The sequence below is a fragment of the Lipophrys pholis genome (assembly GCF_963383615.2).
Source record: "Lipophrys pholis genome assembly, chromosome: 1".
Taxonomy (NCBI): domain Eukaryota; kingdom Metazoa; phylum Chordata; class Actinopteri; order Blenniiformes; family Blenniidae; genus Lipophrys; species Lipophrys pholis.
The window spans coordinates 17,031,799-17,136,333 of NC_137635.1; the positions used below are offsets into that span (position 1 = coordinate 17,031,799).

Sequence of the window (104,535 nt, forward strand, 5' to 3'; positions counted from 1 at the left end):
GGAGGTACTGTACATATTTTGCATTCAATAGTTTACTAATACCATAACAAATATCATTAATACTGAGAGGATTTGGAGAGGAGTGCTCTATAAGCAGCAGTATGTTTGCCAGTAGTTGAATACAATGTGACAATAATTGATTGATTTCAATATGGGCTTTCAATGATGGGCTGATGGGATTTTAAACGGCCTGAAGGGGGTGTAGGAATGTGTTATTTAAAAGTAATAATTTAATAAAAACAAAAAAAAGAAATTTACATAAGCTATCGCCTTTAGATGAAAAGCCAGATCGTGTCATGACTCAAAATCAGCTAATTCTCTCTCTCTCTCTCTCTCTCTCTCTCTCTCTCTCTCTCTCTCTCTCTCTCTCTCTCTCTCTCTCTCTCTCTCTCTCTCTCTCTCTCTCTCTCTCTCTCTCTCTCTCTCTCTCTCAACCTTGTGCCAAGTCTTTCTCGTTTGGACGCGGCACACTCGGGCGCACTCTGGTGTTTTTTGTTTTTTTTTGCGGCTTCTTTTCCTCTTAATACCGTCTGCAGAAGTTTCCGCGTGCAGGAATAACATTTCCCTGGGAGAAATGACTTGAGGGATGTAGTGATCACCCGGAGCTGTGTGGTCGAGGCGGGGGGTTGGCGGTTGAACGCCGGAGCGGCCGTGCGTAACGCCGCGCGGAGCAGGTGGATGAAGAGGCTGGAGTGGAGGGATGCTGCTTTCCAGCGCTTCAGCGCCGCGTCGGAGCGGCCGGACACTTGATTCTCTCAACACGCCGCCACTATGGACGTGATATAAAGATGGAGTTTTCGGTGTGAGAGTAAGTGGGATAGTTTTCTAGCTGGATTTAATAACCGCTCTGATTTTTTTTATTTTTTTCTGTCTGTCGGCATTTCTCTGTGGACTTTGGCTTTGCTTGTGCGCACTGTACCCAAAATGCGCCTAAAGGTCAGGTCTAAAGTTAGATTTGTATTTAATCCGATTTGAATGAGCACCCAGGTGAGCTTGTGGCGTGGCGGTTATTTAGTTTTTGGTTCCAGAATTGGATCCAACATGCGCAAAATGCGCGGTCCTCGGTGGATTGAGTGCACTGCACTGGGTGCAGGTGCGCAGCGCAGACATAATAGGAACAGGTAGAAGAGAAGCAGGGGTGAATTGTCCGAGTTGAAGGTTGATTTTGGATTTTTCAAGAAGCCATAGCTTTGACGTACACAGTCACGTCAAAGTGTCCTTGAGAGAAAAGATCGGATCACTTCTGGAGGAGTGTGCGCGCGTGAGGCTGCCTCCAGTCATCTAAGTCAAGTGTCTGCTGCTGCTGCTTCTTCCCCGGTATCCCTGGGAATTTGGGGAATTGAAAGAGTTGTACTGCAACACTGCTTTGCACATTTAATGTAAGAAACTGCAACACACAGCCGTCACTCATCCACCGTGTTTCTAATGACACTGCTCATCCTTTGATTGGACTCACTCATCCATCACACATCTTTTAGTGCTTCTCTGATCTCTACAGCTCGTGCTCATATTTTTTTTCTTAATAAAATTTGCGTAATGTGCTCATTTCTGACAATATTTTTGCAATAGTGCATTTGGGGTCATTTATCCATACTTAAGCACAATTTACCAATTTTCAACTTTTAAAATCATAAATTGCACCTCATCCTCATCGTTAGCCAATAAAGATATTCTTTTGTTAACAAGTCCACATAAATTGAATGCGTACTGGTGACAAAGGAAGCCAATGTGGTAAGAAAGTAGTAGAATAGAGTATTTTGTGTTATTACGCTGACTTGCAACTTTATGCAATGTAGGTAATGTAAAATAAGTGGTCCTTGAGTACACGATTTGGTTCCCAGCCTGGACTTCCTTGGAGTGGCAGACACATTTTTTTGAATCTAGATCTGCTTGGAAAGTGCATCAATTGAATTGTACTTGTGAGCAGCTTTTAAAAGTGAAATTACAGATGTGTGGTGTTTGCTTCGGTCTGTCTGAGCTTCACACAACCCTGTTGGATGGATATAATGTGGAGCCACAGCGAATAGAACGGCACCGTCTTTCTTAGTAGTATACTGTTGGTTTCAGGAAAACAACGAAAACACCACAACTCCAAAGCTTGATCATAAAAAGCAGATCGCTGCAATCTGAAGGCATCTTGTCCCTTTCGAAATACTTTCACTTGATGATTTCTGACCATAACCTCTGACCAGCTTCAGTCCCTTCTCGTATAAATCAGATAAATGGAAAGCTGCGAGCTGTTGACTGTTGAAGCCAGAGCGCCGTTGTCCCTGCAGGGTGGAGGAGAAAAGTGAGTGGTCCTGCTACCATGTCAAAGCTGTTGTCACACGATCAATTGAATAAACATTTGGCTCCAGTAGCGCGTTGCCCTCGTCGTTCTCTGGCTCAGGCGTACCATGCTGAATGTATGTATAGGTGGGGGAGGAGTACGCGTGGACCTGGACTGCTGCTCTCGGAGGAGTTGTCTTCCAGTTGAGGAAGACAAATAGCATGCAGTGTAAACATGAACAAAATGGTGATCTTAACTGATCTGAAATATATTGCATGATGAATAAGTAATTGAAGTCAGTCTTTCTCAAATCTGGTCTTGAACCTCTCATCTGTGGATGCTTTAAATATCTCCCTCCTCCAATATTCAAGAGAATGGCTTATGGTTATCAGGCTCCTGCAGAGCCGCAAGGAAAAATATTTTTGAAGCAGAAAAACCTCTAAAGCTTCCAGGGAAGAGGGTCCTGCTAGACGGGGTTTGAGAAAGAGTCATTGAAGGTGTTCTGTTACTGTTGCTTCAGTAACAACAGCCTCGAAAAGAGACTGCAAGATGCATTTCTCGCTAATGTGTTGTTCTTAAATGAAGAAGAATATATTCAAAAGTTATTATAATACTGCCTGATATGTAAAATGCTGAGTTGATCATCTGCCAGTTGCTAAAGAAATTGCTAAGCAGATCATACGGAGGTACTACCTTCTCAAGGGAGAATATTTTCCATGAGACTCAGGTTAAAGATGTGAAAGCAGTTCTGTAAAGGATCTTAAAGGACTAATAACTCCTCTCACAAGGAGCAGTTTCTGGTTTCGTGGCCAAACGTGCCATGTTCTGACTCTCTTGTCTTTCTCTCTCTATAGAACTGCGACTTCATATTTCTGTTGCTGGGATGTGATAATTGGGAGATTCCTTGTATGTGGAAATCCTCAGACAGTCCAATCCCCTGAGACCCAAGATCTATAGACCTCAGGTTCCTCGTTTCCCTTGATCCCATGTTGCATCGTGAAGAAAAGACCCTGGAGTCCCTTCAACTTGACTTCTATAGATTTGTGTGTCAAGATCGATGTGTTAAATTACCTTCACTGGCCTACTGTTGGACCACTTAGCCCTTCACATCTTTAACTATTCAGTTCCCTCAACTGCCTGTGGTATACTCAGCAGTCATGGCCTTAGATCAGTGGCCCTACCTTCCAGCTTCCCCAAACATCTCCATCCCTGAGCCTCTCTTGTACGACAGCTACATCCAGGGCAATGAGTCCGACCTGGACTTCAACATCACCAAAACGACGGCGCCCCACCAGGACAAGACGAGCTCCGTGGTCATCACTTTCATCTACTTTGTGGTGTGCGCGGTGGGACTGTGCGGCAACACCCTGGTCATCTACGTCATCCTACGTTATGCCAAAATGAAGACGGTGACCAACATCTACATCCTGAACCTGGCAGTGGCGGACGTGCTGTGCATGATGAGCCTGCCTTTCATCGCCCTGCAGCTGGCGCTGGTGCACTGGCCCTTCGGAGAGGCTCTCTGCAGGGTCATTATGACCGTAGGTGAGTGAAGAGTAAACTGGTTTATTGCGGAAACCAAACGATTGTATTAGACGCTGAGGACCTCATTATCTTCTGTAATTATAAATGAAAAAAACAAACAAAAAAAACAACACAATTTGACTTTCTAATTTTTGCTTTCTCCACCACTTTCCTCCCCCTCCTGCCCCAGACTCTCTTAATCAGTTCACCAGTATCTTCTGTCTGATGGTGATGAGCATCGATCGATACCTGGCTGTGGTCCACCCCATTAAATCCACAAAATGGCGAAAGCCCCGCATAGCCAAACTCATTAACCTCACAGTGTGGGGCGTGTCGCTGTTAGTCATCCTGCCAACTCTGATCTTCAGCGGCTTGAACAAGGTGCCGGTTTGTGTGATCGTGTGGCCGGAGCCACAGGAAGTGTACTACACCGCCTTCATATTCTACACCTTCTTCATTGGATTCTTCCTGCCTCTGGCAGTCATCTGCATGTGCTACCTGCTCATTATCGTCAAGGTGAGAACTTTTAATGACACTTTAAAAAAAAAAATTTTACTTGTTTTTTGCACTTTGCTGCACAGGGACTAAGTGAACTTGTGAGGTGATTGCGCTAACCAAACAGCCGTCTTAGGGGAAGACACAGGTGATGCACATGAGGGTAATTAGGCACTCAGAGGAGGGATCATTGGAAAAACAAGGGGCGACACAGGAGCAGCAGGCACACAAACACACATCTCAAGTACGCGCGCGCACACACACACACATTTTTGTGTGGTTGAATGTCCAAAATGCTACAAAAGTTTTCTGTTTTCACTTGAGACATTGTCTAAGCGGGAGGAGTGTCATAACATCACCAGACAAATCAGTCTCGATATAAAGAAAATGAATGAGTTGAGTAATGAGAAACTTGTATTTTATCCGTTTATTCATGTAGTTAGATTGGTGTGCAGCTAATGTAAAGCTACACACCGCTCTGACAGTTTACATATCAATTTACAGTCACAGACTTTGCTTTTTTCACAGGTGAAGTCATCTGGGATGCGAGTGTGTTCAACCAAGCGGAAGCGTTCGGAGCGGAAGGTGACGCGGATGGTGTCCATCGTGGTGGTGGTGTTCGTCCTCTGTTGGCTGCCCTTCTACATCTTCAACATGACCTCGGTCACCAGCTCCATCAACCCCACCTCAGCCGTGAAGAGCACGTTTGACTTTGTTGTCGTGCTCGGCTACGCCAACAGCTGCGCCAACCCCATCCTGTACGCCTTCCTGTCGGACAACTTCAAGAAGAGCTTTCAGAACGTGCTGTGCCTGAAGAAGGTGGCGGGCCTGGACGAGATCGAGCGCAGCGACAGCAGGGCGGACAGGAGCAGGATGGTCAATGAGGCCATGATCATCTCCGCCAATCTGGAGGCGCACAATGCCGCCCTGCTCAACGGGGAGCTGCAGACCAGCATCTGAAGGGTAAAGAACCGGCAGTAACTCGCCCGGGACGGCAGGAGAGATTGAGCAACGGCGCTTGGAGCTTCCACGCCGGGAGGCTGCCAAGTGCCCTGCTGGTGACCCCATGCTCAAAAAGACAGAGGCAAAAGGATGATGTAATATCATACACGGACACATGAGCAAAGTCTAAGTGAAAAATAAACAATTTTGAAGGGTTTGCAAAGGTCAGGGAAAGTCCACTGATTCCGACTGAAAACTCTTGATAATTGGGTTAATGAGGCATCTTAAGCTCGTTAACCCTGAGGCCGAGCATATGAAACCTTTATTTTGACTGAATTTCAGCACCGCGGAGACTAGTGATGTCGAAACCAAACATTCATAATTGCTGTGTGTGCTTGCCAGCTTGAGGCTTATTATTGAGCGCTCCGAAGCCGTCCCGACAAAAGCAAAATCAAAACAAGACGACATCTAAGAACATACTGCTGTGAACGGAACAAAGAGATAATAGGGCTGGTCCACCTTTGGTAGCAAACGGTCTGAGTGACTGCGGACCTTCCCCACTACTCGACAAAGGTTCTTTGAGCTGAAAAAGATTTGCAATTGATTTCTCTCAATGTGGAAGTGCCGTGGAAGTACTCGGCCAAATTTGGCAGTGGTCAGCAGCCGGTGTCACACTGTCCTTGAGCCTCTCAAAGATGGCATTATCAACAACCAGAGATAAATAGCATCGGACTCATTAAATCAGCTGATTCGACGACAAAACAGCGAAGGTCTTGTTTTTACTGATAAGGACAGGATGTTTCTGTCCCTCTCCAGCCTGCATTGAGCCGTAAACTCTTGCATTTAACAACCTGGATTATTGATCGAGCGTGAGAACGGGAAATCAGATGTTCTAACCTTGCTCCTTCAACACAGCTCAACTTTGTATATAGGAAATGTTTTCCGTCAGCCTCTTGGGGAGAATACAGCACATGGATGGCATAAGTAAAAGCAAGTTTCTGAGGCGTACTCAGTCGCCTGGGTGATGCTGGGTTAGGACCTGGAGCCCACTGTATGTACTTTATAACGTGTTCTGATTTTATAATAGCTGCCCCCCCCCATCCACTCGTTGTGCTGGTGTAAAGATGCTTGTAAAGCTCTGCATTTTGTGTTTTCATCTTGAAGTGAGCGCCTGAGATTCGCATTCTGTTCAGCCGAAAAAAACGGAAATATCACAAAAGGCAGGAACATGTGTCATTTTTCAAACGGGGAGGAGGTGAGGAAGTAGGGCATAGAACTAAGGCTCCAACACACGAAAAACACAGCGTGAGTGTAGATATGGCTTTTAACACTGGGAGTGGGCCATAGAAATACAGGTGACATTAAGACGTCACAGTGTTTGTGCGAGTGGGTAAATGATAGAGAGGTAAAGGCACAGACTAATCCATCTGCATAGCCATTTGAAAGTCTCGGCGGTTTAGTTGAATAAATCAGGAATCTGCAAGCTCTGGTGTGGCATGCTTGCATTTCTAATGACCAAACTCCTGTAGTCAGCACCCCATTTACAGATCAAAGCCAAAAGGGGATCATTTATGTCTATCTGCGCTTTTCTTCATATTGTGGATCCTCGTCTGGGGGGGGGGGGGGGGGGGGGGGGGGGGGGGGCTGTTCATGGTTTAAAAAAAAACCCAACTAAAACATTCAAAAGGACTTTATGCAGCTCTTAGATCACCCACTCTCTGAAAGCAAGCCTTCCCAGCCACTATGTCATGATGTTCATTTTACTGCAGCTTCCTTGTGATTGGTTGGCTTCCAGAAAATGAGTGCTTGTAATTTGACTCCTGCTTCATGAAAATGCAGCGATAGTCTTTGTCCATGTTTAATATTGAAGGCCCCTACATTTGGTGATTTGGCCAATCCAAACAGTACAGTGTTTAACAAGAACAAATTTAAAATTCTTGTCAAAAAAGCAAGAACAGAGAACATTCCAACATGGGATACCTTTAAGAATACCATCCAACCATGAGAGAAATCATCCATAATCCTTAACACAAACTATACATTAAAAATGGGATGATTACAGATTCAACAGGGACAATATAGGTTTTCAGAAGGTTACACATCTAATCTGTGTTTTCATGCTTATGAAGGACTTTCCCACCAAGGTCACTTTTTGTCCAGATATAAACAGCTTCCACCCACATACAGAACCGCCATGCATAATAAAGTCATAAACAAAATGCACATGTTGCTATCGGCCACCACTGGCCCAGTGACGTTGGTGCCATGGATGATAAACCCATCTTTTAATAGATTGTAATTAATGCTACAGTTTTAAATAGAGGATTCTGTAAATGCGATTATGACTCAATGCTTCTGGACAGAATACAAAGACCTGGAGGATGAAAGCAATGACCAGGCAACCATAGTTCAATTTCAAGTCAACAGCATTACACTCGGATGCTTGTCAGAACAAATGCTAGTCGTGTTTCTGTTAAACTTGTTCGAGACTCATTTCAAACTTGTTTAAATTGTGTACTGTCATTTTAATTGTTTCTGGAAGCCTTTCATGAATTTCCCCTAAAATTGGTATGTTTAGCTTTATGTGCAATTAGCACCTACGTTTGATGTACATTACGTGTAAATATATAAAAGGACAGCCAATTTTGACTCACAGAACATTCTCTCAAAAATACAACCGCTCTGTCTTCATGCCAGCAGGCGAACATGCTAAACAATAATCGTAAACGTGAAACATAAATTCACAACATGTTAATCACATGCATTGCTCCCTTAATATGGCATAAAATACCTCACAAATTTAAACCAAAAAAAAAGGATACTTTATTTGTCGTTAGATTGTATTTACGTACGAACATGAAGATGGCAGCGTTTACAATCTGTGTGGCAAGAAGCCACCAGGGGGCAATCACTAGGTTTAGGCCCCAGTTACTTGACATTTTCAACTTAAAACCAAACTTTCATTGTGTTTTGGGTCTCCGTCTCTGTGTTAAGGGTCTGAAACGCTGCTATGGCACATGGTCATAGTTGTTCTTCTGCACATCAATGGGAGACTCCAGAGCAGCATGACTCCCAATCCATATTCTCCTAAGACTTGGTAGTATTATAGTTGAGAACCACCCGGAAAAGCAATCCAACTTGGTGGTTTGTCCATTCTGTCCGTGTGTGTGGTTTCATTAGAAAAACAAGCAACATTACCGACTAGTGGCCCGGCATGCTAACTACATAATTTCTGCCATTTCCATATGAACAGACATTGTTTTCAAAATGTTCCTGTGTAAACTTTTCTGAAATGAGAATACAAAAATGATGCATTTTCACTTGAAATGTCAAAGAAACAGAGCTTTAGTCGTCAGCTTTGGGATAATTTAGTCTGCATTTATTTACCCTCAATGTTAAGCTCTGGCTTTAAAAAAACAAACAAAAAAAAACCCCACCATGTCACCACTATAAATGTGCTAACAATTTAATATACATACGTACAAAGCTTGGTAGTCACACCTTGAATCAGCCCCTCCAGGAGCTCGCAGGAAGTTGCCACATTGTTTGATAACGTTTCCAGCACAAAGTAGCATATTAGCATGCTCATAATAGCACTACGGTCAAGTAGAGTCAAGAAGCATGAATGGTTGCTGTGACATGAAATTCAATTGTCAATTTTCCCAGGTCCCGTCCAAACTCAACTATCTGATGGTACCATTAGCTTTCTAGGTGAGTTTGTTAGCTATGCAAGACTTTTATGTTGGGTTAAAAGCTCCCACTCCGATAAGCCAACAGCCTTCTAGCAAAGAACAAGCCACAGAAGCTTCAATACACCACATCAATCAGAACTTCCAACCTTATCACTCCATTATCACAGAGCTGGATATCCAGTCCAGTTGTCCGCTTCCTCTCTGGCTATCAGTCTTTTTCTCCACAGCGACTTCTCTCCGACGCCTGGTTGCTGGGCGAGTCATCAAATGACCAGCAAGGCCTCTGCAATAAGACGGCCGACCACATCCTGAAGCATCACATTGATTCGGTCCCAGTGCGTCAGCCACGTCAGAAACCATCAATCTGTGCAATCAAAAGAAATGAGGAGGCATGACAGCGCGTGCCCTGGGAGGTTGCTGCTGACAACCGTTATGCCAGGCCACACACACACACACACACACACACACACACACACACACACACACACACACACACACACACACACACACACACACACACACACACACACACACACACACACACACACACACACACACACACACACAAATCAGCATGCCAGATTTGGCGGTGGGTCGAATCGGTCACGTCTTCAAGCAACGTAGAAAGACACGGTTACAAGGACTTCAGTTGATATTTATGGGTTCTGTGTAGGTGCAGGTCCATATGATCACCGCTCACAACGTGTCACGCAGGCGTCCGCTCTTTGTATTGTTGTTTTAGTCATGATTAAGATGATGAGGGCGATCAGCCTCGCATCAGAGGAGCCACTGTGACCCACATGGCTGATGCCCACGAGCAGATAGATCATTTCTCTCTGCACGCAGCACGGGCCCGAACAGAACGTGCCACACCTCTCCGTATGCTCTTGCGTTTGTGTGCGTCTGTGCCAAAGTGACAAACACATTGTCGCGTCACAGCGAAGGTATTTAGCGCCTTCGAGCCTGCAGTGTAGGAACGCTCCTCTCCTCATCCACAGTTAATTACTTTTGCTCTACGTCGTTCCATCTTCCCTCCCTCCACTGTTGTTGCGTGTACAGGCGACTGAGGACTAACGCGAGCTGATATGCGTTTCACACCCACCCAAACCAAGTCGAGTGGAGACACACTGAACCATGCATATTGTTGCAGCCGCCGCCGGCTATTTGGACGCGCATCGTGGACTTAATGTACTAAATGGGCCATTCTGATGTTTAATAGATGTCGATAAAAATACGGTTTGTGCCAAAGTCAGTTGAAATGTAGTGCTAAGAAGACAGCCCAAGAGATGGAAGCATCTGCTTTCTTTCATTTTGTGAAGTCTTTAAAATGAGCTTGTTATGTGAGGGGGAAAAAATGTAATAACCTGATTTGTGGCATTTATCTGGACTTCTGGCCAGATCCAACCACTGTATAGTGTACAAAAGAGAGGCGGAAGCATATGAGGGAATACCTCTCCCTTCTTGCACTCTTGATCTTCGAGATGTACGTTTTATTTGCGAAGGGCTATTACGTGCACTCCGTGAGGATGCACCATTTATTCTAAACTCCTATTTATGGTATCCTCTGCTTGTTCTTGCATGGGGGAAAGGATTCCCGCCATCTTTGTCTCCTCGCCAACCAAAAAAGAAGAAAAAAAACGAGAGTCAGACATGTTTTATTGGTTGGATACACTGGATACGCTTCTTGGAAAGTGAAGGTGCAGCTTGTACACTTCAGTGTGGCTTCAGACTCCTGAGTAAAGGGCACGACTTTGTAGCTATTTATATATATTTTTTTTTAAAGGTGAAATCTGTTTGAGTTTCAAGTGACAAATTTGACGAGCTGGTCACATCTTTGTTTCTGGCAGCGTACAGCCGAGGACATGTACTTTTCTGTGCTGTTCCTTTGATCTATGTGCCTTGAAAACTTAACTAGAGTCATGCGATGACGTCCACGCTCAGCAAACCAACAGTGTAATGTGGTTCCCCCAAACGCCAACCAACCAAAGGCCTTTGGTCACACATCAGCGACCAAATCATAACAGACGCCTGTTGTATATCACTTCTACTCTTTCCCCTGCTTACGTAGCTTTCGTTTGTGTAATCCGATGTTGGAAACAGATGTTTTATTTGTGACTCTTTAATGTTGCATACCGTAGATTATGATGTGATCAATGATTGTAATGGGCAGACCAATGCCCTTGTCTCTGCGATTAAAAGGCAGACCGTGGTCAAACCTGTGTGTGTCAGTGAGTGAGCCTTGTTGTGTTTGACTGATGACAGCTGCATCTCTTCGATGGGTTCTTGGAAATGCAACTAGAGGGGGCCCGTCCTCTCTGTATATCATTCAGGCAAACATCCTCTGGAGGAACTCCCAAGTTTTTTTTTTTTTTCCTCGATTCCCAAACACAGGATGCAGACGACCACATGCCGCAGATTGTACCCAGTAAAGGATCGGTGGAGTTCGGCATTCCTCAACACAGAAATACTTCAAACTCATCATTTAAGTTGTCACAACTGGCACGTGGAGACGAAGAGCAGACATGACACCGTACAAATTAAGCGAAAACATCCATATCTTTCATTCGCTTTTGACACGGTTTAACGTTATTGCTGACAGCAGTAACAGGCTAATGGTAATGGATGTTATGCATGGATGCTCAGAAAACTACGAAATACACAATAAGAACTTTATGCATCAATTCAAGTGTTTTGTATCTCGTCAATACTAAACCTGCAGCTGCGACCAAAGCTAATGATAAGGTTATTCTTAGTGAAATTAAAAAACACAATAAAAAAAACATGTGCGCCAACACAGACATTTATTTATAGATTCAATCATCTACCAAAGCCCCTTTAATTTGAAGAATAGTGCTTCTTGTATCAAATGCAGAGATGCGATAAATTTGTTTACAGAATGGCACTCATCAGGTCAAACGTTAGAGTGGAAAAACCACTTTGAATCAGTCCAGGTTAAGATTAGTTGTTCTTCTGTCGGCACAGTCCACCTGACTGATTGAGCCTTATTCAGACAGAATCATCCCTTTACACCAAAGTATGAATAAGACAGTGATTGTTATTCTGATGGTAGTTACGGGTTGTCTTCCATTGACAAATGCAGTTTCTGCAAATTTAGCACCTGAATGTAGAATCAGTACGACTTCTTTAAGATGGATGGCAAATTTTAAAGCGAGTAATCATATTATCGTATACTTTTCAGTATGTGTGTATTAAGGAACTTTCTATTTTTGCCCCTATTGGCCGTTTTCTGGGCTACATATAAAAAAAGAATTAGATTTTATACATTCTCTGACTGCAACATTTTTTTCTCGTTTAAGGTTATTAAAATTATTGTCATTACCATATCTTATGAGAATAGAGGGGTTGCAATAATGGGTGAATTGGCTGCTTTGTTTATTTTAACCATAACTTTCTCTCAAGCTGTAGTATAAGGCCTAACAATCGTTTCATTGTTTTGCTTCAACATAGATCTTTTTAACACATTTTTGGATCTTTGAATCAGCAAATCATCGCACGTGAGGCGTCTGCAGTCATGACAATTCTGTTTAGGTTTATAACCGACAATCTATCGTTCACTTATTTCAATCGTTCATTTTTATTCAATTACAGCACGTTACATAATAAGGTCAAGACCTTGCAATATGACACAGAGGTTTAACAATCCTCCCTTGAGCATTAGCTTCTATAAAACTCCTCGTATGTCTGTTCTCCACGCTTTATTGTGAATATATTTTAACATCCCCCGATCCACAGCGAGACTCAATCTGATGCCTCCTGGCAGCAGCATTCCCTCACATCACGTCTCGTTTCTCCTCCTGCTCGTGTCGCCACGGTGTGACTCACGACGCCGCAACCGGGTGCCAATTTGCACGGCTGAAGACCCGCTGCTGTGACGAGCGAATCGTGCACGGGGGCGTCTCATCGTGGCGGCGGCGGTGGCGGTGGCAGGTGAGACGAAATGGAGGGTTGAAAGCTGAAGGAAGAAAAGGGGGATTGTCGCATTGTCCTCTCAAGAGATAAAACAAAGTACGGGTCAGGTTTTAACTTCAGTGAACACATTGTACATCATTTTATTTATATAATGATCAGAACTTTAGATTTTGTTTCTGTTTTGTTTTTTTTCATTTAAAAAAAAAAAAAACCTCTGGATGTACTACACTAACCTATCAGTCCTCTCTATGGAAGAGATTTCTTACATTGTGAAGTGAAGCGTTTTTAGAGGAAAAACACCATCTTCTGGAATCACAGGTAATAAAAACACTATAAAAGAAATTACCAAAGGATGGAGAGTGGGAGTGACGCTCTCAACCTGAAGTTGCCAAAAACTTCATTAAAGTTTTCAGAGAAACCCATCCAAATGGAGAAGCGTGACTACCAAACTTTTTTCTTTTCAAAGGTCTTCATACACCAAATGAAATGTGGTCTCTCAGCCAAGTATAGCACCACGTTAATGAGAAAATGTGTTTGTTTCAACGGTCTCTTCTTGGAATAAACCCCAGCTATAATCCAGGTCGGTGTAAATTATTATTAATCTGCCAAGCAATCTTAAGGAAAAACACTTAAACTACCACAAAAAGTCACAAAACCGCACCCAAGAGGTGGAAAGTTACTAAAAGTAAAAAGAAATAGGCCAAAATGAGAGGAAAAGTAGAGCAATGACCTGAACGCAGGATGGAAAATGTGAAATTTGTACAGCTTGAACAAGTCCTTCCTGATTTAACCGTATCAAAATGTAACTATAATCTCTGATACCTTGAGTGTTTGCACCATGTACTGTACCTGTACTCCTGGAAACTGACTTTGCACCATGTATCTGAGTTTTGGATGGGGATGATTTGTGGTGTACTTTCTTTTGTTTCTACTATTTTTGTTGTTTGTCATTGGTAGTTAGGATTTTTGTTTACCCTTGTATCTTTCTACATGTCTCTATCCGGAATTTAGACATGTTATCAATATACAGTGGATATGTATACATGTAACTGGATGTGTCTTAAAGAGAAACTACAATATTGTCTATTGCTAACATTTGTTTTATTTTGGTATAATTTCTGGTTTAACCTCTTGGGTGCTTGCCGGGTTGTTGTTGTTTTATGTATTGCCTTACTATGTTGCTTCTTTGTTTTTGTCTGCTTTCATTTTTATTTTTATTTTACCTGAAGTTTACAGATTTAAAAATGGTTGTGTAGTAGAGAAACTCTAAATTTTTTTTACTGTACTGTGTTAGCTGAAATAAATAAAAACTAAGTAAAAAAAAAAAAAGTAACTTTAATCTCAATGGGTATGGCCATGGCGCTCCAATGAATATCTGATGGTTCGCCGTGAAACAGGAAGTGATGTGTAACAACCAACAGCAGAAAAAAGATAGTTTGAAAAATTCACATATTTCATTGGTTTCAGATATGGGTGGGGCAAAGAGGCAGCACAGCGCCACCTACAAACTTGAAAAAAATGAATGAAAACACTTTTGTTTCATGTAGGAGGAAGTTATTTGGCACAAAGACCAGGCCTCGTGAAAATGTATGTATTTCATTGGTTTCAGATATGGGAGGGGCAACAAGGCCCCACAGCGCCACCTGGAAATGTTGAAAAATTCATGAAAGATCAATGATGAGACCTGGGAGGATAAAATTTGGCGCAAAATTCCGGCTTTGCGAAAGTTTGTGTATTTTATTGGTTTCAGACATGGGCGGGGCAAGAATGGCTGCACAGCACCACCTACAAACTTGGAAACTTGAAAACTCATATGAAAGCAATGGTTTCACACTGACGTACAACAAACCTCGCCCATTCATCGCTGCTTGTCGCTTTAATTGGCTTTAGAATGCTATAGCTAATGCCCCATGCTAACAGGTTCACACGTCAGATACTGAAAAATGGTCTCATTGTCGCCGACAGAAGCTAACAGTAAGCTTTGTTATATTGTCAAAGATGTTTGTTTCCAGTCTCACTTTGAGGTTGAGAGCTCATGACTGAACCGAATCTTTAAAGTTGGAAGTACTTTAGTACTCTAGTGATAGACGTTCTCTATAATTTAGGAGAAACGCATGAAGAAGAACAAACAGCTCTGACAGGGGAAGCATGTTTGTTTTAGCGGAACTTCACAAGAGCGCTGAAAGCAAAACATCAGAGGTCCTTCCTTCCGTGCAGGTGAGAGCAGATTCTGCCGGCGGCGCTGTGCAAAAGGAAGAAAACATGGAAGCGCTTCCACGCCGGTTTGATCCGACAAAGACGGCCCTCGTGGCTGGAAACACTGTTCAGTCGTCTCGGCGGACGTTTCAGGGGAGCCCGGCACAGCGTGCAGACTTTTCTTCCTTTCATCATACCTCTTCATACATTTGTCAATAACTTCCTTCTCTACTACAAGGGCTTTTTTTCATCCCCCTCTACCTGAGCACAGCTCCCGGCAACGTTATCTCACTGCTATCTTGGCAACTACCGGCTCGCAGCTGATGAGGGTTTCTTTGAGATAATGGCGGTAATACCAAGAGGGGAAATGGTGCGTGAACCTCTGCAATGTGTCACAGTAGCACAAGCACTGAGGAGCACGTTAGTGGTAATTGTGCACTTTATTTTGTCTTTTTATATGCTGAAGGCTGTCTCCATCTGCTGGGTGTGGATGAAACATGCAGAACTTTGCAGTAAGGTCATGCTCATAAAAGCGTGAACTTAAATGATTATAAAAGGAGTGGAAATTCAGTCTATCCAGTTTTTTCTTTCAAGTATATATATATATATATATATATATATATATATATATATATATATATATATATATGTGTGTGTGTGTGTGTGTGTGTGAGTGTGTGTGTGTGTGTGTGTGTGTGTGTGTGTGTGTGTAAGGAATTACACATTCAATATTAACTCATTGCAACATCAGAAATTCCTTTTCTAAATTAAACTAAATCTGTGAGTGCAGGCCTCGCAGTCTAAACCTACAGCAGCTTCACTACAATATGGTCCAGGGTGGCCCAAACCAGCCCCAACTATAAGCTTTATTTAGTCTTGAGCCTAACCTTGATGACTGTCAGCCTCCCTAACTAAAACTGGAAGCTGGTGAGAGGAGCTTGATAGCTGAAGTAAAACGATCTGTTCCTGTAAAATACAAAAACATTCAAACACTAATTCTCAAGTATACATGATGTAGAAATATTAAAAGTTTGTTTTTTTCAACAATTTCAAAAGCAGGCCAGTCAAGGTCTTTAGGTAATTATGCGTTGAACATGAACAATGGCTTGGATTGTTTCACACAAAAAAGAAATTCTCTTTTTTACTCAGGGCTTCCTTTTCCTTTTTTCAGAATTTGACTACCCACCTGCAGCCAGTGTATTCCGGATGAGCTCAGGTTTCTGTTTGGTAAGACAATGCAAAAAGAGTACATTTCTCATTCCAAACATGCCGTAGTCTGACTTTTGGTGTTGTTTTCGATGCCTTCTTTCATTTGCACGTTGAAATAAAAAAAGCTGCTCGCAGACGCCCTTGCACACTCCTTCCTCATTATAATCAATGACTGACATGCAGCTCCTCTGGAGACTTTTGAGAAGCGCAGCAATGCGGAACAAACTGTACCTGCCTACCTGATGTTTTGAATGCAGTGTGTTTGATGCTGTGAGACTGATAACACAAAGCTAGGGGTCCCCCTGGGGGTTTGTGAGCGAGCTCTGGGAGGGGGGCAAAGCAGCGGGAAATCAATCTGGGTGTCATTGGAATGTCTTTTCTGAAGAAATCCTGGCGTGAAGAAAGAGTCCAATGGTAAACACCATTACCTATTCTTTTAAAACACACATTTTATTACCAAATTTGTTGGTGAGCCATTAAGAAGACGGGGAAAAACGTAAGTGCCAAACCATAAGTTCAACAACTGTTGCAGGTTAAGTTTTATTACCTTCAGATCTTAGCCAGAGTTCACCAGTAGATCTGCTAATTACATTTTCAGTCAACTTTAATGTCACCTTTCAAAAGCAACAACTTTCCGATATATTTTTCCCCACCGTATAAAACACTTCTCTAACGATCAAGGACCATCTGATGACAAATCTTTTGGTTTCACTGTGACTCATCGTGGAGCCGAGTCATCATTGTACCAGCTTCCTCAAATTCAACTTTTCAGAAATGTTCACTTTTGTTTTCAGTGGAATCAAGATGAGTTTGCATGGTTTTCATACAGATGAATGTACATGCTTCATATTGCTCAGGTTCTTTTTCTTTTTTTTTAAAGCAGTCCCACGACTGAAGAAGGCTTCTTCTATACATCACTATTGATCATGAACTACCTGTACATTGCCGGACTTCATGTTAGGCAAGTCCGTTCGAGATCAAGTCGGTCAGTTTTTCTTTCATTGGCCTGCAGGTTATTTTTTTTTTTTCATTTCATCATCCGCTAATCAACAGATGGATTTCACGGAATGATCACATGTCTTTTCTTAGTTTCCTCAAAGGAAAGGCAGACCTCACTTTTCTTAAGTGATTTCCTCCATGAGATATCTTCCTTGAAGAAATCTTTTCTCAATGGCCCTTTCAAATATCATTTCATGACTGGAAGTCCAGATGTGACCTGTGTGTCTTTAACTGTGCTCCTCAGTCGACAATCAGTCTTCTGATTGTCCGTGGAGGTTCGGTTCATAGTCTCATCCGGGATACTTTTTAAAATTTGAAATGTTTTCTTTAAGTCAACATTTTTTTGTCGAGGTTACAAGACAAGCGCTCCTTTTGATAAATAATAGGGAACAAAACTAGCAAAGGGATTTTAAAAACCCCAAGAAATTGGAACACAGGGAATAGAGCAACACGGAAAAACACAGATGAACTGGCAACGCGGCACAGAGCTCATGCCCAATATATAGCGCAGTCCCCAGGTGAGGACAATCACACACTCAGGCACAGGTGAGTCACATCAGAGCATCAATCAGACACGGGGCTTCAGGAGAACACAGGCAACAGACGACAGTAAATTTGCACATTGACATACAGTACAATATGTGGGCTCCTGGACGTCCACTTTAGCCTGCCCAAATGTCTGTCTCTCATTTATGACCTCATCAGGGGTTTGTTTAGCAACAGATTGTAGCCTGTTCCAACGACTTTGCTCACTTTAGGTATTAAACTGTTTTCACTTGACTAATTCATAAGATCATCATGGGAGTTTCAAAATAATAATACATTTGATCTATTAGCGCCTTTCATACACCCAAGGACACTTTACATTACATGTTAAAATTGCACTTAAAAACAAGTAAAAACATAGTAGTATCAATAAAACAAAACAAAAACATAGACTGAAATAGATTTAAGAAGAATAGGCTTGTCTAAAAAGATACGTTTTTAGGTGAGTTTTAAAAGAGTCCAGGGATTGAATGTCTCTGAGGTTTGGTGGGAGGGGGTTCCATAGGTGGGGGGGAAGAGCGGGTGAAGGCTCGGGACCCCATGGTGGCCAGTGGGACAGTGAGACAGAGAGGAGACAGAGAGAGGACAGAGAGGAGACAGGTCTGAGCGAGCGGCCGGGTGTGTGGATGTGGAGGAGGTCAGTGAGGAAAGGAGGAGAGAGGTTATGAAGAGCCTTGAATGTCAGGACTAACATTTGGAAATTGAAGGGCCGTTGGAAAGGAAGTCAGTGGAGTTGATGAAGAACTGGGGTTATGTGATGAATGAAAGGAGTTTGGGTGATGATTGGGGGGGCCGTGTTGGACCAGCTGGGGTTTATGAAGAGATTTGAGAGGGAGACCAGACAGAAGGGAGTTGCAGTAGTCCAGGCAGGAGGTGACCAGGGCGTGGAGTAGTGTGGCGGTGCTGCTGCATGAGAGGGGGGGGGGCGAAGACGGTGGAAGTAGGCTGACCGAGTGGTGTGATTGATGTGAGCTTGAAATGATAGCGAGCTGTCGAGGATGACCCACAGACTCTTAACCTGAGGTGAAGGAGAAACAGAGAAGTTGTCAATGGTGATGGAAAGACTGAGAACTTTAGTGAGGGTGGACTTGGACCCATAAGCAGAACCTCTGTTTTGTCACGGTTCAGTATGAGGAAGTTAAGGGAGAACCAGGATTTGATGTCCTGTAGACAGTTTCTGAAGGAAGGTTGGTGGAAAGGTAGAGCTGGGTGTCATCCGCACAACAGTGAAATTGAATATTATACCTCCAGAAAATATGGCCAAAGGGGATCAGGTAGATGATGAAGAGGATGAGGCCCAATACAGAGCCCTGGGGAACACCGGAGGAGAGGGGGGACAGCTGGGATTTATAAGATTTTAATTGAACAAACTGAGTGCAGCCAGAGAGGTATGCCGTGAACTAGTCAACATGTATGGATTCCAATCTGTGGAGGAGGATGGAGTGGGAGATGGTGTCAAACACCGCATTCAGATTGAGGTGGAAAAGGAGGGCGAAGAGAGATAATATACCAGAGTCAGCTGCTACCAGACGGTCGTTAATGAGTTTAATGAGAGCTGTTTCCGTGCAATGGTGGAAACCAAAGCCAGACTGAAGCTCTTCATAGAGGTTGTTGTCGGAGAGATTACAGTGGATTTGGGACGCAACATTTTTTTTCCAGAATCTTAGAAAGAAATGGTAATTGCGAGACGGACGTTATTGAAGTTGTTTGGGTCTGAGCCAGGGTTTGTTTTTTTTTCAAACTGGGGTAATGGCGGCAGATTTGAGAGCTGGAGGAACAGAACCAGAGGCGAGAGATGAGCAGATGACGGTGGTTATCAGAGGTGAGGTGGAGGAGACACATGATTTGACTAGAGTTGTTGGTATTGGGTCAAGCTGGCAGGTACAAAAGCTGTAGGAGCATTGTCAAAATGTTCCACGTTGGGAGCAGTTTTCAAAAAGTTGCATTTTCAGTGGTTCCGAGCACTGTGGTCACGTAAACTGACAATAAAAATGCAGCAAGTTTTCCATTTTTACACCTTATTATAGCTTTGCTGTGCATCCATTTGTATATAGTGGTCATCTCTCAATTGGAAGGTTGCAGGTTCGATTCCCCATCTCCCTGTGTCCACATGTTGAAGTGTCGTTGAGCAAGACACCAAACCCCAACTTTCTCCCAGTGGGTGTAGTGGGCACCTTGCAGGGTTTATTAAGAAAAAAAAACAAAAAAACAAGTTAAAGTTTAACAAAATTAAATCAAATAAAATAATCAAATATCATGACAGAGTTCATTTTCTTTGGATAAACTTAAGGATCAGGTCATATCTGGACAACCTTTCACGGCTTTCCAAATACCCGGAAGAAGACTCCACCTGTCGTTTTCAGGAGTTGCTCGACTTCTCCTGCTCGCTCTACTAAACGAGGGATTTGTAAAGCAAAACTAGCACCTTCTGATGACTTCTCGGCCCGCCGTTTCCGTCCTCTCTGACAGCTGCACAGAAATGCTACGCGGGACTAACGTCTCTGTTGGCGCTGGTTTCACATGTGGCTGCACATGTCCGGACGTACAGAGAAGTGAGGCCCAGGCAAAACGTCTCAGTCCTGTTCAGTGCTCAGCGGAGGTTGAAACACATGCAGGGGAAAAGCCCAACAGTTTCAAAGTGATGTAAAGAAAGTGGGTCCAGTCACAACTTTCCCTCCACTGCAGTCCCTCCTCAGACAACCAAAGTGTGGAAACTCTGTAGTCCGTTTTTGAATAGTTCATGGTATCGAGATGATCCACGTTTAAAAAAAAGCAATCGAGGACTCTGCCAGTTGTATACCAGAGCCTTAAACTGTTCCCTTGAAAAAGCCAGAACACTCTTGACGTTGGTTGGTATTGACAGTGATCGAATGTAGTAACAAGGTCGATCCTCAAAAACCAGAAAACCTGACAAAGTTACAGACAAAAGCCTTGTCGATTATCCTGTTACAGGAACAACAAATAGCTTCACTTGTGTTTGATTAATCAGAATTAGAAATAGCTCGAGAGAAAGTGATGGGTTTGTTTTTATACATGAATGTGTTAATTTAAGTATTTTTCCACAGGTGAAGTTTGAATCTGTGATGGGCTTTAGACCAACAAGACTTCAGATTGGGCTTAACTAATAAACTCTGACCATAAGGACACTTTGAATGTTTAATTTCCCTACCAAGTGAGAATTATAATAAACCATTCTTTGCAAAAGAAAAAATGAATAAATAAAAAAAAGATTAGAAATGAAGGTTTGTCCAAATTTAAGTTGCTATGACAGGAGTGTAATGGGGGGTGAGTACGGCAGCTTGCAGTGTGTCGCCAATCCAAACAGCAAGTTGGTTTCTTAAACAACACAAACTAAGAATTCTAGTTTTAAAGCAGGCTAAGAATATTTCTAAAAAGAAGTCAAAAAGGTTGAAAGAGTCAAAATATTCATAAATTGTTAAAAGGTTATGATGGTCAACAACGTCACAGAGGGAGTTACAGAGCGCAAGGACTCTCAAAGGCTGGAGGTCCGTTGGGATTATGGGTGAGCGGAGTAAAAAAAAAAAAAGAAAAGAAAAATATGTATATATATATATATATATATATATATATATATATATGTCCATCACTAGTCGGCAGTCCATCTGCTGGTGAAGTGAACCACTCACCTTGACACTACACGGCAAGAAACCTAATAAAACGCCCAGTGAAAAACAAAATTTGATTAAAACATGCAGCAAAAATTACGATTGTAAAAATAAAAAAAGGAGGGGGCGGCGGGATTCTTATGAGTGGACCAAATTAAGTACTTCCTTAGGTGCTAATATGGTCAATGGTTTGATTGAGAAAAGGTGGGTGTGTTCAGATGAGGGATCCTCCTCACAGACGAGTGGGGGAAGTCCCAGAACACACAGCGAGTTCGTGTCCAAGTCAGCCTCCAGGCTGAGACAGCATCTCGTCGCTCTCAAATGAAGAATCCTCACGACCTCCTTCTCCAGGTAAGCGAGCTCCCCATGCAACCCTTCTAGCCCACTGCAGCGTCTGTGGACAGGTGGGGATCGAAAGCTGAGGTCATGAATCTGCAGAAATCTCTCAAAGGTGAACTATGCTGCATATTGGTGACATTTATAAGTCAGCATATTTACGATAGACTGAATCCACTATGCAGTTTAATAGTGTGTATAATGAAGCTGCTGGGAGCTGCTTATTGAGTTGTGACAGATATATTCGAGAATAAGTCTTATAAGGCTTTTCAGCTCCATGTGTGACAGCAGTGGAGGGTGGAGGAGGTTCACACTCCGCTGACTCAGTGCTCGCTGGAGCGGAGCAAACTAGTCCAAAAGGCATGCCCTCTGTAAGGAAGGGTGCGTCTATATTATAATGTGCTAAGGTGGAGCAGACGGTTTGATTTCTGCGATTCTAAAGAGTTTGCACTGGTTTCGTACAAAGGAACTGGTTCTGAATGTCTCCGAACTTTCTTTTTCTCTGTAACCCCGTCTCCTTTACTTCTGGCACACTACAAATAAAAGCACAAATACCACTTCCACTGCCGCACACGCTGTTCAAGTTCACACGCCTCTCATTCCTTGAGCAGTTAAAACGCTTTTATGTCAAGAACCATTTCCCATTTACTGATAATAGATAATCAAATCCACTTTCTTTTTATTATTCCATGAAAATGTCCAGTCTTGCATAACGTAGCACAACAGTCTTTTTCTTTTTTTTGGGGGGTCATGTCATCCCGAACAGTATAGCATAGCATAGTATCACAGAGTGTGACATAATGTAGTGAAGGACAACATGGTATGGTATAGTATATCATGGCATATCATATAGTAGAGCATAGTATCTCATAATAGAGTATAGTATACTAGATTAGAGTATGATGCAATATAATATAGTACAGTATAATATAGTGCAGTATATTATACTGTACTATATTATATTGCATCATACTCTAATCTAGTATAGTACAGTATAATATAGTGCAGTATAACAAGAGTATGGCATAATATACCATAGTATTGTATGGTATAGCGTAGCATGGCACAACATTGTAGAGCATAGTATACCACAATATAGTATAGTATAGTATAGTATAGTATAGTATAGTATAGTAGGATAAAATAAAGAGTGGTATGGCATAGTATAATAAAGTTTAGTGCAGTATAATAGAGTATGGCATAATGTAGCATAGTGGAGCACTACAAATTACATTTTTATGGGTTGTAACATAATTTCCAGTCTTCCCCTATTTAGAAAGTGCTTTAAAACCAAAGTGCTTGACACTTGGTACAGAAAATACAAAAAGAGATTTATTCATTCATTCAGTTTTGTTCCTTTCATTAAAGCAAAAAAAAAAAAAAAAAAAAAAAAAAAATACACAACAGTAAACTCTAAATGATGAGATAAACACCTCCATGATTGGAAGGGAACAGCCAGAAGAGAACATTTCTTACCGTCTATTTAGCTGCAGTCGGTCTGTTATTCAGTTGGACATTGTTCCCTAGTCTAGGAAGCCTAAAGGCACAGTCCCATCTGAGCTCCAGCCTGGTTTTAAGAACAGGTAGACAGTTTAGAGTCCAGGGGTGTTCCCAGACCATGGATAGATTTAACGTCAATTAAAAGAATCTTACAATGAATCTATGCCTTTACCCTCACACAGACACCTTTCACATATCTATAGGTGCCGACATGAAGAAGACAGCTGCTTCCTTTATCGCATCTGTGTGTGTGTGTGTGTTTTGTCAGTGATGGCTGGCGACTGCCGCGACAGTCAGTTCTGGGATGCCTTGCTCAAAAACTGCATAGAATGTCACACAGTGTGTTGGCAGCAACACGTCATCGCCAGATGCTCCAGATACTGCGGTGAGTATAGAGATTCTCATCCTGGCACAATAAGTGGAACACAGAAACAAGCCACATCTCGACGTCAGTCTTGTACCAAAGACTACATCAAACAAAAAACAAAAACAAACTGCAAACAACATTGGTTTACCTGTTATGTGGAGAATTAGCATAATTAAAAACAGCGAATAGTTTAAAGCTCTCATTCAATTCACTTAATTTAACATTTATTTTAACAAGTTTGTTTGAGAACTGGTACTCATTTTCAATAAAGCAGCTGAAATTTAAATAAATAAATAAATAAATAAATAATCTGTGGGGGGGGGGGGGGGTCACAACGAGCTAAAACAGCCAACAATTAAAGCTGTTGAATGTTTTAGTAAAACAATAAAAAGGCGAGAAATGGTTCAAGCAACTAAAACGATCCTTATTAACATTCCAAAAATGCTTTTTAAAAAAAGGCTACAACAAGCTAAAACTAGTCAAAATGTCTAAAAATAGCTAAACCAGCTTGCAGCAAATGTCTAAAAGGATTTTTTTGAAGATAATATTGGATAAAACTGGTCAAAAATGTAAAAACACTTTTTTTTTTAAAGTGCAAAAAGAGTTAACACTGCGACATATGGCAAAAAAAATAATAATTCTTCAAAAAAAATGAAAGAACTTGATTAAGTAAGAAATTGCTTAAACTGCAAACAAAGAATAACACCGTGGTTTTAAATCACCTGCCAATAGGAGCATTTAAACGAGAGCTTTGTGTGCATTAGACCTTGTTTAGGTGAGAAAATTCACCTTGAGATGGTATCAGTTGAATGTTCACGTGCTGAACTTTGATTCCGTAGAGTTAGATATTAAACATGTCGGAATATCATTGCAAAATGATATGAATGTGGCAAAAAAAGAAAAAGAAAAGTGTAATAAGGGAGATGAACAGTCACTGAATGAAAAAGACCAACCAAAAAAATTGGAATGAAATATCTTATATCTTCAAATAAAAGTCAAACGCTGCCAGATGAGAAAATGCCTCTCGTCACAATAACCACCTTCTTTCCAAAACGCATTATAAGTCACACAATCATTAACAAAACAACCGTTTTGAGACCATGCCAACTATCATTATTATTATCAAAAGTGTATCCGTGTGTATAGTGTATACTTTTTGTAGAACAGGCCTGGTCCTGAGCTTGTGTTGGATCACAAACTTCAACATTGACACAGAGTCAGTATTTTATCTGAATTAGATGCAAGTCTGAGTTTGTTGCTAAAGAAAAAAAAAAAAACCAAAAAACATTTAAATGGCTGACATTTGTAGCTGAAAATGTAATGAACATTGTAATATTCAAACAGGACGATAGGTCTAAACCATAATAACATCATATTCTAACTGTACTTTTATAGAAAGTCTGAAGCCTGTTTAACCGATAGTTCATACTGCCCTCCACTCTGCCCTCCTGTGTCAGTGTCGGCACGCTGTAAGGCCCTGCATGGCCACTACTACGATCCCCTGGTGAAGAAATGCATGAACTGCACCAAGGTATGTGGCCGACATCCAGCAGCATGCTCCCAGCACTGCCGCGGTGAGTACTGACCCCTCCAGCCTCCACTCCACTCTGAATTATTTATTCTCCTGCTGCTGTTCAAGCTTTGTTTCTTTCTTCGTCACTCAACCACATGGAAAAGTTTTCTCTACGTTTGAGATCATATGGTTTCCCTCGCAGTCCTGCCGTCTCCCATGACCACCCAGACGTCCCTGCTGGACGTTACCCCTCACGTACCCAGCACCAGAGGCCCACCGGCGCTGGAAGACTCGGCCCTCCTGCTCTACTCGCTCCTGGCCGTGTGCATGCTGCTGCTGTTTTCCAGCCTCTCTCTGGCCTTGGCCGTGCTGCTGAGGGGGAAGAAGGCGAAGAGTGCCGACCCACCGCTGTCCGAGGGAAGAAACCGCGGGATGAAGTCTGCGCTCCAGCCGAGGCGGGAGGTCAGGCTCCCCGGGATCCAAGAGGGCAAGAACGGCAAAGGTCAGCGGGGAAATTGAGGAGCGGAGTGAGGGGAATCACAACCAAAGAGTAGAAGTATAGCACCTTTGCTGATATCCACAACACCATAAGTATGGTCACACCACAAGATGTGTCCTGATGTAATGTGATCAATAATGGCACATTAGTATACAAGGGTGGGCTGCAGAGTGGTGATCTGGTTGGTACATCAGTGAAAATGACCCATGGTTCGTCTTTGCTGGGGACATTTCTGTTTCAGATGTTCTCCATGGGTTTTCTGTCTACTTTAGTCCCCCCCCCCCCCAGTCCAAAAACACACATTTGAGGCAAATTTGTTGCATCACTAATGAACAGTCCTCCTTGGTGGAACATCAACTTCATTGAAACAGTACAGAATGCATGACAGAAAAGTAAAAACATAATGCAATATGGTAATGCATAGCAGAGTGTTGGGGATATTATAAAGTACAACATGATGCAGTTCTGTGTAATCTCGTACAACATTTAGTAGGAAAATATAAGCTATTGCATAGAGTAGTACGAATCTATATTACCGCAAGTTTTAATTGTGTAGTACAGTTGTGTATAGTAGGTGTCAGTTTAAATCGTTGACCAGATCGTAGTATTATATTTAGTTCTTCTTTTTTGACACTACCTTGAGCTTGCTTTCTTAGTAAGTAGTATCTGGGTTATGGCATGACCAAGTGCAAAAAACCCTCAAAAACTAGCATCAGCATTGACACTACCCAGAGCTCATAGAAATGGAGTTTGGGTCTATTGAAGTGAGCGGTGTCATATTCTGGCACATCGGTACTCTTACTCATGACTTACTGACCTTCCATGGAGTTTGCTGCGTCTTGCCCACTTTCCTTCCTTCCCCATTTGCAGCCGTTCCAAGCCCAGGCTATGAGGCCACAGACGACTCCATCCCAACGGAGACTTGCGTGTGCGTCCACTGCTTCCCTGACCTGAAATCCTTCAATCAGGCCAACGACAGACCGTCGACTGCCAAGATTTCCCTCCTTCAGCCTTCCAACCTGCAGAGAAACCAAAACAGTGGTCCCGTCTGGACAGAGGGGAGCCACCGCCACCACCACCAGACCCCCGGCCCAGAGGTCCAGGCGGATCCAGGAGTTGGTTGACGTTGTTGTACTGGACACATGTTGAAAATCTTGTCTGATTTGAGAGAGTGTAAGGAAATCAAAAACGTTAACTGGCTCGTTTGCATCTTATATGACCAGCCGGCCAAAACAGCAAAAATACATCAGTAAGAATGGACAATAAAGGGTCTTTCTTTCACAAAAGACTAAACAGAAACAAACAAGGACGATCTGCTGGGTGCTTGATTGGTAAACCAATCGGAATCCAATCACACTTTACTGAGGGCCTAAACTTCTCAAAGAACTGGAGAAGACTTACTGCTGCTTATTCTTATTTTTCTTCCTTTTCAAGTCATCTGGCTTTATTTGGTTTGTGGACATTTTGGACGTGATAAGAAAATCAACTGCAAACCGAGGACATTTGATAACATCAAGACTAGGATTAACTGGCAGGAGCTCTTAAAGCGGCTCCACTTTAAGATTTCGATCGTCTCGAGTTGAAGATTGGAAATGGGTCGTCAAGGTTCAAATCTGTAGTCGGATCTGAGACGGATTTGTGGCCGGCTTGCTGAATCTGTTCTCTGAAAAGTGTCAGGAACCCTTTAAGAATTCCCTGCAATGCACAGCTACAAACTAAACAATCCAAACGCCATGAAATTCAACACAACAATCGGCGTCCCATCAATGCCACGTCCAAACAAGCCGACAGATCACATCAATGTCCAAAGGCTCCGCCAAAGATACAGCTGGCATCATCATGCATCGTATCTACGTTTATGAAATCCATGTTGTACTGTGTCAACTAAATAACGCGTAGGATGTTCAATGATCCAAACGGATCCAAATTCACCAATATAGGACTGTTGTGCAATGCAGCGGGAAGACGTAAATCAACACCCAGCGCATGGACAAATTATAGCTTGTGATGAGAGTATATTTTAAACTGGCATTGGTAGAGCATTTTCCATCAGCCACCTGCTGTTCCGCTCATCATTTCTTCTGTAAATAATCAGCCAAGTGTCAAACCCCAGCTCCTCCCGGGCTGTAAATGTAATTAACTCCACCCACAATCTCTTTTTAACTTCACCTGAAGCTCTGTGCGGTGAAAGAAGAATGGCATGACATTATTACCCCCCTCCACCCCTTCCATAATAATGCATATATATTGCATATTAAAGCCCATCATAAAAATGTATCTATGCTTTATATTCAAGCTGGCCTTCATTAAAAAAAAATAAATAAAAAGTATATGATAGCCCCTCTGCATGTACGTATATATCTTGCAAATGAAAAAAAAAACAACATTAAAAACTTACGTATATCTGAATGTATATGTAAAGCCATATATTCACATTTGACACTTTTTCTTTGTTGTACAAGATGATTTATGTGGTTAAACCTATGTAAAAAAAGAAAAAAAAAAAAAAGAAAAGCTTCTCAAATAATATCTAATGGCTGTGGCCTGAGTAGTGCTGCATACTGAAGTGTTTAACGTGGTTTCATTTTCTGTTTTCAAAATTAAACTGTTGGTTCAGGGGCCACGTAAAGTACAGGTTTTAGCTGTATTGGGCCACATGATAGTGTAATATCCAACAAATACTGACAATTCAAGTTTCTTTTTTTTCCTTTCTTTCTTTCCCCCTTTAGTTTTAGTGCGAGAAAAATATGAGTACATTCTAAAATGTTCACAATTTGTGTTTTTGTTTTAAAATCCATTTTGAATAACCTTGAATTTCCGGGGACCAAAAGCTTTTCAAGGTCTAAACCAAAGCTACACAACAGAATTTGAACTAAAAACATTCAAATATGCGGCAGAAAGAAAAGGCAAAGCAGCAGAAAGAGACATGGAAGATTAAATGAAGTCCATTCACAGCATACACGTGTCTACAGATATAGAGTTTTCTTTATTTGATGTCTTTCCATCACTGTGTCCAGTTCTTGCAGCAGTGTACGAGGAATGACTGACCGGCTCAAGGGAAGAAAAAAACAAAACCAAAAAAACCCCAAAACGATTCTTCTGATTACAACCCCCACCCACCCTGTCCGGTGGCTGTATCCAGCAATATAGAAGAACAAAACTTTGAGGTTTCACCATTTGTCGTCTACATACAAACTGTACATATATACTTTTACATACGTAATCAACAAGTGGAAAAAAAACAAAAAAACAACAAACAAACCCAGAAACAATAAACATCCTATCAAACTGTGATACCCAGCTCAGACGGCATGCTGAATGCAAGTACTGATTCAGTACACGAACATACGGTAGGTTACATACGCACGCGCACGACACACGTGCATACAAACAGTAACACATACACACAATAATTCTTTTTTTTTTTTTTTTTTCCCCTCAGTTGCTTTTCGCACAACACATTTTATACAAACACACCTGGTTGGTTCAATTTTTTTTTGTTTGTTTTGTTTTGTTTTGTTTTCCTTTCGTGGGCGCATACACGGGCACACATTCACACACAGTTGAACACATCAAATTAGAGCAACATGCGACCGACAGTTAACACTGCAGAATTGAGCTTCTGACCCATTATACAAACTCTCAATTTATTTATTTTTTTTTTAAAATTTTTTTGTTGCTATTTACCTGAAAGAGCATCACAACAAGGTGTCAAGGAGAAAATGTCTCTGGAAAAAAAAAAAAAAAGGCCCAATTGAAAGAAGAACCCAGCTAATGCAGCAGTTGAATGAATATTGGGAGCAAATAGAGCAAACAAAGAGGACGTGGAGAAACCTTGCACTGTGTTCCTTATTGGGACGGGGGCGCCACCTAGTGAAGGACCGTGCACTAACAGCACAGCTGTTCCAGAATCACTTGGGACAAACGCTTCAATCTCTGAACTGACAGTGAAGTAGTGCGATACTGACGGAGACGAGTCTCTAAATGAACTTTGTCTGTCATGTACACCATTGAGGAGTACCTTTTAAAAAGGCGAAAAAAAAAATACTTGATTATGTTTTGAAATTGTCCCAACCTCAGTAATAAAGCCAAACACCAACTTCTGACATGCTCTTGTGTAATTTCACCTGGAGGTACTAAACATATTGAAGTAGGTTTTGGCATAATAATGCTTAAGCATATGGAGACACCATAATTAAGGGTTTAGGTCAGAAAACTACTTCAATAGCTTGAAGTACAACAGCTTAGGTGCAGAAACAACTTCAGTAATTTTAGGGAACCAAAACATCTCATGTAGGTTGAGGAACCAAAATTGCCTGAATAAATGTAGGTGCCAAAATGGCTTTAGGGCATTGAGACTACTTGGAACAGTACTACTTTAACTACTGGGCTGGGATTTAAAAGAGAGCATACTTCGACTTGAAATAAGTTCACATTTTCTTCCCACTAAGTTGAAAACAGCGCCTGCTAAATGAAAGTGTCTTCCTATTCAAACTCGGTGGATATTTTTTTATACTCTGGCAAAAACCTTTCTTATCTCCTTCCCATTTTGTAGCACATAATCACTTGGGGGCACAGTGGAATCTATGAAAACAAGCCACCCCTTCTTTCTCTTCTTTTGTTTATTTTGGGACCTTAATTTGAAAATAATTGCTAATATGCTGATAGATGAAGTGTGTCTGTTGGGTCTGTTGTCCTGCCAAGTGTGTCCCTCTCTAGATGGCGCCCCTTGTTGCAACAACTCGGTGTCGTTTGTCCGCTTTGCATCCCGTGTACAAACGACGAGAGCAAAGACACAATGTCACACAGGACCAAACAAAAGTTGAGAGTTTCGGGAGAATGCAAAACCGTAAACAAACTCTTTTTTTTTTTTTTTTCTCGCTGAACCGCAGTATGTATAAAAATATATTCTTCACTGTGTGTTCTAATTCCTCCCTGGTGAACAATTGGAAGCAGCAAGACAGGCAGAAAATAACAGACCCTTCACATCCTACAAACTCACGAGTAGTTAATGGAATAAGCTTCAGAATACTATTAGTAAGGTGATCCTTTTTTTTCTTTTCTTCCCTCATCACCATATCCACTCTGAACAAAAACAAAATGCATAATAAGACGTCTTCTGTCCGTGAAGTATTTGGTCTTCTGGAGGAGTGTGGCTCTGTCAGGACGAGTGTGCTTGTGCCCACAAAAAAAATTGCCGGTCGAGAAAAGAAAAAAAAAGAATGAAGGAAGAATTCCATCTCTTTTGCTAAAGCGGAGCCTCGCCGGCTCGGTGGGAAGGCCGCCGCTCGGCCTCCCGGCAGCCCCTGGGTGTTGGTGATTGCAGCTGTGCGAGTGTGTGGCAAAGACGTCGGTGAGCAACAGCATTCATGATCAAGTATAAACTTCACCGGGTTTGAAGAGGAAAAGAAACAACAACAACAACAAAAAAAAAACGCTCCTCTTGTCTGCAACTAAAAACGAGGCAATGTGAAACTCTTCATCTGTTACTGGAAGGATTCTCCAGTCGTGTTGCTCCTACAGTAAACTGTCACATTTGTTTTCTTCTTCACCCTCGGAATTCAAGTGGAACCTTTAGTTCTGTTCCTTTAGGGCTGCCGGCGAGTCTCCCTTTCAAATGTCTCCTGTTTTCCTTCGGCGGTTCCGTCTTGAATGTCGTACAAAGAACGTAGGCTAGCGTGTCGTCGGGGTGATTCGAGAGACCGTTGCGGCTTCGGGTGACGAGGACGGGCTCGCGTTTCAGTTTCTCCGCCGGTCTCGTTACTCTGTCGCCATGGCCTGTGTGAGCAAACCTTGCGGCGTCCCATGGCGTCTCCGTCAGGCTGACGGAGACAGCTATTCGTACTCCAGGAACTGTTTGTGGTAAAATAAGAGGTACCTGTGGGAGACGGAACCACTGTCACTCAAATGTATTTCTTTAACACAGAAATAAGGTACTATACATAAACATTACAAATAACACCTGTGTTCTCTGTTGCACCAAAAGAAAGAACACTTGTGTTCAGGTGTGAACATTCCTTTGCTGTTTAATGCTTTTTGGTAATAAATGTTGTATTGGGTTGACGTGCCAAACTTACATGTTGTCTTAAGAGTACCAAAACTACTTGCGGAGGTTCTATTACCAAAAGATTTATTTGCCAAAACGAGTTGAATAAAATGACATACTTTAAGTCGCAAAACTACTTGTTTGATTCCGTTATCTACAGCAGTTTAGTGGGGATTAGAGTATTAGTGTATTGGTAGGTTGAGGTACTAATACTACATGGATCGGATTCAATACTCGAACTCTTAGCTATCGTAAGGTTTCAAAACTACTTGTTTCAGTTGAGTTAGCTACTTAGGATTAGAGACACAAACTCCATAGTTATAGATACCAAAACTACTTGTTTGGGTTAAGGTATAAAAACCGCTTGATCGTGAAAATTACTTATGAAAATGATCCGATTAGGACAAGATACCAAATGTATTTTGGTATGATTAGACACCAAAAGGATGTATGAATGTAAAACGAGCTCACCCTTCACTGTCCAGCACGTCCTTGATGCTCGCCTTTGTGATGATGGCGTCGTCACACTTGAACCATTGGTCCTTGTGCTGCCGGATGAAGGTGGTGTAGTGGCCACTCTCTAGCGTCCCCTGGTGGTTCACCACCGCAAACAAACTATACCTGGAACAGAGAACTGTATCAGGCGGAGAATTCTCCTGGGTAAAATCTGTGGAGGATGGCAGTGCAATGAATGCGAAAGCAGAACTGGGGAGGAGAACCTGAAAGACTGATGAATCTGCTGCAGTACAAATAAAATATCATCTTCCTGATAAATTGACAAGAAATTTTTCAAAGTCATTCAGGTTCATAAGCCCATTTATTGCGGGCCTTACTTGTTGTCATTGTTGAAGGGGTCAACAGTCTGCTGGTACTGCCCATTCATCCGACTTTCTTTACTGAAACGCAACAGGACACAACAGACTCGGTCAAACACCTGGATTGTGACACTTTGTTTCATAGAATGTTGAACGCATCATCAATCATCACTGAACCGGAAAACAAATCGGCGGAAATTATCTGCTCAGTGTCGCCCACACGTGGCCACTGCCTTTTAAAGCGAGTCCAGAACACATGGAATATTTAGTTTTCCCCACTTTGCAGATTGTCCTCACCTTGAAGCCATGAAGGGAGTCATGTCCAGCTCCAGTGGAAAGGAGACGTAAGTAGTGATCTTCCTCCGTAGTTTGGCGGAATGCTCAAACCTCTGAGAATGCGCACGCGCACACACACACACGCACACGCACACGTTAGAATGGCATCTCTGTTATCTCCTCGGTTGGCAGTCAAACATGAACTCTCTTACTTTGAGGTGAAAGCAGGCCACGATCGGCAGCTTCTTCATGGTCAGTTGCTTGGTGGACTCCTGGTAACTATGGCAACCACTACACTTGATCTTCGCACTGCTGCCGAGGTGCTCCGGTCTGGTGAATCTAAAAAGGGACACGGGAGGAGATTGAGCCATTTCCTGTGCTCCAGTGAAGCTGAAATGAGCTGAAATGAGTTTGGTTTTGCCCTTTCTGGCCCTCAATGACTTGAGCTTGACGATTCTGGAAACTTGGTTTGAGAACAGCTGAAGATGTCGTTGATGTTGACGTTTCTGAACATGTGTGTTACCTGCGCAGGCAGTCTGTTAGCGTTGTGGCTCCAGTGGTGTGACTCTCTCCGTTGAGGGCTGATCCGTCGCCCCCGGGGCTGAGGGGCCAGAATGGTGTGGAGGACCCCGGCAGATCCAGGCTGATATCCCAGAACGGGTCGATGGTTGTTGAAACTCCCCTGAGAGGAAGAGACAGAGCGTGTGAGGAAGTGCCAATGTTTCACTGTCCATTTCCAATAAAGAATTATCGCTTGCTGCAACCATCGTTTAGGGCCCCTGTACATGATGCTCGAAGTGATTTAAAGCATTTGTGAATCAGAAAAACCGCGTTTAATTTCACTGAATAGAACCCGAACTAAGAATAATGAATTTCGGACAAAGAAACAAGACAGATGACCAAAACTAATAAAAGTTGATCAAATAAGTACGACTATTTAAGATGACACTACAAAATAGGAGAAATCTTTAATCCTGAACTAACTCAGAACTCTTCACAGCATCATAAACGTTGCACAGCTTTACTTTAGTATTCATCATTAGCTTCAATTTGTTTAACGGTGTGCCTGAACATGTGATAAGACTATTGCTAAATGTGCCAGATCTATTTCTTTAAAGAACCAATAATACCCAGATTATAGTGGATTTTTCTCATGTTTACTGATGTAATTTCGGCTCAACCCGATTAGGTTTAGACCTTCCCACGAACACCCGACATAACCTCAAAACAAATCATGTGGCAGGTGGGTTAATACCCAGAGGGCAGGTGCTGGAGAATGATCATTTCTGAACTGAGGAGTTTGTTTCGATCGAGATGCTCTGCAGAAACATATCCCGTCTTATGTTTCATCCCCAGCAAATTGTTCATCGTTGCCCCGGTATCCCAAGCAGCTGTGGCTCAGATAAAAGACTCGGCAGCATTCCTCTAGAACAGCATGGCTGGCTTTGTTACCCTGACCTTCTTTCCCATTGGGCCTCACGACTTTGCTAGAAACAACTTGGCTCAATTGTGTCAGTGAAGAGGAAAAGGCTCTTTAAAAGGATGCCACAGCTTCGTGACCTGGAGTGACGCAGAGATCAGTAACTACTTCTACGTTTTGCCACAAGTTACCTTCAGTAGGATTTATTTTCTCTTCAATTTGGCCTCAGGTTGCCTCGTTATGGGACTTAACCTTTGTGGCTCGGCTAAATGCCGCCAAACAGTGACTAATGTAGTTTCGGCTGCTCCGTGCTCCTCAGAAGATCCGCCATGGATTTTCTGGAGTTAAAAGAGGAGATTAAGCGGGATCCATGTCACGGGTGTTTGCTTCAATTACGTTCTAAATGGCAAAACGAATAAATGACAAACTAGCAGAAGCCCCATGGGAGCATGAGTTCCCTCACAGAGCGAGGACAGAAAGGGCTTCCCTCCGACAAGCATAGAGACAAAACATCCACATTTACAGATCTGTACGAAAAGTATTGTTTTGCTTTTGTTGTCTTTGTCAACCCCCTGTAAATTCTCGCAAGAAACGATCAAATAAAGAATAATATTAACACAGACATGTAATCCAACCAGAAGAATGAGGTTCGGGTTTTCCTTTTAAATTACCTGTTGTTACTCAATCAGGAAAAACAAAAAACTGTACCGCAGCTGTCAATTCTTAAAGAATCTGTACTTTTATGTGAAATACCTACCTGCCATCTTTTAGGATCGCAATTAAGAAAGTTTCAGTGGCCTCAAGCAACCACCAGGTGGAACTAGAGACCAACTTTACATCTTGTATATAAACCATGAAAGGCTTTTCCTGTTGCTGCAGTGTAGCATATCAGTGTGTGTGTGTGTGTGATTGATGGTGCAATATGCCAATGATAGAGGCGAGTGGAGGCATCGAGGAGGTGGAGTGTGTTCGCGTGTCGAGGAGTTGTCACCTCAGGGCAAGGAATCAGGGAGTTTTCAAGTGTGTCTGCAATTTTGCACCATGGTGTTGTACAAGGCCACGGCTTTGTTCTGTTGGACTTTAATCTATTCATACGGCCTCCACAGAGGCACAAATGGGTGTGTTCTGCTTTTCACACACACACATACAGAGTCACATCTTCTAGACTTTTTGGGACATTACATTAACTTGAATGCAATTCCTTAAGCCAACTCATCATGATCTCGCTGCTAAAATGATATGACTTGCATTATTTTTGCAGTTCGTCTCCATAATGCAGTTAGTCCCCGTACTGCGAAAGACGTCCCCGCAATGTAAGAAAAACCTGAAGGAACACACACACACACACTTACTGGCACACTTGACAGGTGACGTCAGACTGCAGGCCCCCTGTGAAGATTTGGTCGATGATGCAGTTACAGTGGTTCGGGTTGTTGGCTTTCTTCCCATTGTCATCTGTGTGAACACACACACACACACACACACACACACACACACACACACACACACACACACACACACACACACACACACACACACACACACACACACACACACACACACACACACACACACACACACACACACACACACACACACACACACACACACACACACACACACACACACACACACACACACACACACACACACACACACACACAGCGATGCTGCGTGACTTCACAGACACTCAGAGGGACTTGTGATCAGTGCCGAGTGTGTCAGGCTGTACACCGCTCTCATCTCATCTCTCCCACAAACCCTGCTAATCTTCCTTCCTGTCCGTGTTAAGTTTTCCTCTGACCTTTGCAGTGTCTGTGCAGGACGTCCAGTGCCGCGATGAGGAACTCGTGGGCGTCCTGCTGCTCGTAGCCGGCCAGGTGCCGGGCGTGAGTCCACACCAGGTGGAGGAGGCGGAACGGGATGTGAGGCGAGCGGTGGCCTGAGTAGAACTGACAAGAGGAGTGTGTGATAAAGAAAACATTCTTTTTCCACACTTCACACAATAGACATGCCATAATGTCACACCTCAGTTCTGCTCTGAGTCGAAGCAGTTTGCCGTCAGTAATGGGGCTGGATGTTGTCATGGGAGTCACAATACAATAATATATCGTATCGATGAACGTCCTTGATACAGTACAATACTGTTTGCTACAGCTCAAGAGATTTAAAGAATCTTGTAGAATTCAAGAATGGAAGCCTCTAAATTAATTATAATATCACAAAACAGTCTAACAATAGGAAAGTGTTATAACACATTCACTGGCATTAAATTCAACCAGCTTCCTGTTTGAAAAGAGTCAAATTAATATTGGGGGGTGGAATGCTGACAGCATAAATTTTTGTATAGCCCTAATTAGTGTTCATTTTCTATTTTGTCTGAACATTACCATGAATCAACAAAAGAATGGACACCAGTTTCCTCTATTTTAAAAAACGGAACTGTTCTAAATAAAGACTGACGTTTGAGTAACGGAGATTGTTGCATTATGCTTAGTTTATTTCCTTTGTGATATAACAGTGTGAACATTTTGATTAATTCTTCTTAATAAAAGAGTTCTGAAGGTATTTGTAAAAAATATTTGGTAGATCACTTAAGGCACGAAATACAACGGAAAAGATGACGAGCAAACTGAGCGAGTTTCTACTACTTCTACCAACAACAAAAACAGTGCTGACAAGGCACGATGGAGCATTAAGATCAGGAGCACGGCTGCTAAGTTATTGTTTTCACGTACAACAGCTGTTTATAGCAATGGAAAACAACATCACAGATATTTCCATGCAGTGTGCATTTACACCACGCATGTCAACATATTTGGCCAATCAGGTGGAGTCCTAGAGTTTCCTAGATTGCCCTAGTTTTTTTTGATAATAGATCCTCATTATCTCAATATTACAGCATATGTGGTGGCAACAGACCCCAAAAAATATATCTATAGAAATAAATGACTAACGAAGTCAACAAAATACGAACATCATATCTCGATCGCATTATCGTGCAGTCCTACTAACCATCATGGCGCCATCTTGTAGTAAAAACTTGTATTACAAGAAAGGCCATCATTAGGCTTGTTGGTCCTGCGGCGTCATGACAGTCATTTGTTGGTGGTGTGCATTTATATATAAAAAAAAAACTTTACCTCCTGGAATAACTGCGACATCTCGCACACTAAGCAGGAGTTGCTTTGCATCTCGCATTTGTGTCGGTCGGACAGGAAAAAGTCTCGCAGTAGCGGCGTGTGCGTCAAGGCCTGGACGATGCAGTTCATGAAACACGTGTTGCCCAGGTTTATCAAACCGCGGAGGCCTGAGGATTGACGATGGATGGAGAGCGGTCAAAACAGACATAGTTAAAACAAAACAAAAAACAGTCAACACAAAAGAATGAAGAAGAGAAAAACAAGAAAGATCATCTTTCTTGGCTGCTGCAGTTCCGATACTGCAATGCCGTTAACTGAGAAACACACACACACACACACGCACACACACACACACACACACTTTCCCAGAGGCAAAGCTGGACTGTAAGCTGGGAAACCCTCGTCAAATCACCCCACACAAGGAAGGGAGGGTGGAAGGGAAGGAGGAAAGTGGCGGCCTTCTCTCAGATGAGCAACCAGGCCTGTCATTTCCCTCATCGAAGACGGTGCCAGAGATTTTAATGGTGCTCGAGCGGATCCCTGCAGGCTGCTACAAGGTGTTAAACGTATGCCAGCACTCCTCGCTCCCACAGGCAGCCTCATCCCACCACCACAGTGTCCCTCCAATACCCGCAGTCAGTTCAGACCATGAGCATGTTTTATTGACACAAAAATAATGTGCTCGATGCAGTATTTACTGGCTGGCTCGGGCGACAATGAATAGTGTATTGTCGTTTACTGCTTCTGCAATATTCAAGTGACGCCTCTCTCCGTCTGGGTCTACAAAATGGTAGCTTGCAGCACTCACCAATAGTACAGTTGGAAGTGATTCTCCTTCGCTTAGGGTTGTGGCGGAGCAGCTCCAGCTCCCTCTTGGTGGGCTCCCATGTTGAGTACTTCTCTCCTATACCTGAAATACAACCCATAGTCAATATGCATGCATAACCGTTAGTGCCACAGAAAGGCATTGATAGGCAAATTTTATGAGTTGTCGGCTCAGTTTATTTGTATTACAAGAAGCCTGGAGGTTATAGGCTGTTTTTTTCTTGTGTGGAGTTTGCATGTAGTCCCTTTGCCTGTGAGGGAGTTTTCCTCCAAGTACTCATGGGAAATCAAAGCCAGGGTATATCTTCCAAATCTGCTATAAATCCATATTTTAGGTTTCATGTTTGGAAGTAGTTCAGTGAAGAAAACAAAAAACTGACAAATGTTTTGTGGCACATTTGGCTTGTCAGAATCCTCATTGGGATGGTTTGACAAAGTCAATATGTTGAGTTCCTCTGAAATGTTGAAGAAAAAACAGAAAAGGCTCCTGAAACTGCTCAATAATCTGAGACAAAAGGTCAGCAGCGGAGCAGCTATATGACAATAATCTGTCGCAAAACTACAAAGGGACTTGTGGCGTCCCGTGAGGATCGATCTCGGGGCCCGTCATTGTATATGTATATTTACCGCATTGTGTTTGTGTCGAGCTGTATAGTTTATTGTCGCCTACCTTGCATTTTCCATGCTTTCCTTTGTTCCTCTTTGGCAATCTGTTCCATCTCTTTGTCATAGATGTAGTCTTGGCACATGAAGCAGTAAATACCCCCGTAGAGCAGGTCGATAGCTGGAAACAAAGAAAAGACTCTACGTTTCATTCCGAATGCAGAGATGGCTCAGTTCATGCGACTGTGTGAAGGTAATCAAGGTCCGCCGCTTCGTTTCCTCGTTCATTTTCATACCATTCAGATTGCGTTGCCATTGTGCTGCATTGCTAGAAAGCCGGGCTTATCAGCCGACATACGCCCACCGGCCAGAAGATCATGAACTCGTGCCTAACATTGTGCGGGTCACAACATTCCTGAGCCAGAAGTTCTGAGATAAATTGGTCTTATTTTGCCAGCACAGCCCTCATATTCTGGTTGCTGTGTTCCCAAAACCATTCCTGAACCTCGACCATCGACCAATACTATACCCGTGAATGGGGGTACACCAGGGGCCATAAAGGTTTCCATTGGGGAAACCAATTTCTATCAGAATTAATCCCTGCCGCTGTCTGAGCTACAATAGTTCATCCACATGGGGGCAGCCTTTGGTCCACACAAGCATCATTAAGCGATCATGACCCTGCCAACACTAATTTTTTTCCCCATCTTTGGACCAATTTTGATAGGTACTGACCACTGTAAACCAGGATTACCTCATAAAAGCTGCAGTTTTTCCACTTCATGGTTTATTGCTGTATTTAAGTCCATAAATGACAGACAGTAGAAATAGAAGAAAAGTTTCACATCTCCCGGAAATCTCATGCTCACTTAAATGTTCATGTCCAAACAGGAACTGTTTTTCAACTCCTCTCCACACCTGCTCCATACCCTGCAGCTACCCGTTTGCTGCTGTTGCAATAAAAACCCGTTGGACGTTTAGCTTTCATCCCCTGCAGTCATGAAGGGGGGGGGGGGGGGGGGTGACGAGGTAAGGAGGTTGGAAAAGACAGACAATAGTGGACGAGGCTGATGGTACCATCGCGCAGAGACAAAGTCCTTCGACAGTTCTGGATAGCGAAAGGGTCATCGGGTAACCATGGGAACAAGGAGGTCTGAAGAGAGGAGGATGGAGACAGAGAGATTGGAAAACACCAAATGGCTGAGTGGATATGGATAAAACGGGCGGGTGAACGAGATGAAATGGCAAAAAACAAACAAATAAGGAGGAGAAACGGGGAGGAGGAGGGGGAAGGCGGGGCTGTGGTTTAATGAAGGCTAATTCCATGGGGCTTGTTAAAGACGACTTAATTACCTCCTCACTATTCTGCTGAGATCTGTTCCTCCTCTCGCCTTTCCCCTCCCCGTGTGTCAGACGGTTTCTCACGCTATTTTTGCACCAGCAATTCAGCTGCTAACCTAATTAATCTCACAATTACACGTCGTGGAACTCGAGCACACACCCGCTAAAGAGAGAGAGGGGGGGGGTTCCTGAGCTCATGCATAAGTAAAGGAGGCTTCATAAAAGCAAGATCCAGAAACAAAAAGAAACAAATGGCAAATTCTCAACATGTGCCGTCGTCCTGAAACGCTGCAGTGTAACATGCCTGAATCGCAGCCCAATTCTTTTATGTGGAGAAGAACAACAAAAAAAAAGAAAAAAGAAAAAAAGAGAGCGAGCTGCCGGCTGATTTCAGACTAAAAGGATGAAGATTGTGTCCTGTTTAAACCATGTTCTATCTTAAGTCTGTCCTTTATTTTGTCTTGTGACGACAAGGCTAACGTTCTTTGCAAATGCCGTTTCATCTCTCGCAATTTCAGCCTCAAACACGACGCCCTTATATTGTTATTCCTCTTAATGATTTCTATTTCTTATACTTTAATTGTGATTGGATGTATTTTGTATTTAATTAAGAGTTCTATTTGGTTAGTAACTTTCCCGTTTCTTTAAATTTCTTAGTGGCATCTACAAAAAAATATATTCTATTGAGAGAAGAGTAGTTCTTTCAGGGTTTTGACAATTTCTGATGATATGATGAAAATAACTTCTGCTTTAGGCCCCTTTTACAAAAGATTTTCAAGTCAAAATGGAAAAATTATCCGTTTACATGACAACAATGCTCGGAGCCAATGAAAATCATATCAGCAAACAGTTAGAGAATTTTTGATAAGAAGCATTGCAGCTGGATTTGTTGTTTAATTTCATTTGCAATGGTTTTTTTTCCCCACAATGTACAGTAGGTTGTTCAACAGCTGTGTTTCCTGCCCGAGTTCAAATACTATTCAGTCGTCTTTTCTGCAATAAATTCAGTCGTGTCTGAGCGGTATTTGGAGTATTACAGGCCATGTGTTCCTGTGGGAGTTGCAAAGACGGAAGGGGAAAACAGCCAACTGGTCCTAATGTTCAGCAAACACCCACGACTTCGCTCAAATCTGCAGCCTTCCAGATTGTGTCTGTTTGATGCAAATATTTAATTTGGCGCATCGGTAAAACACAACTTTCGCTGTTTCATCCTTGTGAATGCACGTCTGCAAAGCAGCTTCCGTATCGGTGGCTTTCGGCTCCTGGAAACAGAAGCCTTCAAGGGGGAATATTTGAACAAATGCAGTGTAAATCAGCAAAAGCGGTAGCGTGCGGTATTTTGGAGTTACCTCCGTGACCTGGAATATTAATCCTGTCAAAACAAGTCGGAGACAAATCCCATTGTTGTGCCTATAAATACACACGCTTGCGAATGCTTGGAGGGCTTCTGAAAGAAGGTGGGAAGGTGTACTCGATAAACGACTCGACGCTCTTTATTCTACTCAGTGATCAGGACAGACCTCTCCTTCTGCTCATTAGCACGGCCCCTAATGTGTGTGTTATATCTCACGAGTTCGATGAGACCACAACACACAGGTGGCATTCAAACCTCCCTCCGGGGGCCGGGAACCTTCCCGGACTGTGTTGCAGTTTTGTTGCGCAAGGTTGCGTAACAGCCCAAGGCTCTGCTGCTCTTGATTATTTGGCTTGATTAAATGCTTCTCAAACCACAAATGTATTGCAGTGGGCCTGTGAAAAACTACTTGATACAATTTTAAAGTGTAGTATGCCTGGTTAGATATAGAGCAGTATGCAGGACCTGCTGAGAGTCAAAGGCATGCCTGCATTCAGAAAGCATGAACTTATCGTTACTGGCTTTAGGGGTTGATCATCTATATCTGGAGAAATGTTTCGAGGAATGGTTTCCAGGTTCCAGTTGTACATTCCTTTGCAAGCATGCAGATTCGCCAAAAACGAGGGTGTACCAACGCCCATCTCTTCCAGGTGGTACACGCTTCATTTAACAAACAGAGGTATCAATGCATCATAGGAGGCAGACAGAATTGATGTGTTTTTTTATCCCAATGTTTGAGGTTCGATCATAAACTGTGTAGAAACATTAAACCCCAAGTTGTCACGAGTGTGAGTCAATATGTGGATGTGACAGATCAATTAATACAATTTGAAACTACTGAAGCAATAAAATGAGACGGTGCGAGGGTGACATACCTAGGTTATGCCTTTTACTCTTGGCGTGTTCGTGGATGTGTTTTTTGGCAAAGCAGGCGAAGAAGACGCAGTAGAGGCAGGAGTGGAGTCTGTTGAGGTGGGCGCCGCACATGTGGCAGATACATGACTTGGCCTGGAAGAGAAAAGGGAGAGGGGAGAAGGATGTGATCACGAAAAAAAAATCCTGCATCCCACACTGTGATTTGCACATGCCACTCTTACACGTTCACCTTTGAAAGATATGAAAACTAACAAATATGGCAACAGCACCGCCTGTTCGCTCCACACGGGGAGACCTGCATTGAAAACAGCAGCATTAGCAGCATTAATGTAGGCCCTTTTTATCCCAACGTATTTTTGAGGAACGATCCTCTTGATGTTTCCCGGGGCAAGAAATGTAATTGTTGCGCAGCAAATTCTAAACAAATCAACAGGCCAATAAAAGACAATAAAAAATATATGGGTTATCGAAAGAAGCTCCAAAAGGATAGAGAAATGGTATCTAGGTAGAATAAATCTGTGCAGTACAATATTGTGAGAGCACCGTGCTTGTATGACACAGAACGTTGCATTGTCAACATTTCAACCCGTTTTTTTCCCCAAATGCAGCTTCGCTATCCAACTAGAACAACGTTGTCAAGGCCGCCCATGAACTTTGTTCTGATGAGTTTCAGACAGAACATTCTATGTTAATAATTCAAAGGTAGTCAAGGTACAACGAAATTCTAAGTGCAGTCTCTAGTGCAAAAATATAATACATCTTAGTAAAAATATATCCACACACACACACATGGCGCAAACGACAGGTTCTCTTCCTCTACTCCACAATAATGTTCTTTGTGGCTTCACGTCCATCAATCACCTCTACCTGTACCTGCAGAGTTTGACAAGGTCATAGCTGTTTTTTAACCATCTTTTTTTTAATTGATCCTCACAAACAAGCTTCAAATGACAATTTGGAAGCAGATAAAGCCAATTCTTCCAGCTCTTCCCACAGGGTCCCAAGCTGTAGTGAGCCCAGCTGGGATGGGTATTCTCTGGGATACCCTCAGGCTCTTGTCCCAGTTGGTTGTGCCTGGCAGACCTCCAACAGACGTCTACCAGGGGAGATCTGACTGGTGCTTCTCTACAGTCTCAACTCGCGCCCCATCAAGGCGCATTGTTCCAGTACGACATTCATAAAGGGTTAGTACTATTCCCGAGAGGGGCCTACCGATCAAGAAACTAGAAGAACTGCGAGGTTTCCTAAATTGTTCCAATATATTTTGTGCTAAATTCCATTTGAAAGTCCTCAAATACTTTAAGGTGAACTTCTTGTAGCTTTAAGCGTCACCTTGCTATAATTATGGGTGAGGGTTTGAATTGAAACCGTCTCTCAACATGCAGAACAAGAAGAGTTTATCATTTTGTTACATCATCCATTGGCATTCATTCACTGCTGGAGCCAAAACTCAATCAGGAAGTGGTTGAAATATTCCGAGGAACCTCTGCAGTCCATTCAGCAAGCAGCAGATGTTACACCTCAGAGTATTGCAAGAAAAAAGCTTCTTCTTCTTTTTTTTTTTGACATTTCGAGATGTCATAAGCCATTTTCCTTGTTCTGTTCCTCTTCTCACCTTCATTCCTTCTCGGACACTAACTTTCTATGAAGTAGAAATGAGAAGCACAGGTGTAGGTTTGCTTTGATCGCTGGTGATGTGTTCAGAATAACAATCAGCATCGGGAAAGCAATCGAACATGGCTGTCGTGGAACCAAGTACACGAACATGGCTTCAAAAAGCTCTGAGCATCCAAATATAGTATAGATTAGGATTTATTGGCGTTATGCCGGCAAGTTTAAACATGTGATGATCCAGATAAAACTCTTGTAATCAATGTGCAGTCTTCAAAATACAGGATAGAATGATCAAATATTAACTGTGCTTCCTATATATTCTGTTTGAAAGTCTGGAAAGGCAAATAAAAGGCAAAAAAAAAAAAAAAAGGCGGTGTGACTGTGGATGGAGGGTAGATAGCGATAGTTCAAAAGCATGCAGATGACAAGCTGGCATGCCAATGAGCCAGCGTGAATATGAGGAGGTGAGAAGAAATTAGCAATGCCTTGAGGAGGAGAGTGAGGAAAATGAGAAACAAGCGGAGGAGAGTCAAAGAACCGAGAGGCGAAAAGAATAATGGCTGCTACTAAATGAACTGGTTGTTTTATGAAAATATCGAAAAGTTGCTGAACAGAATGCAGTTTTACAAAGTAGCACGATAATAGAAAAGAAAAGTGTAACTTTGACAGATTCTAAGCAAGTCTTGTATCCATCCAGAGTTTTTATTTTTTATTTTTATTTCATTCGTTCTGTGGCTATAAAAGCTTTTCAGTCTTCCCCAAATAATATGTGGCGAGTTTGTGTCTCAAGTCTCATTGTAGGCCATTTTCAGATGCTTCTTTTAACAGTTTCTTTTGTGTTTTTGTGATGTCACTGTCCTGCTTAAAGACTCAAGAGTTTCACCTCAAACCCACTTTTCTGGCACCGACCGACACTGTTCTCCATAAAGTGGATCGGTAGTCTCCAGATTTCATCATCCCTTTGACGGCATCTCAAGCACCGTAATGTCTCCATATTTTACATTTGTTGCGCTTCATTTGGAGGAGGTTCTAATTGTGCAATTGACGGAATATCGACGAAATACGTTGTTTGGTGTGCCGATTGAAAACGGTACTGCCCTTTGTTCCAGCTCAGCATGAGGCATCTTTTCACGTTTCCAGTAAAAACGCATCGTTTTTTGCTTTTTCGTTTCAGAAAAGTTTCGCGTTGCCACTGCATGCGTTTTGGAAACGATGTCCGTTTCCACGAAAAGGGCAGAAGTGGTGAAAACAATGTAGTTTCCATGTAGGGCCACTAGTGGGTGCTGTTGTATATGTAATGAAACTGCACACGTGCGCGCAGAGAACAATCTAAACATTAACAATGGCGAATACGCGCGTTTGTCCCAGGAGAATATCGACTCCGGAGGCCGCAATTGTTGTCGTCTATCTACGTGCGCATGTGCAGAAGAACCACATACTGTGGCCGTGGTGACCATGCACAGTAGCAGCATTTCAGAAAAGTTGCATTTTCCTTTATCTAAACAAAGACGGAAGTTAAAGGGCGACAAACTGAACATTTTGATAAAGCAGTTTGTAAATCCTTCTTTCTGAACTTCCATGTGGCTCTTTATCTGTACGTTGTGAAGAAAAAAACAGAAACAAGCAATTCTCACTGCAGCGAGATCATCAATTATTGATAAACTCAGGCCACACCAACACTGAAAATCAAGGACAGCATTACAATTCCGAATACCTCATTCAAATTTATTGAAAGGATGCTATTGTCTGCTTTTATCACTATGTGAATATGTTGTTAATAATTATTGAGATTTCATTTGGATGACCCATTTGAAATTACCAAACCAATCGCCTCCAGTTTTTCGTGGTACGTGCGTCATCAGAAGCAGCTGTGTAAACTAGAGGTGGGCACTATGGACAAAATGCACACGTATCACATACTGTTGGCTAAATGTGTGTTCACCGGAGTTAAATACAATTTAGTAAATCATTGAAAATCTAAATATGATCCGCAATTGTCTTAACTGGTACACTAAAGCACTGAAGCATGGAATACTAGAAAGATATGAGCAATAATGCTTGGAAAAGGCATCACACAGACCCTCAGAAGCTCTCTGGTGCCCCCCAGTGAAAGCCCGCCATCCACTTTAAAATCCACTAGATTATATGATAAGGCCTCAGCTAAACAATGTTCTCAATCCAGCATGAGCCCTGCCACAAACGCAAAACCGAGGCTCAAATAAAACTGATTCTCATTCTCCGCACGCAGACACGCCGCCCTATGTGTAAGTGCTTAGACAGCACATGAATTATGAAAATACGCATCAATATGCAACTATCTTTCCTCACTCATTCTCCTGGCTGTCAGGGTTATGGCGCGTGCCGCTGGATTTCTCCCTCCCCGTCCCCGAGGGCGCTGGATTGCTGTAGGAAATTGAGTCTGCCGCTCGTCTGCGGTGCCTGTTCCACGTCCTCGGCTGTCAGACCGACGGCACGCGTTGAGCAGTGACTGGCATGTCGTGGAAGTAGTGGAACGGCGGCTGTGAAACAAGAGCGGTTTCTCCAGGACTCTGCCAACAGCCTCCGACTCTTGTCACATTTACCGGAGAAGTGGCGGGCCGTCGGCGACGGGCCATCTGCAGGCGGGATGGCGTGTTAGTGGAGGTAATGGCTTGGAAGGATCCGGGTGTGAGAAGTGAAAGCAAGAAGATTATTTACACTGGGAGCCAAAGGCAGCAGCACCTGAAGGAGGAGGCTCGAATCCGGAGTAGGACAGCGTCCAGATAAGCAAGAATGACATCCTTCTGGGCAGAGGAACGACAAATACAGCATCTCGGGGGCTCTCCTCAATATGTGCTGCTTGTCTGACAACAGAAGGATGAATAACAAACTGCAACCTGCAGTCTTACCTGTTCGCTTGTGTGCAAACTGCACTGAACCAGCCCCCCAAAAAAGTATAGGAATGTGTTATTTCTTGGTTGTGACAATGTTTTCTAGTAATAAATCTGATAATATTGTCAAACTTGTTTATTTTCTTATTCAACTGCAGCACATTTTTACGAAACGCGCGTTTGTGAGAAGAGCAGGAACACAACTCGCTTGCCAAGCACCGTTACTGAAAAAAAAAAATCTAATCGAAAAAAAAAATTTAAATAAAAAAATCGAAAACACACCCAGGAAGAGTTGTGGAAGTACAAAACTTTGTCTTCTGATAAAGAAGTGCATAAAAAAAATCATAACAATGGAAAATAACACATTCATGGCCATTTTATGAGGTAAATTTGGGATTATAAAGATTCTAGAGAACAGTCGGAAAACAAGCTTATTCTAATGTTATATCATCTATTTCCTTAGTATGTATGTAAGATGTCGGGACATAGGTCACGTTTCCATGGGGCGGGTCAGAATTCTATAAATGAAAAGTGACCCGCAGTGACGTCAGTCGCTGCGGTTTCAGACAACAAAGGCTCCGCTTTTCAACATGCAAACCTGTCCTCCATGGAGCCTCGTCACACAATGTTTCCAGAGAGGAAAAGAGGAGGAGGAGGTGGAGCTGGGTTTTAATTTGTGCATTATTAAGAAAAGAAACGGCAGAAGTTAGTGAAACTACCGCGATGTTACAATACAAACCGTTGGATGTTGTTTTGATACATTTCTTAACGTTTATATATTGAGAAATATATCTTAAAAGATTTTATTATTTTACAAATGGACATTTATTATCACAGAAACGCAAACCGGGTACCGGTACCGTACCGGTTTAAATGTGAACGGTGACCATCCCTAGAGTTGGGACAATTTCAAAAAGTTGCATTTGCAGTGGCTCTGAGGACCGGCGTCATATAAATGGACACCCAAAACGCACCGAAAGTCTTGCGTTTTCACTTGAAAATGTATTTCGCGTGTATTTATTTATTCATGGCTTCATGAACGTATACTTCACGGGCGCGTGCGCAAAAACAAACACTCTGGTAATCTCCCTTCTTCTTTCTTTCCAAAAACAGAGAATGGTGCGCTTCGGAAACGTTGCATTCCCGGAACGCTGTGTATCCCAACACCGTTGTCGTGGAAACAAAACGTCTGAAATGCCAACAAAGTTGAGTCGTTTTCAACGAGAAAATGTTTTCCTGTAAACGGGGGCTGAGATAGAGCTGGAGCCACAGATCAATAGACATAGTGATCTGTGAAGAGAGATGAAGAGAAATAGAGATTACAAGACAGAACGGCAGGAAGCGAGAGGCGTATAAATAAACAAACGGAGAGCTGCAGACCGACAGAAAGAGACAGAAAGCTACCAATGGACGACGCGAATATAAGAGATAGAAACTGAGCTGAAAGAAAGACAGAAAGAGAGTGAAGTTAAGAGAACGAGAGGCAGAGATAAAGATAGACATGGTGAGAAGCACAGAGAGAGAGAGAGAGAGAGAGAGAGAGAGAGAGAGAGAGAGAGACACTGAAATGAAATGTGAAGCCAGAAGAAAGTATAGAAATAGAGAACTAGAGCGATAAGGACATGGACTTTATCGACGTCCAAAGACACTCAAGGAAAAATCTTTTCACTTTTATTACGGTCGCAGTCTTTCATGTTCAAAAATATTCTTCCAATCATGTGATACAACTCAAAGCCAAACAGATTTGTTCAAAAGTAAACCCCAACCCTTCAACTGTATCTACCACTGTCAAAACCAGTCGGTTTAACGCAACACAAGAGGGGAAGTGAGGATCGCAGGAGTTCGTGACCCACATTTCTAGACTTCTCTGATCGTTCAGATTTGGCTTCGCGGCTGTAACACCGTTTTGTCGCCTGTGGCAGAGAACATAGGTTTCTAATACTCCTTTTGACAGGCGTTAAGTGTAGGCTTTCAAAAGATATTTCAGGATACATTCAATGCCACTGAAATGGAAGCCGTTGTGTCAGATTTTAGGAATCAGAGATAATGTGAAGAAAGTAGAAATCTTAGAGATGTCCACTTATTGGGTTGACGTTTGTGCACACAGACAACCAAAAAACTTGAATGAAGGTGAAAGAAATGAAATCTAATAATCAAAACGAATCTGCAAATAGTAAACACACACTTAAAAATCCTCCAGGCTACTGGTGTTGCCCACCTGAAGGCCTGGAAACGGACGATGCATTAACTTTCAGTCGACGTTTTCCGGCGGAGGTGTCCGGGGAATCGGTTTGCTTCGCGTTCGGCAGATAAAATCCGACGCGCCTGTCATTCCGATGGCGATAAGGCCGGCCCGCGATTGGAGATAAAGCCAGAAGCTGAGAGCTTGTAATTCTCAAGGTGAACGAGTGCTTAAAATTCAACATGCAGCCCGGTGGTCAGCAGACGGATGCAGGCTGAGTGTGGATGGTGATGGAGAACAAATGAGACGACGGGCATGGATTTTTTTGGGTAACCATTATCACATTCAAGGCGCAATTCACAGCATTTTCTCGTCACCTCTGCGGCATCCTCAACATCCGACTAAAGTCGGTATCAAGTGGGTTCAGCCGAGCCAGAATATCCAGTAACATTAGTCAGTAATAATACATGAAAACATTAAACAGACGCATGTCGGACAGTTTGACCTTGTTGATCTCTGACTGCTTTACGGGTTCGGTCCCACTCATCCACACTTAAAGCTGTCAGTCAAGACGCTATCTTATGCCTTCATTTCTGTGTGTGTGTGTGTGTGTGTGTGTGTGTATTTACAATTATTATTGTGACTTACGCGTGCTTAATACAATTTGATCACTTTAATATGATTGCTCTATGCCTGCGAGGACCTATAAATGTCTCCGTCTTCACCTACACCTGAACGCAAAGCCTCTCATCCGTTGGGATTTTCCGGTCTGCCAAGTTTCCTTCGCCCTCTGTCTGGACTCACAAAGCCACTTTTGTCAGATGATCCATCTCCTATAATATTGTGTTTTAAATCACTAGGCTACAGTGTTACGAAGTGACACAAACGCTTTAAAGCGAAGGCGATCAAAAGGCGCAGAGTTTGGCAAGCGTGAGCCTGCCAGTAAAACCGCAAAACCAAAAAAGCTGTAATTATAGACAAATCCCCGTCACGGCCGGAGAGCAAAATTCACATTAAAAATAGAGACGTCAGCCAGAGGTGGAGGTGAAAATGGAGATAGTTACAGTTATTTGTAACCATATACACATAGAGTTATGAACTCTAACAGTGAGCCGATATGATACTTCAAGACCACCCGATATTGACTAAAAACACCTCAACTTCAGTTGAGAAGACTGAGGCGCCATTTACACGACATTTCAAGTCAAAACGCCTCATTTTTGCATTTTCGCTTCAGAAAAGCTTCACGTTTTGGAACCGATGTCCATTTCCACGGAAACGGCAGAAATGCTGAAGTTACCGTGCGAGGCCGCGAGTCGGCACTGTTGTTCGCTTTTGTAATGAAACTACACATACGCCCGGAGGGTTAACGTTAACAATTTCTACGTTACGCATGTGTTGTACCTCTGCTTTAGTTTCACCTGGATGACATCATCTCGGCGCACTCAGGTTTGGGTCAGCTAAAACCAGGTCGCTCCGAACCCTGCACACGAGTCGGTCTGCACCAGACATGGAAGTGCCTCTGAATGCACCAAACACACAATTTGACTGGTGTGAAAACTTCATCGTAGGACTTATTTTTTCTGGTCCATCCAATGGCGAAATAGCTACTTCTGTTCTCATCCTTTTATCCATGCTGGTAAAAATACCATCACAATTGTTGTCGCAAACTAACTGAGCCCCAGCACATAATATGGACGTGTTGCATAACAGGTCATAACAGCAGACAAAAGGTCATACATTTGCATCTTAGTTGTTTCTCGTCAGATAGGGAAATTAAATTAAAAGTCTTGAAGAAGACTGGCCTCGTGTAAAGCAGGTGGAAAGAGAAACGGGGTTGAGGGTACTTAAGGACAAGAGTAGAGACAAGAAAAAAAAAAAAAACACATAACAGCCACACAAACTGAAACTGCTCTGCAATTGCAATCGAACAGAGGATTTTTTTGTAGAAATGGGGATGACTAAACAAAAGGTGTGCACACGATACCACCCAGGCCGCTGTTTGTTGTAACCAGTGAAGGCACTGGTGGAAAACTGAGCTGCAATCGATAAAAATGGTGTGGCACACCAAGATAATGCTAATGTGGAGGATGTGCCAGGCTTGTGGAGGAGATTATTTTCACCCTGCTTGTTGGACATGGTGCAGGCTGCATATGCAAAAACACAACAGTGTAGTATTTGTGTGCACATTATGGAGGATTGCTCTACTTGCAGACACATGGGCAGACAATCTGTACTCATGCAGAGAGAGAGAGAGAGAGAGAGAGAGAGAGAGAGAGAGAGAGAGAGAGAGAGATTGTTGATTAGGAGATGCAGCCATGCATCTGCGGCTGTGATGTAAGAGGAAAATTTGGGGATGCCTAGAATTGGGATTACAATGGTATCAGAGGCAACAACCTGCAGGGCAGGAGGTAGTAGGAAGTCAAGCTCGGCTGCTGCAGCACCAACATCTCATCCAGCTCTGATGGAGGGGTGGCGGGTTGACTGTACTTTCTGACAATGAGTGTGTCGGATGCGTGTGTTGTTGTGGAAGGGCGGGGAAGTGTCCACGCCACACACACACACACACACACATACAAACACTCGGATACACCTTCCTCTGGGTTCCCCCCCCCATTCCATTCAACCCCAGCCTCGCCGTCAATACCCGTCACTTTACCTTGCGTTTTCTGGTCTCCGCAGAACCGCTCCACACGAAACACTGATAGATCACCCTCAGGTTCTGCTTCCAGTTGTCCACCTTGAAGCCGCTGACATGGGGGCAGCCTGCGGGACTCATGGCAGTCACAGCATCCGGCTCGTCGCGGTCCTCGCAGCGGCGGTAAAAGACCGGCACGGGTCCCCGCAAACACGGCACTCGGAGCCGGGGAGGGGGGCTGGTTAGCAGCGCCGCCGCCGCCAGGTTCGTCGTCCGCCGCTCAGGCTAACTGCACATGTCCCCAGTTGCAGTTGTCGAGACGCACATTAAGATTAAGGTCGCTTAAGGTTTCGACCGATGGGTGTTATTTGAATGTGCGCTTCGTTGTGTTACATGTTAGCACGCTGGCTAAAGTTGGTTAGCATTGGAATTTCAAGAGGAGCGTCGTGAAGTCCCGCCTCAAGCAGCGCGGCAAACCAATGAGAGGTGAGCATTCCCTATGATTGACGTGTCGCCCACAGCCTCAGATAGCTAAAAATCCCGCCTCGTTCGGAGTCACGGACCAATAAGAGGCGAACATTCAGTATGATTGACGTATCTGAACGGTCCTATATCGGTGAGCTCCCGCCTTCTTACAAACAGACGCCGCGACGTGATTGGTGGACATTTCCCACATCCGTTCGAGAGAAGGCGCTGATTACCTGAAGCGCTAACTGAACCTCAATCAAAGACAAGCGTGGAGGTTCAGGTAGAAGAAGAGTCCGTAAAATCTATATTCTTAAACAATTTATTATTAACAGATCCACAATCGCAAATCCCAAGCTCCCCAAATGACATGACAGTTTGGTTTCATCTGTTGACTTTAACCTCTTGCGAGAACAAGGCTTTTTCTGTACAGTGCTCTAGCGACCTCTAGTGGATCCCACCTAAAAAAGAAAAAACGAAAACAAAAACAAAAAGGAAACAAAAACAGTGCACCAGATTGTGAATGACTCCTCCATTGTGCCGGGTTTTGGTCAAGGGCATGTCCATGTGTACAGGTTTGCTATTGATGATATCTACATTCTAAACAAACAAACAAAAAAAAAAAGGATAACGATCATTCTAAGTCTTTACAAATGTAGAATATAATCCGATTTTATTCCTCGTTTTTACCTCACGTAATGCCCTCGAGATCACGGCCGTCATGCAGCAGAACCAAAAACAAACAGTGAGATTATTCACACATGTGTTTGGAACAAAGAAGTCCAGTTTTTATTATTGTGGATTCTGTTAAAGTAGCAGTGGCGCTCCAACCTGAACATTGATAAATAAAACACTGACAAAATCTTTTTTTTTTTTTTTTCTTTTTCCTTTTCTGTAAGGATTTCTTTGTTATCCTTAAGACACGGCGAAGTAAGAATAACCAAATTTTTATCATTCCACACAATTAGATTTTCCTTGACCAATGTCCTTTTTTATGCAATAGAATGTTTGTTTTCCTGTTTTTAAAAAAAAAATCCAACTCATCCTGGGAAGAATGTGTTGGGAGAGGGAGGGGGGAGGGGGGGGGTGGTGAGGGGGGATGTGGGGTGGCTGCAGCGTTCTCTCTATGTCCGAGGCCCCTCAGGAATAACTTGATGTTTTGCTACCAACATCATCCTCCTGCGATCCCATACTCTGGAAAGGGGAGAAGGCAAACACATGAGAAACAATTTGGAGATAAGATAGTTTCAGAGATAAAGTAAAACCGCTCACTCTAAACCAGAGTTACTCCTTTCTATATAAAAACAATGGCTATATAATTTCCTATATTCGAGCTCGATCCTTCTCTTTCGGAAGATGCCTGAACATTTGAACCAGTATTAAAATGACTGAGTCCAGTGAAAGATTCGTAAATAAAACAATCAATATATTAAGGATAGACTTCAATGCCGCCTCACCTTCTGCACAAATTGTGGGTTTACTGTAATTTCCTGATCCATAGACTTTAGCTTCTCATCCAGCTCTATACATTTCAACATCTGGAAATGAGAAAACACAAGTTAACAACAACAACAACAAAAAACACAAAACAACTCAGAACAATAAGAAAGACTGTGCAGAGAGGATGAGCGCTGCTCACCTCTTGGTCGATTTTGTGGAGCATTGCTGGGTTGTTGTATTTTTCGGGGTTATCATGGAAGCAGACCATACCATCCTTTTGGTTAATGCTAGCGTAGATCTCTCCGTCTTCGATCTATGAGGGAGGAAAGAAAAGAAATGATTTCTCAGGCCAACATTTGGGATCACGTGAACAGACACGAGCTCATGCCGTGTTTCGAGCAGCGCCTCACCATGTGTAAGACGTATTTTTCTGCTTCCTGGGGGCCTGAAAGCTGAACTCGACTCGCCATGTCTTGCAAAGACAGCGTCAGGAAGGTCTGCGGGAGAAACAAAACAGGTCGGATTTTCTGATTCTGCCACTTTCTTTTCTGAACATGTGTTTGAATACAGTCGGGGTAGCCTGTAAAGACGCAAGTTTGGCAACGTTATGCCACCAAGACGCTCTCAACACAGGCGTCCATGAAAACCTTTATTTTTTTAAATGAGGTCGAACAAAAAGCTAAATTCAGGCAATCCGAATCAAAGATTACTAGAAGGAGGCCTAACCTGTTAACATGAGGATAGTTTTAAAGTGAACTTAAAGATCTAAGAGTTTCTCTATGGATAGAAAAGGCCTATTTCTCCTAAATATGGTGTGTGTGTGTGTGTGTGTGTGTGTGTGTGTGTGTGTGTGTGTGTGTGTGTGTGTGTGTGTGTGTGTGTGTGTGTGTGTGTGTGTGTGTGTGTGTGTGTGTGTGTGTGTGTGTGTGTGTGTGTGTGTGTGTGTGTGTGTGTGTGTGTGTGTGTGTGTGTGTGTGTGTGTGTGTGTGTGTGTGTGTGTGTGTGTGTGTGTGTGTGTGTGTGTGTGTGTGTGTGTGTGTGTGTGTGTGTGTGTGTGTGTGTGTGTGTGTGTGTGTGTGTGTGTGTGTGTGTGTGTGTGTGTGTGTGTGTGTGTGTGTGTGTGTGTGTGTGTGTGTGTGTGTGTGTGTGTGTGTGTGTGTGTGTGTGTGTGTGTGTGTGTGTGTGTGTGTGTGTGTGTGTGTGTGTGTGTGTGTGTGTGTGTGTGTGTGTGTGTGTGTGTGTGTGTGTGTGTGTGTGTGTGTGTGTGTGTGTGTGTGTGTGTGTGTGTGTGTGTGTGTGTGTGTGTGTGTGTGTGTGTGTGTGTGTGTGTGTGTGTGTGTGTGTGTGTGTGTGTGTGTGTGTGTGTGTGTGTGTGTGTGTGTGTGTGTGTGTGTGTGTGTGTGTGTGTGTGTGTGTGTGTGTGTGTGTGTGTGTGTGTGTGTGTGTGTGTGTGTGTGTGTGTGTGTGTGTGTGTGTGTGTGTGTGTGTGTGTGTGTGTGTGTGTGTGTGTGTGTGTGTGTGTGTGTGTGGACCTTGGTTAGCCTCTGGATGTTCTTCTTGTACAGGGAGGAGAGGCACTGTTTGACCAGGCCCGTGTTGTTGTCTCTCGTGAACGTCTCGCTGTGTTTGTTGACGAGGCTGCGCAGCTCGGCCGGGTTGTTGGTGGTGTAAACCTGAGCCAGCTCGTGGTAGGCGTTGCTCAGGGGCTGAAAGGGAAAAGGGCAATCAGACCACGCAACGTTACAAATACACACCAGGACGACGGACATTGTGTAGCTTTGGTCTTAAAAATAAAAAATGAAAAGTGTGGACTTCAATCCCGATGAAACCAGGTGGTCAAACCTGACCCGTGCTCCCTGTGTGAGCTCGCTCACCTTGATGAACCTTCCTACTATCTGTGAGGTGTATTTAGGCAGCGGCTGCACTTTCCCGTGGAGAATGAGCGACACCAGGATGTATTTCTTATAGGCTTCCAACATGATGTGGCTCACTGCCATGGCTGGAGTGGTTATTGCCTGCGAGGGGAGGAAGGGGGAGGGGCAAGAGATCGAATGATTAGAACGTCGGGACGGAGGAGACGGATGTCTTACAGACGGGCACGCTCCGTACCTGTTCATAAAAATACAGTGCTCTTTCAAAGTTTTTCAGGCCCGTGTAGATCATGCCACCGTAGTAGTAGTAACATAAAAAGTGCTTTGCGTCGTAGGCGCCGTTCTCCTTACAGATGTCCATCATGTCCAGCTCCAAGAAGGGCAGGACGGGCTTGAAGCACTTCGCTAACAAGCACAGCTGAAAGGGCGAGACACAAGAGGGGGTCAGTGCCACGCATTAAAAGTGCATTTCACTCGTTCACGTGTGTGTCGGGCGCTGAGGGGTTAAAGTTCATCTCGTGTTCATTTGAAGATTCAGAAGAACGTTCAAAGTGACTTTGCGTCATTTTTGTGTCTCGTTTCAGAAAAGTTTCTCGATCTCACTGCAACGTTGTGAAAAACCATGTTTCCATTGAGACAAAGCGTTTTTTCCGTGTTTTCTACAAAGACGTAGCATTTCGAAAAAGTTTCACCATGGCAGCAGTTTAAAAAAAAAAAAAGTTCTGTTTTCATAGGTTCTGAGCACCGTTGTCGTAGAAACGGGCACAAAAAACGCAATGAAAGTTTTCCGTTTTCACTTGGAAAAACATAGTCATGTAAGCGGAGCCTAAGTGACATGATGCTGGAGTCAAACTACAAGCTGCTTGTTTGCAAGCAGAAGAGGTCGATGCAGGGTGTTGCGATAATTACGTTTGTGATGAATAGAAACAAATAAGTAGAAAACGGTGACGTATGTGTGCTTCCAGACAGCGGCGCTCATTTTCCTGTAAATGAGTCTGAATTGTTTTTCTTCCATCATGTGCATCTGCAGTTTCAACCACATGAGCAGCAATTGGTTGATTTTGCCATTTTTGAGCTTTTGGCTTCTTCCCTGTGACCCCCAGGCGTGAAACATTTCGGACTCTGTCGATTACGACTTTCAAATCAGTAATTTGCCCAATTTTCACGAGTCAATTATGATTAAATGCACTTTCCAGTCTTTTATTTTGAATGCACAGTGCAAACTTTTGTGATAAAGATAAGGTGCAATTTGTGATCAGTTGTACAGTTTTAGCTGAAACAGCGGCCGATAATTAGGACAAATAATTGCTGAATCGTGGAAAGCTTGCGCAGTTTCCGGATTTACAAGAAGTATTCAGCACAGTGTAAGACAGAAGTATGAGAATATGAAGCGAGCGCGACTCACCTGACACAGGTCTGCGTGAACTGAGGTAAGTTGGTTTGTGTTCATCTGCATTTTGTCTATTGCCTGTTTTAGGACGACGACGCCTCTCAAAGGCTGCGGGAGAAAACACAAGAGTTGTTCACGTTGATCACACCCAGAGACATCCAAAAACAAACTGCTCGGCGTTCAGGTGGCTCCGTGGCCATATTCAGACCATTACAGAACTTTAGTTTTAATATGAAGGGCTCGCTTGATGAGGAGCCACTCGTTGGAATTCTGATCGTGAAGGAGACACCAACCGGACACCTCAGGTAAAAGCTGATTGACATAAAGGAAGTTTCCTTTGAGCCAACTTGTATTCTCCTTTTAATGATCATTTCTACTGAACAGCCATTACCGACATATCAGAGTTTTAATCTGAACGAGCTCAGCGGAAGGTCAAGATGTCAACAAGCTGCAACTTCAGGCTCAAAATACAAAATACTGTAAATTCATTTTATCCTCTTGACCTTCAGGAAATCCTCACATTTTGTCGTTTTCTTTCCAGATGTATGAAGAAAAACATGTTCTCACACTGGTTATACTGCAGGCATCTTCACGATACCTTATTTTGGAATAGTATTGTCTTAAATAGGTTGGCAAATCACCAATGGCCTCATGATTTTCTTGTGAAAACAGTGGGGGGGGGGAGGGGGAATCCAGAAAGAGACCCCCTCACCCAGCATGGTTACTTTGGTTTTAACCTTTATTTTCAAACCCCAAGTCAAAAACCAAAGATGAACTGAACTGGGGTTGATCACTAAACCTCATATTTTAAGAGTGCTCAAGGCAGAAATCTGCCGGTCGTCAACAAACCAAATGATTGGTGTGACGGATTAGGGTTGGAGATTAGTGCTGCCTAATCTGCAGTCTGGAAGAGATGTTTGAGGGTCTTACCTGTTTCCGCTCTACGAGGGCGTTTGTCAACTGGTGGCAGAGACCAGCGACTGTGAGAGGAAACAGATGGATGAGAAAAGACGTTTTGGGTTTGCAGCATCGCGTCAAATACGCCCATATATACAGGAGAGAGAGAGAGTAAGTGCCTTGTCATAATTCTGAAGATTCGATCAAAACGGTACAATAAAACATCCGGGGAATTTAAACGTCGACCTGTACTCACAAGTGTCTGTTGCATATCTAATGTGCTCCCCGTTGCAGGTGCTGATGAAGAGCTGGACTTGGGAGAAGAGCGTCTCGAAGTCAGGGATGTTTGGCATGGAGAACTTCACAAATCTGCAGCGGGGGAGACAAACGTTAATGGACCCCCGATAGCTTAAACAGCTGACCAGACAAATAGACCCAAACAGCTTCTACACTAGGACAATAATCTGATTAAACAACTAATTAAAATGGAGATCAAAGTGCAACAACTGACTGTTACATGCTGCTATAGCAATTTATTATTCTCTTTTAAACTTTCTAACTCCCTTTATATAGTCAAACTGTGGCAAGTGACTTTTTTTCATGGATTGCTTTGCTCTCTTTTAAATATTCTACCGCTTCTATATTTATACTGCGGCACAGGAACAGACTGCATTTAAAAATGTTGTTGTTTTTTTCTCTCTCTCTCTTTTCAAAATCTTTTTATTAACAGTTTCCAACAATCATGCCCAAGTGGGGCAGATACAAGTCACATTCTTAGGTTTGACTGATTGATCCATCCACCCAACCCCACACCACCCACAGTCCCATCCGGACGCTGGCAAAACCTAACAAAATATAAAAAAAACTATGTTCACCATTAAGTATGACATGAATATGTAAACTGCAAAGGAAAGGTGATAGAATATGGAGCCAGGTACACCTAGGATTGAGAGCAAAAGTTGGGATTTATAATATATTATGTGACGTTGTTTGAGTGTTGTGAAAGTATGTCAGAAAGGGTTCCCAGGTCTTGTCGAATTTCTTCTCAGAGCCACTTATTTGGGATTTTTTTTTTTTTTAACAATGACAATAAAGACCATTCTGATAAAAGACACCAAAGGAAGTTGAGAAAGAAAACTATGAAGATGTAAAGTTCAGGAAGACGATGGATGCCTCCCAAGTAATTGTTTGATATGGCTTTAAACCACGAGTGTCCAACGCATTTCCGTCCGGGAGCCACATTTCAATTTGAGTGGGCGAGAGTGGTAAAATAGTGCCATACTAACCTTTAAACTTAAATTTTAAATGTTGTGGTGCAGAAAATACGTTACGAAAATATCTATTCCCACAGAAAAACAATAAATTACTACTGAAAATGACTACAATTGCAACATGAAGCCAATTTTAATGAAAACTTTTTGGTGCAAAATACAGTGAATTGTCAAAATTAACTTCTACAGCATTTGCATTATGGGTGTTTAGAAACTCACCCTGACAGCTTGACTTTGAGGCTAATGCTAGTTTCATGGCAAGCAGCTCGGTGTTTTGTCCTCTACTCTTAAGTAATTTGTTTAAAAAAACAACAACTATCTTTTATTAGATTTCTTTTTTTACCATTTGCTTGATGGTCAGATTGGAGCCTCTTGTCGGCCGGTTTTAGCCCACGGGCCTTATGTTTGACACCTCTGGCTTAAACTCACTCGTATAGCTGTTAAATATTCAACAGAATATTTGTTGACTTACTTATTAATAAGAGGAAACTGTGGCCTTCACTGCTGTAGAGCTACATTATTATTTCAGCATGCAACAGGTAGCGTTCCAGTTTTACAGTTCTCACACAAATTCACCTTGACGAAAACGTTTTCATATACAAAACACAGTTGCAAGCTTAATTATTATTAGAAGAAATAAGGTTTTGATGGTTTATTCTGCCTCATTGATTTAATCTATTACAGGAATTACATTCAAAAGGCACAGAAGCATACCTCGAAAGGCAATTAAGCCGATAACACAAGACAGACCAGGTTGGAACTTAAGGTGGGAACTTACAGCACAGCCAGCACGCCCAGGGAGTGCTCCTGGATGTCCAAGGCCCCCAGCACCGTGTCCAGGTGGGACAGATTTTTGGCCAGCAGCTCCCCACTCTTGTTGATCAACTCGCACAGCTGAGTCATCTGGCCTGGAGTTTGAGAAAGTAAAACATTTTATTAGATCAAACCATTGTGTGTGATTTTGATCTTTGACAGACTCAAACATTTGTCACAAATTTAAAAAAAAAACAACCTACAGCGACCCCAGACATTTTCATGATAATAAATCTGATGTTAAGGCTCAGATTTAGCATCACAGTGTAGAACCTCAATCAATTTATATTATTAATGCAAGCTCTTCCATAAAAGTGTAAACAATGATCAAAATGTAGCTTCAAATGTCATTATAACACTTTTAATTGGAGATTTTATGTCATGCAGAGGACATATTTAGTCAAACAATGTCCCACGTGTTTTTAATGCTAAAATCTAGATGTTCGGGTTTAAGATCCCCAAGAAGGTTTCCTAAACGTTTGTAGAAGAAAATTTTAGTCATGAAATAGCTTATAATAATGGATTTGTGGAGTATTTAAGCCAGAAATGGCCGGTCAAGTGTCCTGTCAAGGCCTTGCAACAGAGCGATGCCAGTGAGATGGACAGCCACCTTAGAGCCAATCAGAATTGCGAATTCGGTCCGCCAGCCAATTAAGAGTCGGTCGGGGCGGGACTACCGGTAGGCAGTACCCAGAAATTATTTTCTAGCTCAAAAACAAAAAGTATAATTTCCACGTTTAGTTTGATGACATGTCCGTTAAGAGGCGATTCTCGGTGTCCCCGCGCTCTAACGCACCTCCCGACGGTGGTTTACGAGTCTCTCCGGGCCGCGGAGATCCGTTTTTGGCGGTGTGTTTACATGATAAAGCAGAAAAAGAGGGCTCTGAGCACTGGGTAGCACATGCGAGCTAACAGGCTAACAGTTTCTCCACTCCCGGAGAGTTTCCGCCGCCGTACCTTGAGCGGAGAGCTGCCGCACGTTGTTCACGAACTGCTCCAAGGCTGAAGCCATTATTTTCCGGGTCCGAAGTGGAGGTAATGCGCACTGTTTTTCATTCAAACGTCAGAAACTACTCCGTCCGGACTGAGACAGGGGGCCACACAGCCGCCACTGGGGAGAAGATGTCGCGAGATCTCAGAGAGTGAAGACACTGCAACGAGATTTACCAAAACAACTCTCGACTCTTAAAGGGACACACACACAATTAACTCGACTCGTAATCGCTTTAAATTACAATGCTTGTATTTTAGGTGACAAACATCTAGTATTGCCACAATATGTCTTGTGTAAATAATAGCAATTTATGATGGTGACAGACTTTCATTATACTTCCTACTTTCAGAAGGAACCGACACAGGAAGTGACGACGGTTTGATTGTTTTTTCTTTTTTTTAAACGAAGATCATTTATAGTGAAAGAGCTCCTGTGTAAGCTAAAGCAGGGGTGTCAAACACATCTTAGCCGAGGGGCCACGTACAGCCCAATTTAATCTCATGTCACAAAAAAATTCTGTCCCTCTATGTGGGTAGTTTTGATTCATTCATCCATCCACCTTCGTATGGTCACAGTGGCAGTACAGAGAGTGATGAAGCCCAGACACCTTTGTCTCGTGAAACTTCCTCGAGCCAACCTCTTCTTGGGTTGACCCCAAATCGCTCCCAGACCAATAGACATAGTCTCTCCAGTGAGTCTTGGGACAATGTGTACAGCATGTAAATATCACCATGTATGTATTGTTGGGAAGAATTGCATAAATAAGAGATATGAATAATAATTAAAAACAAGATCATATCTGACCATTTGGTTGCTTATTTCTTGTGTATTTTTGAAAAGAAATGCTCAAGAATCAATTACAGTTGAACATTTTATATTTCAGAATAGAATAGCTTTTTATTCTCATTTTACAATGTATAATGTAATTCGAGAGCTGCTCTTCTCACAGTGCAAATGAACACAAATGTAACAGTAAAACATTTAACAATAAACGGAAGAATAGTGCCATATGTTTTACAGTTGTTTCACAGGATATGGTTGAGTTGTGATGTAGTGATGGTGTGAGGATCAGTGAATGTGTGAATTAGTCGTGGTTGCAAAATCTCAGGTGTCATTTGTTGCTTAATGCATGAAGGCGGCTGCATCGTAGGTTCTACGAGGTGCTAAACGTTTCAGGCATGATTGATTTTCAGCTGGAAAAAAAACATTTTGACCATCTGCAATTACGTGAAGCTACCTTCAGAGAAACTTGTTCATACATTTATTTTCAGTAGGCTGGATGATTGCAACAGTGTGTTTACAGGCTTCAGACAGCTGCAGCTCATCCAGAGTCCTCGCCACACCTGTATGCTGTGGGAATCAAACCTGCAAACTCCCTGTCTGTTTCTCTAGCCCCTAGGCAAATAAACAATAGATCCTACTTATTTGAATAACTTTATTTTAATAAAGTTTTTGCTTTAGTCACAATGCCTTCAGCATTCACACATTAGTGACCCCAAGCTCAATTATTATTCTGACTTCTTCTATACTGCGCTATTCCTCACACAGTGAATTGAATCATTTAAATATCAAAACGTGCAGCTTGTTCATGAGATGAGTCTGTGCTTTTTTATATATTTGACCGTTTCTAATAATTTAAAAAAACAACTGTGGCTCAAATAGATCAGTGTCTGTTGCCATGGAGATGCAGAGCCTTCAGCATTCACACGCATTTTCTTCTGGAAACGTAAACCTCTAGTGATTAATTCACATAGCCTTTATTTCCTTGCAACGCAATATAAATTGCCTTGTGTCTGAATGCTGCTGTAGAAATAACTTTTTTTCTTCTTTGCGAAGTGAGCCCTCCTCTTGATTTGCCCTATCTTTGCGCAGAGGGGATTTGTAGTACAGTGTGTCCTTACCGCCGCTGCACCAGTTGTTTACAACCTCCAAGCCACAAAACCTCCAACAAAAAACAAGTAACACAACAACACTGGAAGTGCAGAAAGCAGTTTAAAAGTCCAGACTCCCATGAGGACTTTATTTAATGTTTCTAGAGGCCGTTTTGTGACCGTTGTTAGCAGCTGGGGGGACGAAGGGGGGAGGTTCGAGGCGATGTCGCTGCTGAGCGTTACACGCCTCCTCGGAAGAGGACAAACTTTCATCCGTAATCCGGTTAAGATGACTTCCATGAGCATGTCGTCCTCCTCCGTTAGGAGACGACTGCGGGTCCTGGTGGACATGGACGGCGTCCTGGCGGACTTCGAGGGGGGCTTCCTGAAGAAGTACCGGGCCCGGTACCCGGAGGAGCCCTTCATCACGCTGGACGAGCGGAGGGGCTTCTGGGTGTCGACGCAGTACCAGCAGCTGAGGAGCGACCTGTGTGTAAGACGAGCCCGCTGTGTTTGAATGTTTACGGACAGACAGGGAGCAACCTGGGACATTTGAAAATTGCTATTTACACGCTCAGTTTAAAAAAGAAAAAATAAAGTTCCTCGGGAACTTAGTTTTTTCTCCTTCCTGTATAATTGTTTTTCCAACAGGTCACGCCTCCTTGAACACCTACTTTATGATGCGTTCAGGGGTAACTGGGAAAAAATTAGGTGATCCCAAGGGTCAGTCCTGGGTCCTCTTGCTTTTTAATTTATAAGATTAGATGCACCTTTATTAGTCCCACAAGTGAGAAATTGCAATGTCACAGCAGGCAGCATCGTGAAAGGTCACACGGAGATACTTTCAGTACAAGCAATATAGATAAAGAAGCGTTGGGGCAATGTACAACTGTGTATTGCCATGTTTCACAGTGACACGTCTCTTTTCAACTGTGTCTTATCAATTCCGGGACAGTTGAGATATTCCTACGCTTCAACCATGACAAGACTGCTTTAGTTTCAGGAATTCATCCTGAGGCCAATCTTAGTTGTCCGTTTACATGCCTACTGTGCTCGGAGCCAATGAAAATGCTGCTTTTTGAACACGCTTCAACTCTGTTTCGGTGGAAAAATGAAATTTTCGTTTGGTCGGAAATTTCCCAACTCACCAGTTAGTGATTAAAGTAGAAGTAAATGCAAGGCTGAGTAACTTTAAACTTGCGTCTCTGTTACTTTTGTATCGTTGAATTCCCATTTTATCGTCATTCAGATGGTTTTTTCCACACAAACTTTTTATGGTGTCATGAGGTCAAACTCTGAATTCTCAACTGGGGAATAATGAAATCTTCCTGAGTTTTGAGGGGAATTTTTTTTTTTAAATTAAAGTCACTTCTCATGGCAGCATCTAAATATTACATCGGATTACAACACAACTTATCACATTTAACATTAAAAATGCCTGACTTCCCAAGAAACCAGCCTGCCACCTACTTCCTGCTTAAACAGGTTTGATCAGGACTGTTGACATTTCTAACGGAGCGTATAGACAGATACAAAAAAGAGGACATAATAACCGTATCAATGCATTATTTGTCATCTGTGTTATTTACCTGAACTATGTCAAGAGATGTTGACATATCTCTCCTCTTTTAAATTATTCAAGGAGTTATTATTATCCTTTCCACCGTACAGACACATTAATATTTCAGCTATGCTTAAAGCTTCAAACATGTGCTTGTGCTCCTGCTGCAGGCGAAAGCCATGAGTATCTGGGAATCCAAAGACTTCTTCACGGACTTGGAGCCGCTGCCAGGAGGCGTGGAGGCGGTCCAAGAGATGGCCAGGATGGATAAGTGCGTCTCCGCTCGTCTGACGTAGAAGCCGCCTTTGGCTGAAGCTCACTCGGAAGAATGTCATGCAAGATGGGCTGTGGGTTTAGAGAACAAATCGGAATGACTTCCACAGCAGAAGGATTTACCATGAACCAACTGGCATGAAACACGTTCGGCGGTTGATTTATTAGCAACAGAACAAAAGTGCCTTTGGTCTGACACCGCAGCTTTTGTGCGGAGTTACCAGTCCGTAGTGGGCAGCTTCTATCCAAAGTGGTCTAATAAGGGAAGCGAAGGGGAAGTCTGGCTTAGTTGGTCCAATCCAACCTAAACTGCTTTTAATAGAAAAGTGTGAGTATACACAGAGCAATACACAGAAAGCAGTACGAGCAATTTCATCAATTCAGCCATCAATTTAATTGGAACGTTTTTCCATTTTTTTTTTTAATTTCTTTTAGCCATTTCATCTTTTTTTGTTGTTTTTACCAATTCCATCGATCCTGGCTATTTTTTATCGGTTTTACCTTATTAAGCTCTTTATTAGACTGGAGACTAGACCATTTCTTTGAAAATCAGTATGTAATGCAATTAAAATAAACACAACATCTCCTTTTCAATCGACACTTACCAAAAGCCGCAGTCAGAGACGTGACCACAAACCAGCCACGTGCTCCTGGTGCTCCTCGATGGAAGATCCTCATTGCAGATAACCCTCTCTTCGATGATATATATCAAATTATTCTTTTTTTTGGTTCCAGTGTAATCTGAATCAACACGAAGGAGGCAGCGAATGTAATTTCCGGCTGCTTTCTCCAAAGCCCCGTTATACAGCGCACCTAAAAATAGCTGGCACTGTTATGAACTGCGTTTTTACGCTCACGCTCCCACTGGAAACGAATGGATGGTTTTTAGGCGCCAGCACCTGACTGGACTTCTTCCATATCTCCAAACAGAAATGCTGTAAAACCCACAACATGCACGCCTCACAAAAACGTTTGGGATGTTTAGCTTTCAGGTGAAACTTCTGGAAAAACGTTAAAAGGTTCAAGCGACAATGATATTGAATAGTCTCAATCCACTCGATATAGTGAAACAAAAGCCAACAACAGAGAAGGGTATACCCCAACAAAACCCGTCAATGTCGATGTGCCCCTGAGCGTCAATAACAACTTTGTCTCCTCGCTGTCCACCAATGGACTCGTTGTCTGCTGAGGCATGGCGTCAAACTCTTCTCAAAGGGTGGCCCTCAAGGTCATTGAGCTTCTGGACTAGAGTTGCAGAGTTCCGCTCTCCAGCTGATCCTGGAGGTTTTCTATGGGATATCAGGTCTGGAGAAAGTGCAGGAGACTCCATTTGAGATTCCCCAGTCTCCAGCGGCCGTCCAGTAATGATGATATGTTACAGATTATGTTATACATGGTCACCTCGTCATCTAATAATGTCGCATTTTGTAATAATCTGCTGCGTTTTGGACTAAAATTCTTGGAACGCATTTTCAAAAATAAAGCATTGCCGCATTTTGTAATAACTCGTTACATTTTGCAACAGTTCTTACAAGATGCGGGTTAAATGATTAAATTCACTCGGTGGCACTTACAGTCTGCTTTCACTGGCAATCTGGTTTAATTTCTTTATAAAGGGCAACATTTATTACGTAATGCACCAAATGCTTACATTTCCTTTAAGAGAAGTGGAACACCCACATTTTGTAATAACTGCTGCAACCTGTACCAAGTTATTACAACATTTAGCAGCAAAGTTTATGACAAAATGCGGCGTCGTTACATAACGAGTTGAAAATGTATTACATTATTACATATTGCACCATAATGCGGCGCCAGAGGCAAGTATTGTCCACTCAGGAGCGGAATGACCGTGTTGATACTGTCCTCCAGGTAGATGCGACTGTGCCAATTCACAAAGTGTAGGACAGTTCTGTATTGACTAGACAGGCCTGTCCACACTGTAACACCACCGCCGCCATTAAAGGGTCGTCTGGGGACAACAGTTGGACACGTGCATTCCAAAGCTGAGAGAAGGTCACGTTACGTTCACCTGTAAAGGTGCATCTTGACGTTTCACCTGAAAACTGCGCCTTCCTTTTTTTTCTTTTTTTTTTAATGTAGCGTGATACAAAAAAATCCCGTTCGTGTTGTTGTCCCTTGGATTTCACTCCTGAACAGCAGACGTGTTTTGAGGCAGGAATGTGAACATGATTGGAATCTTTTCTTTTTTTTTTTTGAAAACCCTGCTTTGTTTTCTCTCTTGCAGCACGGACGTCTTTATCTGCACCAGCCCCATCAAACAATACAAGCACTGCCCCACTGAGAAGGTGACGCCCTCTAGAAATTAGCAACACGTGTAATTCACCCCCCCCCCCCCCCCCCCCCCCCCACCACCCACCCCGTGGGAATGATTAATGCGTTTCATTTATCTGACGGGCTGGCCTGCTGTGTGTCGGTCTGCGTTTAGTGCGCCTGGGTTGAGAAGCATCTCGGCCACGACTTCCTGGATCAGGTCATCCTGACCCGAGACAAGACGGTAGTCAGCGGCGACATCCTCATCGACGACAAGCCGGACATTTTTGGTGAGTGCACGCATGTTTGTTTGGGTGAGCTGCGGCGTCGGTGGGAGAGCTTTTGTCTTCCCACAGTGGAAACAGATACTTGATACTGTACTGCTAACTATATCTCTGTCACCACAATCCTGCATAATATTAGAATCTGGTAGCTTTTCTCAGGAGTACGCGCCCACACTCTAATCATACCCTTTGACTTCTGAAGGAAAAAAAAGACGTTTAGAAACGGACATCATTCATCACCTCCTCCTCCTCCTCCTCCTCCTCCTCCTCCTCCTCCTCCTCCTCCTCCTCGATCTCCAGCCTGTCCACACACTGCTGTGGGATGGATCCGATTCTTTCACCAGCATTTGTGACAAATCAGTGGCATCAACAGTGCGCCCAGGCCGAGCCCACGAAGTACAATCGCCACAATTTAGACGTTTTGGAAGCAGTTCTCAATTTAAATGTCCACCTAGCAAAATAATAGTTGAATTGTGAAATTGGTGCCAAGCGCGAGCTCCCTGACTTGAAGGTACAAGTAGAAGAAAATGTAAATGCAGGAGCTGAAAACTTCAAATGAAAAGCGTGCAGCATGAGGACGAAGTGAAGATAATGTTGAAGGATGAGGATTGCGTAGCCCTGTTTGTGTCATGTCAGGTGGGTGTTTTGATTACTTGGATTTGTCTTCGAAGGTTCGTTGGGGACGGACGGACGTGCGCTCAGATTCTTTGAAGAATCGGAGCCGTTGTCCCTGGTACATTTGTGTGGTCGGTGAGTGACGTAAGCGGTTTGTGTGTGTGTTTATCAATCAGGCGTGGAGTCCAAGCCCACGTGGGAGCACGTCCTTTTCACCGCCTGCCACAACAAGCACCTGGCGGTGGAGCCGCCGCAGCGGCGGCTCCTGTCCTGGGCGGACGACTGGAGGGCCGTCCTGGACAGCAAGAGGCAGTGAACCCCCAATCCCCCCCAACCCAACCAAAAAAAAAAAAGACACTTCCTGGTCATCTAGTGTGGGAAAACATCCCAACAAGCTCAGCGTTCAAACTTCTTCCACAAAGGAAGGGGCAGTTGGGAGACGACATTCACTGGTTTCACCACAAGGTGGCACCATGAGACTGAACGTGACAGCCTCTGTGATTTCACTGAATGAACTTGAGCATTGAAACGTGTCCAATGGCAGGTTGTCTTTATTTTCCTCTGGAGGTTTCGCTTGTCACTTTGTTTTTTCTGTCTTAAAATCTTAACAACAACGACAAAAAACCCAAAATGAAGGCGGTTCTTCTGCGGCCTTTATCACCCATCGGTCATTTTACAGTACCGCCTTCCGTCAGTAAGTCAGTGGTCCATGGTTCACTCACAACAGCAACAGACAACCTCCGAGTCGTATTCACCGGTGACCATGTGCAATACGTAAACATAACGGTGCCGCCCGGACTTACAGTCGCTGGATCAGTATTATACATGTACCACATGGGCAGATTTACAGGGTTGGAGGTTTTTCCAGCTGGAGCTGTATTGCGGCCGTTTCCTCCATATGTCGCTCGGATCGATGCGGTTTGGCAAAGAAAACACTCGCACACAAACACATGCACGTTGCCAAAAAACGATCGCTGAACACGTGGAACACACAAACAGCGTCCGACACTTGTTTTTCCACTTCATCAGTGCATTTAAAGAGGAAAAATGGATGTATGTTTGATATCGTCATTTCGCGGTTCGATCTACGTCACGTCAAGCGCACAACTTACTTGTCTCGTCATGTTGTTCACCATGTTTACAGTCGCACGTCACCTTCAGATAAAAGGTTAGAGGGGTTGACGGCAAACCCGGTGCTGCCAGAGTATCTAAATACAGTCTTTGTGTTGATTTTTAGCAAAAAAAATAAATGTATAATGTTCAGATATATTTTAGAAGGGAACTGTTGATTTTGAGCTTCAAAACAAATCTCGGTCGCAAAAGAGAAAGGCGTAATTGGAGGGCTCGCCATGATTTTTCAGGAATAAGTATAAGCTGAACTTGCATTAATGGTGCTTAGTGTTTTGTCGTCATGTCTAATACGATGTACACATTCTGTAAATGGGATGTTTTAAATGATGTGTTTTGCTCCAAGTTGAATAAAACAATTAAAATAAAAAACAAATACAGGCAATGTGACTGTTCATGATTTTTCTAGTTTTTCCAGACCCGGTTCATTCATGTAATACCTTTTGACAAAACATCCCCTTGAAGGGAAGCAATTTCAGTTGCATATTCTCTTTAGTTTGAATTATCACTGGTTTCAAATCATGGAGGGTGACATGCAGAAGAGAGGGCTTCAAACATCTGCCATCATCTAAAAGTTCATTTTTGCATTTAAAACATTTTTTACCAATACAGATAATATAAATTGAGATCAAGAGTGGCCCAAGGAGCGAACCCTGTGGAATACCCTTAGAGGCAATAAGTTGGAGGAAATGTCTTGAGATCACAGCTGCTTAAAATGTTATTTTTCTTATCTATTTTCCACTTTCCACGTGTTGGATTATTCTGTGGTCAACAGCTTCATACCAGTCACTGAAAACTGCTTTCCCGTCCCGTCTTTCGGGGACAGATAAACGTGACAGCCTGCTGTCATGTCCGCTGGTTTTATCAGTTAAGAAAACATGATACCACAGATTAATATGAGAATAATTCCAGGCTGGACTTTTCAGAATACGTCTTTAAAAATTGATAAAAAAATTTCCCTATCTGGTCACTTCTGGCTTTGACACTTTGACTGCATTTACACTGCAAGTCTTGTCGCCCAGATCAGATTGACTGCCCAAATGCAATTCTTTTTTTTTGACCATGCAGTTCACGCGTGTTTATGAAGTGACTCATATCCAATTCGCACAATATCACTTGACTACAACATCAGAAACGTGTACTTGTAGCGTTCACTAAACTTAAAATTACTTCTGAAGCAAGAGCGTACTGCGAAGCCACGTTTACACTGACAGTGTAAATGTGATCGTTGCTCTTGGATGTTAATACAGTGGCTTGTTTTAAATGTCTAGAAGATGAAACTTAATAGAGCTCGTCTGTATCTGTTGAGAATTCCCATAATGAAGCAATCGGGAACCAGCTCATGAACTCATGAAACAGTCGGCAGGTGACCTTCTTGTTCTTACAGTGCATTGTGGTGTAAGAGTAACCACCCTGAAGTTTATACATAATCAATTGTGCATATGCTCAAACATGAATTGAATCTACATCCGAGCATTTATTCTGTCAAACATTCTTCTTTTTTTTTTTTTTCTTTTTTTTTTGTGAACGGAATATCAGCGAGACAAGACTTGAAAATACAATTGAATCAAGATTGTCTAACTCAATTAATATAATGTAGTAGATATGCTTGTACCCATTTCACTTTTCTCAAAGGGCTTGTTATTTATATTGTCTTCTTTGTTTCTTTTGCGGGTCTCATGAGCGATATTGTTCAACACTGCTCCCACAGGTCATCAGTGGTATCACACTGTTTGCAATGTATCCGGAAGCTCCCTGGAAATGATGAAATGGTGCGTTAGTTCCTTGAGTTGCCTACAACCAGCGCAAAGTTTGGAATTTGTGACCAGCCAAACGGGTCATCCGTCGCCACCGGGTGCTGGAAGCGCCGCGGTCTCCTGAAGTGCTGTCCGTTCCGTGCGATTGACTTCCTGAGTTGTTGTTGTTGTTAAGACCAAGTTGCATGACGACAGGAAGCACATGAACCGTTGCACACTCGTGTGTGTCAGTCGCACGACACCGCCTTTTTTTTTTCTTTTTTTTTGCTCATGAATGTTAACCGTTTGTGGCCTAGTTAATAATTTAAATGCATTCGTTTGATGAAATTTGTCAACTGCTGCAGCCAACATGTGATAGTACCTGTTTTGTATTCTCTCCAGTGGGACTGTTCACAGTGGGGGCACTTGCATCATCCACAACACAACCTTACTTCTCTTTGTCTCGGTAGTGGTGCTTCACATTGTGGAAAGTCTTTTTTTGGTACGGCCATCTTCACGCCGGTGGGGAGGTTCAGAAAGAGAAGTCAGATACTGTTTCACCTTTCTCAAACAGTGTTTTGTCGAGGCAGATCTTTGATTCACTTGAAATCACAATGGGAGCTTTGAACCCCAGGTCCGTCTTCAGGGTGTAATTTTGAGCTTTTGAAAGAGAACAAAACTCTCCCCGTGATTCAGTCATTGCTTTTTTTTACTGAAGGCTTCAGAGTAGGATTTTCTTCAATATGTCTGAGATCCACTTTAAGACCAGAATGACAGAAGCATCGATCCAAAACTATAGTGAGCTTCTGTAGGGTATTCACGTCAGAATGAAGACAACATTTCTCCAGCTCCTTTCCAAACATAGCTGAGCTATTTTTGCTTTGGAGAACATTTTGCGCTTCGCAAAACCAAAGCTCATGAAACATAATGAGATGTCTATTATAAGTCTCATCTTGGACAATTTTTTCGTGGATCGTCTCACAGATGATGAGGTTAACGAAGTAGTCGCTCTGTAATGTGGCCGAGGTCAGAAAGACGTGTCCACCACCCGGTCAACGACTGCATGTGTTTGTCAATGGGAGGTTGCCAAGGAAATCGGGTTGAATATTATCATTAACTTCTACGTGATCTTGACTCCATTTCCACTACTTCGTTTCAAAGCCATTGTCGGTGGACACAGTTTGCCTCTGCCTCCACAGATAAAACACAAGAAGGAATCCTGCAGGAACAACATTCAGAGCAGCTCCACTGGTCACTGGGACGGGATTCTTTGAAGGTGCACCGAGAAAAGACAGAATAAAAACGTCCTGTGAATATAAACTAGAAATATCCATCGAAAGGTTTGAATGCTGAGATATAACATTACCTTTTTTTTTTTTTTGTTGGTGCACAGTTTAAAAAACCTGCATCAGTAATGGTATTAGTGCTTATAGCTTCTTGAGCTTGCACTTCTGTGAAATCACAGAAATCTGCAACCTTGTATAGAGGGGAACTCGGGGGACTCCAATTTAACAAAACAAGGAAAATTAAAAAAACTGCGAACCACTGTTCTAATTCAAGCAGCAGTTGGTTTCCAAAACAGTTCTTGTAAAAAAAAAAAAAAAAAACACTGTGTGAGACATGTTGCTGGTTATAATTTGCCACGTTTTTTTTTTTTGTTTTTTTTTTAATGCTGCAAAATGTTTTAGTTTAAATATTTAATGTGGGCTATTTTAGGAAAAGATTTGGACTCGATTGCATCCTTACAAAACGTTTCAGGAAATGCCTCTTGCTGAGACTGAGGGTGAGACTTGATGCAGACCATGTGGGCTGTCGGTGCAGGTATATGTTTGAAGTGTCTGCAGTAGGGAGGGGAGGGTAAACACCACTCAGGTCATGGTTGGCTTATTTCATTTCAACAAGGTGACATGTAACAAAGACTCAAATGGTCAACCCAGTTTGGATGTGGTCGGTGACCTAACACGGTGAAATCATTTGCAGTCCGAAATAGTAATAGATGACAAATCTGTCCTATTATGAAACGAGTGTGCTGCTCCTTCCGGCGTCATTGCACCAAAAATATAAGCATGCCTCACATGTCCAGTATAGCTTCTCAGTCACTACGAATGCATCGAGACGTCTCAGAAATAGAAATGCGGAGTGAGGGAATCTGCCTTAGGGGTAGTTGGAGTTCCACAGGGTAAAGGAGAATTAAGTGAAACTGAAATAACGTGTACTATGGTAAAGAAAAGTCAAAATGGTTTGGGGAAATTGTATGTAAATTCCTGCCCGATTCCACCGGTGTAGAATATACTCTGGTTTTTCCAGCAGGCACACTAAAAACAGCCATATTTCTTCTGTATGTGTCACTTATACATGATGGCAAAACAGCACCATGTAACAGGGCTTTAGATAAAGGGGGAAAAAAAAAAAAAACAGTGACTCTCCTTGACCCATGTTATATGTGATACAGTAACTATATGTGATAAGGCTTCATAGTTGATTTTAAGAATTCCTTTTAGGCTGTAGGTGATAGAATATTTTCAACCTTAACTCTCCAAAAAATGTAGAATCCTATTGATCGCAAAAAAATAAATAAAAAAATGTACCAGCACAAAAAACAAGGTTTTTATAACAAGTCACTCTAACAACTTCAACTCCTCTAAGGCTCCGTTTACACGAAAACTATTCAGAGCCACTGAAGACGCAAATTATTGGCAACGGGTCCCAAGCTTGCTCTCTTTGGGTTTGAATGACGAGAATATTTGAATGGCCTCCCACCAAAAACGGCTAATTATCCGACTCAGAGGCAACATATAGAGTTACAACAGTATTGGACCCAGGACGGAGCCCTGTGGGACGCCACGGAAACAGACACCCTCTTGTGAAAATACAGATGAAAATAAAAGTTTTTGCCGTTCAAAGAAAAAACAAATATGTGAAATAAACAGGAAGATGAGTCTTGGATATTTCAAACTAAAGTAATTTGATTGACATAATATTTCTTATTGCAAGATACTTTCTGTGGGAGGCGGGGCGATTGGAGCCACCGGTTTAGCTCCCCGGTTTACCATCTTTAGTGGAGTATCACGCACAACCAACACCCACACACCCCTGTTCAGGCAGAATCCAGCTCTCCCAGAGACCCACACTGTCCTGCTGCCTTCCAGACCATGCAGTCCTCTGCGGTGTGCTCTCCCTGTTTCCTGTGCGTCTCTGCTCGGCTCTACGCGACCTCCCCCCGTCGCTCTGCAGCTTCTCTTATGGAGAGGAGGTGGTTAGCCCTTGATGAGCTGCAGGTGGCTTCGGTCACCCTCCTCCCACACTCTCGTTCACCCTGCTCGTGGCCAAAAATGCACAATAAGTTGACATCAAATCATCATATATCAATTTTGTTTCAAGCTCTTCCAGTATCTTAAAAAAACACCCCCCCAAAAAACATGCTTCTTAATCCCTTTTGCGTCAGTCTTCAGAAAGTTGTCACTCATGTCCAGTGAGTCATAACTCGACCTTGAACACGAGGGTTTTTCTGTGTCTGTCTTACCCTTCTGTCTCTTTCTGATGTTTCCTTGACTTGTTTCTTGCTGCGATCGTGTTTCATTTCACCCATGCTTCCTCTTTTACATGTATTTAATCATGTTTATGTTCAATCTCTGTCTGTCCTCATGTGGCTGATTAGTGTTGAAGCACTCAAGACTCAGTCTTGGATAAGGTGGTCTTGGCAACAACACGCGGTCACCTCCTATACAGTTTCCTCAAAATTCCAACTTTACCTTTTCTGTCAGTGCCTCGTTCTCCTTTATCTCGCAGCTTTGCTGTTCCGTCTTTATCTGCCTGCTTTTGAACAAACGCCTTTAAGCGTCTTTCCGAAGTCCTCATCTTGACGTCGATCTAAATTTCTGTTGTACTTCTTCTTTTTTCCGTTTGTCTTCTATCCCAAATGTTCTCCTTCGCTTATTTTGGGTTTTGTATTTGAAGTAAGTCCTTTAGCCCTCTTATTGCGGTTTCGACTTTTGCCTCCAGCTTACATGTGCTCTTTGTTATTTTTGAGTCCTAACTCCATCCACTTTAACTATTAAAACATCTTTACTCATGTCCTGCTTTCAAGTTCATGTCCCAGGAGCCTGAGTGGCCGTAAACATTAACAATACTGCTGAAGCTGCTGAAGCATGTCACTTCAGGAGGATGCGGATGGTCGTCACTGGAGCCACTGCAGGGTTCATCCCCGCCATGTGCTGCATGCAAAAGTTTTATTAGGTTGGACACAAATAGGAAAAAAAACCTGGGTCGATGGGTGGGATTGACAATAATGGATAATAATGGAGTTTTGGTGTCAAAAATAAAAATAGAGTTGGTTCCATTTTTATTTAGCTTTTTTGGGACAATCAAAATTATTTCCCAGTACAAATAATGAAAATCAATTATCTATGAAAAACGGCTGAATTATCTACAAAAAACAAAATATTTTTCAAATCTGGTTTAATATGAATCAAATATTGTGTATTTATTAGTTGTTTTTTTTTGTTCCATTCAGGTACTTAAAAGTAAAGAAAGAGATCTCAGAGCCTTGTATTAATATGCATGTTTTGCACTAAAACATGACATTTTGAGAAATTCCCACAATGCTTGAGGGACTTGAACCCTGAGGTGACCTTCCAGTGAGACGACACTGCCAGAAGTGGCCCCCAGCTCATTAGAGAGCCCTGGTCTGCAGCGTGTAGAGGCCAGCCAATGCAGATTTTTATTTTTTTTTTTTAATCTATCAGTTATAAATCCAGATGTTGGCTGTATGCGTCATGTCAATTCCCAAAAACAGCACTCCTTCGGATGAGAACTGCCATTTTATGCAAGAAGCTACTCTATTTCACTTAAAGTCAGATGTCGAGGAAATTGTTGGATCAGAGTCATACACGTTCAAGAAAACTAAAGTGGAAATCTCAAATCTAGAACAAATCAGTTTGATTCGAGGTGATAAAATCCAAAACAAACCTTTCTTAACAGTCAACTTGGAAAGAAAGTTATTCACCAAAAAGGTTCATGGGGTCTCAGATGGTCTTTGCTCTCGCACTTGGGAATTGTTAATCTGGGCTCGGCTCTTGTCTTGTCCTGACACGAGAGTCGAGAGTTGCTGATTTAAAGGTCAGTGGTTAAAAACACTGCACTGTAAAATTACCCTTCCACAGCATCTGTACCACGACAGCAAGTGAAGAAGTCTTCACTTAACAGTTTTCATCCATTTTTAGATTGAGCAGCAATTATATTGACTTTCGATATAACTAAATGACTTATTTCTGACGTATCTACTTTGACTGATGCAGCTTTTTTAACATGCAGGAATTGACTTTTCATATGTCATCTAGCTTTGTTCTCACTACAGTGCTCCATGTCTCTCTGGAATGCAATAACAACAACGGAATTAACTGCTTATCGGGAAGAGCGGATATCAAAACTCTGCACGGCCCTGGGATAAAACGTATGACCGGGTCTGCACTGCCCCGCTTTGTGCAGAGAAAAAATCTCTCCATAAGGGCCAACTGCGTCAGAGCGCCGAGGAAATCCCCGAAGAGCAATAAAAACCTAGTCTGGGCAAGAATTTCTCCCGAAAATCAACTCAAATTCCTTATAGGAGTCAGCTCATGTTAGACACACGGAGGAAATGCCCCCGCCTTCGCTGTACAGTTTGTATTGTTTGCGCAGCGCAGATGTACAAGATGTCCTTTCTAGGACACTCCTGCAGTCAGCGCTTGTGGTTAGCGTAAGAATCAGCGCAAATGTTTAGTTTGGACTTAGGGGTTAACCGCGAGCTGCTGATGGCCAAGGTTAATCATTACGGAGTGGCATGTGTCACACCAGCGTCCAAGCCTGTCGAAGTCTTAACACATGCCAGCATGTTTGTTGATGCATGTGCAGGCGATTTTTTATTTTTTTATTTTTTTTAAAGTCCCTGAGAGAGGCGTGGTGCCAAACTGCATGAGCTGAAAATAAGTGGAAGTCCAGCAGGAGCAGGACGATTGCAATAAACAGCGGGGTCAGGTGGTCGCCTTTTCCTGTTTGCCGAGTTTGTTTTTGTCCCCTTTTTTATTGGCGGGGCCCCGACAACCCCCCCCCCCCCCCCCCCCCCCCGACTCCTTCACACTCTGTTACCCTTTCTGTTTGTATTGCCGTCCTTCCGTTTGTGTAATTGCTTTATGGCGCAGGAGGGAAAGGTGTCTGCGCTGCACAATATACAGCGTCTGTTTTGCTTCCGGAGTCCTGGTTTGGTAACAGTGACAAAGCCTTCTCTTTATTACCGTTCCCGGGCTATGGTCCAGACGCATTTTTGTCTGCATCAAAATTCGATCTGCAGATGTTAAAAAAAATAAAAATCATTGGCGTATGACACTATAGACTTATGTGCTTTTAAAAGATTTTAAAAGCATTGGGAAGACGTTCGTAAACTGTCGAATTACACTACTGTTCACTAAAGCAACCCAATAGGAGGTAGTGGTTATGCTTTAATAGCTTTATCATTGACGAACAAACCAAAAAATGTATCTCATTTGTTGTTAGTAATCAACAGACACAAAATCAGCAGTCAAGTATGAAGGTGGTGGCCCATGCTGTCGTCAGATGAGAGGCCCCAGGAAAGCTATGCCACATTACTTGATGATCACCGAACAGCAGATGGACACGGCGAGTGACTCACTATTGAACAAAGTGTTGCGTTAAGCGTCTCGTGAGAAAATCTGGGTTCATCCCAGATATTGATGAGTCGGTAGAGACTATGGTCGGTAGAGACTATGGCTTGCATATATCTATATCTATCTATCTATCTATCTATCTATCTATCTATCTATCTATCTATCTATCTATCTATCTATCTATCTATCTATCTATCTATCTATCTATCTATCTATCTATCTATCTATCTATCTATCTATCTATCTATCTATATATATCTCAAATTGAAACAATTGTTTCAATTTGCTATTCAGTGCAAAAAAAGAAAAAAGGAAAATGGTGGTGTGCAATCATGTCCAAACAATGTCAAATCAAATTAGGGTAAAGTAAAAAAAAAAGAAGAAGAAAATCAGTTTAAATTTTTTTTTCTTTCCCTTAATTTTGCTTGTCTTTAATCATGCTAATCATTGTTCAAGAATTTGACCCTTTGTTTGGGTTGCTTATTAGCGCTCATAAAAACAGGATGGCACTTCACGGCCGCACAGCTGCTCTAATTTTGGCAGTTGGGTCGGGCGAGTGAAAGTTTGCGGTACCTCTGTCACAAGTGGTCAGACTGATTTGAGAAGAAAAGGCAGGCTGTGTACAGTTGGGAGGATTTTGTTGTCCGTGCAGATCAAAAGAGGTTCAAGAGTGTCGCTCTTAGCCAGTCAACATGACCGGGCCTGCTGATTTTCACGTACACGACATTAATCGCCCATCGCTCATTGCCAGCAGCGTCGACATTGTTATTGCAACTCCCTTCTCTTTGATCTCCCCCATTAACTTATTACCAAGCTCCAACTGGTCCAGAACTCTGCTGCCTGTATCTTTATCAGGACACCATAACTCATGTCGCGCTTCTTATTTATTACTGCATGGAGTTTAAATCTCTGCCTTATATAGTCCAGACCATTCCGCCAACCATAGGGACGATCCCACCCTCTGGCCTTGGGACATCCTGACAGTCACTTAAGTAAAATACATGACTATTAATAACAATAATGACTCATTTTGGCTTCTTCTGTTAGTGTTGACGCTGACAAACTTCATACTTCATGCTGCTGTTGGAGAGGTCAAGAGATAATAACTATAAGTGGATTACTTTAACAACTCTGGATTTTGGGCATAAAAAGAAAGTAATACAGAAAAGTGTGATTGAAAGCGATACATTCACACAAATTATTGGCTAATTTTAAAAAATTGCAATGACCGAAAACCCATAATAATACTAAAAGCAGATCAAAAAGAGAGTGAAAATGGGACTTTTCCAGAAAAAGAACAGCATTTAACAGAAATCAGCTTCAAACGGGTTTGTCATTTTCATTCTCAAGCTATTGAGCTTGCCTTACCTTCCCTACTCTGTGTTTCACGTCTTTAAAATAAATGGTGCGTTCAAAAAGATCCTGATCATAACCTGAATCCTACGAAGTTTCAGCAACATGTTGCTTTAAATGCGAGTATCTCATCAACTGTAGGCACATCGACAAGAGTCATGAGGAACAATAACATACATGATACCGATGCCTTTATTACATTGGGTGGATGATATCATATACACCTGGTTTCCTCGGTTTAACCACTGAACCTAATATGCAAATAACTTTGAGGGAAATGTTATTTCTGATGTTATTCTCTGTCATTTTTTTTTTTTGTGTTTTGCGGGTCACATGGGGACAGCTTCATGAGCTTCTATGCATGCATTCCCCGTGCTTGTGAGGCTCTGGGTGCTGCCATGTGGAATCTGAGGCAGTGGATCACGATGTTTTGTATGGGACGGTCTGTTGTTCTGGCTTATTGTCAGCTGATGCTTGTGCCTGCCTCTCCGCTGCAGCACTCATTCTTTCCAAGCGCGTGTGTGTGTGCGTGTTGCTAAAAGGACAGAACTCTCTGTTTTGATGAGCTGGTGTTACGGGTGGAAGTCAAACATTGGAGGCAATAACGGAAAAAAACAGACTCCCGCAACCACTGAGATTGCGGTAACACTGATAAGAGTGTTTTATAGTTTTTGTGTTGTCGGACTTGATTCCCCCCCCCCCCCTTCCCCTCGATGTTTGCTACATGCGCCGTCTTGATTGACTTTGAATGAGTTTTCCTTTTCTTTGGAGGAACATTGCCCTGATTTCATCTCAGCTTGTGCACGGAGAGATGTTCCAAAAAATCTACAGGAGAAGCAATTTTCTGTCTTCTGTGTGACGGGGGTTAAGATCTGAGGGAGGAATGTTTTAAGTGTAATCAGAAAAGGCTGTCAAGGCACCAACTGCCTAATGTGGGTCACGGGCACACGGCTTTCATGCGGCCTACGGAAATACACACAGTGAGTCCGCCGTGAGGATTTATTACCCTTCCTGCATGAGAACTGGAGTCGGCAGAGCATTCCCATGTGTCCACAGGTTTGCGTTATACTAACACTGGTGCAGTCTGACCCACGCATGTATTTTACGAGCACATGGGGGGCAGTAGAGACAAGATAGGAATACGACTAAACTTGTCAGAAAAATTCTGGGAATTTCAGACAGGATCAGTTGGTAATCTATAGATTTCAAATACTGACTCCCGATTTTGCTGCCAAGCTATTTCCAGTCTTTCAAAACTCCAAGATGTGCAAGTCACAAGCGACCTCGTAATACAATACTATTAGAATGCTGATCAAGGAGTCGGACGAAGGCACCACTAGGGACAAAAACAGTCCGAATAGATCCGTTTGGCCCTTGCGAAAAGATGGAAGGAGAAACATAAGAGACCCCAACAAATAATGACCAAAACCAAAACAGATGAACTGACGACTCAAAGTCCGAAGAAGCCAAGGTTAGTGTTGGAATAATCTTACAAAAGTTATCACATTCATTGTATCAACATTCTTTCTCATCTGCTATGACTTGTATTCCTCTACTGTGGTCTATTATGGTAAGGAGGAATATGGCCAGCAGATGGTGAAGTGCCCTGTAATAAGATAAGAGGACCCCTGTGATCTATTGTGATAAGGAAAAGGTGGTCAGCAAATGGTGAAGTGTTGTGTTTTCAGATGGGAGGAACCCTAATAAATGGAGAGGAAACGGCAGAGGTTTTTCAGAGCGGGTTGGAGATTTGTACCTGAAACATCTCTCTGTCCGTTTCTCCTCATGAGTAAAACCAAATCTTAACTTGTGTGTGTTCTGTCTTGCAGATTTAATAAATGTTCAGAGGTTGGACCTGACATTTAGACTCTCAACCAGAAAACTATCAAGCCTCAGGAGGATATGGACTGGGAGTCATGCCTCCCTCAGTCATCATTGGTCAAAGTGCACAAAAGTTCGAAGAAACTTTTTACCTACCCGATGGAACATCAACGCTGACCGATCTTGCATTGACAGAAAATCGATGCCACCATGTACGGATTCGTTGATCTAAAAGACTCGATCAAACTTTTCATATTGTGTAATGTCGAATCTAAACAACAAGCACGGCAACGTTCAAATCTTATCAGTAACACCTTGTATTTCCACAGATCATTTTTTTTTTTTTTTTGTGCTGGTTGAGAACAGATTGAAACCGCTTACTGATCCAGATATAGATTAATGGGTCAGGCGATAAAGAGAACTATGCCTAATGAGGATGAATCCATCAACGTGGAGTAGCTGCGAGTGGAGCTTTTTATTGATTGGGCCTGTTAAATAACAGTGTGCTCCTCATCTTTTTCCCTCTGAGTCGGCAACGCTTTATAGCAGAGGCTTTTTTTTTTTTTTTTTTTTTCCGTGAACAAAAAAAGGTGCCGAGGAGAAAACCATTAGCATTCTGACTTCTTACAAAAGATGGGCCTTTGTCTAGTCAGAACCACACGGTGGAAAATTTATTCAAGTGGAAAGAAAGTACAGTTCTGCATGCAAAGTCTATCATTCCACCCCCCCCCTTTATTCTGTCGAGACGGGAAAAACAGTCTTGCTGTCACACACTTCTAATTGCCAGCCGGCTTTGCTCTGGGTTACATCCCTGGAACTGTAATTCACTTCCCAGTAAGGCTTGATTAGTTCTGTAGAAGGGAGAAAAAATAAGTGCAGTTTGCGTGCGAGACCTTGCAGAGAACATCTGTATGGAAGAGTTTTAGGGCCACTGAAGAAAAAAAATTAATTTGGAGGCTAAAAAAAAACCCCCAAAAACCTTTGTGGCCTCAGAAAAAGTCGAAAATCAAAGTCGAGATTTATTTTTTTTCACGGTGGAAAAAAAAAAGTCCGTCCATTTACATGCCAGCGCGTGTGACAAAATGCATATCAGGCGGTTTAATGAAGTGATGAAAAGAAGCTTCAGGACAGAATCTAGCTCATAAACACGGTGCAGTTATCATCAGTATCAGGACCATAAGAGACAGAGCAGCCTGTGGCAAAGGCACGGATCCCGGGCTGCTTATTTAAATGTGTTCTTATTAATCAAGGAAATCCTGTGTAAAATCACACGTCCATAAGCAGTAAGCAACCCGATATAGTCACAATTAAGTGATTTAATGTGAATTCACATCTACGGGCAAATGATGAGGGATGGATTGACGTCTGTCCGTGAAAAAAAAAAAAATCTGGACTTTGATTTTCGACTTTTTCTGAGGCCACGAAGGTTTTTTTTTTTTAGCCTCCGAATTTGTTTTTTTCTTCAGTGGCCCCTAAAACTCTTCCGTACATCTGAGTCCCGTGTTTAGTTTTAGTTTAGTTTTTTTTTGGGGGGGGGGGGGGGGATAGGATTAAAACAAGAACGAACTCCAGCTTGAGTTGATAAGTTGCACACCTGGGTGAGTGTTTGGTATCAAACCCCACGATGTGCTTCGTGTTTGTGGACCCTGCCTTTGCCGGCTTCAAAAATGAAAAAGAGAAGCGGGTGAATTTCCACGGCCGTGCTGCCGCATTACTGAGCCAGCCATCTTCATGCGGCACCGCGCATTCGCTGCCGATGACTTTACCGAGGCCCACGTCTCTTTGTGGAGCGGCTTCACTTTCAGTGGGGGTCTGATCCGGAACATTTTCACATCAGGCCTCTCACGTCACACACAGACCCACTCTTTAATTAGGTTTAAATATTATTATTATTATTATTCCTAGTGGGGCGATTACGTCATCTTTTCCCCCACAGATGATTGTCTTTGCCATGCCGGGGTTTGAATTTCCTCACTCGGGGACCCGTGTTAAAAAAAACCCCCCTGCTTTCGCTCTTTTAAAACGCCGCCTCGCATGGATGACCGGCCAAAAACAGCTCTTTTACGTAAACCGGCATTTGCGTGTGCACGGCCACTTAACAAGCATTGAAAAGGACATTCTGCCATTAAGAAGCTGATCTTCTTGGGCCAACTCTCTCCCGGTTTCCAATATGAAGCGTTTAGCAGCAGCGGGAAGCCTCTAGAGTCACAATATGATGGAGTTCAGTATCCGGCACTTTTAAAAGCCATCCATGTCAGTCCTATTTTTTAATATCGAAGCTGAGGTTACCGTACATTTACAGTGTGAAGCAGCGCGCTGTTGTAAATGTTTCCCAGCTTGGATTGAACAATAAATTGCATACTTCAGAAAGGGACCTGGGTAACAGGTTGTATGACTCAACAGGATGTGAAGGTTTCATTTGGTTTGAGTCAGGTATTGTTTTTTTCCCCAAGAGCGAGAGCACTCTAATTGCCTCGCTTCATCTTTCTTGATATTCATTTCCTCAACTTATTCGTTGGTTCAAACGTAAAGGTTTTTTTCCTCCAATGTAAGATATCCAATCAAAACATGAAAGATGTTAAAAAGAGTAAATATACATCTTCTCCATTGGTTTAACTGAAAGATTCAGGCTCTATGTGAACTCTTACGCCATAAAAAGGTTCCCAATCCATCATTTTGGGAACACAGTTAAACAATCACAACTTGGATGATTGGAGGAAATAAAGAGTCAGGAGTCAAACCTGTAATCGCAGGTTTCACAGTAATTTATATAAGCTTATGTTGGTTTATATGATTACATATTAGGTAGTAGTGAGGCTGTAGCTCTGCAACAGGTATCGTCTACATATTAGACTTTTACCATTGACTGTAGAAAGTGTTATCAATTGTGATAAATTGTCATTTCAGCTAAGTTTCAGGTTCTGATAACAATCGCAGTAATAAGAAACACCAGAAACGCTGTCGTTTGCATGTCAGGCCACGAGTTGATGATGTATTTCTTCATCCTTTTGGCTCAGTCCGTATCCGATGCCTGTAAGAAATTGCCGCCACATGCGATCCACATGATGGTGTGGTGAATGTTCACGTAATTTGAGAATATTGTTTTTGACCTATTTTAAGACATGCTGAAAAAAAGGATTGATGTGGATGTACAAAACTGCGAGTTTTGGGAGTATTTGCATTTTTGGAGGGAGCCGTTTTCACGTCATCGTCATGGGAATGGACAGCCGAACCTCACTTGGAAACTCTGTTTGTACTGAGCCTAAGTCTAACTGTGTTACCAACTTCATCATGGATTGGATACGGCGTTTCTGCTGCCAAAAGAAGCGGCGTTACGGTAGCTCATTAATTAACGCGTTATTCTGCGCGTCGCCCAGGTGATTCAGATACGATGACAAAGTCTGTTCAATTCAAACGTCTTCAAACTGGGGGGGGGGGGGCTCAAAGCAGTTCTACATTGAAGAGAAGAAATCATTCATGGAGCTGTGAACCAGAGACTCAGGAGCAGTGGAAATAGAAGATGACGCAAACAGCACACATTTGTGAGTGTGTGTGTGTGTGTGTGCTTGTGTGGTCCGCATAAGAATAAAGAAAGAACAATTTCTGCCTGCACGTCGCACACATTGACTCACGCAGTCTCTGGCTCGCTCTGTGTGTGTGTGATGTGTGTGTGATGTGTGTGTGTTCATGTGAGGATGAAAGCGAGTGAGCGAAGAAGAGGAGGAGGAGCTTCCACCAGTAATCCTGAATCACTGCCATCTGAAGTCAGGCAAAAGTGCCAAAACTCGCGGGTGAAAGCACCGGACAAGAATAAGTCACGGGAGCGGGGGAAAAAAAGATGATTAAAAATAGCTTTTGAGATCACGAATCGTGTTATTTGTGAACATTTTTTTATTTTTTTATTATTGGAGCTACTGCTGAGTGAGCGGAATTTCATAGGGATGTCCTGTGAATTTTCAATGTGGGGCGGCGGGGGTGTGCGGCGAGACAGGAATAGCAACTCACGCTAACTGCTTGTTCAGAGGATTTGAGTCGTCAGTTAATTGGGTCCCATTGTTTTCTGCTGCTAGATTGATCTGACGCGCTCCCTGTGGGCTCATTAAATTTAGTAAATTTGTCTCATGTACATGTGCAGATTCTCTTCAATTATTCCTCATGTGACAAAACAAACAGAATATGCGATCAAATCTCTCACGTAGTCTTTTAACGGCCTTTCGGGAAAGTTATTTGAAAAGTTACCATTAATTCCGATGAGAAGACGCGCTATTCTTCCATTCGCCTGTCATAATTAGTACAGCCACCGAAGGTTTTGACTTTATTCATAGCGCCATTTTGACACTAATTCCTACAATCTAGAAACTTGAAGAAGTAGACCTCATTCCCCAACCATTGTTTCATAGAAATGCCAACGGTCCATCCAACAAACAAACGGAACAAACCCTGGAAATTTTCTGCATAGTGGTGCTTTTTTGCTTTTAAACTTTGAAGACATTGAGCAAGGGAAGAAAATACAATGACAACTTCTGGCTTGAGACTTTGAAAAAGGCATCAGCTGTGACTTTGTGCCTTTAAATTCCAAGGTCGGCCGTGTGCCATCTTGTGTCCTTCAGAAGAATTAAACCAGAAGTTGTCTGCAATAGTACGCAAGCACCTTGAAAGGCAGCTATTGTCATTGTCGCATGACTGTGTAATAGAAAGGGCGGCTGTGACTGATAATATGAAGCACATTGAGACTGTTAGTGAGGTCAATTTATCATTTATCCAATTGAGTAAAGAAACCTGCTTTAACCATTATGAAAGGGGCCTGTTGACATGTTTATGTGTTTCAGGGGCTGTTCTGAGCCTATCAATCAATCCCTCTATTTTTCTAGGAATTGCTGTTTTATGCAATTCAAGGTTACGGGGTTGAGTCCATCCCAGCCGGTATTGGGTGTATCCTGGATAGGTCGCAAGTCCACCACATGAGCGAGCACAAAGTCAGACACAATCACACACAGACCCATGAGGAATTTGAAGTCTCCAAGAGAATCAAGAGCACAAACCACAACACCGCTGTGCCTTGACCCACTGGTGCAACCACCTCTATCAAAACAAAAGGCCCATTGTGCCATGTACGATCCACGTCAATGGTTGCTGGGTGCAGTTTGCATGAACCATCACTGAGGCAAGGATCTTGTCGCCGCATTTTGACCAACAACCAGGCAACAGGTAACACAATCTCACCCACTATTGTACTTAAGTATATAGATCTATGGCCACTGCCAAAACAAAGAGTAGATTTCATGTGAAAAGTGAGGCATGCAACTTGAACCCAACTGGTAGTTGGCTTCGCTAGAGGGGAACCTGATACCTGAAATCTCTGATTCCATTCTGCCATTTGAACGCTTCAAAACCTCAGCCGGTAAAGTTTTAATTTGTCCATTTTCTTCACTTCTTTCATCCACATTCGAGTCATGACAAGCTGGAGCCTTTTCAACCCTATTCAGGACAACATTTGGTGTGAGGCAGGGTAAACCCTGAAGAGTTCACAGGTCAAGCAGGGCCAAGTGTTCGAGAATAATAACAGCACACAATGAAGCCTCTGAGTGACGATGGCGCTTGATCATTAAAGTCATCGTAAAAAAAGATAAGTTGATTAAATTTTCCATACTTTTCATGGAACATTTTGTTGTAGAAAGAACATTAAGTAACCAATTCTATAGTCTTAAAAATGATTGATGATCAAACGGACTGTGTGGTTTCACCCAAAAACAAACTTTGGCGGAAAGTAACATCGACGTACTCATCAAAAGACGAAAATCTAAGACAGTTTCATTGATAGGAAGCTCTCAGGCAAAGACTTTGATGGCGCGAGGACCCAAAACCAGAAGTCTGCAACCTCAACGATGCATTAAGCTATTTTTGTCAACTTCCCACCAAATAACTACATGGATTTCTGTTTGAGTACTGTAAACCTAAGAACTACCAACTAAAATCCTCTCTTTGCTGAAATGCTCCAGGTGGCTGTTACTTCCCACACCCACACTTTCTCCTGGCAGAGCAGAATATGACAGCCATTTCAGCTATTTTAGTATCTTAACTTTTTTTAGTAATTTTAGATGTTTTAAGCTTTACCATTACCATTAGGCTTATCCATTAAAGCCACTTTGGATCTTTTAGCTGCTTAAGTACTTTTTGTGGTATATTAGTGGTTGTTGTCATTTTAGCTGTTGTAGCTGATTTAGTTGTGATAGCAATTTTAGTTGCTTTAATTATTTTTGTTCTCTTTGGAAATTTAACAATTTTACGCATGATAGCTGTTTTAGCTGTTTCAGCATCTTAGCTTTTAAAGCGGTGCCAGCCAATTTATCTCATTTAGCTGTTTCAGCTATTTTAGCCATTTCTGATGTGTTGTCTCCGGTTAATGCTTTAGGTTTGTTGATTTTTATACTTATCCAAGTGTGGTGGGCGGATAGGGTTGTCAACTCCCTGAAAAATAAATAAGGGACACCTCAGTGGCAGGGCCGGCCGACCTGATTGCCTTCACCGTTCTCGGTGTGGTGAATTTTATTAAAGCCATTTTTTTCTGTGTGTGAAACAATTTATTAACTATTTGAGTTGATTCAGACATTTTGCAGACATTGTTTGATTCTCACGGTAACACGGGACGTGTACTTTTTTTTGTAAATACGGGACAATTCCATTTTTCAAAGGACAGTCGACAACCCTATGGGCAGAACCCTGCACTCACACCAATAGCATCACCGTGGTCTGAGGGTTACAAGGAAAACATGACTTGGAGTTTGTTTATCCCCATTCATCTGACCTCCTCAGTCTAGTCAGTATGTCATGCACACGGTCTCTGTGGGTACACTGTGCGTGCCTGTGGGTGTGAACGAGGAGCATCTTCGACAGCGGCTGCCAGGAAACTTCACACATTGACGTCCACATTCGACAGATTGAGGCTGCTTGGCTGGAGAAGGCTCACAACATGATGTTGCCGAGCAATGCCAAGTTGTCAGTCACAAGGTGCGTGCTCGTGTGTGTGTGTGTGTGTGTGTGTTTGTGTGTATGTGTGTGTGTGTGTGTGTGTGTGTGAGCCTGCCATTGGTATGACAATCCCTCTGTTCCCCTGGTGTTTTGTTGTTTTTAGACTCAGATTGACGCTGAGTCTCGTCACGAGAAGATGGTAAACCTATTGCGTCATATAACCAGAACACACCCTGGTCGTGTGTGTACGTGGATTATATGCGAATTGAAGCAAGTCCAGCGTAAATGCATCTTAACAAAAATAGCTTCCTTCTAATGCAACATTTAATCTGCTTCAGACTCGTCTGTGGGGGAGCTTGTTTTGGATGTTTACTCAACTAATACTTTGGTTATGTTATTTACCAAAGGTGCACAAGAACCGACATAACACTCATGGTGTCTTATTTACCCATGACTAGAGATCAACGTGATAAAAAGGACTGAAACATTTTTTTAACTCTTTGCTGTCAGTGTATATTAAACTCTCCCATATATACCTATATTACCTGGAGAGGGCAGATGGTTGCAAAAACAGGAAACTGGTAACATAAACCAAACCATATTAATTAGAGTAAATAAACATTAGCTCGAGGCGAGCTGTTTTCTTTGTTGTCATAGGCTACACTGCGCTACTCTTCTGCATGCCGCCGAGAATCGAACCAGGCAACCGGCACTGGGTAAACACTACGAGGAGCAGACGACAACAAACCACCCGCTTCTTCTGAATCAAGCAGGGTGGGGGAGGCAGAGGCGAAACCAACAGCAGCGCAGCGCTACGTCAACAAAGTAGCACATGACAACAGATTCAACTATAAACACTTGAAACAAGGGCCCTGGATTGGCTATTTGAATAACCTCTTTTCGTCAGATACCTTTCAGAATGGCATTGTTGTGCCGCGGTAGCTCTCAAGTTATTGCGGGGCTTAGTCCTTTTTTTAAAACCAGAATCTCGGCCTTGCTTTCAGCAAGTAAATGTCACCTTCTACTCGACTAAAGGGATCTGAGGAATACATGAGTGCTGACTGCTTCCAATGTTGGCACTCAGCGTAACCTTTCCACTGCGTTTCGCTTCCGACTGGAAGTCATGTTGACTGTCACTCCTGATGCTGGTAGTAGCAATTAGCGAAAAGCCTTTGAGTTTATCTCAAATTATTGCTGATAAACTTTGTCTTTTCTTTCTATTGGTGTGATGGATCGAGTTACTGCCTCAAGTTTCATTGAATTTGACTAGAATTGCCTTTCAGATACCCGCTTATTGGAAACAAACTAATGGCGGAATAATTTACCTCACTTTCGTTGCCAGCCCTCCCACCAAACTGCTGTCTTTAGATGAGACAAGAGAGTCGGCAGGGAAGAGCGCATTAATTCCTGGTTTTAAACCGTCAATCATTATGTTCTTTTACGTGATCACATAACCGACAGTATACACACCACCTATATAGATACTGCAACTCCATTCGAAGTTAATTCCCCTGCCAGTTTCTCCCCACACCTCTTGATTTCTTGAAGCCACGGGTCCATCTGCAAAAACACAGAGTCCAATAAGTGATCAATTAGGATCACAGACACGCTCACGTGCGCCAATCTCTCAGATATCAAACCAGGATCACGTGCACAGATTGGATGCGCCCACTCTGTTTACTCCCACCTATTGACTATTGAAACATGTGCACACACACAGCTACCTGCTCAAAGAACAACATGGATTTATTATATTTTTATGCTATTTTGCAAGTGCTGCGTGTAATCTATACTATTTGCAAATTTAGGTCTTATCAATTAAAGATTTGTGCCTATAAGAAGAAGAACAGGCTTATCTACTGATGGGAAGCGCTGAGGATCAAGTCTCACATTATCGATTTAGCGTATTTGCCTGCATGAATTATGGAGTATTGGCCATATGTTCCAGATGGCACAAGTTTGTCGTAATAGAATGGTGTGTAATGTGTGGCGTGTTTTACAATGTCATAAAGCGTCATGTCGTGAGCCTGGCTCAATGTGGGAAAAGGAGGGGCAACATAAAAACCATTTAAAAATTCATCTTCTTAGCATTAAACACAAGGCTTTCCCTTTTGAGTGTGTGTGTGTGTGTGTGTGTGTGTGTGTGTGTGTGTGTGTGTGTGTGTGTGTGTGTGTGTAAACTGCCCCAAAAAAAAGGCCGTCAATCAGTCTGCTGCTGATCAAATATCCTTTCGCGGATGACAAGAGTTAAACATACCTTGATATCCCCAAAAAGCGATCGTTTCAGAACAATTCTTCGTCGGCAAGGTGTCAGTGCATTCATATGTGTTCGTGTTGTAGCTTTAATCTCTCTAAGTGCATTGCAAAATGGAAAATGAATGAAGTCTAATGCAAGACTGGGCTCTTATGAATTTGTTGTCGCAAGAAAATTAGTGAGGATTAAAGATAAGGGAAACGTCTCCCGAATGCTTTTTAAACTGGTTTAAAGTTAGATAAGTAAAGCATGAGTCACACTTTGAAACAAAAAAGGGGAAATTAAGGTCAGAGGTACTGAAACATGAAATCAAACATGATGTAAGATATTATTACTTAACTAAAGAGCTCTTTTTTTTCTCCTCCGTTAGGTTAAATAGAGGACAGCATAAAAATACTATTTTATCAGAGTAAACAAAAATCTATGATTCATGTAATGAAACTTTAATGATAGGATCGCCGTTCCTCTCGGTTAAACGAGGACTTCATATCTTACGGAAGATGACAATGGAGGCAGTAAAAGTGAGCACACTTAGTTTCAAACTGGGTAAAAAAATGGGACGCATGTGATTCCATTGCTTTATTGGATCAAGAGCTCACTGAAACTTTGTGGTCTTTTGGTGACGGCTCAGCGACCCCTCGAACAGGCCCTTCATTGTACTGAACCGACGTAACAAAGACAGTGTTTGCCCCACCAGCTCACGGGGGGGAGGTATGAAAGTTGCCGTGATGTCAGCGCGGTTGCGCGGCTGTGCGGCCTCGTGTCGCCGACTGACGTAAGCACCCGACTCCACAAAAAAAACAAACATGTCGACAGGACCTCCGGTCAAGTGGACGGGCTGAGTGGAGGAAACTCGAGTGTCGTCTAAGTCTGTCATCGCAATCACTTACCTCGCCGCTCCGCTAAACACGGGTGATTTCCTCTGTCGTCTTAATTGCATGTGATTTAGAAAGTGGTTGCTTCAGGTGTTTGGCTAGTGGTGAAATTCCTCTCTTTCCATCAGACTGTTCGACGGTATTGCTGTTTCCTTTGAAAATGCTAAGCGAGGTTAAATATTTGGTCATTCAACTGCTGTCTATTTTTTTTATTGTGCGTTTTTGTGTCTCGCTCTGTATGTAATGCTCAGAAAACTTCCCCCAAAGTATTCCTCCACCTCATCCGTCATTATATTGAGTTTGTTTTGAGAAAACGCTCTCTTACAAACACATTCCGCAATTAGCAGTCATGGCAAGCGGATCAAAATGCTTTGCTTCACAGAAACTAGCTTTTCCTGTAGCGAACATAATTGACTTTCATGCATGGACAAAAGTCTTCTGGTCAGTACTCTTCACGTGAAAAGAGATAATAAGTGTTCAGAGGACTTCCACTTAATTGACTTTATTCCATAAGCTCTTAGAAATCCCTGCGGGACTCTGCTTGTGCCGGAGCTGCTGGGAGCTGTCTTTAATCCGGATCCTTCATCATGTCCCCTGCCTGCGCTGCCTTGGATGAGTAATACAGCTCTGAGTTGCTAACTAAAAGACATAAAAGTAATAGACCTGTATGATTAAATAGACTGTCACAACGGGAAATATACAAAGGTCACTGATCTGTGGCTTAGGGCCGTAAAACATGCTGGAAGTCAGTGTGGCAGGCAAAATGAAAAACACTAAAAGAAATGAGGAAGAGTAGAAAAGGCCTAAATTTCACATTTGCAGAGCAGGGTCAATCATGGATTTATCACACTTCAGTGACAATCGTTGCCCTACAAACCTACAAATTACCGTCAGGATGACGGGGGAAGATGAAAGCGTTGAACCGAATATCAGCGAAAAAAACTGACGTCACACATGACGCGTGTGATAATTATGAGCATTGGTTCATTGTTCTTCCAGTCATGACAGCCGTGCACGTTCACCTGAAGGTTGGCTTGATTTCCAAAATTTCCAAATTTTTAAAATATGTGCTGATGTATCGAATTTTACATGTAAACAGTAAAACGTTGAACTTGAGAAACTCTGCGCACACGTTTGCGGAGGGCACAATTAAAGGAATATTAACTCTGAGATATTCTCAGCGGTCTACATGTGATCCAAGTGGCATTGTTATTTCAGCATCACCTTTACAGGATACGGGTGCAGGCGCCTGAGCACGTGTCAATCTAAACACGCTTGATACTGCAACTTGATACCACACAAAACTAGATTGATCTGGCTCTCAGGGCAAAACACAACGCAAACTAAATATTGCAGCACAAGCACAAGAAATAGTCCATCTACAGAGCCAAGAGGTACGTGCCATCAGTCCTCAATGTGCCCTTTACTGACAGATCATGAAGGTTCAGACATGGGGAAGGTGAACCCAAGTCAGTAAAATATTTGAAACGCAAAAAGCAGACCTGATAACAGAACTACCACGACCATTGAAGTTAAAGCCGAATCAAATAAAAGATAAAGATTTTTCATCAAGTGGGCATATTTTCAACCGTGTTGTCTTTCGAAACCTGATGACAGATAAGTTACACTTCACCTGGTCCCGATTGGTGACGTGTCCAGGTTGCATCCTGCCATTGCCCAATGTCAGCATAGAAGATGGACGTATGAATATTAAAACATTCAAACAACATAAGAGGGGTTAGTTTCACCTTCTCATTTAAGTATATCCATGCGGTCAATATCTTAACTGGTGCAACCTAATTTCTGGGTGTTACGGTGTCATTATGGTATAGATCATGGATGAGAAACTTTGATTATTGTAAGTGCTGGAAAAATTTTATTGTCATCATTTTATAAACATTTTTTTTGTCCATCAAAATCCCATAACTTGTGAAACCAGATATCATTTAAGTTTGGGAATTAGGCTCAAGGGTCACAAAGTGTGGGTACACAGTTGATGGAATGTCTTTTTTAATTTTGTTTCCCTTGTCCTGTTCGGCAGCTTGGGCCAACAATATGATGCGATTGAGAGCCGTCTGGAGTCAGAACAGTTTTTGCTCTTGCAACAGGAAGAGACCTGGAGTCTCCTGGGTCCACTGGGTGTGGCCGGAACTGTTGTGGGGGGACCCGTAGCGACACCCCGGGGCCCGAGACCATCGGGCTCGGACATCGCCACCCCGGCGGACGGCAGCCCCCCAGGCCCGGGGAGGCCCCAGCGAACCACCCCAGAGAGCCACGCCCCCGCCCAGGAAGCACCAGATAGAGAATGCAGAGAGGAATCCCCCCCAGGCAAGGGGAGCCCACAGGAGAAGAATAAAGGGCACAGGGCCCCGGGCCCCGACCCAAGCCGCCAAGCCGAGAAAGGCTGGAGCAGGCCCCCCGGGCCGAGAGCTCCCCCCCACCCCGGCGGTGAAGCCCGCCGCACCCCCTGGAGCTGGCCCACCCACCACCCCCCCACAACCCGGACCAGCCCTGCCCCCAGACCAGGAAAAGCGAAGGAGGACAGTCAACTCTCCACCCCCGGGAGCCTCATATTCCACCCCCCACTTTCCCACCCCATGATCCCCCCCCCCCCCCCCCCCCCCCCCCCCCCTGATCTTGATAGATCCACCCACCCCCCCATAGACCCCCACCCCGACACAAACACAAACACAAACACAAACACAAACACAAACACAAACACAAACACAAACCCTCATACGCTCACATGCTCACACGCTCACACGCTCACACGCTCACACACTTGGTGGGGGGGGGGGGGGGTGATGCCTCTCACCCCCCAGGCCGCCAGCCCGGCCCCCACCCGGCCACCGCGAGATCCCATCCTCCACTAATCCAACAGTGAATGGGGAAGGAGCACTGCACCTGCAGCCCCCCCGCAATCCAGCCACACTCATCCTGGGCCGGGGTGAGACCCCAGCGGAAGGTTCTGGGGGGGGCCACATCCCCCCCCCCCCCCCACCCTGTGGAGTGTTGGATGCATGTAGGGGTGTGTCTTTGTGTTTTGAAGAAGTGGGTGCAATGTGTGTGTCTATGGTGTGGTTTAAAATTGGGGGGTAGTCGATGGAATGTCTGGAAGAGATGGCGGAGGCGGTTGATTGAGCACCCTTGGGATGCTGCCGGTCCATCTAAAGGTACGATATATATTTTCATTCCACAAATGATTTATGCAGATACCCCAAAAGAAACTTGTGCCTTGCTGAAAAACCTGAAAGCTGTGCTAGTAAATTAGTGCTTAATGCTTGCGTGTGAGAGTGTGTGTGTGTGTGTGTGCGTGTGTGTCCGTGTGCGCCTGGATGGCTCCACGCACTTGGTTAAAGGTCGCAGTCTTTATCTGCGTAATCAGGCTCTTTGGGGCACAGACGATGTTGTATGCAAAGACACTCAGTGACATAATACTCTTAACCACTGCAAACTAAATGCCCCACCTCAATACCTCCGGTAGTTCTGGACGATATAAACCAAAACCATATGGCACCAATCAATTATACAGCCCCTCCTTTCACATTAAACACACAGTATTCACAGCCACTGTGTAAACTCATGACCAGGCATGAAAGGTAATGAGTGTACACCCAAGTCTGCCGGCTTATTATCCTGGACACATACGTAAATGACTGGCAATAATTCAGAGTTTAATTGAAATCTGGACGGTGCGAGCTGGAATTTTACCAGTTCGTTTGCGTTCCTCTTTCAACAGTCGGCACAGTCGGCACGGGCCTGGAGCATTTTCAGTGTGTAGTAGAACCTAAACCGATGGTGGATCCAAGGCTGACCTGGGACAAACTGACACCTGTTTAAAGGCAGCGTGGTGTGAACAGAAGAAAGAAGAACTTCTGAATCTGCAAAAAGCCACAGCTCTTGATCGAGGACTTGTGCCTTGATAAGGCGATGTCATGTGATAAAGTATTATCACACATACACACGCACCCGCACTGAGGTAAAACGGCTGGAAAAATACTGAACTTCTCACCCGGGAGCTCGTTTCACTTTTGTAATAAAGCCATTAAAATATCCATCAGAGACACGCCGAAACATTGTGTGACAATGTCATCCAACAAACATAACAATGCCAGGTATACAGCAGCAGTCATCAGAATGGGATGTAACGCACATCATATTTGTTCTTGACTCTGTAATTTAATGATTTATGACCAGGAAGGTTACATGTCGCTGTGAGCTATTCATTCATCTGCCTTGTCGATCGGTTTTAACTCGCCTTTCATTTACACCCACACTGCTTGTGAGCCACGCTGATCTTACACACATTTTGCAAGTGTTCCTGCAAGATAGAGAACAAACAAAAAAAAAGGCTTTGAGACGATCCAACGCTGCTGGACTGAGCCTCACTGTTGAGGATTTGCTACACTAAGCATAAACTTGTGCATTATGGAGAGATCTTTTGGTCGTTTTGTGAAACCATGGAGGAGTATTTAGCTTTTTCTTCTCAGGCAAGTATGTTTTTACAACATACAACTTAACATGCTTGAATAGGATGTAGGAAGAAGCATGACCTTATTAAATCCTACCCCCTCCATTGAGACATGTCAAAGGTATGTCGTAAAAACCTACTTGCCGGTAAAGAAGAAGGCAAAATACTTATGAACAACGTACAGGCATAATGAACTTAATTGAACTCTGCACTAGACAACGTGGTTATATCAGAGGTTTCCGTTTTTTTTGCCATCAAATGGAAAGACATCTCAGGAGACGTCGCAATCGAACACTAATATGTAATAAACACGGTATATTTTGCACATATAATGACCAAGAATACTTAATTTTTTTTAAGAAATATGTCAATAAGATACATGTTGTTTTGAGGAAAGGTCAACAAATGTAACATGAAGCAAAATGTTGACTTTTTCCAACATTATTGTAGTTGTTTGTTAATGTTATTTACATTTACATTTAATTTTATAACATGAAAAAAAAAAAGTCCATGTCAGCCGACAGGCTGAGACTAAAATACAGACTTAAATCCTTTATGTGTTTCTGTTGTGTTTTTAGTGGGGTACTTTGGTTGTTTGCATTGGGTTGACATTGGTGTACATTTTGTAATTTGTAATGAACTGCAATGTTGTTGTCCAAAGAACACCACGATAACCGACCTCAACGTCCCAGATCATAGAAGAGGTGTTGCAAATTTTCAAAAAAATAATAATAAGCTGTTGTACCACTGGTGGTACTCGTAGAACCAAGGTGTGTTGTTTCTCACCCCTCCTAACCTAAAGTTTAGAGTGTTTTTGCATTAACGACCACAAAAGTGTTGTCGGCATCTGCAAAATCAACTGTTCTCAATGATGACCTAATTAGTTGTCATCTCTGTTACAACTAACAGAGATGTATAATAATAGTGTAATTGTTAATAGTTATATAATACAATGGGGTTTTTTTTCCTGTTATCACAGCACACAAATGACTTCACTTTAGACTGTAATGCACACAAATGACAGTGCATGAATCATCAGTTTGCAACCTTTGTGACGTCCTCACGGTGGCAGAGTGAAGACATTTAAAGCAAACACCTCTGGAGCTGTAGAAGTTCAACACAGTCCAGAATATTGTACGGTCGTATCCCTCATGCAACTCATAGGACAATATTGTGTTTACGCTACACAAGTGTGTCATGTCAAGTATTTCCTGAATGAGCGTCTGCTGACCGTCTGTCTGTGTGGTGATACCGCTTTATTTTGACGATAACAAAGCACCAAGGCGGAAGCGGCGGCGTGCGGGTTTGGCCTGCTGATCAGTGAGTAAAGATTAATGACAACATGCACCTCGGTAACCTCATAGTAGTAGGCCATGACTAGTTTTTCTTACCTCTTAAATGTCATGCAAAAAAAAAAGAAAAGAACAACAGGCTTTTCCTTAACTGTGTCCAAAACAAATCGGAGTATCAGTGAAGTACGGTGGTTTCCACCGCTGGGAGTAATTAATCAAGTCCTGGGTAAAAAGGACCTTTTTAATTGGAAAAGTTCAAAATGTCACTTTGAATCATCTCTTAAGTGGAGATTTCATAATACTGTCCACATTTCCACTATTATCCATTATCCATTATTATCAATTGAAATGCTATTGTAGGATCTCTCATCAAGTTCAGCTGGTGGGAGGAAGATGCTCTAATCTGCTATATTCTGGATACTGGCATTTTCTGAAAGAAATGGACCCATGATGCAATCGCAACAAAAATTCCAACATCCAGACAGCTGCAATGCATCACAGTGAACGAGGATATAAGCTAAAGCTAATGCCACCTTAAAGGGTACGTGTGTCATGTTGCCAACAGGAGGAGTGAATTAGATGAATCCAGTAAAGGGGTATTTCATTTAATGCTGTTTAAAACTAATAGGTAACTCGTGGGCAGGATGTTTGTACAGTATATTGGGACAGAGCACCGTTGTCGTGTAAACAGGCACCCAGAACACAATGAAAGTTTTCGGTTTTCACCGGAAAACGTCATGTAAACGGGACCTGAGATCCAAATGATCTTGTAATTGTGAACGGTAATGGACTCTGATCTGTGTCATACCTTCGCTTCATTAAGTCAGTGTGTGGACCGGGAACCGACTCTTAAACTTGAGATAAGAGCAGATGCCAGTGTCACAGCCCGGAGGTGTGTCCGAGACAATCGCCCGCCACATGCTCATGTTTGCCTTCCAAAAGCAGAGCCAATAGGGGACGAGCCCGACTGAGAATCCAAGCAGCCGGAATCCGAACGTAAACACACTCGCATGCTCGAGCGGCCTCGTGCCTGCAGAACTCGCACTCTCGCACAGCTTGTTTGAAAACAGAAGGATAACGTGTATTTGATCATGGCAGGCCTTTGGTGACTGTGTTTTGTTAAGTTCCAGCTGTTTAATACCAAAGAAAAGAATGACTGAAAACAGACATGGGCCCAAGAGTCCAGGAATATTCAAGAAATTACAACAAATAGATGCAGAATGACTGAAAAACAACACAAGACAACTGCTAAAGGACGGAAAATAGACATCAAATATCTTATGAAAAATGACCTAAAACGTCAAAGATCAAAGATTCTGAAAGGAGAGCAAACATATGCAAACATGATGAGACATACAAGTCAAACATGGATGCGATGTGACAGAGAAACTGCTGGACCGGCTATAATCAAATACGTGCTGTCTTTGGTGGCCCACAAGAGCCGAAAGTTTGAAAGGAGGCAGAGGCGTCGGTACGGCCTGCAGTCAACAGCTTGCAAATATTTTCCTTTCACACGTTAAATAACTGAGTAACTTGACGGCGCTGCGGAAAAGGGAACGGCAGCATGTGTCTGGAGACGTAAACACTTGCACACGGTTTGGAGGATACCCTGGTCTCAGCCTGTGAAGCCAGCCGCCAGCAGGTATTTACCGAGGGAGGAAGAACAAGTCACTCATTAATCACGACCCATCGTTTGGCTATTGACTGTAGATAGAATAATGAAACATTACACGATGGAAGAAACACAGTTCAACACAGAGGCACTCGAAACAAGACAATACAGTTTTTGTTCCTGGGGCTTTAATAATGTGCTGTTATTTTAATTATGGTTTAGTGTTTTTTGGATATTTGGATCAATTGTCCAAACATAACAGGATTCATTTAAATGGTAACATATTAGTTTTAATTTTCATGTTAAGATATAATCTAAAGGGAGTACTATTCCACAACAGGTTGACAAGTAAAAGCGCCTTGTTGCATTTTTCCAGAAATAAAATCATACTTGGACAACATTAGCTTGAGCTAAATAGTCAAATTCAAGCTTCAGGATCATTTACAACACAACATTTCAGTTGAAAACGCTTAATTTTTTTTTTTTTTTTTTTCAGAAAAGTTTCGCGTTTACACACCAATGTTTTGAAAACGATGTCCCTTTAGACGGAAATTGCCGAAACACTGAACACGATATAGTATATATACCAGGCCACAAGTTGGTGCTGTTGAGTTTCATTTTGTGTTTTCCCCCCGTTTCCACCAATTTAGTTCATTTAGATCACGTTTATGCGACATTTTCAAGCAAAAAGGGGAAACTTTCATTGCGTTTTGGGCGTTTCTTGGTGCTTTGGATCCACTGAAAATGCTACTTTTTGAAAAACAGCTCCCAAGGTGGAACTTTTCGAAGATTTTCTGACTCTGTTTTCCTAGCAACACGGGGAAACACAGCTTTTCTGAAACGCTGCTACGACGCATGCCATGGCCCTAGTAAACTAGTAAACCCTCTGAACACATACTAGTGGATGGATAATAACAACAATGGCGGCCTCCTGGGTGCCATGACTCCCAGTCCAGATTCTCCTGGGAGCTTTATAGTTGAGAGTCATACGTAAAAACAATCCAATTTCATCGTCTGTCCATATGAATATCTGTATATTCCCCCATTTTAATGTTTAAAGCATCTTGTTCTCTGCACGCATGTGTGTGTATTACAAAAACAAGCGGCACCCACTAGTGGCCCGACATGAAAACTACATCATTTTCAAAACGTTGCCATGTAAACGGCAAAATTTTCTGAAACATAAATGCAATAACGATGCATTTTCACTTGATACGTTGCTGTGTAAACAGGACCTTAGTTAACAAACTATAAAACCATTAATTTGAGTCACCCTAAACTGCAAACTGAAAGTCCTTTTGAAAACTCTCTGCTGAGCAACAAAATTGAAAGATGAAAACGTCTATTCACATGGAATTTTATGAAACCTTCAGGAAGCCGCTACAGATGAGCCACATGTATTATTTCCACATCTGGGATTTCAATCACACACACACAAAAAAGAATAGCAGCGCTCCAGTGTGCTGTGTCCTCTTCCAAACTGCTTAAACCCTGTGAATTTGGAATGCTACTTTCTGCTGCATTACATAACACTTGTTAAAGTCAATTGGAATTCCAGCCGCCATGGTTTTTAACTCTGTGATCCTGCTTTGACCCTGATGAAAGTAATCTAAGTAAGGGTTGATGCAATTACAATCTCAGAGGTTTGAGGGTTAGGGTAAGGTAATAAATTATGAGCCAAGAAATGTTAACCATATATATATATTTTTTGATTGGTTCAATGAAAATAAAAACGTATTTGTCAAGGCTGTTGTTAAGTTTCTCATATTTAACAGGAGCTGCTCTGTGCTCCTCCACATTGGATAGATGAATGGATTTACTACAGAAATGCTGCATCAATGAGTCCTTGAAGTGAAAGTTAGCAACTCCTGGTTCAGGTTTCAGGTCACCCTCATTAAAAAATAAATAAAAAACTGGCTCACTATGACAAATGCTTTTAATCTTGCTGCTTTGGTTTATTGATCAGATGCAACATTTGATGCTTTCATGATTGTGTTTGAACTTTGTCATTATCATCCTGTTGGCCAAACTGTACACATCACGGAGTGGTGGAGGCTTTCATCCCTGCCACAGTTTGAAGTATCGCCTCTGACAGTCTTGGACCCCGTCGATTTGGACAGAGGTTTAGGTGTATGTGTATAGATTTTCTATTGATTGAGGCATCCGTGCAAATAAAGCCATCGTTTTCGATGAAATGGTTCACTCAGCGTCTTTACAGGGGAAAATGATAAAACACTGAGCGCCATCTCTTCCTCAACCTGCATGTTGTAACCATGCCAACAAAGAACACCACCATGGACAATTACAGAAGTTACAAAGCTTGTACAGCACAATCTTCTGCTGCTTCTGTATTGCCATGATCACCAAGAGGAAATAAAGAACAACACACATCACATGTTACTAGATCCTGTTTTGACTTTCATGTAGTATATGCGTCATGTCTTCTCTATTTTGGGTATATTTTTATATTTCTGTTCCTTATATAAATACTACTGCATTTTTGAGTATTTTCAATGGTTGATCATGGACAGGGTCTTGGATTAATCACAGTCACCCATTCACACACATTCACACACCAATGAAGGCGGCTGCCATGTGAGTCACTTAGTCCATCCATTAGGAACAGTTTTGGCCTCAGTGTCTTGCTCAAAGGCACTTAAACAAATAGACAGATGGTAGATTGAACCTGCAATTTTTTTCGATTGGGAGACCAACTAAGGCAACTAAGCCGTCGCCGTCCATATTGATAAATTCGATAAGATCATACCATCTGAAATGTCGATTATAAGCAAGATTCTGGCTTTATTTAAAATTCAAAGAAGATCTCGTTCTTCCAAATCAAAGACAGAAAAGGTTTGTTGCTTTTTTTTTTTTTTCCAGGTAAAACTGTGGATGCTTCCGGGTTAAAAGAAAAAAGTACTAAAATGAAAACTGGTAAGTTCAACAATGAACAACAGTGACAACTTAAGCCTATGAGATATGTCAACACATGTTTTCTTAAACCGGACATGTCAATCGAATTAGATTAGGGCTATAGATGTAACTCGTGTCCATCAAGATACTTGTTATGTAATCGTTTAAGTCAATGAAATACATAGAAATTGCATAAATCAACGCTGACTGTGACCTCACATTCGTCTCAGTTTTATTCTGGGAGGGCTATGTGTGTGTGTGTGTGTGTGTGTGTGTGTGTGTGTGTGTGTGTGTGTGTGTGTGTGTGTGTGTGTGTGTGTGTGTGTGTGTGTGTGTGTGTGTGTGCGTGTGCGTGTGTGAAAAAGCATGAATATCTCATCATACCGAAACCAAAGAAAAGGCTACAACATTCCCTGAAGTCTGAGCAGATTATCCATGCGCAAATAATCATCAGTAAAGTCATCAACACTTAAAGTGACCAGAAAAAAAGGCCTGTTTTCCGACGCACGTGAAGTAGTAACGCTGTTCTTTTATTAGAACGCTCACCTGATTTGGTTTGCAAGACCCGGAGCACTCAGCCCTGATTGAGTTTTTGTGGATGGAAAACAAGGAACAAGCACGAGTAGCCTGTGCATTGAAATTGCTCGCTAAAAGATCTCATTTCGAAATGATTTAAAAAATAAATAAAAAATGTTCATGCTGGACATATTTACCCAGAGACTCTTAATTCCAAACGTGCCACTCCATGGAAGGGTAATCACAAGAGAGAGCTCGGTCTAAACCACAACCACTCCCCCACACGTGCAGACCAATCATTCAGTAGCATATCGTATCGAAGCTCATGTAGTTGTGTAAACATTTCTTTTTTTTCTGGGAAGATTGGTTGCAGAATAACAGCTCGCTGACTGCAGTTTTCTAAACCAGAAAACGATCCTCGTCCAAGCTTTTTCTGTATTCTAATAAGCATTGGAAGACATCACCAAAACTAAGAAGAAGCCCTCTCTTCCTTCAAATCCGAATCAATGAACGCACCAACGGAGCAAAGCCTGTTGATTTACAATCCATTCATGGAGGCTGTTTGTGTTTAAAGTTGCACTCCGGACAGCGGAGGATGTCTGTTCCATTGTGGAGAATTGAGAATGAAGCTCCAATATAGACCCAACGATCTTGAATATCAGCGGCGTGCGTCGGTGTGTTTTTTCTCCGACCCTGCGAACACACACTCCCCAAACTCACATCAGAGGCCACTTTGATAAAAGCACCTTATGTCACTCTTAATTGAATTTTTCACTCCTGTGTCTTGTCCGCTCCGCTCCGAAGCCTTTGAAGGGGAAGACTATTTTCCACAAGGCATAAATGACCTGTTTCTAATAACGAGCCCTGTTGCTCTGCTGCTGTCGATGCGAGACGCGATAACGGCCTCGTACCGGGTCGTCATGAATCAGGTGTTATTTCTCTCAAGCAAAACAAGTTACTGATAGATTCCCACAATGTACACGAGTTGCATTTCCATAGAGTAGCATTAGTAGATGAAGCTTGAAAGCATCATACTCGATAACAGGGGGGGGGGGGGGGGGGGGGGGGGTTAGCGTGAGCAAGTTGCTAACAGTTTATGGAGGTACCAATGAATACTACCAGTCATCTGTATCAACATCAACAACATTAACATCTGTCTAGTTAAATCTGGCTAAATCAACTGTACTCGAATATAAAGTGCAATTATTTTCAACAAAATTACTCTTATTCTTATACTGCTAAAATGCTATAGAAGCTGCTGAGTCAGCAAACCTTGCTAACCTTCTGAGACAACTGTCAAAGCTGGTGTGCGCAAGCTAGCATTCCATAAGTGTCAAAAACAGTTCAATTCAGAAGTACAAGTAACTGTTTTCAACTCACATTTATCTCATTTATATTTTTCTGTCATGCTATTAGTGGTTGCCGAGTCAGCAATTTTAAGGCCGCTTATGTGAAAATGGACTTGAGAATGAGAATTAACTTTTTTAAAACGACTCTCAAGGTGGAACTTTTTGAAAACACCCTGACTCCGTGTCAGCGGGGGGAAAAAGCGACTTTTCAAAAACGCTGCTACTGCGCATGCGCACCACGGCCGGAGTAAATAGTCCATACGTGAGTAGATGGACAATAACAACAACGATTTCCTCCAGAGTGTCATGACTCCCGGTCCATATTCTCCTGGGACTCGTGACACGCATATGTGGTTTCATTACAAAAACAACATTCAGAACAAACTGGTGGCATGGCATGCTAACTACATTGTTTTCAGCCTTCATGTCATTTCCGAAACAAAAACTCAAAAATGATGCGTTTTTACATAAATGCAAACTTGTATCAGTAGCATGTAAAGCAACACGATAATGGCCCCGGCTTTTCACATTATTTGCCTCTTTTGAGAGTCTGATTGTGGCCATTTAGCAACATTTAATATACATATATATATATATATATATATATATATATATATATATATATATATATTTTTTTTTTTTTTAATCTCTCTCTGCTATTGATTTTCACCAATTTGTGTATTTTGTGAATCATTTTTGTAACTTTTTGTCTTTTCAGTCGGGCCCATGTTGTGATTAATTTCCTTATTTGTTTTAATTTAGTATCTTTTATCATCGTGTTCAATTTGAATGTTAAGCTTTGTCATGTCTTAGTTGTATTGCTGATTTGTTTATTATTTTGGTGCCAATCTGTCGTTTTGAGACAGAATATCTTCTGAAGTTGTTGAAGCATCTCTGTGGTTGTTTTGTGTCTCCTGTTCAATCTTTCAACATTCTAGGGATTTTTCAAGTTTTAAAATAAATGTATCCGGTGCGACTAAAGATTTTCAGTCACATATCAATTAAAATTGCTAATATTTTGTCCTCTTTTCATACATCAATCTCTAAATATCTAAAAAGGCATTTCAAATCATACAACGCACACCAGAGACATCTAAGGGTTTTGACTCCAGCTCGCAGAAAGTATGCACCATCGAGAATTCGAGAGCGCGCCACTCGTCGGTCTGTCCTCCACTAAGTGCAGCTGAGAGCACTATTTTAAAGCCCATGTGAGGTTAACGCGGTTAACTCGTGCCGATTGCCGGTCTGAATGGATTCTTTTGGCAGAACAATATTAAATTTAGACAGACAAACAAGCGGTTAGTACACACAGACACAGACGCACACACACACACGTCTGAAATTACATGCATGAGCAATTATCACATGTTCGAGCACACACGCGCACGCTTGAGTGTGTGTGTGTGTGTGTGTGTGTGTGTGTGTGTGTGTGTGTGTGTGTGTGTGTGTGTGTGTGTGTGTGGGTGTGAACATGTGATTCTGAGTATATATTTTTTTGTTTTTGTTTTCTGCATGAGAGAGAAAGAGGAAAATAGGATGAAGCACCTTCAGAGCTCAGGCTCAATGTGTTTGAACTGTTTCCTCAGAGTTTACCTCAAAAGCAGAAATAATTATTTTGTGACGTTTACATGTGTGATTCCAAAATATTCATCTAAAAATAAAAGCTGTATTTTTTTCGACTGTAAGTTGCGCTTTGCTTTTTTAAAATCTTTTGAAATGCATGGGAATCTAATATTTCCAAATGTTTGTGATAATAATGATTTCATTGAGAGATTTCTGGAAGCTTTGGAGTCGCTTCCAAGCGGATTGGGATCATCTTCAAAGTCGTGCTGAACAAATACAGTCAGCTGTAGTTTGGGGGGAATTTTCTTTTGTAGCCCCAAGAAACCCAGTAATGTACAGGTGAAGAATCAGGCCCCGTT

The 104,535-nt window shown here is 42.6% G+C and overlaps 5 protein-coding genes across 7 annotated transcripts; 3 read left to right on the forward strand and 2 right to left on the reverse strand.

Annotated features, from left to right (window-relative positions):
• Positions 1 to 448: 448 nt before the first annotated feature.
• Positions 449 to 6,426, forward strand: LOC308123501 (somatostatin receptor type 2-like). The gene is made up of 4 exons (XM_080486018.1): positions 449 to 808; positions 3,124 to 3,814; positions 3,984 to 4,309; positions 4,817 to 6,426. Exons 2-4 carry the CDS (start codon positions 3,427 to 3,429, stop codon positions 5,246 to 5,248), a joined length of 1,146 nt encoding a protein of 381 aa, XP_080342144.1. The 5' UTR covers positions 449 to 808; positions 3,124 to 3,426; the 3' UTR covers positions 5,249 to 6,426.
• A 15,177-nt stretch (positions 6,427 to 21,603) lies between these two features.
• tnfrsf13b (TNF receptor superfamily member 13B) lies at positions 21,604 to 28,130 on the forward strand. 2 transcript variants are annotated; one of them, XM_080472193.1, is made up of 5 exons: positions 21,604 to 21,779; positions 23,533 to 23,649; positions 25,089 to 25,205; positions 25,347 to 25,646; positions 26,514 to 28,130. In XM_080472193.1, exons 2-5 carry the CDS (start codon positions 23,535 to 23,537, stop codon positions 26,765 to 26,767), a joined length of 786 nt encoding a protein of 261 aa, XP_080328319.1. In that variant the 5' UTR covers positions 21,604 to 21,779; positions 23,533 to 23,534; the 3' UTR covers positions 26,768 to 28,130. The 2 variants fall into 2 exon arrangements, with proteins under 2 accessions (XP_080328319.1, XP_080328320.1); XM_080472194.1 differs by having other exon boundaries at positions 21,712 to 21,779; positions 23,468 to 23,649.
• A 947-nt stretch (positions 28,131 to 29,077) lies between these two features.
• usp22 (ubiquitin specific peptidase 22) lies at positions 29,078 to 52,567 on the reverse strand. The gene is made up of 13 exons (XM_080472161.1): positions 51,668 to 52,567; positions 42,342 to 42,474; positions 38,839 to 38,952; positions 38,152 to 38,253; positions 37,344 to 37,510; positions 36,005 to 36,152; positions 35,553 to 35,655; positions 33,304 to 33,462; positions 32,993 to 33,119; positions 32,802 to 32,893; positions 32,523 to 32,585; positions 32,161 to 32,310; positions 29,078 to 31,521 (listed from the first exon to the last, which is right to left on the reverse strand). The coding sequence occupies exons 1-13, from the start codon at positions 51,785 to 51,787 to the stop codon at positions 31,479 to 31,481; spliced, it is 1,521 nt and encodes a 506-aa protein (XP_080328287.1). The 5' UTR covers positions 51,788 to 52,567; the 3' UTR covers positions 29,078 to 31,478.
• A 382-nt stretch (positions 52,568 to 52,949) lies between these two features.
• cops3 (COP9 signalosome subunit 3) lies at positions 52,950 to 60,930 on the reverse strand. Of its 2 annotated transcripts, none has more exons than XM_080472174.1 (12): positions 60,786 to 60,930; positions 59,759 to 59,844; positions 57,966 to 58,078; positions 57,743 to 57,792; positions 56,828 to 56,920; positions 55,661 to 55,840; positions 55,426 to 55,566; positions 55,084 to 55,257; positions 53,962 to 54,048; positions 53,751 to 53,864; positions 53,569 to 53,649; positions 52,950 to 53,305 (listed from the first exon to the last, which is right to left on the reverse strand). In XM_080472174.1, exons 3-12 carry the CDS (start codon positions 58,060 to 58,062, stop codon positions 53,252 to 53,254), a joined length of 1,071 nt encoding a protein of 356 aa, XP_080328300.1. In that variant the 5' UTR covers positions 58,063 to 58,078; positions 59,759 to 59,844; positions 60,786 to 60,930; the 3' UTR covers positions 52,950 to 53,251. The 2 variants fall into 2 exon arrangements, with proteins under 2 accessions (XP_080328300.1, XP_080328299.1); XM_080472173.1 differs by having other exon boundaries at positions 59,759 to 59,888; positions 60,751 to 60,930.
• A 722-nt stretch (positions 60,931 to 61,652) lies between these two features.
• On the forward strand, positions 61,653 to 69,142 carry nt5m (5',3'-nucleotidase, mitochondrial). Its single transcript, XM_080472211.1, has 5 exons — positions 61,653 to 63,151; positions 64,390 to 64,490; positions 66,741 to 66,801; positions 66,942 to 67,056; positions 67,842 to 69,142. Exons 1-5 carry the CDS (start codon positions 62,798 to 62,800, stop codon positions 67,979 to 67,981), a joined length of 771 nt encoding a protein of 256 aa, XP_080328337.1. The 5' UTR covers positions 61,653 to 62,797; the 3' UTR covers positions 67,982 to 69,142.
• Positions 69,143 to 104,535: the final 35,393 nt, after the last annotated feature.

What these genes read in the sequence shown, in the direction of transcription:
- LOC308123501 (XM_080486018.1), top strand. Translation starts at nt 3,427, where the DNA reads ATGGCCTTAGATCAGTGGCCCTACCTTCCAGCTTCCCCAAACATCTCC. An exon ending in CAGGGTCATTATGACCGTAG is followed by an intron (nt 3,815 to 3,983) that starts GTGAGTGAAGAG and finishes CTCCTGCCCCAG; the next exon opens with ACTCTCTTAATCAGTTCACC. An exon ending in ACCTGCTCATTATCGTCAAG is followed by an intron (nt 4,310 to 4,816) that starts GTGAGAACTTTT and finishes CTTTTTTCACAG; the next exon opens with GTGAAGTCATCTGGGATGCG.
- tnfrsf13b (XM_080472193.1), top strand. Translation starts at nt 23,535, where the DNA reads ATGGCTGGCGACTGCCGCGACAGTCAGTTCTGGGATGCCTTGCTCAAA. An exon ending in CAGATGCTCCAGATACTGCG is followed by an intron (nt 23,650 to 25,088) that starts GTGAGTATAGAG and finishes CTCCTGTGTCAG; the next exon opens with TGTCGGCACGCTGTAAGGCC. An exon ending in ATGCTCCCAGCACTGCCGCG is followed by an intron (nt 25,206 to 25,346) that starts GTGAGTACTGAC and finishes TTTCCCTCGCAG; the next exon opens with TCCTGCCGTCTCCCATGACC.
- usp22 (XM_080472161.1), bottom strand. Translation starts at nt 51,787, where the DNA reads ATGAGTCCCGCAGGCTGCCCCCATGTCAGCGGCTTCAAGGTGGACAAC. An exon ending in CCTGCACAGACACTGCAAAG is followed by an intron (nt 35,656 to 36,004) that starts GTCAGAGGAAAA and finishes GTGTTCACACAG; the next exon opens with ATGACAATGGGAAGAAAGCC. An exon ending in TGGCCTGCTTTCACCTCAAA is followed by an intron (nt 32,894 to 32,992) that starts GTAAGAGAGTTC and finishes GCGCATTCTCAG; the next exon opens with AGGTTTGAGCATTCCGCCAA.
- cops3 (XM_080472173.1), bottom strand. Translation starts at nt 60,805, where the DNA reads ATGGCTTCAGCCTTGGAGCAGTTCGTGAACAACGTGCGGCAGCTCTCC. An exon ending in TAGATATGCAACAGACACTT is followed by an intron (nt 57,793 to 57,965) that starts GTGAGTACAGGT and finishes TTCCTCTCACAG; the next exon opens with TCGCTGGTCTCTGCCACCAG. An exon ending in ACATCCAGAGGCTAACCAAG is followed by an intron (nt 54,049 to 55,083) that starts GTCCACACACAC and finishes TTTCTCCCGCAG; the next exon opens with ACCTTCCTGACGCTGTCTTT.
- nt5m (XM_080472211.1), top strand. Translation starts at nt 62,798, where the DNA reads ATGAGGACTTTATTTAATGTTTCTAGAGGCCGTTTTGTGACCGTTGTT. An exon ending in AGCTGAGGAGCGACCTGTGT is followed by an intron (nt 63,152 to 64,389) that starts GTAAGACGAGCC and finishes CTCCTGCTGCAG; the next exon opens with GCGAAAGCCATGAGTATCTG. An exon ending in CGACAAGCCGGACATTTTTG is followed by an intron (nt 67,057 to 67,841) that starts GTGAGTGCACGC and finishes TTTATCAATCAG; the next exon opens with GCGTGGAGTCCAAGCCCACG.